General features: G+C 39.2%; 1 protein-coding gene and 1 pseudogene across 1 annotated transcript; both read right to left on the bottom strand.

Moving 5' to 3' along the window:
- Positions 1-25,410: 25,410 nt before the first annotated feature.
- On the bottom strand, positions 25,411-108,667 carry st6galnac3 (ST6 (alpha-N-acetyl-neuraminyl-2,3-beta-galactosyl-1,3)-N-acetylgalactosaminide alpha-2,6-sialyltransferase 3). Its single transcript, XM_020629910.2, has 5 exons — positions 108,421-108,667; positions 82,035-82,232; positions 71,792-72,201; positions 36,006-36,113; positions 25,411-31,788 (listed from the first exon to the last, which is right to left on the bottom strand). The coding sequence occupies exons 1-5, from the start codon at positions 108,436-108,438 to the stop codon at positions 31,599-31,601; spliced, it is 924 nt and encodes a 307-aa protein (XP_020485566.1). The 5' UTR covers positions 108,439-108,667; the 3' UTR covers positions 25,411-31,598.
- On the bottom strand, positions 76,123-77,296 carry LOC136179086 (uncharacterized; annotated as a pseudogene).
- Positions 108,668-110,325: the final 1,658 nt, after the last annotated feature.

The raw sequence follows: 110,325 nt of genomic DNA, 5'->3' as shown, positions 1-110,325 counted from the left end.
GACTCATGAACTTAAAGTTTTATGTAACAGCACTTACACTCCCACCAAAATCACTCATTTACCTTGAATGTGGGATTTTCTTCAAACTAAGTAACAAGGGGAAATAAACATGTTTCATATCAATGAAATGTGACCACATGTATGTAGCTTAGCTAGCTTCAAGTAAGGTGACTACCTTGTGAATGGGTCTTTCAAGGTGAACTGATCTAGTGTGTGTTTTTCCTTTGTCATGTGTGGAGTCACTGACATGTAACTTCAGCTTTCTCACTAAGCTGTCTGAGCTTGGGTAAACTTCTACAACCTTGGCGAGTTTCCATTCGTTCCTGGGTGAGTTATCATCTTGTAGAATCACGATGTCTCCTACTTGTGAGTTCCATGATGTTCTTTGCCATTTCTGTCGCTGTTGTAGGTTAAGCAGGTATTCTCGCTTCCATCTTTGCCAGAATTCATTGGCTGAAAACTGCACTCTTTACCATCTTTTGCAGAGGTACAGGTCTTCCCTGCAGAACTGTCCAGGAGGAGGCAGAATAACTGATGATTTCATGGTTAAGATGTGATTGGGAGTGAGAGGTTCTGGACAAGTTGGATCATGAAGATGTTCAACACTTAAAGGCCTACTGTTGATGATAGCCATTGTTTGGACATTTGCCAAGAAATGTCCTCAACGCTGTGGTGTCCAGCGTGCTTGCAGACTTGTCGAGCATGACTGTCAGAATGCTTCTGATCGTTCGAATTTGCCGTTCCCAAACTCCTCCCATTTGGCTCGCTGATGGGACATTCATGAGGAATTCACATCCAATTGCTCTTTGATGTTCTTGATCCAATCCTTTAAGTAACTCAGAAAACACCCATGAAATTTGTTCCCTGATCGCATCTCAGTTGGCGGACAGGTCCTCTGATAGCTACAAATGTTCTTAGTGCATTTATGAAGGCGTCTGTAGTCAGGTCATCCAGTGTTTCGATGTGTACTGCTCTTGAGCACAAACATGTAAACAAAAGTCCATAACGTTTTAATTCTCTTCTTCCTTCCTTCACAATGAATGGTCCGAAACAGTCAATACCACAGTAGGTAAAGGGGGGCAATGTTTCAGTTCAGTGCTGAACCTCTGTGGTTCTTCTGTATCTCCTACATTTTACACACTTGTAAATGTGTGAGGAGACCACATCCATTTATTCGTTCATGATGATGTTTGACACAAGATTTCTTTGGTAGAATTGCTGGATGTTCCACATCATGGTGTAAGGCTGAATGAGAGAGTCATCCTCCCACCCTTAGTACATTGTTCTCGTCCAGGAAAGCATTCAACTGTTGTAACTTGTTGTGCCTTTTCAGTGCATCTCCTTTCTGTTGCTTGATTTTCTTTATGTCTTCAGCAAAGCTGTCTTCTTGTCCTAACTTGATGATGAAGATGTCTGCTTCTCTTCTTTCTTCAAGGTAAGTTGCTTCATTTGTTCTTTGTTGAAGTCCTTTGAATTCTCTGACATATCTCTTGAGCCTGGCACCTCTGGACCAGTCAGCAAATTTTGTGAAGCAGTTTGCTATTGAATTCACTTCCTTTGTCTTGACTGTGTGAATGTACACCTTGCAAAGCTCTGGATCAGTTACTTCTAATTCTCACACCGTTTTCTCTTCGGCTGGAAGATTTAGTTACCAAAGAAAGTCAGATTCAAGAGCCTTGATTATGTATATAAAATTGATCTCTTTCACTTGGTTTTTGCACACAAAGTGTACTTCTTTCTTTAGCTCGACTGATGGATCCATAACAGGTGTCACTTGTTGCACTATGGTTCTGTGACTGGTACCTATTGCATCGTCGTATTCGCTTGATGGATTAGAGCAGCCAACAATACTCCAGCCGAGATCAGTTAGCTGTGCATATGGTTGATTTTCTTTACCTGACAGGATATCTCTTGGAAGAAGGGCTTGCTGACAGTTATAACCGATGAGAAGACCTACTTCGATATCCAGTGGTGGCGGAATCTTGTTTGCCAGTTGTTCAAGATGAGGCCACTTCAGAGCAGTTTCAGAAGTTGGAATGTGCGATCTGTCTGCTGGAATGTACTCTCGCGTGAAGAGTGGTGGTAACTGAATCCTTTTTTCTAAATTGTATCCAATTACTTGCAGGTTCTTCAGTTTTTGGCAGTGTATGACTGTTGACTTTGTAGACATTGTAGATAGCTTTAAACTGACATTTTCTTTGTGTCAAGGTCTTGGGCTACTTCATTCAAGATGAAGATTGTGTCGCTTTGTGTGTCTAAGAGCGCATAAACAAGAACTTCTTCATCTGGCTGTTTTATGGATGAGACCCAGACTGGTACAATTGAAGATGTGTGTGCTGAGGCCTTCTTGCATGACTCTGTTACTCGTTGCTGTTGCAACTATGTCTTTGGTGTCTAGTTTGTCCTTTGAGTTGCCGTCTCCTTTATAAGTGGGTAACCTTTGACTTCCTTTGAACTTGTCATCATGCAAACATGTCGGATGTTTCTTCTGACATTTTTCACATGTGCTTCTGTTATCACATTGTCTTGAGTGATGACCAGTTTTTAAACATCCGAAGCAAAGCTTCTCTGCCTGCACAAACTTGACACGGTCTTGAACTGTCTTTTCAGCAAACTGTCTGCACTTGGCTAAGGTGTGCCCTGTTCTTTTGCAGAAAATGCATGATGGGATGTTACTTTGTGTTGTGTTTGTCGACAGTGTCTTTGCTTGAATGGTATGGTTACACTTTGTTTTCTCGCCTTCTGCGCTCTTTAGGGCTTGTATTGAGGATACAGGGTCACAGGCAAGATCTTCTTCCTTTGATATGAAGTCTACAAACTCGCTAAATGGTGGATACCCAGACTTTGTTTGTCTTGCTTCCATGGCTTTTCTATTCCAACTAGGTACCAACCAATCTGGTAGTTTCATCAGAATTTTTTGACTCTCATTACAGTCGTTGAGAACTTCTAGTGTCTTTATGTGTGGCATTGCCGCTTCGCAACTTCTGAGGAGGTCTGCGAATTCTCTTAGTTCACAACCGTCTTTAGTGTTTAGCTTTGGCCATCCATGGAGCTTGTCTCTGAAGGACTTTCCGATAACAAATGGATCTCCGAAGCGTTTTTCTAGTAGCTTCCAGGCTGAGTCATAAGCTTCTTCAGTGCCCAGCGAGAAGAAACCATCAACAGCTTTCTTTGCAGCGCCTCATTGGTACTTTCTTAAGTAGTACAGTTTTTCATTCTTTGGGATGTTTTTTCTGTCTATCAATGTATCGAAGGATAATTTCCAATCTTTACTTTTCAGAGGATCTCCAGTAAATACTGCAGGCTCTGGTGTTGGGAGACAATTAGCACCAATAGCTTCTGCTAGCATATTGACAAACTCAGGTTGGTGGAGCTTGAGGTAGCAGTTGCACACTTTGGGGAAGAGTAGCTTGACTTGTAATTGGCACATGCAGTGGAATGAATTGAGAACTTGAGGGGTTTAAAGCTTGTGTTGTGGGATAGTGAACTGAAGGTTCTCTTACCGGTTTAACATCATACTGTGAGCCATCTTCTTCAAAGTTGTCTTCAGCTTGATCGTAAATCTTAACTCGAGCTCTTGCAACATTGAATTTCTTAACTTCTTCAAGACGTTCAAGCTTTCAACGTTTTCCTTGTATTGCCTGCTGTTTTGCTAAGTTCTCAGCCTCTAACCTTTGTAGCTCCATAGCTTCCCTTTCTTGTTCCTCTAGCACAGCTAAGACTTCTTGGGAAGCAGCAGCTTCAGCCGCAGCCTCATTTCTTTTAGCTGAGTGAATGCTAGAGTGGGCGGAGCCAAACCTTGTACGTTGAGAGGGTGGTTTTGATAGAGAACCAGTTGAGTCGAGGATAGATCCAACATCTGGCCATAGCTCCTCCTCTTGCTCAACTGTGTGTCCGCTTAGTTGTCTTTTTGCTCTCTGAACAATGAAACTGGAAAGAGATATGCATGTGTCGACTCTGTGTCGAAGGTCTTGTTCAGGAGTTTTCACTTGACGTAACTCTTCATAAATGGTCTTTACATCAGAACAAGTGCTCTCAATGTTCTCTATCAACTCCTTTAAGTCTTCCTCGGAAGGATCATATTTCAATATTTTCTTGCCTATTCTGGCCTGACACTTCCATTTCTCATAGATGATTTTGTACTTTTGTTGTACACTCTGAAGCTTTTCCTCTTGAAGTTCCCTTCCCTTTTCTGCAAGTGTTCGGGGTCTTTCACTTCTTCTTGGTCCTTTAACGTCTTCTGTCTTTTGATTGGAGATTGCTTCTGGAGGTTCACTTGTGTGAGACATTTTGGGATAGCTTGAAAAGCTGTGTTATGTGTGTATTCACTGAGCTTGACTGACTATATAAAGTGCTATGTGTAAATGTAAGAGTTTCTGGCTCTAAACTTCAATAGTGCATCAGAAAAATAAGAAGACTGGAAATAGTAACCTAAATATGCAATTATAAACCTTAATTACTGAGACGGTAAACTTAAAAGTGCATTAAATCGCTATTTTTTTGTGTAGGAAAATAATTTTCACATTAATTTAGTGACCCTTTAAACTTTCCTTAAGTTGCCTTTTAAACTCAAACAGTCTTTAAATAGTCTTTGTTAAACACAAACTGCCCTTCAAGTTATTTATCTTGTATAAACTTAAATTAACAATCTTCTTTAAACCTTGTAATATGTAACAACATGAAATGACGACACATCAGTTTTGTCCCGAAACATATAAACTAAGCACTGTGTGTAAGGTTAATAGAACTGAGTCCTTATATGCAATTTCCAAGTAAAACCACTTCTCACACCACATTAACTTGAAGACGGAGGTGGAGCACTTCTTAGCTTTAGCCAGAATAGTTGCACCTTTAACACAGTCCAATAATCTTAGCTTGCAGTAGCCTAGCCAACATGGACGTGGACTTAGTTTATCTGATATGCTGGATCTTCGTCGTTTCCCGCCGTAGTCTCTCCTACCCGTGTTGAGCAGGCGAGTTCTCAACAACAGACACAGGGTGGTTCTTTGAAACGGGCGTTTATTGCTGGAGCAATCTTGTGAAGCATCTTCGTCTTTGTATCACAAGCCAACCACGCCGACCACGAATGAGAACTCGTTGCACCGCTTGTCATGAAAAGAGGTTCTTGACTACTTTAAAGTCCTTGTAAAGTGTCTTAAACAGTCTGCTTAAACTTCAGACATCAGTGGTAACAGTCTTCATGCATGTTTACATAAATTTGCGGGAGGTAACGTGTGCTCACCGTACATGTCCGTCCCTTAATTCCGTCGTAGCAGAACCAAAACAAGGAACCTTAGTTCCACATAGAAACATAAAGATTTTAACAGTGTTTTTAACCTTTTAGCTTAACATCCATGAATTATTATTTATTTATTTATCGAATACATGAAATTATGACAATATGAAATCATTTATGACTCATGAACTTAAAGTTTTATGTAACAGCACTTACACGAGGGTGATAAGGCCCTTTTGTGTATTGGTGTATTGGTTAATGTATCCTGCTTTGTTGATGAGGATCTGTGCTCGGATTACTTGGAGTAGTGAATGAACGAGATGTCACTTAATGAATGTAAGAGAAGTTATTCAGTCCTGTATCCTGGAAAACAAACTGACACTGGGTCTCTGTACATCAGTAAATAAAACTTTGTATTTGACTTAACTTACTGTATACTGTACTCTATAGTTTAAACTTCAGGTAGCCTTTTTGAACTTTACTGGCAATTCCTAAAACTTATTTTCTACTTAATTAGCCCACCTTTTACAGAGATACACTGTAGTAGGGGTGTCTGCAGGATTTCTAGGCCTCATGAAAAGATGTCCCATTGGGCCCCTCCACCCCAGCCTCAGGGGTCACTCCTGACACATTGCTTTAACCACACCTCCTCCAGTACACAAATAAATGACCCAATTTTCATTTGGTCATTGAGGCTTTGAATTAAGGTTGTCAAAATGTTCTTCCTTCAGTACTTTTCAATCTGACACATTTTAAAAGACACAATACCCTCAGTTACTGTTGAAAAGATCAAAGCTGTAAAAAAGAAAGACTGATGATGGGAAAAGTGCAGAACAGAAAAATGAGTTTATAAAAAAAATCTTATCACTAAGTCCAGTTTACATAGGTAACACTGATCGTGCATTACTTTCAGTTGACATGCAGTTATTTTATTCTTCTATTAGAATATTTGTTGTCCAGTTTTCCAAATTCTATTTATTTTAATAAGTGGAGCATTATGTTGTGTGAATCTTCCATAATAATCTAAATGTTTTATTTCATTTTTTCTCTTTTTATTTGTTTGGAAAGTTAAGGTAACTCAGTTGCTGCTCAACAAGACTGAACACACTTTGTAGTAATTGACCAAAATGGTGGATTTCAGCTTCAACATGAAAGTGATCTGAATGTTTTATTCAGATCACTATTTCAGCATCATTGCAACATGAAGCTCTGGTGCTGAATCTGCGCTGCTTCTGTATCATTGTTTGTTTTCGTAGTGTATGTTTGTGTGTCCATGCAGTGTGTGTCTTTGTGCTGTATCCTGCAGGGTCTGTGTATTAACGTCCTCTATATGTACACACATTATAGCAGCTTCACAGTTTGTTTGTTCTCGCCTCAACAAATCAAACAAATGCCCATTGGCATTTTAAATGAAGATATGTTTCTGGATTACGGTCTGTGATCACACCTTCTGCACTTATTCTGTCATCCTGTTGGCACATTTTGATTGTTGTTAATCTTTACTTATTGTGTGTGAACTGTTTCTTAATCATGTAATATTATCATGACGTGGACAGGTCACCCTTGTGAAAGAGAGCTTGATCTCAATGGATCACTGACCTGCTTAAAAAAAGTTAAATAAAAAGTACAAAATATATCTTTAGTGTTACTGTACAAGTACAATGGAATACTGTTGGAGCAAACCTGTAGATGCCTGATATAAGAAGATACATTCAGAAAAATATACAAATACTAAAGCCAAAGATAAAAAAAATTCTGCTACTGATCAGCAGAGATACTGTATATGTTTACATAAACTCAGCTATAAATGCAGGAATATTCATGCATGCAGACATGAATATATACAAAACAGTACTAAAAGCTACAGTAAATGTATATTAACATAATCTCAATCAAACAATAAATATGCAGATTTAATAGAACAAAGATTAAAAGAGAGAGTAAATATAGTAAGAGTGTGTTTCTAGCAAGACAATGATGGAGCTCTGCAGCCAGTTTCATCCACACTTGTTGTACACCCACAGAGGAGGTCAGACTGCTTCATTTACAGCTCCAGTTCTGGAAGAACTCAAATCTTCTCTGTACTGCCTGAGGGCCTCACGCTGAGGTTTCGAACTCTCGGGTTATTAACAGGTCAGAGATGTTTGCTGAATGTCCAGCACAAGACTTGAAGGTGAGCAGTGAAATGTTAATAAAAGTGATTCCAAAACTTACAGTCGAGCAGCAGCGAGGCGAAAAGATACAAAAAAAGTCACGTCTTGTAGATTCAGTTTGAAATCTTTCTGCTGCAGTGTGAACGAACTGTAGAGAGGAGAGGAGCTGATATGAAAGCATCATAATTTATATTCAGTGGATCAGCAGTGGATGATAAATAATGTTTGAGAAAAGGTTCTCTGGCTCAATAATAAAATAAAGTCTAAAATAAGAACAAAACACTTCAAACACTCTAAAGAAAGAAAACCTACAAGTGACTTAAAATGTCAAAAATGATTTCAAACATCAAATATTGGATGCAGAGAGAGTCAGAAAACAATTAAACCCCCACTTAAAGGCCAATGAGAACATACTAAGCATTGACGTCTCTGTATGGATAGCTACACATTAGAAATGGATCAAATGTGTTTATGTGAAGGAGATTGCTTTCTAATGGCAAATCCATCACATATCGTTTACACCTAACTCTGCAGCCTTTCCACTCAACATCTCCACTGAGGTTTAGTGACTTTAAGCTCCTTGTTTTGGTGTCAACAGCTCGGATTAGCATCATTTACAGAGGCATCAGGCAGCAGTTTTTATCAAAGCTCTTAAAAGTGTGCACAACAAACCAAACAGAAGACACAGACAGGCTGAGGACAAAAACCTTCAAATAACTTTCAACTTTATAGTCCCCAAGGGGAAATTTGTTTCGCAGCCAGGTGAGAACAATATGAAAAAAAACAAAAAACATATAGAACACAGGCACATAGACTCAGACAATAGAAACAACAAACACCGTGAACGACATCAAATACATAAATACAAGAGATCACCAGGTAACAACAGGAAACTGACAAGGAGGCAGAAACTCAAAACCTTATGCATTTATCATTTTGCTTCTTATCTGTTTGCTAACATGTTGAAATAGCAACTTAATTAGATTAACAATATATAATTGTCGTTAAGTGGCATGGTTAAACCCATTGTTTCCTTAAAGATACTATGAGGAGTTTAATATGGTTATGAAACAGACTTACATTATTACTGATGCCTCTAAATGAGCTACAAACACAAACAGGACCATCATGAATAAGATCCACTTTTTCTTCATCATTATTTTTAATGCATGTTACCTTTGCCACTGGGTCAGTGCGTGATGAATTGATACTCAGTGCTCAGATATGAAGTAGGCTATCGTTGTTTACATTTTCAACAGAACAGATTCACTGCCAAAAGCACGTTTGTCAGTCAGGAGGATTTAAAAAATAGAAAATAGGAACACTTCTTAGATATGTAGAGGATAAGATCAGCGAAGAGATTAGAGGTATATTTCTGTCCACAGTGGGTGCCATAATCAACACAAAATTAAAACTCCTCACAGTAGCTTCGAAGAATGGGTGTTGTAGATTTTAGCAGAATGTTGGATCAAGCTTTGGGACAGGCTCTTGAAAGGTGTGATACTGAATAAATAAACATTGCTTACTTACTTCACTGTAGTGCTCAAAGCAGGCAACCAGTGTGCTTTGTAGAAATGGGATGGACGCCATTCTCCCTGATGAAAGTTATTGTATTATCAGGTCAACTTTGAAAGTACTATTTTAAAGTGGAAAATTAAAGATTGTTGCTTTAAAGTAAGAAAACATACAAGACTTCACGTTCTTCTTTTAGAATTTCCTCTAAGTGCCATTTTCCTGCCCATTTTCTAAACCCCAACCCTAACTCAACCAAGTAGTCTTTTGTGCCTTAACAGAGCAAAACTAACAACTCCATTTGATGTTGACCAAGTGATTATTATTTTTACCTTGCATGCAACGATGCATTGTATAAAGCATAATATATTTTATACATACACTTTCAGTGAGTCCCATCCAAAGAACTCTAATAGTCCTCATAACAAACCCAGCAGTCCAAAAATTTGTGTTATAACATCATGTGTGGATGCAGTTTGTCTCCTTAATGCCTTTTTAATAGTTTTTAGACGGCTCGCAGGGAAAAGCGTTGTCAACAAAACACACATGATATCAACAGATGTGTCCTTTAAAGAGCTTTTATAGTAGCGCCACCCACAGATATCTCCTCCAGTCACATTAAACGCAGCCTACACACATTAATCCACCCCACAATGGACGGTTACTACATATACAACAATGCATTAAATCTAGAGTGGAGCTGCTGCATGTTTCAACCCCATTTGTGATTGTGTATAATCTTCTTATGAATGAGAAAAAAAGGCCCTCATGGGAGACACAGGAGAGACTTCCCGGAAGCAATAATCCACATCACTGTGGCCATCAGAGTCACGGAGGAATTATGTGCGATAACTCAGGGTAAGGTTGGAAGGTTAAACAACAACAACAACAGCACATGAGACAAAAAGTTTCAAGGAGAGGGAATCTTTGAAGTGAGCATTGAGTGAAGGGCATGGTAAGGGCATGCAGACTCAAGCATTTGTTTTTTAACACATCTTTAGTTAGAAACTGATGCATGAGTTTTCATGCATTTGTACTTTTACTGGCTGATTTGTGGCGGTTTATGAACTGGAATTTTGTTTAAGTTTGCACCTTAAAGTAAGACCAAGAACATTTGTGATAAAAGACTGTTATATACCACGATGACCAAAGACAACCCTTGCTCTTGGGAAATGTGAGTATCAAAGGTTCAACAAGTATTCAGTCAAAAAAATGTTTTTCTACATGCCAACCGCTGCACTTTGAAATCTTTAGTCCCTCAAGTAGAAAAGACAGGAAAATGTAACACAAGGTGTCTGAGCATTCACACACAGATTTACTCAAAGCTTCTCAATGGATGTGACTTATAGTGGTGTAAATACATGAAAAGGACTTAAAAGAAAGGATTTTTTGGTGTACCGTGATTACAGCTTGAAATGTTGGTTTGTATTAATTTTATATGACCCTGTTGAAAGATAAAAGGATCAATCCTCCAGTGTGAGTGTGAGAAAACTGTTACAGAGATGGTCAGAGTTTAAGTAATAACCCTGCTTTTTTTCAGCTCTGTACTTGTGATTTTTCCAGAGTTATCTTTCTTTACCACAGCTTCTCAAACAGCCAGGGGGATATGTTACAGGAAAAGATGCACAAAACACACCCCAGGTTTTGATGGACTTGAACTGAAGTCCTTTTGAAACCAAGTTTTAGTCTGAGTTTTCACAAGGGGCCGGTGCAGATCACTGCTGTGTGGACTGTGTGGGTGTAGACTTGACGATCAGCCATGAGCAGTCATACAAATCTAAAATGTAATCACCATGCAGAGCAACCAAACATGCAGGCAGCACCAGCAGCATGTTGATCGATGTTAATGGTGCTCGTAACACTGAGGTTATGGCGCTCGCGGAGCAGTGTCTGATCATCAGGGCCAGCTCCATGATGATGATGATGGCGGTGGCAGTGCTAGGGTTGAAAAATGGCTGCTTGGTGGTGGGTACTGATCAGTAGGTGTTTATTATGGCTATAACACAGCAAAGCTCAGGCACCTACTTAGTGGCTCTCGTAGGTCGTTACATAGTTGATTGTCAAGGGTCCACGAGGAGCCATATTTCATCCTTTTATGTTCTTTCTAATCCGCTGCAGATCTGTATCCTGCCTCTGATTTATGAGTGAAGCTCCTTCCTGAGGTACTACAGGACAGGGACCTTGACAAGGGAATATGACTGGCTTTTTGTCCTTTCCATAATTAGAGAGTACATCCAATTCACCCTGTTCATTACCCCTGGGCCCAGAGACAAATGGTGAGCGGGCCTGTTTAAATGCAGCCTCACTGGCTGCCCTGTTCTGGGTGAATGAGCAACAGTGCGTGCAGGAGGATGGGAGATAGGAGACACGCATTTACAAGGTAATTTAACTGTCCTGTTACACAAAAAAGTCAGAGGAAATTCCTTTTTATCTTTTAGAATATATTCAACTAGAGAAGTGAACATGGGGAGATTTAAAGGAGCACAGTGGTCACTTTGAATTTAAAGCACATTCACTCAAAATCACACTCACCTCACAGTCCACTGACCACTGTAATGATGATTTTATATCTGATAAATGAGTTAACAGATTCTTGAAACGGATTGGAATCAATCACATCTTAAATTAAAGCTGCATTATTTATAGACACAAATAATCTATATTTGTATGTAATTTTGGGGCCAAAAGCAATGAGAGAATTATGCACAGTATTCGTCGACAAATAGACTGTTTATTAGAAGTGGTCATAGAAACATAACGTCATGGTTTAAGGACTATTGCTTTGAAGACTTCAACTAACATGTTTACCATCTTAACCCTGGGTTTTCAGAAACAGAGGTGACTTTTTTTTTTTTTTAACAAAGGGGTGAGTAGACCAGGAATGTAGCGAGCAAAGTAGTCATTATGTAATGCTAGCTTGGTTAGCATAAGTAATTCACGTTAGCTTAGATATTCAACATCACATCTAAGCATGCACGGGTTGTCGAACGGGTTGCAACAGCAGCAACCTTTCAATTACATGGTAGCTATGCCCTTACTTTGATGTTTTTAAAAGTAATAAATGAAATTGGGAGTAGAGTTAGTTTCCACCGACTTTTTTCTTTTTCTTTTTTTAGCTGAACTTCCTTTGATTCGCCCCCTGCTGGTTATTACCAAGAATGTACTAGAAAGTTTTAAGGCACTTTTAGATTCACTTTTCAAACCCAGAGGCTTGAAGCCCCAACAGACTATACCTTGACTAAGTGTTAAGCAGACTTGGATGTTTCAATTTTTTCAGTGGCTAAGCTGTGAGGAAACTCTGGTGTGGTCTTTTTTACTTGTTTGAACTGTATCTATTGTAAACTGAAACATAAGGTTTATGTTTGACTTTTTTCATCTCTGCAAGAATGTGTGGTTTTCTCATTGTATGATAAACACTTTGTTAATATGATATTAACGGCCAACAGGTCATTAGTAAGGGAAATTTATCTATTGTATTACCAGATGGGACAAAAGAAAATGAGGCCTATTCAGGTTGGACTGCAGGTAAATTAGAAAACAGATAGGATTTCCAGGACCGCATTAAATTTAATAACGTCAATCATAGGGGCCATTCGTATGAAAATAACCTTGGAGCCCAAACAATATTTAATCCTTCCCCTTTACCCAGTAAATTACAGTCATTACACCACAATCTGTTCACTTGGTGTGTAGCTACAGTTATTGTAACAGGGACGGACATTGTCCACTAGAGGATTTATTTGCTCTTTGTGTTTGTTGACTGTGGACACGTCAAGAATGGGGTGATGGGTGTCCTTTGCTCTGAGCTGGACTTTAATTAAATTGTTCCTTCAGGCATGATGGAAGAGAGAATCTAGTTTCAGGGTTGACTGGGCCTCGGTACAGAGGGAGAACGAGAACTTTGAGCGGGCCCCGCTTTGTGTGTGTCTCTCTGCTGGAGGTGAAACAAACACTTGAAATGTAACTTTGCCTAACAGGAAAGCAGCTCTTTGTTGAAGCCTCAGTGTATACCCACCACTTGCACATTCAACCAACCTAAAGGCAGGCACACATACTCAGTTTATGTTCACAAGTGCTTCCCAACCTGACAGAAAAGTCATATATTTTCATTCCTATACTATTCATTTATCATGTTCTTCTTCTTAATTATCTCAAAAGATAAATTTGGTTGCAGCTGGGTTGCAGTGAAACACATCAGTTAAAATTGTAAGATTATCAAATCATCAACAATAAAAAACTGTCTCTCTTTGCTAGTGAAATAGGAGTTCCACAGGGTTCTTATCTTGATCCTACCCTCTTCTTTTTTACAAAAGAATCCTGTCATGGGGTGAGCTAATGGTCTTCTGTATCTAGATGGTACTTTAAGATATGTTCATGTAAGAGGCACTGCCTTTCATTTCAAGCCAGTTGTACCAGTGTTTATAATCAATATGACAATATCAACAGGTTTTACTTCTTATCAAATTACTAATTGTGTTAGAGCCCAAGCAAAATTCAAGCAACTGTAAAAACATTGAGCAGCCAGATTGCATTAGCAGTTTCACATGTATAAATGATTATTTACACCATTGTGAATGGAAATTCACATTTGGTATAGTGTTTCTCTCCAACTGCTGCTCTAATGTCCCATTTTCAGGCCCCTCCATTTGAATTCTAATGAGAGTCAGGCTAAAATCCAACAGAAGATTCCCCCTTGATGGTTGGTAGATGGGAGGCAGATTATAGTTCAAACCCCTCAAATTTATAGCCACAACAGACTTAATTTTGAGTAAGTTTTAAGAGTTGGCAGACTTGGAAGTTTCAAATTCAAGTATGTAAAAATGTTGAGATTGCCAAAGCAAATTGCCATAGCAGTTTAATGTTTTTAAATGATTATTTAACACCAAGTGTGATTTTGAATTTTTTTGGTATAGTTTCTACAATAATTAAACTTTTTAATACACATCCTAAGTCTCAGTCTGAGTTAAACTCCCACTGGTTTTGTTTCCAAAGTCAAAATGTATATTAACAAGATATCCAAATTTTTAGGTTGTGGTAATAGTCATTGTCCAAAACCAACAGCTCCTGCATTCACTGATTTGTAAAACCAACTTTCCATTAAAACCACATATCATTGTTTTCAGAAGCTGAATAGTATTAATGTGAAAAGTATACAACCTTGCTAATATTCGATCTGAAAATTGCTAGTAGAAATCCTCACCCATGAAACTCAACATTATTACAACAGTATTTAAATAAACTGTCATTTAGATGATTCTGTTTTTTTTCCAAATTACACTTAGCTATAAATACTATGCCATCTGACATTGGTGCATGTTGTACTTGTACCTATAAAAACAAACAAACTAATCCTCTCTGAATAGAACTGTAATCAGTGAATCAAAGCAAACCTGTGATGACGAGGTCACAAGTCGGGAAAACCCTGCCTCTATATTATCAAAAACTGATTTATTTTCTGCTTTGGGTTGTATTTTGCTGCTTGGGCACAATTGTAAGGAGTAATAAATGCTTATTGGTGCTCCTTTTACTGCTTATTTCAGCTATAGTGCACAACAATTTTGGACCCAATTCAGTTACAGAAGCGCTTTATTCCTCCTCTTAGTAACATTGAATCTCAGTGTAATGCAACCCTTCCAAAAATGTTGCTGTGCATGTTGCCATTAACGCGTCCGTCCTCCATTACAACTAATTGAAATTCACATTTGGTATACCTAAGTGCTTCTCTCCAAGTGCTGCTCTAATGTCCCATTTTCAGCCCCCTCCATTTGAATTCTATTGAGAGTCAGGCTGAAATCCAACAGAAGATTCCCCCTTGATGGTTGGTAGATTGGAGGCAGGTTACAGTCTGTGTCCAAGGTAATTTCAACACTCACTGACTTTCCCTCCTCCCTAATTTCCCCAGAAACTGAACAACCTGCTCTCCACGCAGTCCAAGCCAAGAGAAAAGAGGGCCAGACTTCTTTAATGAAGCCGTCCCCTCTCTTCTCTAATTTTATTCCCTGGTTATGACTGACTGAGGTTCAGGCCAGGAGCCTGCCTCCCTCTTTGGCTGACAGACTGTTTGGCTGAATGAGTAATGGCTAATTAACGTTCTGAATATGACTGTTTATCTGACTTTATGATCTGAATGTGTGCCAGTTTGCCTGACTGTGTGTGTGTCGGTGAGTCTGTCTGGAGGCAGATCAGGCTGCTCCTGACTTTAGCACAAACCAAGCAGATGCTCTGGCTGCAAGCTGTGTGCTTCAGTGCTGGCAGCTTGCCACTACTCCTGCTTCACTAGGCTAATGTAAATGCACTGTCTCATCATCCAGGCCTGCAGGGAGGTACACTCGTCCGCCCCGACAAGCTTGCTCTCGTGGGGGGAGTAAGTGGGCCAGATGCTGGGAAAGATTCCTCAGTGACTGAGAGATACTGGAGGTCAGGAGAGAAGGACTGCAACACAGGGAGTCTGAAATCATTTTGTGTGCTGTCTGAGAGTGCCAAAGCCAAGGTAGTAAATTGCAGTCATTTCTACATGACAAACAGAGTCTGTAATACAAAAAATAAAAAAAGGATTCAATCTATCATTCGGTCTTCTAAAATGTGAAATCTTTTTAAATGTCACAGAGATTTCAAAGAGTGGTCACTGAGTGGTTAATTGTTAAGATCATTGTAGCAGAAATACTATTATCTGATGGTATCAGTCCATGATTAATTTATTCTTGGTGGCAGAAGGTTCAGATATAAGTGATAACACTAGCCTTGATAAAGTCTTCAATCTCTTGCTGGTTTTCAATGAATTCTTCCAAAACACTATGAATAATAATCATTTGCATTCCAAGAGGGTCCTTCGGTGCGTGCTCAGGCCCTAATAATAATGCCACACCAAACAATTTATAACAATAAGTTCTTGATTTACAGACAACACAATAAAATAAAGCACATTTCATTTGACCAATAAAAATAAAAACTACTTTAAGTAATACATAAATATACAATACATAACATACAGTCAGCTTTGAGCACAGTATACTAAAAAATATGCTGAACCCCAGTAAGTAGAGATTGTGCACAGATAAATCTAGAAAAAAAAACATGTCAAGGCTCAACATTATAACTGGCCCGCTGGCCCGAACGAATGATTGACAGGGCCAGTTGCTTGCACGTTCAGCTGGCCGGCTCGGTACATACATGACATATCATACATGATGTTTTTAACAAGTGTGTGGCAGCGACATGTTTATTGACTGAGCTATTCGTGACCAAACAAGAGGGAAAGAAGGTGATGTTAACTAAATGTCAGTTGCCCAGTCTCTGCAATCAGAATGTGAATGTGGTGTGAATGGGTGAATGTGATATGTAAGTATCCCTTTGAGTAGTCAGAAGTGATCAGTTATTAGCACACACTGTACGGGGGATGATTTTTCTCACAACTCACCTGTTTTTATTTATGAGAGATACGAGGTATATAATTTGGGGTGTAACCAATCCGATTACAAACGGCTGGGTTGTAGCGGTTTGTCAGGAGGCTTAAGGCCCGCCTCCGCTCTAGCTCTTTGCCTGTTGTTAGGATGACCGAAAGTTTTATGAAGTCAGCATTTCCAATATGGCAATCGCCATTGGCTTCCAAAACATCCCTTCAGAAACCAATGGGTGACATCAGACTTTGTGCATGTTTACTTACAGTCTAGTGTACATATGTGGTGGCAGACACCCATCATTTGTCAGAATTCAATTCAATTCAATTCAATTTATTTTGTATAGCGTCAACTCATAACAAGTGTTATCTCAAGACACTTTACAAAAAGCAGGTAAAATACCTTACTCTTTGTCTGTTAACATTACAAAAGAGCAGGTAAAAAGACCTTACTCATTGTTATGTTACAAAAAACAGGTAAAAGACCTTACTCATTGTTATGTTACAAAAAACAGGTAAAAGACCTTACTTATCAGAAGTGCAAAGTCAGGCCTTTACATTGTCACTGTTCAAAATGCTCGCAAAATGCTAAAAAGTAAAGTAAAAATAAAAAAAGGATGATATTTGGTTCATAATTGTTACTAGGTGTTTTTTTAATCCAAAGATTAGATTTGTTTCCAGCATTTACAACATATGTGAATCTACTGTTAAGTTTTTTTTTAAACTTTGTATGCAAAAAATAAATGATATATTCCAATGAATTGTTGATAAAATGTTTTCAAGTTGGTACATGAACTTTTAAAAGAAGGAGGAAAATGTTTAAATTATACCCTTAATGGACATAATATCCTGGTAGAGACTGTTATTGGACAACAAAGGTTCAAATTGTGTTTATCTTAGCCTAGCTACATTAATTAATAATTTATTTTAAACATGACATGAAACATTACACTTGTCAAATTCAACAGCAGTATTCCTCTAGAAACAGTTTACCATTTTTACGGTGACTATTTATTCAGCAGTAAGTAAATTTAATGGAAACTTCTCTCAAAACTATATATGTAAATGTAACACTAGACTTAAAAACCAGGTCACACGAAGTTAAGTCAGAATAAAGTTTTATAATGTGAAAAACTTTCACTCTTGAAAAACAACTTTTACCTTTCTACTTTTTCTAACAAAGGAAACAATTCACTGTCAATCATTATGAAAGCACAAATATACCTTTTAAAAATGAGGTTGTTCAGTCTTTGTTTCCTGGGTTTTGTTTTGCAGGATCACAGTTAAGATGAACCTCGACTTGTCATGAATTTTCAGATATCTGCACAGACCGAGGAGACAGAAAGACAGCCTAACTGCTGGAGAAGCGAGAATCCTTTCATCATTCTGGACAAGTTGTTTTTTTTTTTTCTCTTTAGTGGAAGCAGTTTTGTGTGATGTGTGATCGGTTCAGACAGATCTAATTTTCAGGAGGCTTTCGAAAGCTCCTCTTTCTTTCTTGCCCACAGAGAACAGTGCTGCCTCCGGGCAACAGACAGACAAGCAAACTGTTCAACATACACTGGGTTCAAACTGTACTCATGCAATGTTAGGTTAGGTAAGGGAGGAGAACAACAAATGTAAGGGGCTGTACTGCAATGTCAAGTCGCTTCAGGGGCAACGATGCTGCTGTAGTTAGTATGTTTCTAGCAACATAAAGATTAATCACACCATCAATGATTCCTAATTTTCACCAGTTGGAGAGTAAAGTCATCTGAAAATGTACTGTGAACTTTTGTTACTGCCTGTCACAATGTACTACCAAGTGTTTGCCTAATGACCTCGTGTCCATTGAGTCCTTATTCAACAAGACCATGATCTAGCTTTTCACCATATTCACACAGCAGCCATTTACTTCTGACACCAATGAATGTTTGGAAAGCTGCAATGCTGTTATAATGTTGTACCGCTGTGTTTAGGTTATTAGTGCTATGAAATGTTGGGCATCTGACATTAATGATCATTTTACTGCTTCTCAACCAGAAACTGTAAAGACAATTGCTTTGTAAACATAGAGTGATGTCAGGTTATATTTCTAAGAAAGACAACCTTTTGATAACCAGTTAGCTAACATTTGACAACAGCTAATGTTAGCATGCAAGCGCTTCCCTCCTAACAGTACATTAGCTAGGAATTTATGCCTTTAACACCTGCACAAATGTCTATAAGATTTAAATGCCTCCTGTATAACATTATACTTGTTATATAGGAGGTTTAAAGTTAGAATTATGAAATGTGATGTATGCTAACATTAGCTGTTGTGAAACAGTGATTTATCAGGCAGCTATCTGACACTGTAGCAGCTTTTGTGATCCCTTCTCATGGTACTTGTTAGCTCATGGTTTCAATGTGGTTGGTTTTGTGTGATATGCTTGGGTGTTCAAAAGGGTAAGTTTGTGAGAGCTCCATTGATATCCAATGGCAACACGGGTACTAAATTAACATATTAATTATTAACACATCCTCACCTAGAAGGGCTAACAATTTCAAAAGAATTTAATATAATGCAAGAAATGCAAAGAAAAAATACATTGACTAGAAATGAGGCCATTGGGAATATCAGCATTTTCCTCTGACAAGATATTACATATGTTGTAAAGCTTAATCACCATTAACAGAAAACTTACCTCAAATGGCATAATTTCTATAAATATCATGTTCCAAAATGCTACTCTTTCAGGAAATAGGGGGAGTTCATATTGACTTGTGTACATGGTAAACAAGCACGCATTTAGAGGTAGTTCACTCTATGTTTTAGTTTTATGGATGTGTGTATTTGTGTTTAGTTGATTTACTCTCTGACGACAAAGAGAAGTAGCCTCTTGACACACATGCTGCTGATGAAGGGCTTGCAGGTGTTTTCACTTGTTGTAGTTAATGAAAGCTCTGCTCAGGTGAAAGCTCGGCTCAGGTTAAAGCTTAGTGGATCGTTGTTGGGAATAATGTGAGGTCATCAAACTCCTTATCGCAATTAGAATAATGAAGTTGTAAGCCAGCACAGACCTGTAGGGAGGCTCCATGGCATCTAATGATGGTACATCTGCCCTAAAACAGTGTCAGTGTTTTTAAAATGTACTATTTAAATTATTCCATTCATTTGAAAAAGATGCTTTTGTCCTAAGGGATTTAAAGTAAATACTCCAAATAATTAACCCACACAAATCAACCCTTTGCTCTTTGGAGTTTGCCAGTTCTGCTCTATAAATATAATAAACCCTGATTCCAGCAGCAGCTGTAGAGAAAGAAGTTACCACATAGCTTGTGCAGAAAGTAGAATTTAGCAGCTAAAGAACCAGATTTTCTTTTAGGGGTTGATGGAGACCAAAGTAAATGGAGAATGAATACAGTAATTACATTTGTCAGACAGAGACACGACTGAAAATGAATGTTAATGTTTCCCTGTGTCTGCTGAATGTGTAAAATAGGCAAACTTTCATCAATACTTTCAACAACATAACTTTACACTTTTATAATCAGTCATTACAAAGTTTCAGCTTTGGAAAAAAGATACATTAATACAACTTTAATCATAAAATAATTACAAATACACATTTTAAATTTTGTCCATTATTTAATTATTATTAATGATTGGTTAAGGTGTATGCAGAGCTCTAATGTCAGTGCATGTTAAACATGAGTTTTGCAGTTTAATCTGTAAAAATCTGAAACATTTGACAAATAATCGTATATTTTGGATACAAATCATATCTACAAAGTAGCCTATAATGTGTAACTATAATAGCGTATACACGTAAAAAGCTCGATTGTTCCCCTTGAAATGTATAGAGAGCAAATGTAAAATAACACAATAACCACTCAAATTGTATTGAATACAGTATTTGAGGAAGTGGTTACCAACGATCACTGTACAGTGGCTGCTCAGCTTTAATTGAAGGCAGCAGAAGGAGAAGGTCTGCATGTTACACAAAGAAAAAGTAGAACTGGTTTTTATCCTCAGCAGGTCCACACCTTTCACTTTTGAACCTTACTGTGTGTATTTCAACGCCTCAAAGACTCATGAACTTCCAGAGTTAAATACTAAATTCATACCTTCATTTCAGAACACCAGGTGAAGTGATTTTAACACCGCACACTGACACGTATTTTCCATCATTGTGTTAAACATTTAATACAGCTGAGTCATAATATAAGTATGATTTTATTTTACACTGCTCACACATTTGTTTTTACCAACTGAACACTAAATCCTGAAATCTAACACCACTGTGATTTTTTTCCTACACCATAAAGACATCTATTTTCATCAATGTGTTGATTATTAACAGACTAGTGTTTTCAAAATAAGACCGTACTGCATTTGTTCTGACGAATTTGCCCTCAGACATTCGTTAAATAAATCATATCAAAGCAATATTTGACCAAAGGGATTTCATTGTTCTACTAACTGTAGCTGGGCAGGTTTTTGTGTCATACAATAAATCACCCTTTGTTCTGCAGCAGATATGCAACATTATAAAGACATACCTTCAATCAAATAAATATTACTCTACCTGCACTGTGCTTCTTTTGACATGTCCTGTAAGTGTGTAAAATGGTACATGTCATCACTACAGTTAGCCCAACAAAGGGGAAAACATTTCTTGTATAAGTTATTAGCTTTACATTTAGTGTAAATATTGGCTAACCTCTGTTTCATCTACTTCTTTAAACTACTTTTAACAACTTCACTAAAAAAAACCTAAAAAAAAAAACCTTTTGACACCAGTTAACTTAAATTAACTTTGTAAGCCCAAAAATAACACCATGAATTGCTGGAAATGTTCCTGTGTGGGGGAGTAGTGGGATGCCCTGTGGAGAGACTCCGTGTGTAACTGCATGATTGTGAACCAGGGGTTTATTTCTAGGAAACTTTCCACCGTCACTTAGTGCTCACCTTGATCCTCATGCACCTTGAAAGCAGCTGACACCTCCCAGCGGAGCATTTGACAGAGGACTCAATCACTTCAGTCTGCTGTCACACAAAATCAAGGACGTCATCTGCACAACACCTGACAATGCACTGAAAATGAATAAAGAAAACCTGCAGCTAATGTATATGGAGGAATATAATAGGCCTGAGAGTGCGTGATTGATTGAGACGAGTGAAAGGAGACTTTCCAGAGAAGAGACCCTTTAGAGACATTCAATTACCTTCAGGCACACAGGAAACGTAGGACGTTATAAACTTTAATTACATCACGCTTGATGAAAGGATGGGAGGAGATGGTTGTAAACAGGAACATTAACTGAGACATTATTTAGCTTGTGGTCATATATTACACAATCTTAGTTGAAGACGATGGTAGCACTTATTTCTGCCATTATAGTGCTTGAATTATTGTTGGAAATGTCCATGGGGTACAAAAACAGACTCAGGAAGAATAAACTGTAGATATCAATGACATTTTCTGTCAGGGCTACAGCTCCAATTAGTCAGAGTTGAATGTTTTTCTGTTGCCTCAGATCATCTGGAAAGAGTTGACATTTAGCACCAACGCGTACACTTTATCCTCTGAACGCTCCTGGCTCCTGACAGGTTCAATGTGTTTAGCGAAATTGAAGATGGGGAGGATGAGCAACGACTGGAGGAGGGCGTTGTAATCAATAAAAAAAACATGACGCAATTAGTGTTGCTCTCATATTTCTTTAGGGAGGAGGGTGTAAAAACGTGCGGATGAAAGTGATGTCTGCTTCATGCAAGTCATTAATGAAGCACCGGAGCGACTACAGGGATATATTGTTAAAGAGGCTTTTAGAAACCGGCGTTGAATTAATTAAAACACAATACACCCTTAAATCTTTCATGAACTTTATAATATAATAATTTAAAAAGTCAGCAGACAGCAGAGAAGAAATAGGACTGGCTGCTTAGTCCCACATCTCATTTATTTCTGCTTCTCACTGGGAGCAAACAATTTCTGCACCAGTCGGTCTCTTTGAAACCAACGAAATGCACCAAATTAACAGCTCTGGCAAGAGACATGAGTGCTGCGCCAAATAGACAGCATGTCAGCACTCAAAGTCCATTTAAAAAACACACAAGTAATTTGAAATAGGTATGCATATATTCAAAGACGAGAAAACAGAATTGGAGCTTTGTACACAGCTGGAGGTTTGTGTTTGGGGGGGAAGGTGGAATGATATGTTTTGACCTAACGCAGCCCACACACCTGACTAATTGGCAGCATCTGTTCACAAACAGGGAAGTGGTCATTAGAGCAGCAGATCAGTGAAACATGGGAGAGATAAAATGAGTTCTCATGTAACAGGAGGTTTGGACATTTCGACATGGACTGAATATAACAAACGTCGAAATTTGAGGTTTGTCATTTATCAAACAACAGCAGGGTAGAGCAACAAGCAGTGAAGCTAAGAGCCTGAAACAAGAACTAAAAGGGAAAATAAGCATGACCTTGTGTTATAACGCCAAATATCACTGAAACTTACATTAATTATTTTCTGTGCAGCTGTAATTGTTTAGAAATGTTATGTTACTCACAACCAAGACTTCAACAAGAACCATTAATCAACCTCCAAAACATATGATGTGAAAGTTCAGGCAGATTTCTGTAAAACTATTTTTAAATAATACAGTATTGTGGTGAGCTGGTTGTGTCAATAACAGGTCAGAGGTAATGACCTCATGTTAGCACAGATACTGTACTAATCACAGCTTGAGCATACACAGCTTTATTTACATACATGAGCATAACTAAGTGAAACAGCTCTCACACTCATGGTGTAACAATCACTAACTGAATTCACATTCTCTATCACAGTGAAAATGACATTAAGCATGCACAATTATTAACAATAAACAACTACATGACTTTAACGTTTTTATCACAATTTTCCTAACTGGAAATTACATTCCCATGAGCCTTTGCTCCTCAAACTGTCCTGTCGGCAAAGTGTCAAATCAGAAGGTAAATGTCCTAGTCCTTCTGTCTTCAGAGCTCAGTCTTCAGGCTGCTCTTAACACCAGGTTTCATTCTGTTATTGCTATAATGGAGATTATGTGAAATTGAAAAGTTATCTTGACATGGTCATGTTGCTTAAGCACCTTAGATAACTCTTGGCTCTCAGAGAGCTGGCCAATCAGAAGAAAGGGGGCTTGGCATGAAGGTGGGGTCTTTAAGAGACCGGGCTGAACTGAAGGGTTTCGTGATGTGTTAAACAAGAATTAAAAAAATTAAATATTTAATCTAAAGCTACTACAGAGGTTTCACAAAGAGAATATCAAACTTGATGAGCACAAAATGGCCCGTTTTTGTTTGTCCAAAAGACATCAGCAATGTGCTCAGAAGTTTTGACAGTGTAGAAAAAAAAAGTGTTAAATTTGTATTTTATTCCTTTAGCTAAATATTGTTGTACCATCTGGTCCTGAAGATCAAATTCTCTTGTAAAAATGTTTTAGAGCTCAAACACTCTGCAAGAACACATTTGTAAATACAAAATTTAAAATATTCCAGTTGGCTTGTTGACCTTTCTCGGTTTAATAGGGCACAGAAGAGAAAACACAAATATGAGCAAATTGCCTGCAACACAAAAAATATGCGGCAAATAAAACCAAGGAAACACTGTGGTTGAGATGAATTAAATGTATTCTCACTCTGTTAAGGTGGAGAAAATGGAGGGATGTTTGTCTCTCTTCAAGGTATGGAGTTGAAATCGTTTTTCAGTTCTTTCCATTTACAGCCGGCTCATTAGTTTCTCTGTTTATGTAAGCTTGTGTAAATGACCTCTTGTCCATTACTCCCAATGCTCCGGCTGCGAGCTCCCTGTGGGGCTTCATCCAGCACTTCTGAAAACTGCAGCTATTTAGTGTTCTAATGATGAACCTGCTGATGTGATGATGTGGGTAGCTCACTGTATGGTTTTCTGGTTTATTATATCATAAGACATTCAGCGTCTGAGCTGATGAAGGCCGAAGTGATTGTTTGTGTTTGGACTGATTCAAGGCACTCAAACTGTCAATTAATTCAACTAAAGCAAAAGAATCTGTATTACAACATTATCCAAGATGACTTTACAATGCTGTGGAACATTTAGATCAATACAGCAAAAGAAAAGAGTTGGCATTATCACAGAAACGACACAAAAGCTTTAGATAAGTATGTTCTTTAAATGAGTGAAATTGTGCACTTTTGAAATAAATAATCTAAAGAGTCCAGCATCATGGCTCAGAAAAACCCAAACTTAAAAGAAGAACTCTGATTATTTTATATCTATTAATCATAAAATACTTTTCATGCTTTGAGAATGGGTGTAAAATGCTTTCTGCAGCTTTGGAGGAACCTTTTCAAGACAGTATGAAGGCTTGGAGACTACCAACCCAAGCTGCTAAATGTTACAATTTAGTGTTTTATTTAATATGTTTTGAGATAAATATAACTGTTATGAATTATTTTTGATCATTCAACTATGACTTCACATTTTTTCAAGTCCAGGATTTTAATCACAGGGAGTATAAAAGTATGGATGACATGACTGGTATCCCATCCTGCTGTCGGCTTTGCTACCCCCTCTGAGTGCATGAAGTCATCATGACAGAGTCTAATCCCAGAAGACTGCATATTTATCTTTCCCTGAACTTTTAAATAAACAATTGTAAACTCTTATTTAAGTCTCTCCTGATCGAAATGAAATCTTGTCAATGAAGACACAGAAACCCCAGGACGAGTAGCTACTGTTTAACACAGAGGCTCATGGAGATCTTAATAAACAAATAAACAAACAAACAATTTAACCAGAGCAAAGAAGCTGGGCATGTCAGACTTTTTTTTTTATCCTGTCTCCTTGGGAGAAGTTAATTTGTGGAATGTGCCTTCAGTTTCTATCGTGATACTTTATTCAGCACTGGAGCTTAAAACCTGTGAATATAACTCGTGTTCATTTATGCAGAGGTTAGATTAAAAATAGGGTCTCTAATGCTCACAGAGACCGGAGAGAACATCCTGAACTCAGCACATCTCTGCTGCTTCACTTTTGGTTTTAAAATGCTCAGCTCCGCCTCCATTCATATAGCATGAAGCTTTCTGAGTTTCACTGCTTCAAAAAACAAGGAGAAAGAATATAATTAAACAGAGCTTAAGGTTTTTATTTTATTCCCCACAGAGAACAAAAAACACAGAGGACAGAATACATGTTGGTGAAAATAAAAACACACACGATATATCTACTTGAAGCCAATATGTGGACAGCAAATGACAGGATAATACATATAGTTACTACTTCAAAACAAAAACAAAATGTACATTTCAAAAAACCTGCAATAACCCATGCAGCATTTGGATTTTTATTTTGCCACCAATAAAAAGGAGTGTGTTAGCAAAAAAACTTTCATTATAACAACTTCTGTGTTATATTACATTCGATGTAACTCAACACACACCCAAAGTTACACGTCTCACAAGGACACTTGACCTGATCATGACAAAGGAAAGTGCTTCACAACACACACAAAAAATTATAAGACATGCACACAGGGAAATATAAAGTGAAATTCTCAATGTTAGAAAGCACTTGAGGCATTTTAGAAAATGGCAACAAGTACAACAGTCAGGAGGGAATTAGTAAAAATGCTACATAATGAACTGAAGAAGAGGTTTCCACATGGAGCGAGCCAATCAAAAGTTCTTTTAAACAACGAACTCTCGGCTCCAAAACAGACAGTAATTACCTCGGCTGATGACGGCAGGGAAAGAGACAAAAATAACGAGATGATTTAAAACTGAATAACACATTTTCACGTCTTTGTTCTGCAGACCTCGGGTCGAAGAAGTTTTAATCAGGACTCTTTCTCTCTTTAGAAACAGCTCTGTTTCAAAAGATGTGACCTCCAGTTTGCTTATAAACCTTGTATGATGTAATGAGTGAACAATCTGCGTTCATTCCAGCGACAAAGCAGCTGAGGAAAGGCAGTTTCTACAGGGGTGTTTTTCATTTGCATAATATGAAACCAAACTTCACTGTTTAGAACACAAAATAAGGCCAGTTTAAATGATGGGTAAGCTGTGCATAAGAGCAAAAGATACAAGGTTGGACAAAAACAACAAAAGTACTAAATACAACTAAGGTAAAATGTTAAATGGGGAAATATTCCCTTGAATGCAGAGAGATATGTGATAATATTCTTACAGCTCTCTCATCTGTTGAGAAAGTTTGAAGCTACAGCCAGCAGCAAGTTACCTTAGCTGAGCACAAAGACTAGCTGAGCTCTGTCCGTGTAAATCTCACCGATATGTAGAAGATATCTCACTTGTTAAATCAGAACGAAAAGCGACCAAATGATGGGTTGTGATTATGCTGGAGGTTATTGAGAGCCATATCTTAAAATAACATGGACTTCTGTAGCATTTCTATTAACTACAAAAATCAGAAACAAACCTTCAGAGCCTTTCTCAACAACATGTTGTTTAAGGTGAACATATCTGGTCGCCAGTTATCTGCTTTGAAGTATCAACAAACACAAATTTCTATCAGCCTGACATGTTCAATCAGAATCTTCTAAAGAGGAAGGCCTCTGTATTCAGTCTATTGTATTTATGATTTGGGGCAAAAGCATACAGATCAATGTTTTTGCAAAGAATTAGCAAAATGTAGGCAAATGTTATTGAAATGGACAAAACTAAGCTAGTGGTAAAGTGGATGCTAATGAAGTAAAAGAAGCAGGAACATGCTTCATCATAGCAGAAAGACAAGAAGGTTAGTATTGAATAACAGAAAACTGGAGTTAAGCTTGACTTCTTGGCCAGGTATGCTACAGTAACCTCCTGGAGTCTCAGATTGTTGTCCAGCTGCTTCCAGCTACAGATCTCAGACTAACCATCTGTAAAAACAACAAATTATTTTTTTTTCATTTGGTTTTCATAAACATACAAGATTTAGTGCTCAGGGTTGTCTGTGGTGAATTTAGTTACATTGGATCCGAGCTATCTGTTTCCTCCTGCTTCCAGTCTTTGAGCTCAGATAAGCTAAGCTAAGCTAAACTAAGATGGTAATGGCTGTAGCTTCAGATTTACTATACATGTATGGAAGAGGTATCAACCAACCTCTCATGTTACTCCTGGTAAAAAAAAAAAAAAAAAAGTTAATAATAAAATAAGCTTTAAAAAATCTCTGAATTAAAAACGATACAACCCTGAAAATGAAAGTATCCGGTGGTATGCCCCCCACTCTGCTCACACTTTTATTCATGCTGTTACTTATTCACAGTGAACGTGTCTGCTCCTGCGAGCCACAGATGATTCATGGGAGCCTATAGGAGGGTGTATTCTCCATAATGTACTGTATAATACATGGGCGGGCAGCGTTACAGTGTGCTCTGGCTGAGAACAATGGAGTGTTTGTTGATCAGAAAACAACCGAGAGCCCTGCCTGAAGCAGCAGAAAATGTTGGCAACACACGACCTGCAGCAGGAAAAAATTCTGCACACAAACCACTGAATCAACAAAATAAAAGAATAAAAACATTAATTAACAACAGAGGAGTAGTGAAAGTTCATAAAAGGAACATAGTGTTCTTTTTTTCTGCATGGGAACAACAATTAAAAACACACTTAAAGTCACGGTGTTACAAATAATGTCTTCCAGCAAGAATGTAATCTCTTCTGTTTGTGTGAAGCGCTATACAATTGATGGTGGGAAAACTGTACAGCAGAGGTAAGTCTGATCGGTGGGGAGCTGCCAGATGACTGCACAATCACAGGCTGAGTGGAAATGTAGAAAAGATGTGTTAGTCATACTCTCAGGGCCGTCTTCCCACTAGAACAGAGAAGAAGAATCTTACTCTACCCAAGACCTTTTCTTCAGGATTTCTGAACAGGACACCCCCCCCACACACTTTACATATGTGGTGTAGCTTCGATCTGCAGCAGCTCATAAAGCTGAATTACAGCAAATGTCCTCAGCGAGGGACGTCCCAGAGGAAATGGGAACCATGACCCCGCCCGTGTCTGAGGTGCCTCCTATCTGCTGAGCAACACTGAGCGGAATTTAAAATTGAAAACAGGGCAGTTTTACATTTTGATGACACTCCTGTCAGAAAGGTTGACTTACAATGAGTCTGAGTTGTAGGACACTCTTTGCAGGCGCTGAGGGTGCCAAGATGTGTCTGGAAAACTGAGAGAGAGATCAGATTTATCCTGTTCCAGGTATCTGAACATGTTTCTGAACATACAGCCGACACTAAAGTGCCAAGAGGGCAGGAGGGCAGGGTTTGTGTGGTTTGCAAGCCAAAATAGACATTAAATTAAAAACTATAAAATATCATTCTTTCTGCAACTTAAAAACATGTAACACAATCTTCATTAGGATTTTCTTTTTGCTCAGCTGTCATGTACTGTAGATGGATTTAGACTAAGTCATTCCTCACTTTGGTAAATAAGTTTGACAAAACAGTTTGAAATGAAGCGTCCTGTAAAGTTCACCTATTTCAACAAAATAGTGTTTGGAACTAAAATGACTAAACTCAGACTAAATGAAAAACTGATCCGCACTTTTCTCTTTGTGTCTTCACTGCATCTGAAGAACAGAGGAGTTTAGGCGAATAAGACTTTTGATTAGCGAACATGTTTGGGGTGCAATTTTCCAAACATCATGCATAAAAAAAGTCATTTTTTTAGAAACATGTTGCTCACATAATTTGCAACATGATGTGAAAAGGAAACCAAAGAGCCAACAGAAACTTCACTTTTTTCTATCATGATAGATTGTTGAAGTTTCTTTAATTTGGCAATAAAGTACAATTAACTGCAAACCATGCTTGCTTAATTCCGAGGGAATGATTGTTGTACGAAAGTTTGAGCCACCTATGCTCAACCAATTAGACACACTTGCAGCCATCTGAATGTGCTATTCGCAGGCAAGAACCACAAACTAAATCTACACTCTGATCCCTCTGGTTTAACTTTAGGAAGAGTTCATTAAATCCTGACTTCTTAAAAGTTTGTGATTTTTGAAAAAAAATTGTTTTACGTCACCTCATGATCATTTTTTTTAAACGGCATTTCAAGAAATGGAGTGGATGTGTAGTTATGATGTAGATCACCTCACAGGGTAGTCATTTAATAGTGGCATGTGTCTCAGTTAAAGGGCTACAGTCTGAATGTAAGAATGAAATTTAAGAATATATTGGGGCGCTGTTAGCTTAGTGGTTAGATTATGCACTCCATGTACGGAGGCTGTGTTCCTCCAAATGGGTGTCCTCGGTTGAAATCCAATCAGGGCTGCTTTCCCTCATGTCATTCCCCACTCTCTCTCTCTCCCTGATTTCTAACTCTCTTTACAGTCCTATCTGTAAACAAAGGTAAGAAAAGCCCCAAAACATACATACTAATTAAAATGTATTGCCTTGATTTATTTTGATTACTTTTATAATCGATTCGTTTCATTCATTAAAAATTCCATTACATTTTGATCTCCAACATGATGATCTTAATTGTACTGCGCTCAGTCAAGAACGTAAAAAATGGTTGAATAAATGCTAAAACTTTCATTCTATATTTGATCATTGTCCGGGACATTTTTCAAATACTTGTGTAAAAATGCAGTAACCGGCTCATACAATCCTTACCAGGTTGCCTGAAACAAGACTGCACATATTCAGAATCTTCAGTGGTTAGTGGCCCCGTCAAGATATAGTGCTTGTTTGACCCGTCTTTCTTTTGGCTTGCAAACCACCTAAAGGATGCTTGGTGAGTGAAAATAGCCCACAAAGGAGTGCTTGTGTGTGATAGTGAACAGTGGTCTGCAGTAGGAGTGATACTGTGAAGCTCAGCTGTAGTACATTACAGTCGTCAGGGACCCTATACAGCAGGTCTCAGTAAGAAGTCTTTGAATCGTCCTCCTCTGGGCCCAGGGACACTAATCACAGTCTCGAGAGGGGGTCACAGTCACAGCCGGAGAGTCTCAGCCCTCCACAGCCACCAGCCAACCCACACAACTCAGCACATCTGTGATTATTCTTCCATCCACCATCCTGGAACTGATGCATTCAGGTGTAATGGTCTGAGCCAGGAGAATGGTCCGCTGCTTCCAAAGACAAACGGGAGGCTGCGTTCACACAGTGATACCAGTGATACTGTACACAGAGAGGCACAAAGCTGCATGACAACATGAACGAGAATGACGCAGAGCATCTTCCTGCGCCGCCTCAGAAATGAACTGCAGAGTATATTGCAGGCACAGAATGATAATAGAATACAATTAACTTCAAATGGTTTCACTGCACACATAAATCTCTCCCTCGGCGGGATCACAAATGATTTAACTCCGTCCGTGAGGATGGAGTTTCTAATTGCACATTGCTCCATGTGCTGTGATGCTTACATTGTTGATGGCACACACACTGTTAGAGAGCATTAGAGAGACCGCAGAATAAATTAGCAACTCATTCAGATATCAAGCCAACCCCAAAAACAGGTCTCTTCTAAAAATTCTATTTCACAGCATCGTTACAAAAAACAAGCTGACATCTTTAAGTAGTGTGAGTAAACACACATCAAAACAACCGAGCATAATCATCTCTACTTTTGTTTTTTGCTTCTTTTCTATTTCCTAAAATCTAGGTTGCTGGTGCTTCCTTACTGAAGCAGAGTGAATTGCTCCAACCCTCCCTCAATCAGAGATGAAAGCCTGAACTATACTTGTTATAGATTAATTACAGGCTAACAGAAGAAGACAGACAGAGGAAACTGTTGCAGGTGAGCTCGTCCGACGTCCATGGCAACAGGACTCGTCTCTGCAGCTGCTGAGCTCTTCTTCGGCTACAGTCTTAGAAAGAAAAAAAAAGAAGTAAATCCAGTGCCTGCAGACATGTGAGCTGCTGAGGTCACTGTGAGTTGACGGATGGTTGTTTTCGTCTTCATGCTGTGTTTACTTTTTTTATTTGTAAAAGTTATTCTTCAAGCCGCTCTTTGCTAAACTCACAGAGCAGCGATGGATCGATTCGTCAATGAAGGGTGGCGTGCTGTGCGCTCTCTCTCCTGCTCTCAAATTGAAGAGGAAAAAGTCCTAATTTCCAAGAAGCAGGAGATATTTTTTTTCTTCTATTTTAAAAGTCTGATTGAGTGGCCAGTGTCCAAAACAAAACAACATTTCCTGGTTATCAGCCATCCAGGACTCTACAAAAAAAAAAACTCAACCACCCTGTGCGTTAGGGAACGTTTCTGTCAGTGTTAATATTCAGAGTATTCCAGAATAATGACGGTGATGGTAATGATAACGGTCTTGTTGTATTTCCATGGTGGTTCAGCCAGGGTCACGACAGCGTCCAGGGAGGGTTGAAGAACTTGATGGCATGATTTTTGGCCCATTTTGCGAAAACAGACTTCTCGGTGATGAAGCGGTGCCCGCCGTAGGGGGCGCTCTCATGGAGCAGATACTCTGCACACTCATCCCGGCTGCCCGCCTCGTAGTAGTGGTACGGAACCTTTCTGTAACCCTCCGTCCTACAGGGGAGAGGAAAGAGAAAGATGTGACGACACACTGTTTAAAAACAAGCGATGGTTCGGCATTAGAAGCTTGTGGATTTAATGAGCGTCATCAAGTTGGCAAATTGACAATGAGATGAGATGTGACAGCCTCTTTCTGATGCTGTTCAGCATGTGATTAGTTGATCGATCACATCTAATCAGATCAGAAATGATGTAATCAGAGCAGCTCGTCACATCGTCACAATGAAGGTTAAACGTAGGAGTCTGACTGCAGCTACATTAACACATTAACGACTCACAGATTTGATTCCTCCGTCTCTGCGGCACCTGTTGAAGCTCCAATACCACTGAATTCATTCTCGACAAAAAAACAAAAAAATGTGGTTCTGGAAATGTGCTTTACGTCCATAAAAAAATGTATGCTTAATTTAAGAAAGCAGTCTCTTGGTTTTGACATCTTTTCAATTTGGTAATATGATTTTGTGTTTGTATTTAGATATACTTGTGTTTATGATTTGCACTGTAGCCCTCAGCCTGGCGTTTGTTTTATTTCAAAGCAGACACATGATGTTTCCTTCAATTTGCTAAGTGTTCCTGCACATATACAAAATATCAACCTTGAAAATAAAGTAAGTATTGTTTTAGTTTAGCAAGATTCTGTTCATGAGACCACATTAGGGAGAATACAAGTCAGCAAATTCCAAGTGTGCTTGGTATTGATTCAGCTTTAAAACATAATAAATAAAATGATTGACTGTGTAACAGGAGATTAACACGCATTCAGCAGTTTGGACTTTTAGTGTCCTTTGTAACTTTTTCAACTCAGCAGGTTTATTTTATTCCAACGACCTACAGCTGCTATTTGTGGCCCAATAAATTTGATGGTATGTGGACTTGAGCTTGTATAGCACTTTTCTAGTCTTCTGACTACTCAAAGGTCACACCTACATATTCACTGTCAGTGCGTTGACATGGGATAGCTTGATAGGATTAAGCCATATACCGATTTGCTACTTGATTGAGCAGCTGTCACTTGTCTGAGTATATATGCCGATCAGAGAATTGTATAAATGGCCGGAGCATGGCTGACTCCGCTACGCTATGTGGCGCCGTACCCCTTTCAACAAGTGGTTCTAGAGCCACTTCCGGTTGACCTATACGTCACAGCAACAACAAACTATCTGGCGTCATTCAAACAAAGATGGCGTACGAGGAGATGGACGACGCTACAGCTACGTACATTTTGTGCATTATTTATATTCTAATAATGCATCATCAAAGCCATGGTGTCATTTGACCTTTCCGGCAACAACACTTCTATTTATTACGTCGTCTCCTTCCACTTCCAGGTGAAAGCCCCGGCGGAAATTCTCGAGCATGCGCAGAACGTGAAATCTGATTACGATACAACGGCTGAGTTGTTAGTTTGTCGACTATCAACGACTTATCTAGGTGTTCTTGTCCGATTATGAGATGTCCGTTATGGTCCGATTTTGGTTCGATGTAGGTCGGACTAAGATGTTTACATGCATTTTAAAAGTCCAAACAGTGTCTGATACGATCAGAAATTTGAATATCTAGCGCCATGTAGACATATGTAAAGTGGTCATCAGAAGCAACTAATCCCATTCATACGCTGACGACAAAACAGCTGGAGCAATTTGGGGTTAATGGTCATGCCCAAGGACCCATCGGACATGTGGCTGCACAAGCTGGGGATCGAACCCCCAACCCTTTGGTTGAGAGACAACTAACTGAGCCACAGCCGCCGCTTGATCAACATTGTTTTAATCTAACCTGCATGTACTTATAAAACGACAGCTCCCCAAAAGTGAAGCTAAAACATTTGGAGCTCCGCCTACTGACTGGCTGCAATATACATCATAAGCTCCGCATCTTCAATACTAACAGACGGTGCATGGGTCAAACATTCAAAACATATATGAAATACATTTTTCTCAAACATAAGTTTCTGTCTAAACAGAGTTCGTTCTTATCATGCTGATTTATGTCTTAAGTTTGAACTATTCTGAGAACTTTATTTTAATTAGATATGTGATGCTAAAATAAGGTTTAAAATGCCGTGATTGGCAGCTGTGTTGACAAATGCAGTTCCTGTGGTGCTGTGGGCACTTGCTTAGCAGAGTAGAGGAGGAAAGGCAAGCCAACGAGTGTCTGCCTCAAATTGACAGAAGAATCTGTTCTGCTGTAGACTTTGCCAACAGGAGTGTTTTGATTAGCTAAAGAGGTGGGACATCAAAACTGCTGCAGAGTCTACAGTGCAACTCTGGCTTTAATGACGTCACAAGCACAATATGCCAGCCCCTGTGGTCTGGGGTATTTTGGCATCACTTTTGAACTTCAGGCGGAGGTGGAGACGTGTCCTCCATCGCTATATACAGTCAATGGTTTCTAATATCAACAGATGGTTTTATAAGCGGCTAGCTTGTGTTTCAGTGTAATTGGGAGAATGAACACAGGCCGAAGAAAAACAGCCATCACTGCACCCAGGCAGACAGCGACTGTGGCTGTCTGCCAGCAAACAGTAATACACACAACCCAATCAGTGCGTCTTGCCTCTGTGTCACACACCAGAGTGAACTCAAATTCGATTCCTCCGTCTCTGCGGCACCTGTTGAAGCACCATTACCAAACTACAGCTGAGGTCAATTCTGACTAAAGCTACCAGCACTGAAACACAGAACATCACTTCTCCTTTTTCTGCTTGTAAAACTTGAGCAGGCGGCTGTCAATATGACTTTGTTTGACACTAAAATGTCCATTCAGAAACTCAGTGAAACACAATGTTCCCTGTATGTTAGGAATTATGCGAGACGGGAAGCAGTAGGAGAACACCGCCCCTTATCTGCCTCACTGAATCATAAAATCCTCTGTGCTGGTTGAATTATCACTCCTCTCTGCCGTGTTTATATTCTCTCTCCCACTGTGCACACGGAACGCATAGAGGATAAAAGGCAGGATTTTGTAAAAGTGTTTGATTCATGGGATAGAGAAAGAGCTCAGGTTGAGCTGTGGGGGGGGGGGGGGGGGGTGTAAGAGTTGAGCCCATCAAGGCTGACATGACTGGAGACTGAGCAGACATGCCTGGAGCAACAAGCGTCTTGTTTGTCATCCCTCATATGGCCGGGTTACAAGCAAGTAATCACTCACCCAGGAGTCAGAGAGAAGACGACAGTCATATATAACCATAGAATTTACTCGAATAAATGCTCAAAAAAAGGCTACCATAGGTTGGTGAAAGGATTGTATTTTTATGAGATCCAGAGTAAAGCCACAGAATCAAAATTAAGATCTTTGAGGGATTCTATTTCCAGATATTCCTGCAAACGGACAAGATTAAACCCTGGAAAAACCCAAATCCAGACCAATCCTGAAAAAAATACGTCTCATAACCCCATAAATAATCCAGCAACGATTACATTTTTCAGTGCGTTTTTGATTAGATTTGAGTTTACAGGTCTGAGATCTACAAGAGGAGTCTCCAACTAAATTTGCTTTCTTTGCATTTGTAAACAGATTAGGCCAAAAAACAAAATATGTTATGCTAGCATCTCTGACAAAACAGTAAACGTGCCACCTTTAAGAGTCTGTGTCATGCCCAGAATCTTTCAGATAAAGGTTTCAGTATTACAGATCAGTGACAATGATATCCTTCACATCTCGTAAGTTTTTTAAATAATTCTGTGAAGCCATTTGGTAGATTTGCAATCTTGGTGATATGTGGATTTGGTGTTTTAAGGGATATGTAGTGGACAATGATATTTAAAGCAGATATGTGACGGATCCATAAACTTGCATACTATCAGATTCTTTTAGATACAGGTCCCTTTTGTTCAGTGTCCAAGATGGGGAGGTGTTGAGTGCTGCAGCCCCACAGAGACTGTTGGGCATTCTATGCAGGAAAAACATAATGGTATTCACAGCACAGAGAAACCAATATGGATATCAGCAACAACAAAAAAAATCCGCCATTAAATCCAAGCCGAGGCATTGGAAATGTATTCCAACAGTTGCAGGCCGTGGTTATGGAGGGCTGCGATTGGACATCTCTGCTGTGAATGTGAATGTAGATTTTGAACTTTTTGTATGAGTTTTTCCAATTTTCTTCCCAATACAAAGAAAGTATATGTGTGTGTGTGTGTGTGTGTGTGTGTGTGTGTGTGTGTGTGTGTGTGTGTGTGTGTGTGTGTGTGTAATAGTTGGTGTCTTACTTGCAGTAGGTGTCATTTATCATGCCGTAGATATGGATCTCTTTGCACATGTCCATGGCGAGGATGAGTGTGAACCAGCCGGTGCTGAGGTAGGAGCCGGACTGGATCCTGCAGAAACACAAAGACAGCTCTTTCACGGCAATGTTCATTTGCATTAAATAAAGACATTTAAATCATTTGTATTATAATAAAAACGATCTATAGTTTCCAGGATGCAATGTTCTCTGACCTTCGTACTCTTTGCTCCTTTGGGCTTTGTCATGCAGTTGATCTGAGGTTTTAAATTATTCGAATAGCTGCTCTTACTGTAGGTCGTTCTGTTTAAGAGCCTCGGCTCAGGATCAAAAATGTTAATGTAAATGTAAATGCATCTCCACTACAGCAGCCCTCAGCTGTACAACCATATGTCTGCTTTACTGAAAGTTCACGAGTTTTAAACACCCATTTACATCTGTGAACATAAATAGTGAAACAAGTTGTAAAATTCACTTTGTATTTACAAAAAAAGTTCAGAGGCACACTCTTTTGTGTAGTTGAACAGCTCACCATAACAAGTAAACAACAGGCTGTCCCCTGTGAATGATGCAGGAGCCCTGTGGGCCAATCAATAACAACATGTATAATCCTTTCATCATCAACAGCAGACCAGCCGTGTATGAATCATGACCTTTCAACCTAAGAAAAAAAAAGTATGCTTTGATCATCTTCAAACACAAAACACAGTCAAGAAGCTCCTTCACTCGAGGTTTGTCCAAACAAGATGAGTAATGTCTGAACTGAGTCTTACAGAGAACACCCACAGCCTCCACCGCCCCGGCAGGGCAGACGGCCACGCACTCCCCCGAGAGGCCCCCCTTCCTCTTAATGCAAAATACAACAAGGAGTCTTAGACTTTTCCATGAATAACATAAAGAGAAAGGCATTTAAAAGGTAGTTATGAGGGGACAATGAATACAGAATAAAATAAAATCCCCTTTTTTAAATGAACATTTAAGAGGAGTCCTATCAAAATAATTTTCAAATTATGTAAGAATTGAAAAATGTATTTGTAAATATGGAGGGATTTATTAAGAACAATTCTATCAAATAATAAGCAAATATTGTTCAAAGTTTGTTTAAAAATGTGTGTTTTACAAAAGACACAAAAAGCTATTCAAATATTTAAATCAGAAAAAAAAAAATTCACTTACATACTTCTTTTATCGTTATACTATATCAATGCTTAATACTTTATATTAATTCAGTTTATATTGTCCTCATAAATACAAGGTAATAGAATGCTTTGTAACTATTTCCATGACAGGGTGGTCCTTCAGTAAAGGGAAAGAAATACCACAAGATTTTACTGCCTTAGGTAATGCGTCGTTTGGAAAAACATGTCCTTACAGTCGTAATGACTTTTGTTACTGTTATCAGGATTCCTGCTCTTAGATAATGAAACTCCAGTGTCTATCCTCTGTCAGGATCAGCACCATTGACAGCAACCAAACTCTGGGTTGGTTTGTTCTGAATCTGTGATTCTCAATTGTTTAGGCTTGAAAAGTCAGGAACATTTGTTTGTCTAGTTCATCACATGTTGGAGATGTCTACTAGCTGTGACAAATGTACCCAAATGACAGATGGATTACCTTCATCAGTGCAATCATCCAGCAATTCATTGGAAAGTCAGATCAAGAGTCTATAGACATGGTAGTTCCTCTGTGAGGTTGAAGATTGGCACAGCTGAAATTTGATTAATAGTAATACCAGTAAGATAACATGCTCCGCCTAACGATGCCTACATGCTTCTATTTAGCAGGTATTTACCATATCAGCATTTTAGTGTAATATATTAGCATGCTACCATTTGAGGTAGCTTTAAGCACAAAGTGCAGTAGAGTCTGGTTCATTTCATAAAAGTGTTTTCTCGAAGACCAGTGTGTTGATGAAACTGAAGTTTTGATACAAGGTCAAAAGTTCAGAGAAGTTACTAAAATGTTCCTCGAGGGGGCAAATGTATGTTCATTTAATTATAGCAAACTATCCAATAGTTATTAAAAAATATTCCCCTAAAACAATCAGAGAAGTAAACTTCAGTGTGGAATAAGAGGGGAAGTCAGAGTTTCACCAAAGTCTTTAGGATTTATTGAGCTGGAACCAACCACCCTCTGATGGAAATCCATCACATAGTAATTGAGATGAATCAGCCTAGTCCAAAGTGGAGAATGAATGACTTGGAGACTCACCACAACATTTTAATTCAGTGCAACAGAAAAAATCTCTGTCTGCAGTGCTGTCCTGAAATTTGTCCATGGATGCATTGATTGTCATGGAGGATATTCATTTTTAGGCTGTAGTTGGTCTACATATAGTCATGTTAGTTTATCCCAGCTCATAGGTTATTCTCCAAGCAGGTCAAGTTTCATTATCTTGAGAACTGTTGGCATATGAAATCACACAGTGTCAGATTGGTAAGCATGTCACTGATTAAAACCTGTACAGAGCTTTACAAAGCCTGAAATCAGCTCATTAAAAGTGTTTCATTTCCAAAGTTGTGATGTGATTAAAGAATAATTAACAATAGAAGTCCTTCTCTCATATTGTTGTGCTGTGAAAGCAGCTGGTGTGCGACTGATGCTGGTCTGAATGATAACTAGCGGTTCATCATTTCCCAAACATTTCATAAGCAAGACACCTAATTTGTTTTCCGTCGTCAAACGTCCACTGACGCTTGTTTTTCAAATGATATATAATTATGAATTATGATTATGAGCTGTTAGGAACATAAACTTGATAATTAAAGCAGGAAAGGAGACAGACAGTGTTGATGATGATGGTGCTGAGATGGGTGTGGATGAAAACTCATAGATTTGCATTTCAGAGCTGGTGTCCAAAATGTGGCATTTTAGTTGTTGAATTGTTGACCTTTGATTGAAGTGACCTCAAGAGGCCTTGTTTGTAATGTCACTGTTTATGTAGCAGCTTCAAACTGACAGTTTGGACGTTATGACCTTTAAGAAGGGCTATAATGTCCTTTTTTCTTTAAAATTAATGATGGAATTTTAGCTTTATACTCTGGGTAACTTAGCATTTGCAGAGGGGATTGCAGGGTATCTCATGATACGATACATGGCGTGGTCCAACAATATTACTTTATAGTGATTCTTCAATAACCAATGTGTTGTAGGACAATCATATCACAATATCTGATTGACTGAAGATTGCATAATTAATAAAGACGGCAGTGACAGCTGTCAATCATTATATCACTGTTTTCTTCTTTTATCCCACTCTTAACTTTTTTAACCAGTTAACCTCCATTCACATTACCCATGAAGTAGTGACGCTATGAGTCAAATTACCAGACATATCTGTTAAGAGTGTCGTATTTGTTTCGAATGAAAGTATTGGTAATTGTAAATCAAATAATTAGTGTGTCTACATAGATTCCATAATATGAGGCGTGTCAAAGACAGTCTTAAGGTAAAACAAAAATAATTAAAAGAAATTAAAAGTCAAACACAAATCAATCTAACACCCTCCTGAGGCTATCAATAACAGATATGAGAGTAAAACCCTACCTTATAAATTATATCCAAGGGTGTGAAGCCAGGAAATGTGTATCTAATTTTTAAAACAAGACAACTGCTATGAATCAACATTATTTTCATTCAGTTAAAAAAATATTCTTTGGCTTGCAGTTAACTCCTTAAATTTATTCCAGAGGCAAAAAAATAATCCGAACTGGGTCTCATTGTAACGGGGCAGATTAACACGGTGGATTCTTCATTTGTACAAGCGACAGCTATCAGTGCTGATGGTAAACATAAAGCAGGTGGAGGTTACAGCTTCTTCTTTAAAGGACAGTTTAACATGATGACACCACGCTGCCGAGAGATAAATCTGCTCCGACCTCCAGCTCAGTCAGACTAGAGGGATCCTATTAACTTTCAACATGGAATTTCACTACAGGTAAAGCACCACCTTTCTGAAATCTGCTGCTTTCCTCATAAACAACGTGTCTATTTTTGGTTTTAAGTAAAAAAAAAAAAAAAAACTTAGAAGTTCCTACTCTGCACTGTTTGGAGATCAAATAATGAGAATCGAACTTGTGCAGTCGGAGTCCTTTGGTTCTTAATTTGACAAAGTTAGAGTTTTGTAAGTGGTGCTCTTATCGTTGTCAGTTCAGCTGTTTTTCTCTCCTGCTTGTTCTAAATTAACTTCTGTTGCTGCTAATTAAAAACTGAAATGTGTCACGCACTCCTGTGCAGCTGAGGATTTGTTTTTGAAGACCTTGACAGCAGGATGATTGTTACAGACACTGAAGAGGCTTCGTGAGTGAGATCCTGTTTTAATCATAGTCTGGCTGTGGGGTTTTTAGAAAATATGAGAGTGGTACCAAAGTCTCCGAATCAATACACAAAATGTTTTGACCCTGTTACGGTCCATCTATTTCTCATTGTTTTTCATGTCATGTTGTCTTATTGGTAGACGGTAGCTCTTAAGATAAAACTCATGTTGATTTCAGGACTCATCGATCAACAACACTTGAGCTTCTGCCCGAAAACCTGCAACATTTTTGACTTACCCATGAACCTTAGCTGTACTTTATTTTCATGACAATCCAAAAATGTTAGCATGCTTGGGTGCTAAAGGAAGATTGTGAACATGCTTTAAATGACATCTGTTATGAATGTATGTGTTAGCTAAGTACGAGAGCATGTTGCTCTAATGTTTTAGATACAAGTGTCTCAACTGCTTGCCTTCAAACTAACCAACCCTTTTGCCAGCGACCACGTCACCTCTGTCCTCTGATGGCAACCTGATGTTTCCATCACTCTCCTAGCACCGGATCTGAGGTTGACAGAACCTTGTCCATAGCTGAATCCCTCCCTCTGGAAGTCTTTATCCAAACAAGTCCAAATCAGACTGAACTAAGCGGTCAACATTTGAATCACAACACAGCTTTTGGGTGCCTGTTAGCGCAGTAGGTTGAATAGGTCGCCCAATATAAGAGGCTTCAGGTTTGCCAACAGGTTCGACTCCAAGCCTCTGCCCTGTGTAGCACGTCGACCCCTCTCCACTGTCCCCCAATTCTTGTTGCTCTTCAACTGTTTAATCAAAAATAAATAAAAAATTAAAGCTTAGATTTTCAAAGCAATTATGTTTTTTTGAGAATATTGTGTGAATTTCTACAAGTTTCTTTACCTTGTAAATAGTGAAAAGTGGGTATATATATGAAGTGTATCATGATTCTATAACTGGTGAGTCTGCCGTTCCCAACTACAGCTTTACAAAGACAGCAACTTTGCTATAATATCTTGTTCTGTAAATATTAAACTAATTTAATTTAATAAAAAAGAATACCTCAAAGGACCCTTTCCACTTGAGATATTAAACTGCAAATTATAAAGTGCAAACTACTTGTATAAGTTTGTGACTTACAAACCCCTAATTCCCAGGAAAAAAGCGTCTGACTTAAATTAAAAAAATATCTTTTATGACCTCACTGAAGCCAAACGTAGAGAGCATAATTAGCAGAAACAAGCTGGAATTCATTTAAAAAGCAATCAGCCAGAATCAACTTAATTTGTAGACTTTTAAACACCCAATATTTTGCAAGCCAAAACAAACCCTCTCTTTCACACACCGACAGAGGAGTTAAAGGAAGGCCAAATTACAAAAAAATATTGTTTGTTGTAATAAGGGAGCAGAGGAGCACAGAAGGGAAATGGCACATTATCAGTGATACACAGCTCTGCAGCTCTCAGCCGTCAGAGCTGTCAACACATCACTATTAGGCTGCATTATTCATCAGCCATTTGTCACACACGCGCACACACGCGCACACGCACACACACACACACACACACACACACACACACACACACACACACACACACACACACACACACACACACAACCATATCCCCAGTCGAGAGCTGAATGTCCTGGAGCAAAAAAAGCTTGCTGGAATAAATAAAGGGGAGGGATCTGCTGACCTGATAAATAACGTTTGAAAGCAGATGTCTGTGAGAGGAGAAAGTGACTTCAACGTCTACAACAGGTAATGTGTTTACCTGTGACTATTATAATGGGACAACACAGCTGAAAGGAGGCTGTTGTGGCCAATTTAAAGCTGAGATAAGGTGCGGTTTGATGCTGCTTTGGCAGGTGCAAAAAAAAAAAAAAAGAAGCACCAGACAGCTGGGGGACAGACAGAGAAAGCAATTTGCTCGTTTTGTTTAAGCAGAAAAACACAAATTTTTCTCAAAGAGGACAAACAAAGGTGTCTGGAGGTCTGGCTCAACGCTGCCTGGTCCTCACTGCTGCCGCTGTCTTGAAAATAGAACATAATAATCAAAAGTGTTTGGGCACAGATAGACATGTTTTGAAAAAGTTCTCATTTAAATGCTTCTTTTTCGTGCCCACTCCAACAAAAAGCAAACAAGTGATGCAGAAGTGATTTGGACTGACATGCTAGGACACTGCGGCGCTACCAGCACAGGGAAATGAAGGGTGTAGGAGAAATGAAGTCAGACACTCAGAGCAGGGTCTAAGTAAATAATCCCTCAAGTCTGACTGAGCCGGAGCTTATTGTGCTTTACCTGCTGGGCGCCGGAGGCTACAGAGCGGTGGAGAGCTGTCCGGGATCAGGGGAGAGACTCATCTACCTCCGACTCTGTTCAATAACTCGCACTTGACATTCACAGCAGGGGAGCTGTCCATGTGTGCGAGAAAATCTGCACTGACGACCGCTTTAGACGAACCGTGCGTTATAATGCCTCTGCAGCTGCACAAATTTGATACGACACCTGTCAGGAACACTTAGTGAAATGTAACTCAGCTCTATTGTGAGAAGTTGATCCTCTGTCCGGAAGGAAATCAGTTTGACTCTAAATACTGTTTTATGTCAGGCCAAAGTCAATTCTAATACAATGTTAGACAAACACAAATATTCACTTGAATATACTTCAAATATAAGACACCTGCTGTGTCCTGCTGGGTTTACACGAGCACCTGGTCCCACATTGGATGGATCACATTCAATTAAAATCAAACTCAGGTTCAGAGACTTCTGCAAGGCCATTTATCATGACGACGGTATTGAAGGAATAACGGGACATTGTGTTTATTTGACTATTGACTTTTCTGCCCTCCTGTGTCTGTACTCTAACATGAAGTGACAGAAAGCAGCTAAGCATTCCACAAAAACTGGAAACAAGGGGGAAACTGGTAGCCTTCATTTTGTGCCATAACTCTGCCATATTCAATAAGGCAATCGTTTGTTCAAAGTGCAAAAATAGCAAAAGGAATTAATTATCTATCAGGGGATAATATGCCCTATTATTACTTGGCCAAGCACAATAACTTTTGAGATACAACATTTTAGTAAGCGAGCATTAGATGTCCTGGCAGGTGGATTTTGTTATGTTTTGAAGTTGAACAGAGACAGGCCTTCTGTTTCCCCATCTAGGTTCTTAATGCGTAGCTAAACTAAAGCCTGGTGTACACTGTACGATTGTATAAAGTCTAGCTGGACTTAAAAAATAAATGCTCAACTGAACCCCAATTTACCAGGGAGTCAGAAATGTAAATGTTGTTCCATGTCTGCTGTTACGTCAATAATCCCAGGTTTGCTAACAAATTCACCTTCTGAACTATTTTAACAAATGAGGTAATGTGTTTTCAGCTTTTTCTATATTGTCGTTTTTATTGTCATTTTCAATGTATATATTTTTTTAAATATAGTTTGTTCTTTTATATATATTTATATATATATATGTGTGTGTGTGTGTGTGTTATTTTATGCCTACATTTTATTTCCTAATAAATCAAAATTATGACTCCCAGGGGTGCATTTTTTTGATTTTTTTTTTTAAATATCAGTTTTAAAATGTGAATTTACAGACTATTATAGCATTCAGACCGACTAAAGAAGCAAACAATAAGAAAAACACAATTGCTTGTCTATATCTATGTTCTGTTCTAACTTTTTGATAAAGCTTCAGTGAAACATAAAAAACCCATGATGCACCCAACCTTCAGTCCCTTTTTATAAATGGGATGAATTTGCAGAACTGGGCTTACAATGTTCTACTAAGGAGTGATGTGAAGGGCAGTCACTGTGCAAGTAGCTCTCAGAGCAGAGTCTGAGAGAGCATTATAATACAGTCATCAAGTATGACAATATTTTCTCTTCTTTCATTAAATATGTGACATTATCAATGTATTAACCTGATGTTTTGCTCCTGCTGATTCTCATTAAGTTTATATTCCCTCTGGCTTACCTCATTACATGTGTTTACCAGCTGTCACTTTAATGTTGCCTAAGACAACATTGAACCAGAAAGCTGTATGAAGTTACCTTCAAGCACACATTTCTCTCAACATCTTTACCTATGGCTGCCAAACAGTAAATATGATCAGACAGCATGTTTAACACAAAGGCTGGCTTGCTAGCCAGACTTCAAATCTTCCCACAGTGTTTTCACTGGAAAATAACGTTATGGAAATTAGCCATGTGCTGCACATTGCAATATATAATATTTACAGTCTATTATTGCAACTCATTGAATCAGGTTTCATGCTACTTGCGGTCGGCGCGGCAATATTACGCAATCGCGGTCGGCGCGAGAATGGTCCGTGGAGGGTCTGAGCGCCCAGCCTTTTACAATAGAAACCTGCTCAAAATTCCAGCATATGCCATCATATATAGTCACACACTGCATTAAACCAAATTCACTAATAATTATTGAATCCCTTTAATTAGTATAAAACGTATTGAGGGTTTGCTCCAGGGTTTAACCACAATTTAAAACCATAAAGGGAGTCTGTTGATTTGTGTTTGTTAGATTATAAAACCCACCACATGTTCAACCAAATTTAGATGAGTCAGAACTTTAATGTCTAGACTTTTGTCTTGAAAATCAACCAAATGATTTCTTCTTTGTTCCTTTAACCCACAATCAATACCTTAGAGATATCTGTTGTTTTATGAAGCAGTGCAACTTAAGCACTCTATAAGACAAGGTAACTATATAGTGCTCTATAAATAAAGTTCATTTAAATAAAGTATGCTGAAGAGCTGGATTAGTGCAGTACCTTCGGTTCTTTAAAACCAGGTCTGTTTGAGCTTGATATGTAGACCCTCGCCCTCCCACACATCTGACCAGAGTTATTTCAGACACAATCATTATCAAGCATTCCATTCGTCCAAAGAGGAAAGACACTTGATCTCGTTCTCTCTCTCACTCTCCTACTCTGCCACAAAGAAAAGTACCACTGAAGCAGAGCAACAGTTGTATGTTTCTGAAGTACCATCCAACCATTGCATGCAAACATAATGCTTTTGTAAAGCAGGGCTTCTTCACCAGAAGTACTATTGATCCAGACTCAGTAACATGAACAACAGACGCTGCATCTTTCCCTCTGGTTGACAGTTTTTCCTCCTGGCAGCATGTAGCCAGCACGATGCAAATGACTTTTTGGTATTAATTGATTATTTCAAACAACAATAGACCGTGAGACGAGTCGTTGTGTTTGCCCATGGGCGAGTTTCTGTGGAGAGGAACAACACACCGTGTCACCTCGTGTCTCTGAAGCAGCTGGGAAGCCCCTGGGACTTCACAGTGACAAAATCCCAAACACAGCCATCAGGTAAAAAAAACAGGCTTTTTTTTTCACTAACATTTTTCCTTCCACAGACCACAGAGCACATAAGTTTATTTAAACGAAGGGAATAAGCAATGCAGCCGAGTTGGTTTGTTGAGGCATTCCTTATTTCTGCCTAAAGGCTTGATGAAGCATCAGGGTGACCTCCACACACAGCTGTATGAAGAGACTATTTGCTTTATTTAAGCCTACTTTTGTTTACTTTAGTAGTGAAACAGTTAATTACCCTGACCATTGATGCAGAGAAGTTCAATCTTTACTTTGGATAATGTGCAGTCACAAAAGAAGCTCACTGCCGGTTCCTGTTTCAGATGCTCTCCCCTCATTTTGGGTAAAGACTCTAACTTGACGTTGTGGGAGGCCTGGGTTCGATTCCAACACTCAGCACTTTGCCGCATGTTTTTTTTTAGTTTGAATCATTTCAAAGGCATCATATCTAAATCTAAAATGTTTTCAGTTTATCAATATTTCGACATGATAGCAGTGTGGCTCTAAGGCGGTGTTTGTCTTCAGTCTAAAATATTGAAACAACTACCAGGTGGACAGCTGTCATTTTTGTATTGACATTCATGATCCCAAGAGTATAAATCCAAAAGGGTTGATGACCACTTGACTTTTTTTTTGCCTATAGAGCCACCATGGCACAGAATTTTGTTGTTGTTGTTGTTGATTAAATTTCTTGACAACTTTAAGGTGGACAAACTATGGTACGATACACGTTCATGGTGGCTAGAGGATAACTCAGAACACATTATAATGATGCTTTAATTTGGTGCCGCCTGAACCACACTGCATCTCTATCTATCAGGTAAAACATTTCTATTCCTCAGTTTTTGGCTGTTCATGAGAGCTGCCTTTTTATTGATTTTTTCATTCATTTGGTTTTAAGTCTTTTTACTGTCATAGCTAAGCGTCATGTATTATTTTAATTTAGCGTTTTGTTGTGTTGCGTTTATGTTCAACCGCAGTTTGGTGAACTTTTATCGTTTTGTAAATCTGCTTTATGAATACATTTGGATTGGAAATGTTGTTACAATTGTCAACATCTAGTTGATGACCAAATTACTGAAAACTGAATCAGCTGTATTTAGAGCTTGTAAACAGCTATCAGCAAGCTAACATGCTAACTAAGATTGTGACAATAATAAACATTTTACTTGCTAAACATCAGAATGTTAGAATTCTAACTTGAGCCAAAAGGCAACTGGACTTGGTTGAAGATCCTGAACACGTTTCACCCTCTCCTCCAAAATGCTTCTTCAGTTCAAAACTAACTGGTGGACAGAGCTAGACCTCTGTGGAAGTGAAACATCTTCAAGATCTTCAACCTAGCTCGGTTGCCTTTTGGCTGAAGCTTCCAATTTACCATGACCTGATGACTAAGAACCTACACAGGTAGGTAGATAAAAATCTTAATGTATTGCTAACATAATAAATCTTTACTTGACCTAAATTTACTGATATTGCTGTTAGAGACCAAATACGTTCTGAAAAATGTACAAAGTAGGACATTGTGGAATGATCTGTTTTTAAGAGTTCTTATGAGTCCTTCCTGTACAAGAATGTACTGTACATGAAATGCAGCCATGTAAATGTTTTTCTGCTGAAAGCAAACACTTTGGTTTGGTTTGCCTCCGTTGTTTAGCAGAGGCCTCCTTTTATTCACGTCTTTCAGTTCATGGTTGTGGAAGTTTTAGTTTGGTCTCAATTATCTAATTTTAAAAGATTTGGTTATTCAGTTATTTTATGAGCAGAGTTTACCAAAACCATTTGAGAATGCAGTTTTTGGTTTTGAGGTCAAGGGGTTTTGTTCTGGTTTGATGAACCACAAACTGTTCCACTGGATTAAACACAGCATGATGAGAATTTTGCAGATAACTGAATCAGGTGATATTATGGTTCATCTTCTGGTGATATAAAATGACATTAATTGTACTTTAATGAATTTGTTTATTCGCCACGTGAAATATCGCTCAGCTCTTACAGCAAAAGCTCCAGACATCCTAGTGTCCTCGACATCCTCGCTTTAGTGACTTTTATCTTCTGGCCTCAGGCAGGAGATATAGATTATAGTAGGCAAAGTCCAACAGGTAGAAAATATTAGTGGCTGACTGATTAATCGGCCAGTCGATAATATTGGCCGATATTAGCACATGTGAGTATCGGTATTGGCTTATGAGTATCATTGTATTAAACTAGCAGTTCTCTTTCACCAGCAGATGGCACTATACGGATAACAACATATGCATATGCATTCACTTCACACAAACAGAGGATTGTTTAAGTTGCAATGATAAAATAAACCACAAAACCATATAACCGAATGCCACAAGTAATCTTGTTCACCAGGTGCAGGAAATACAACAATGTCTATTCAAGCTTTGTGGACAAACTTGGTTCTATAAGACACAGTAAATCAACAGAGACATTTATTTGAACTGAAGGATCCAACACCTTGCAGCTGACTATTTAAAGAATCTAATGAAATCAGACTGACTAGATACAGGAGCTGCACTCTTGAAGGGAAAAATAAAGAAAATGAACCCCCAACTCTAAGAACACCAGGTGTGTTGAACCCAACGACACGTTCAGACAAATTATTCAAGGAGCAGTTTTTGTCCAAAAGAGTGTGAAACAAAGTTTGCATTGAATTTCTGCATCTATTGCTGCATTCAAACTTTGTTTGTCAAAATAAACAAGTCTGCTTTCTTCACAGTGAAGCTATAAACAATATATCTACTTCCATCTTCTTTCCTGGGATCAGGTTTCCTCTGGAAGAGTATAAAACTGTCACTGCCCATTTGTCAGTGTATGGCTCTGCTGACCCTAAAAGATGTGGCTGGCGATATTGTATTTTTTTTCTCACTATGTGTTTGAAAAGACAAAAACCAACCAATAGTTTCTTTCTAGAAGGAATTGTGTGCAGAGATGGATGCGGTATTGGCTGATATATCTTATTCTACTGTCCTATAGAGCTCCATTGTTGTCCAAAATCTGCTGAAAGCCATCCCCACTCTGTGTGCCTAACATTTCCAATCTCTCTTCAGCTGTCCTTTTACAATAAAGGCAAAATGGACCCAGTGTAGCTGTGTACTATGTGACTTTCATAACAGCAAACACAACATAGTTTATTTTAACTCCTACACACAAAATCATGCTGTCATGAAGTTTCACCAAATGTGTATTAATCCACATCTGAAAATAGTCCCTGCAAATATACTCTTTATACTCCTGTTTAAAGCTCTCATTCAAAGCTACTGTGAGGACTTTTTAGCTGGTTATGAAACAGACAATGAAGTGAATACTGATGCCTCCATATGCCTACAAAAGCTATAAAAAAAGTTTTTGGTTTTTATTTATTATATTTAAGATTTATTTTGGTGATTTTTGTGTCTTTATTGTAGAGCTAGGACAGCGGATAGAGTCAGAAAGCAGGGTGAGAGAGAGTAGGGGAATGACATGTGGAAAAGGACCCACAGGTGGAATTTGAACCTCGGCAGCCCGCTTACAGGACCACAGCCTCCGTACATGGGGCGTGTGCACCAACCACTTTTCCACTGGTGCCCCATATAGTTGTTTTTTAATGCCTGTTAAGGGTGACACTGGGTTGGTGTCAGATAAGGTTATTAATGCATCCTGCAGAAATAGCCCGTGTTGACATTTTTCACAACAGATATTCACAGGAAGTGATACGTGTCACTGTTAAAGGAAAGCTGGATGAGATTTTTGGTCAGTCAATATTTTAGAATGTGCAAAATCATGAAGGCACTTATTTGCTCTGTGAGAGCTACAATAGTGACAGATCTTTTTTCACAGCTTACTAATTATTAAAATAATTAGTCTAAAATCTGTCACCTTTCAGAAGACTGAGGGTAAATGTCACAATAAACAGTGTTAGAAAGCTTTAGTGCAGTGTTAGACGAAGACTGTATGTTAACAACATTTGACATCAGCTTTACAAGATTCCACAGTGACGGCTTGAAGCTGTTACATTCCCTTTCTCTTTCACCAGTGGGCTTTCATCTGTTGTGGATTACATGACTCACTAATAAACAAGGGTTTATTTCTGGGAAGTCATTTTATTATTTTTATTAAGAATTTCAAAAATCATTTCCCCAACCTCCCTCGCTGCACTATGAATCATTTTCCATTTTCTTGATTCAAATAGGAATCCCATGAGACAGTTTGTTAAATTGCTTTCTTTATTTTCTCCTCTCATGTGTAACGTTATCTTTTCTTGGGGATTAGTCATTGTACTGTAGTCCTTTAGGGTCCTGATGATATTAGACTTCAGTCGATCTGGGTCTCATTGTTCTAGGTTCTTCGCTGTTCTTCTCTTTTCTTATGTAATGCATCACACCCAATCATGGCTCTGTCCACTATTTCTCTCTCTGACCCTTTCACACTTTCTTCCTCTCTCTGCTGTACTGTGTGTTCTGACCCTGTGTTCTCTGCTGTCACCTCTCCCCTGAGTTAATGTACTTGTTGTCCTCCTGAAACAGATGTCAGTACCAGGCAAGTGAGCGGACAGAGGACAGAGGGCTGGTAAAAAGAAAAAGAAAAAGTCATGACAGAGAGCTCCCCGTGTGGAGGCTGATGTCCAGCCAAAGAGCCAACAGTCATGGCATTTTAGAGAGAGGGTTTTGTAGAGTGAAGTATCCACTGAAAAGCTAATGCTTGGTTCAGTGAGTTTTCAGCCCCTGGAGTCAAAACGTGATTCATTTTAGAGAGAAACAAGTACACCAACAAAACCATAACATGCTGAAAACACCACAGTCGAGTTTAAACGTATTCTTAACCTTCCCTGAAGTGTCCCAGAAAAATGTCAGAGCATCAAAGCGTGCAGATGATGATGATACATTTATTCAGCAGCACTGTCATCACCACTCAGCCTTTTCTAATGAGAGAGCTCACGCAGCCTGTGAAGTGCAATATCTGCCTGTTCTGGGTTGGCAAATGTCATGATAATCAGGCGACCTGCACGGCAAAAACTCCAGTGTAATATCAGCTAAAAATGGAGGTGAGGCTGTAAAATGGGCCTCATTAACCTCAGAAAATGCTGCAGATGGAGAAAGCAGCAGATTTATAACGGTTATTAAGTCCGCCCAAAGTCCGGATTCTGCTACGTCTTCAGCTTTCTTAAAGTTGGTCTGATGTCTTTGTTCAAATTAACTTCCCGTTACCTTCTGAAGATGGGTGAAGTTTAATGAATGTTTGCACTATTTAATCAAAAGTAAAACCAGCATTCAGACTGAGCATGAGTTCTTGAATTAAATGTAAATGTTGTCTGGTTTAAGGCTTCAGGATCTCAACACACTAGACATGAGAACTGAAGGGTAACTAACGATACGGTATCAAGCAATACACTATAGAATGCCAACGAAAACAATTATATCGCAATACAGAGATCCTGCAATAATATGATGAAACATCACGATATCTGAAGAATATAAAATGCCCCTAAAAGGTTATGTGCAGGATTAATGTATTTATTTACTACATTTTGGTGTCAGCTTCACATCTTATCATGCTTCGTCTCGTGACGTCTTTTTTACTGCTGTCGAGCATTATCCTGCTTTCTCCTTCACTTACTCTGCCGTCTTCTTCTTCTTCCAGTCCACTGCTTTCTACTTTGGCCAATCATCAACTGCTCACATTAACCTCATTCATGTCATAAGCGCCACCATGCGTCATGGAGTGTTGATGCTTTGAGTCAAATTAGCAGGAAAATCTGTTAAGATAACCTTGATTTAAAACAAAATATCAATAATTGGGGATTTATTTTTAGTGTGCCAAGACCCTCAATGACGATATTTAGTCCTTCACTGACAACACATATTTTCAAAAACTTATAGCAATATCCAAATATGGAAAAAATTGCATGCACTGTTCTTGAATAAAGTACAAATCCTTTATAAAACTTCATAGTCAAATGTTGAAATGTTGACAAATTGTGGTAAAAACACGCTGAGTTACAACAACACACAGAAATGAGAACTGCTGTCTTCAGGGTTTTATAGCAACATGACCTGCGCGGCAAACCAAGAACGATGCTACATCCATGTAACAAGATGAGAGTGACAGATCTACACAGGTGGAAGTTGAAGATTTACAGGAATAAGAACACTAACTCAGATGGTGTACTCACATAGATTGTATTTGAAATTGTAATATATTCAGTGTATTGACCTTGTTACACCTCATAAGAGGATGTGGGACTTTTAATACGCTCTATAAACTGCAGCAAGTCACAGCATAGCTTCCAGGTGAGCAGCATGATAACATTAGACAGCAAATGAGTGAGCACATCACTGATGGTTTAAGTGCAGCTCAAATTTTGAAATTTAAGTAATTGGGTCAGAGCTGTTGGGCAGGCTATGGCGTACAGAGCTATGAACCTGCCTCAATGCAAAGAAAGGTTTCTGCTTGTTTGGATTTGTTTATTGTGCATATTATTGTTTTTTTTTAAACTTACCCGGGACATGGAAATTACTTTAAAAAAAAACCCTCCATACCTTGTCTACTAAAGGTTGAGCTAACTAGTCTTAGCCTTCATGCTAACTGGCAATGATGATGGTGTGATCAGCGCATAAATCACTATTGATTGGTCAGGCAAAAAACAACAACAACCAAGATGCCAATCTTGCAAGAAGTAAGAAAAAATGAAAACTGATTATAAATGCTAGATCTAAAAAAAATGTTTTGTTTATGTCGACTTTTGCTTCTTAGAGCTCACTAAAGCTAAAAAAGAGAATCATTTATGGACTTCATGTAATGTGCCCTTCCATTGACATCTGTCTGTGCTTTCTCTGCATTTTATAAGGTTTCAATATTGACTTAAAGAAGGTCTTTCAAAATGTGCATATTGTTTGAGCACTACTTGGCAATGAGAGAGAATGTTATCTAATATTGTGATCACGATCCTATTATGTATGGAGAAAGCAAATATTTACATAATTGTGTAATTACATGGGACTTCAGTTATAATTAACAAATCAGTTTAAATTTGAGATGAATGATTCTGATAAGATAATACAGAATGACATAAACTCATGTTTATGTGATTATTTCAGAACCAGAATCAGGCATACTTTATTAAGCCCAGAGGGAAATTTTGTATTTCTAAAACTAACACCCATCTTTTAAAAACTTTATATTCAGGACTCTGTTGTGTTGACACTGAGGGGAGTCAATATGTCAAAGGTCATTGTATTTTCTAGTTACGGTATATGAATCAAACTTGCATATGACAGCAGGACACTCTGGACAAGTTGTTTCATGTCATGTCTTGTCATGTTCCACCCTGCAGAGTGTCTGTGCTGTCAGCCACTGTGTTCACTGACACTATGTGGAGAACATCCATCAACCTGCCCCACAATAAATACCAGACCCCATGTTGGGTTCAGAAAAAAAAAAAACACCAAAACATCCAAATGTGCAACCAGATGATACTAAATGGTGATACCCCCGCAAAAACATGTTTTCCCTCCTTCTCCCCCTCCCTCCTGTATCCTCAGAGAGGTTTCCACTGATCTCCTCGTCTCCGCCTGGCAACCAGGTCTTGAATTATTCTCTCAGTGCAGAAAAAGCAACTGATGCTCTTATGCCCACCACCACCCCGGCAGTTTTCTCTCATTAATTTCGCAGCACCCCAGTGAGTCTGAGGCAAAGTCTCACGCACTTACATCTTAATCCTTTTATTTTCATGTCTGGGAGAATGTGTCCAGATTGTTTGTTTAACATGCAATCTGTCTCTGTCGCTATGCAGGAAAAAGCTTGGCAAAAGGACGCCTTATCTACATATTCGATTGCATTAAATCCTTGTTATGATTCAGAAGAGAAAGCCGTTCTGAATGTATTACAGTGCTGCACAGAGCTTTGATGATGAACCATAATTAACTCTGTGCTTAAGCCTAAAATAGCGCCCCGCCAGGTGCCACTACCTTTGAGGAAAAGATCCAAAGTCTGAGTTTCTCTGAAAACTTTTGACATAATAAAAATATCCTATTCCTAATTTTCTACATCCCCAAGGAGAAAAGATCATAATTTTACCATAGGATGAAAATAACGATGTATGATGTTGTTTCCATTTATTCCTTTAATTGAGTTCAACTGATTCCACTCGAATGCCTCAAAAGTGAGTCGCAGCCAGAAGCGGTCTGCCTGCGCTCACAGTTGTTTCCCCACACAATTACCGCCCACATATAATTTCTCCGTCTCAGTCACACTAGGGCTAAAACTTCAAAGCAAATTCTCTTCTGTTTGGTCTGAAACAGCCGGGCAGATATTTCAAACTGATTACATAACCTCGTTTCTCATTTTAAAAGACAAAGCCAGATTAGTCAACTGGAGCTCAGCAGTGAATCAAAGTGTGCCACACACGCTAAGCACATTTTCGCTTACATTTCGGGTTATTTAGCTGACATATTAATCCTAAGCAGTGAACAATGAGTGGAGCAGGATATTCCTACTTGGATTCCAAATGATTTCAGCATTTTTAGTTTGAAATATAGCTGATGTATTGTGTCAGTACTGTGCATTTTCTGTATTTAGTGTGTGCCCCAAATTGTCTTATTGTCTAGGTAAGAAACAATCTAAATCAACAAATGGTGAAACTAGTGTTGTCACGATACCAGGATTTTAAACTTCAATATGATACCAGTAAAAATCTAAATGTTGGTATACCTGCTTCGATACTGCAGCAACAAAGACAGAAGTCATAGGCATCAAACATTGGGTAATTTCTTGTTCTCAATTATCAACAGCACACACAGCCATGCAGCTCTCTGAGGGTGCACTCCTCAGAGAGCTGCCTCAGACTGTAAATAAGAAGCTGGTTTGGTTTTAATATCACATATCGGTATGTAGACTGCTGCTTTGAAGCCTCAAATGTGGCATTTTGGCCCAAGACAAAAAGGTTGAGGAAGGGAGCATTCTAGGCTGTCATTCTTTTCAACAGAACTGCTTCAAAGGAATTTAGTACATGGCACGGTATTGTTACAAATTCAACCCCCACCACGTTATTCACATTAATTAAATTAAATTGATTAAAACATTTTCATTACTTCCTTTTACCATAAAAATAATGAGCCTAAAACCAACAGCCTGTCAACAAACTAAAATGACCAACTTATTTTTTTTAAATATTATTAGCCAGAAACAAGTTTTTGAGAGCCAGCTTGGAGAGTTTGCGGATATCCTGGCATCCTGTGTCTCTCCACCGAAGCACCGAGCTGCTGTCTCCCTAATGTAACTTTGCCTCTCCTGAATTGTGCCCCCGTTGCTTTTGCCGAAGCATTATTGTCTTCATTTACTGAGGTTAAGAATGCATGCTGAGAGTGCCTTTTGAGGAAACTGTAAATGGCCTGCTGCGCTGATAGACTTTATATTTTGAACTCTTATGGCTCATTACAGTTCAAATGTAATATTTCTTCCACAGGTCAGAATGAATGTTCAAATTTATAAGAATTGACAGTCCTATGGGCATACAGATTGCTATTCAAATTATCATGCCTGATTGACAGGCCTCAAAAGTAAATATCAGGGCAATATCAAAGAGATTACAGGTAGTACAGGGCGCAAAACCTAATCACAATTCATCCTCAAAGAAACAAGAATTTCTAAATCTAAATACATGACAATCAATGCAACCACTAGATTGTAACTCATGGTGGATCCTGAGAAAAAGTAGAGGGATCACCAGAGCAATGAGTTCATCATCAAGGCTACAAGAATATCTGTAAATAAATGTTCAAGTAGGCCAATCCTAAGTGGTGGACAGATTGAACAGCCATGCAGCTATCAAGACTAAAAAAAGAAAAATATTCCAGGTCCTTCCTGCAGCTGTGTGATAGCAGAAGACTTCATTATAACGTCCAATATGCAAACAGCAATAAACAGTGAGTAAAAAAAAAAAAAAAAACTCCTACATGAAGGGGTATAACCAATCAAAACGGCAGACTCACAGCCACCAAACAGCCCCTGTATGTACCAAACATCACGTACGCCCTCTCCCACATGGGTGACCCGTGGGCTGGTATAATGAGTATGTGCTGTGGTGTCATGGAAACAGGCCACCTGTCAACCAGCAACCTTTCCACAACCCACCTGTCACCTGTCAACCACTCTGCATTTTAATGTTTTTTGGAGGGGGGTTGAAACACAGGCGCTGTGAACTGCAGGTCTGAATTATAATTGACTTTGTGAGAAAAGAAAAAAACTGCAACAACAATAACAAAAGGAACTCTGAAAGCCTCCTCTGCTGATACAAACAGAAGATCAATATGAACACTTCATACCAGCTGAATACTTCCATTTCTTTGACTGTAAAGCATTTAATTCACTGCTTCTCACGGTTTGACAGCTCTTAACAAAATACAAGTTTAAATTCAGGGTGTATTTTTAGCACTTTATGTTTTTTGTATTTCTTGTCCTTGACAACAAACTGGCCCGCTAAGCAGCATGATGCTGACATAATGGCATTCATTAGTGGCCAATTTTAGATTTAGTTCATCTAGGTTCAAGTTGCAACTTGAAAAAATCTGCCAACTTGATCAAATTACCATAAGAAGTGAATAGACGACGGCTACATACACCAGATTATCTGGTTTCAGATGCACTTATATACAATCATTGCTTTTCTTGATGTTATATCATTTACATATCTGTCATTACAACAATTTACTGACTTATCAATGAAAGCGCCAATTCATGAGAAATGTTATCTAAAGCCACTGTAAGGAGCAGGTCTAGTACAGTACTTATATAGACCCGACATGAATCCACCATGAGCACAGAACTTGGCAACATTTAGCAAAGTTACAGTGACAAGAAAAAATTGCATTGAGGCAGAAACCTCAAGTAGAACCAGACTCAATGGTGGAGAGACATCTGTCACGAGAAAGGGAAATAAGAGAAGGTGCCTCTGAGAAAAACCCTGACAGATTGATAATAAATTAAACAATAACTAATTGCAGCCATAATTCAGGTCTGAATATAAACGACTGTACTAGGGGCGGCTGTGGCTCAGCCAGTCATCTCTTAAGGAGGGTCTGGGGCTTGATCCCCAGCTCCTGCAGCCACATGTCCGATGTGTCCTTTGGCAAGACACTTAACCCCAAATTGCGCCTTGTGAGTGGTAATGAATGAGATTAGCTCATACTGATGGACACTTTACGTATCAGCCGTCAATGTTGTGCTTTGCCTCTGTGCAATGCCTGTCAGCACCTGTGTGTCCAATCGGACTCAAAGCTGACTGACATTGATTCCTCCTTTCTAAATCCTTGCTTGTGTTGTTCTTACTCTCTGATGTGCGTCGCTTTAGACAAAAGCGTCTGCTAAGTGAATTGTAGAATTGAAGAATTGTATCAGCCTGTGTGAGTGGGTGTGAATTCACCATGTACGACAACCATTGTACAACTGCATGCAAGAAATGATTTATATTCACTTTGGTACTTTGCTGTGAAGTTTCACAAGTCAACATTTTTGTGCATTTCACGGAATAGTATCTTGATGAAAAGCAACCTGAACTTCATGGTCTATAATCCTTTAAGCTTCACTTCTCAACGCGCTAACGAAAAAGCCTGAAGTAAAAAACACTCCATCTTTATCCCGGAGCCGAACGGAGAACTTTAGTACACTTCAGAGTAAACAGCATTTGTTTTGGAACAAGAGAAGAGTCTGATTCATGTATTATTCAAGCGTCTTTAAAATGAAAGCCTCATGCAGGTTCAGAGGTTTATCTTATCAGACTTTTTGGTAAGCAACATAAAGAAAAGGCTTTACTACAAAACACCTTAAAGTCTCCTCGCCCTCAAAGTGAATCAAAGATGGTAACTTGGCAGCTTTGTCTGCTAAAGCAATATCACTGTGCACAACAGCCGCAAACCATTTATGAAGATTTATTTGGCAGAAAAAGACAATTAAGAAAACATCGACGGTCAGAGGAAGTGAGAAGGAGTCTGAAGAAGTTTTGTTAAAGCAAGTCATTTTTTATAGCTGCAAATATAGGAGAGAAAACTTTCAGGAATAGAAAACAGTGAACTCTGAAAGATCTGCAGCTTCTTCAACATGTTCATGTGAGCCAGTCCAAGACCAGGGGAGTAAAACCAAGGATTAGCAAAACAGATGAGGACCAACTTAAGCGATTTCTCCAGAGATAGAGAACAAGACAAAGACCTAAGCTGTAGAATTACACACAGAACCACTGATTATCATTGATCTAAAGCTCAATAATCAATTAATCTCACTTGTACTGTTGAATAATTTAGAGCAGAGCCGCACCTCAGAGAGCTTCACAATAGGGAGTAATCCCGTTCAAAAGTCCAATAACTGTGATACTATTAAGCTCTCTCTGGCTGCTCAGGCTGCTCTTAAGCTACACCGGGTCTCCCCTCTCTCACAGTAAAGAAGATTTATGGCTCGGCAAAAAGAAATGTGTTACGACCTTAATATGCAAAAAAACCCTCTTGCTCCCACAATGCAGCAGTGCTCAAGGTTTTTACAGGAGGCTTACAGCACACGCCGCTGTGGTTTTTATATTTTCATGTTCATCGTGCCACATTATAGAGATGATAAATGATTCTGCACACAAATCAGAAATCTGAGAGGTGTGAAAGACGGAATAATGAAGTGATTACTCTTCCTTTAAAGTGGAATACGTTCACTAATTTGACACATTTACACAACACCACCTTTCTTATGGATTTACATTCCATTTTGAAAATCATGCACATGCACACTTTCTGTTTATCTGTACATCTTTGAGTGGTGTAAGGTGACTGAGTACAGGAAGGAAACGCATTCATCATGAAGGACATTCACAATGCACTTTGGTGACAAACACTGAATGTAAACATGACTTGACATTCCTACAACATGGATCAGAAATGGCAACATCTGAGTCATAACTCTGGATTCACCAACATGACAAATGTATTCATAGATTTAGTGTGATGTGCACTTTCAGAAAATATCCTTGTCAACGTCCATCGGCAACAAACATCTTTGGATGTGCTTTGAACTCAGAGAAAACAAGCTCCTTGTTCCGTCTCTAATTTCTTCAAATTAAAATGATTTTTTTTATCAAAGCGATTCATTGATCCAAGAACTTCTAATGGCTAATTTAGCATTTTTGTATTAGTGATTTTTGGTAAGAAGATGAAAGAAAATAGGACCCAAAAAAAAGGCTTCAAATCAGTGAAGCCAGTTAATCCATTTTAGCATTCTGTTTACAGCCCAGAGCATCATGGGAACTGTACTAGACTGATAAAAACACTAATTAGTGTGCACATTAAGATTAAACCAACAAAATATGTGATTAACTTTAAAAAAAAGTGATGTTTAAAAATGTCTTTCAGCACATAGAGAAAGTACGAATGGCTCAACCTTCAAAGTTTTGCCTCCATTTGGTGCTGGAGTCTAAGTGTGAAAAACAATTAATTATCAATCTATCAAAGGCTGTATTCATGTAAGATCAATTCATAGAATGCATGCAACAAGATCAACATCAGCCTCTCAAAAATAAGAATATTAGTAGTTTTCTTGTGTTTTGGTTGTTGATTATGGTGTTCAGTCTCTTTCACACATGCACAGCACTCCTCAGAATGTCCCATCATTTTCACAGCTGAAGTATCACCATGTCTTTATCCAGACTTTTTGTCAGTCAGCTGCCTAGTGAGATTTCTAAAAGGTGTCAGGGTGAGCTGATATGTGCATGCAGAAACTGCGTCTAATATTCTGGAGAATTTAGCTTGAGTGAGCAGGTGGGGGGGTGATGACATTTATATCAAGCAAACAATGCTAAACCAGTGGAATTTAATAATGCAGCTGCTTCATTATTACTCTTTTCTGCTTGCCAGTATGTTCTTTTCCACTCTTTCAGTTAGTCTGTGTACACATTGTGTGAAAAAGGGAACTCTGGAGAATGGGCAGTGTGCTGAAATTATCCAGAAAATTTCTTGTGTAAAAGAGGCTCTGATTAACTTTTAACGAACACATGACCAAAAGTTTGACAACTGAAAGTCGAGTAAACATTTTGTTATCATCATGTATCAACATTTACTTGTCTTTAAAAGCTCTTAGTCTTTGGGAACGGCATTGAAAGCTGACCAGAAAGTTGTTTCATGTCACAGAGCCCTGCAGACACACAAGTAGCTAAAAAAAAAAACACAAAAAAAAAAACACAGCAAGTCTCTCAGCGGGATTGCTCTGATTTCTGTGTCTATGCTTTTAAATATGACTAACAAAATGCAGAGCAGTAATGCACTGCCTTAGCCGATTGAAAAGAACCCCCCCAAAGCCGCTGTTTGTCAGGAAAGGCAAACAGCTGAATTATCATTAATGGCTGTCTGAGAAACTCTCAAGAAAAGGCGCCGCTCTGTTCGGGGAGATGAGGGCTTGACAATTTTACAAGCACATTTTAATACTGCTGCCGAGAGGTGATTGCCTTCCTTTTCACACGGCGATGTACAAGTATAATCTGAAGTGACGAGCTCACATCCAATTTAGAGCTGAACATATAACAGAGCATCAGTGACAGGATGCATTACAGCTGATGGTGCACGCAGCGTTATGGCTGCACTCATTCTTCTTTCTTAGGACATTGATGGGAGCTCCATCTTTGTCTCTCTCCCGCCTGTAAAAACATCACAGAGATAGCGTTCTGTCAAATTATGCAGCAGGCTTCTGCGTCTTGCATTTTATGTTGTGTCCTGTTTTTTTTTTTGTTTTTTTTTCAGATTATTTGATTGTGATTCCACAGCGCAGTGAGCAGGAGAAACAAGTCGTTGGGCAGCCAAAACATCAAAAGAAGCTTGTTCAAGTCAGAGGGATGTTCAAGGATGCATGGGACGTGTAGAGGAAGCTGTCTGCTCTGTCGGGAGACTTTGAATTCTGGACATGATGCAGTTAAAATGTCAAACTCTGGCCTGAGAAAAAGAGGAAAAAAGGGTTGCGGGGAGTGGGAGGAGGATAGCAAACCCATCTGCAGACCTGATTAATGTGAGGACAAAAGATATTTGCAGACCATTAGTATCGCTGGAAATTCAAATTACTACTCACATTTGGTTCTACCATTTTAGTTACACTTTACATTACACTGCACACTCCAGTTGTCTTTGATTTCTTTAGAAACACATGATTTAGGTTAGTGATTAATGCCTTTGTGTTAACCATTTCAGAACAACCAACAAATCCGTTGATATAAAGACTGTAGCTAATGATTATTCTTTTGGTTTAAGGTTATTAAATGGTGTAAAAATAATTCTATTAAAATCTATTGGAGACTAACTTCACCAAATCATGTGCTTCTTTGTCTGACCCATAGAAAACATGTAAAACAAAAAAGGCAATAAATATTCTCATATGAGAGGCGGGAAACAGATGATCCATGTTTGTGCTTTAAATTGCATGAGGGCTATTTCATTGACTTTTTTTTAAGTTCCACATGAAATACTGTAAAAATAAGAAAAATGGTGTGATTTAAAAAAAATAAAAAATAATAAGGTTTATTTTTTGGGCTTTTATGCCTCTATTTAAGAGATAGGACAGCTGGTAGAGTCCCAAACCAGAAAGAGATAGAGTGGTGGAATGACATGCAGAAAAGGAGCCACTAGTCGGATTTGAACCCGGGTTGCCTGCTTGGAGGACTCGAGACTGCGCCCTCTTCATTTTTAAAAAGTATTCTTGATTCCCTATTTGTGTTTTATTTTAGATTTTCAAATTTTTTTTTTCTAACTGAATCCTGTTATTGTTTGTTTCTGCAGCTCTGTAAGGGCCTGATGGTACAATTTAGGTTCAATGTTTTGTTTCTTTTGAAGGACAAATATAACTCCCGATATTCACAATCTATCTGTCTTAACGGGAGAGGAACAAAGACTTATTCCTAACACAAACTGACACAGCATGGGGCCTCGTGTTATGTGGCTATTTTATCTCTTTACTGTGATATTTCTCTGAAGCCACAGAGGCATTTGATCTAATAAGGCTTATTGCATGAGGCTGCGTTGCTACATGACTAGTGATGCAGGTGTGTTTGGAAGACGTTGCTCAGTGAAGCTTATTCAATTCGGAGCCTAAAACCAGAAGAGCAAATGCATTTAAAGCTTTTCAGGCTGCAGGCTAACCATCATGTCTGTACTTGCTGGAAGAATCATCAAGTCATGTTAGCCAGACATGATTTTGTTAGCATCAACTCGACGTAGTAGACTTTATTCTAATACAAAGGAGGAAAGAGAATACTCACTGAGGATATGACTTAAAGCATCATCTTGTCTGAAATTGTTGTTGCTATTAAACCTCTGTTTTTCTACTTCTGACATTTTTTAAACAAATATCAAATCATTTCAGAGCAAAGATAAAAACAACCAGACATAAGTGTGGAAAGGAAAGGAAAGTGTGTGAACACATCCAGTTACTTATAAGACCGAAACAAATCCATGAACTAGAGTTTGACTAGAAGTTTGAGGTCAGTATGGTGGTGATGTCAGGCCTTGACTTGGTTTATGATTAATGGAAACAGTTGTAGGTTTTTATTTCTATTTATTTGCTGGATTTCTATTCTGAGCATATGCCTTATGAATGTGTTATACATGATCGGTCCAAATTGTGCTTAAATACCAGTTCCCACAGTCAATGAATGTATTTTTAAAATAATTTTCTGATCAACAGGGACTTTGGGGTACACATATACACAGACTCTTTAAAATATGGATGTAGTCTCAGTGACACCCATTGGTTTCTGAAGAGTTGTTTTGAAGCCATGGATAAATCAGTCAAATCAGACACACACCCCTAATTAAGTCAATAGAGGCATAACTTTTTGCTTAAATATCATCTAAAGATGTGATTTATAAAACAAATTCACCCCTTATACAGTTTTTATCCATAAAGAAATGAGCTGTAGAGACCAAAGCCAGCAGTAAAAATGGTCTTTTTAATATGGCCTCCAATAGGGATGCCTTCATCTTGTGCAGCCAGCCTCAAGTGAACACATGAGGAACTATAGTTTTGCACTTACTCTTGACTTTTTCTTGTGGGAACACTTTGCCAGCTGTTTTTTAAATAGGTGATAGAGGAATTCTGTGCCGAGAGTTCCTTTTCTGGGTCATCTAGTCATCGTTTACAATCTGACTCAAGAACGGAGTCAACATTTAGGACCTGATATTTACCTGCATGTTTAGTGCATATGTCTGATCCAAAAAAGTCTGATTACAAAATATATAACAAATGTAAAATCATTATGAAGACCAAAGCTCATTGCATACAATATGAAAAAACGCATAGGGACGACTGAAACAGAACTCAGATCGCTTGTGATACCAGAAATCTAGTCCTCTCTATTGGGGGATTAGGGATTCAAACATTGTAAAAAATAAATTAAGTAAATAATGCTTTGCATCTGGTCAAGCGACTGCAAAAACAAGCATTTGCAAGTCGGTGGTATTCTTTCAGAATTCACTCATGGTTCACTGCATTGCAATAAATTGCATGTTGATTTTAAGAAAATAAATGATAAAAATAGTTCAAATCAAGGCATATTTGAGGGGGGTGCAATCATTTTGGAATACTTTCTATATTGGGATTATGCCTCAGGTTTTGGATTACTACTGAGTTTTAAGTCAGAGGTCTCAAACTGCCGGCCCGCAGGCCATTTACGGCCCCCCTCCCCCCAATCCCCGGCCCGCCCCGCATGTTAAAAACCATAATGTAGTCAGGCCCGCAAAATATTTTTTAAATTAAATGTATTTATTTTATTTTTTTCGTTTCTTCATGCTAATTAAAAATACAGTTTCTTATGAAATTCAAATAAAAAAAATGAAATTCAATACTTAAATGACTTAAAATTTAAGTCATTCCAATCTTAAATACCCCCCCAGCCTACACAGAGGCTGTGCATGAACCCCCTTCTAACCCAATGATCCTCCCTTTGCTAAGAATTTGCGAACATCTTCTCAGTGCCATTATATCATTAGGACATAAATGCAAATGGACTTCAAGGAGGACTGCAATCCGCCTCCAGTTAACAGTTTGCTTCTCTGTCTCCTCCGGCCGCCTCATTTCTCTTTCAGTCGGGAACACGAGAGCACAGAAAATGTTAAATCCCTGACCCTGTCTTCTTTCGAGAGAACACACAGCAATGACTTCCGTATTCTTCGAGATGACCGGCTCTGACCTGATGAACAGCGGCTTTGAACTCCGGGTTATTTGTGTTTCATGCTTCCCAGTGGCTTCATTTAATAAGATAATTTCATAGCAATTACAAGCTTTTAACACAGAAATGTAATGTCATTACACGCTCACTCAGTGACGAGTTCTTGGTTTGGTTCAGTGCGGATTTTAGGGGCCGTGTGCAGTGACAAACACAGCTTCATCTGGAAGGAAACACAATGAGTCGTCCTGCTCGCTTTTCTCTTCTAACAGCTCATTGTGATAAGCGTGAAATTACAGTTCTGTGGTGATGCTGCAAACATTGTGTTTCAATCTTCTACATGACACAGCAGCAACAACCCCGCTATCTGCTGTTTCTTCTCTGCACATCCAATACACAAAGCAATTACCGATAGAGTCACGTACTGCTCGCCCTGTAAACAAAACTGTGCACTGCTGGAGAGTCATTTGACACTGAAGCTCTCAATCACATCAGGAGGTGGATTGCATCAGCAAAGTTCAGCGCTTTCTGTCACATTCCTTCACTGTGTGTCAGAACATTTTAGAGTTGCGCAGCAATTTTCAGATGCTTTGTCTGGAATATCTAAAACTTCAAAACCGGCACATGGAACATTTCTTTTTAAACATTAAAGCACAAAAAGTGAGGTCACACTAAAATAACGCCTGATCTGAAAAAAACAAATTAAGATGAGCTAATTCTTCTCTGTAATCATCTGACCAAAATTGACAGAGTATGAGAGAGATGCCCTCAGCAAGAGAAGCTATTTTTGCTCGCTCTCATAACACAAATAGGACATGAGCAGTGAGCTGTGATAAACAGATGATCAGAACGACAAACTAATCTAAGATGAAATGTGTGAAGGTTTTTGGGTGCATTTTCATTAAAAAAAAAAGTTGGATAATAAAGCTGTTTGGTGCCATTCAAATAAATAAAATGCCTCACAATAACAATAACTCCTCAATCAAACAAGGCAGCAGACAAATGATGATGTTACAGTGACGTTACTTAACATTACTAGATTCATTCACCGGTCAAATAGCATTTCATTTAAGTATAGTTGAATTTGACTAGCAGCTTTCACCAGTAGAGTGTGCTATATGTATTTTAAAAAATCATCACAAGTGTTTGATAACTACATTTGAGGGATTGACGCAATAAATGTGTTTAAACAGATCAAACATACAGTACATAAAAAAAAAAAATCGGCCAATATATCAGTATCACATTTTGTCCATACTCAATATCGATATTGGTTCTGTGCTGTACACGCACATGTCTCATCTTTTGTTTAAAATGTTTAGAAATAGCAAATTAGACCGTAAGTCTCCTTAAAAAAATGTTTCAAGGATACTCTTGAAAAAGAGATTTTTAATGTCAACGAGTTTTCTTTGGTTAAATAAAGGTTAATTTAAAAAATAAAAATGTAATTGGACAATCACTAAAGTTTAACGTGTTTGAACACGTTATTGTTGTTGACTATCACACTGATGGCCGATGCTAGAGTGCAAGAAATGTGCAGTTCCTAGAATGTCCACTCCAAAACCCAAGTTATCCCAAATAGAGCTCAAATTAAATTGCAACTTAAACCTTTTTACAACCTGGTGCAAACACAATGTTGAGCTTTTTGTCAGGAGGCTTAAGGCCCGCCTAACGTAACACTTTCGCCTGTAAGTAGTACAGCCATAGTTGATCCTCATAATGCCTCATTAGAAACATGTCACTGAAACAACGTCCGCGTTTCATACAGCCTGTTGTATACTGTGTAAGTCCCATATTACGTTTCATCATAAATTAGATACTGAGTCTTTTTCTTGTGTGTCAATGCATTAAAAACTTAAGTCCAATTAAATATTCTAAGCCTGAGATAAGATCCCAATAATCAAAACATGTAGAATCAAAAAAGAATGAAACCTAAAACGGTTTCCAAAAACAGTGAACAGGGGACTTAGTGGAATACCAAAAGGGTTTTGTTTGAGAATCTAAATGTGAGCTTTTATTCCATTGGGATGTTGTCACGTTCAAAACAGAAAATACTCCCTCATCCAAACAAATCCCTGTGGGTGCTCCCCACTCTTCTGTCTTTACTGTTTATTCCCCACGGAGCTCCTCCAGGCTTTTGTAAAGACAAAAATCATAGAAACCTCTCAGATTTACTGTTCACATTCACAAATATTGAGCAGAGCCTCTTGTACTCTTGTACTATAAACCAGAGGAGTGTTTGGTGCTCCTGTTTCATCACTAACTATTTTGGGATGAGTGAGCGCTGACTACGAGTACTAACACTCGTATGAAGTAGACAAAGAGAGATTATGAAGCATGATCACGCAGCAGTGACATTTACGCTGAGAGAGATTAAAATAAGATTTAGGAAATATCTGGTGGCCCATGAGAGTGGAGTGTTAGCTACAACATTCATCTACAACTCGACTGATTCACCCCCTGATTATGAATTGGAGAAGAAACATCCATTTTTGGTCAAATCCTCAGAGTGTTTCTTAACCTTAGGCATCGTAGAGCCGTATAAACTCAATTTTCTTCCTGATTGCGATACAGTAAATAACTTTAATGGTTCAAAATTTGGTCACATTATCTAGATTTTATTTGTTTTTCATTCTGCCTGAGTTGAGAGTTTTAATTGAACATCTACTTTCAAACACACTGTTTTACTCATCTGTAATCCACAGCAAGAAACCGGAGTCTACGTCTCAAATAATCCCTCAAAAACACGCCACCTTACAGATATTTCACTGTCATTTTCATACCTTTTAATTTCTATCATCAACAGAAGTTGAGTATTTTAAACCAGGTGCGACACCACAGAATTGCTCGTAATATCAAGCATTGATTTCATGCTGGTTGCGCCTGACAAAGCCTGGTGTGATGTAAATCACGAGTGCACAGACGCAAATGAGCTATCACTAAGTGGCACCTGTGTTCTCAGAAAGTTAAAGGTCACACGAGGAGTTTCCAGCAATCAGCCCAGCTTTCTAGTTCTGTATTGACAGAAGGTGTTTCATGTTGTTTGTGTTTCGCGCTCTGCTGTGCATGACGACAGGCCGGAAGGACACATGTGACTTGAGAAACATATTTGTTTTTGTCTTCATGCAAATATATTAGTGTCGATGCTAAGATTGTCTATCAAATGAAAGGTGTGAAACAGCTGCACAACGTCCATGTCTTCTTATTTCAGATGTCTTTGTTCTACAAGACAGGAGTTTACAGTGAGACAGATGTGAGGCCATAAAGTTTGCACATTAAAAGCAGGTAAACGTTCATCAAATTTCATGCTGTTGGAGCTGATGAGTTATTGGGAGAAATGTACAAGGACAAAAGTAAATGAGCTATATCAAAACCACATCTGTTTGGAAATTCAATGTCACCAGCCATGGCGTCTTTAGACTTCTCAGGATGTGTTCTAGGCAACAGCAATCCTTAGTGTGGAAAAATGAAGCAGGGGGCGCCGGATAGCCAAGCAGTAATGTGGCTCGCCTCATGTACAGAGTCTATAGTTCTTGTTGCAGTGGCTGTGGGTTCGAATCCGACCTCTGAGGCTGAGTTGACTGACACCAGGAAGCATTGTAGCCGTTTCCAAGGCTTAAGGCCCGTTTCAGCTCTTCCTCTCTGTTCTTCAATTAGAGCTGGTCTTTGTGAATTAGATGGTGTTTGCAACCAAATTTTTGAATATTCCAGAATTGACATTGATGAAAATAGGACAGGCACACCCAGGATGCTATCTGCTTGGCAGTGCAGTTTGAGTACAGTTTGCATTTTACCCTTTGTGCATGCTTTGTGGATTGAATGCTATAGCGTATGCAAAAGCAGTACAATCCTTATGTGAATAGGGCGTATGTTTAATGATCTTAAGGTTGGGGAATGATTCTGTGAAAGGAGAATGCAGGGATGAGTAGACACCCACAGAGAGAAATAAAAATGGTCATATTAACACTCTCAGGTGCAGAGGAATAGAGACACACACCTGGGAAATACACGCTTTTATACAAACACAAACAGTACAAACACAAAGACAAAAATCAAAAAGACAAAAAAAGCACAAAGGCCCAGGTGGCAGAGCTGTTAAATGACACAGTGATTTAAGTCCTGTGTCGTTGTAAGGTCTGTTATCTCCCGCCACTTACAGCACCGCTACGATACGGTCCGACAGCCGGTGAGTGCAGCTGAGGAGGCAGCGCTGATGACGGATAGGTTCAGCCTCTGCAAGCTTCAGCCGCACTGCGCAATTACCTGAATCATATGTTTAAGTGGCTGTCATATATGTTGTCATCCAAGGCTTCTGTTTAGACTTTGCATTGTTAAAGCTCTTGTTTATTTCAGTTTATCCTGAGGAATTCTTTGAGATTTTTTTTATCTTTTTTGTTTGCCCCGTTCACTAAAGACGATGACAAATGACTAACAACACTGGATGGATTTGAACACTGGACTTTTCCCTGATGTTTCACTGTGGAAAGCTTCCTCATCAAAATATTTTTTGTATTCATATATAATGTAGTTTGTTATTTTCATATTTCCATGTGTTTTGTTACTTGGGAAATGTTGCAAAATTCATTTTCCTAAAGATTTATATAGTACATCTTTGTTTGTATACTTTGATTTCCTCTGAGCAAACCACTCGTCCGACGACTGAAACTGACTGTGTTCCACTTCCTTCCTTCAACCCAGTTTTTAGTGCACTCAAAAGTCTAGCAGTCTTACTTGATTTTATTACTTTTCTGATGTTAACGGCCTACATACCGGTACTCAAAATAGAACTTTGTGTGCGGTTCAGTTTTAGGACTCAGTTCCTCTTTAATCTTGAACAGATCCTGTTGGTCTCTTTCGGCGTTTTGAAAAAGGCTCCTGATTTAGAGTTCAAGTTGTCTCACATTCTGCACTTTTAAGATCATATTAACTCTCCCACCTCGAGGTCAGAATCAGAATTGGGTTCATTGCAAAGTGGTTTTAAAAAACACAAGGAAATTGTCGTGGTGGTTTGGTGTAAAAACATGAACACAAAAGTACAAAGAAGACAAAAACTATATTTACCAGAAGTCCTCCTACTGTCGAGGAACAAAGTCTGCTCTTAAGTTAAATGTTCTGTGAGGGACTTTCCATGGCGTCACCGAATGTTCTTCCTGTACACAAAGCAGCACCTATTCTCTCATTGCCGATCTTATCCTGTACATGAGTAGGTAGTGTTTTCTGGAAATAGAAAATCTATTTTCTCTATCTATTATATTATAAACAAGCATTGTTATCAATCACTGTGAAACTACTCAGTGGAAAATATGATACAGGGCTGTTTTAGCAACGTGCGGTTACTCAATTTGTCTGACACCTACCCCGCAGCAGTGGATTCACAGCTTAAAAATAATGACATAGAATGAACAATCTTTGTCTAGATTGTCTTATTTTGTCTTTTTTAGCTGATAAATAGGCATCATCATTAATTTAACCAGCTAGAAACTCATCACAGGAGTTCAATTTGGCTTTTTTGTGGGCTCATGATTTGAGATTATTCCTGGTGGTCATGATCTCCACTGGTCTCCACTTTAGCCAGGCTGTGATTCAGGTAATTATAGCCCCTGAGTCACCATAAGTGACCAATTTACCTCTACTCTCCAAGTCAATGGAGTCCAAAGGCAAGTCTTGAGTTTTTAAGGACAACAAACATATCACTGTAAAGCTCAAGTCAACTCTGAATCAATCAAAAGAGAAAATGTAAGGTTCAAGCTCAGGTCAATCAAGGCTTATCTAGGTAAGGTCCAAGTCAACTGAGACGGGGTCAAGTGTAATCTGAGGACAAAGTCATCAGGATGGGTCAAATGAAACTCTGAAGATTTCATAACTTTGAGTCCAAGTCTCAAGTTCTCAATTCAGTTGAGACAAGGTCAGCATTAGGTCAAAGTAAATGAGGACAAGTCTAAGGTTTGAGGTTTATTAGGACAAGTTCTTGTTAAGTTTGAAGTCAGTTAATGGAGAAACAATTTAAGTCTAAGGTCAAATTCAATGAGGAGGAGTTCAGGTCAAACCTCAAGTCAGAATCTATTAAGAAAGGACCATGTCGTCCCTCAACTCATTTAAGATGAGTCGAATTTATACACCAATTAGAGTAACATTCCAGTAAAGTCTGTCGATAATTGAGACCAGTTAGAAAGTGTCTGTACATGGTGAATACTTAGATCATTGTACCCTTTATTTCTCCTGAGTCTCCCTAAGTTTGATGTCCACACATTTTGTTAAGAAAATAACTGAGCTTCCTGCCAGGCCCTTCACATCTGGTCTCAAATAACGGCTGATAAAGAGAGTTACTTAGTCGCTGCGTTCCACCTGATCAAAGCTGAGGCGGCAGGGCTCGTGGGCAGCTTGCAGCAATCTAGATAATTAGACTCGTTTTCGATCGCAGCCTCAATCTCCTCCGAGCTGATGATTATCCCTTACACCATGCAGCAAGCACTGACAGTAAACCGGTGAGCACTCTCAAATGACAGCGAGAAGGCAGGCAAGATGCACCGTTAGGAGTGTTTAAGAGTGTGTTGTGTTGCTGTGGACTTTGAGACATTAATGAATATGAATTGCTTGGAAAAGCAGAGAAAATTAACTGAGCATTTATGGTTTTTGTATGGAGAGAGTGAAATGTTTATATAAATGTAAAGCTAGATTGACTAAGTGAGAAGCATAAACAAGTGAAGTTTCTTCCTGGTTGGATACCACAATGTGTTAGAAGGTTAATCCCTTCTCTCCCCCGATTGCATTAAAATATACTGCTGCTGTCCCGTCTCTTATGTTGATTCAAGAGCTGTTACCATGGAGACTAATTACCTCTCTAAATACTGGAATACATGCAGCTAAGTTTTAGACAAACACCGACAATGACAGATAGGGAAGCAGACGTATGGACCAACCTCTCAGTGCTCATCACATATTCATTCGTTACGGTTCATTGTTCACACCTCCAGTTCGGTCTCTGTTTCCAATCAGTAATGATTGAAGCACTGCATCATACCCAGCAGCATTATGTCCCGTAATGAGATTCTTAACCCCCCCCCCCCCAGCATACCTCCCTATAATCCCACGTCTCTATCGTGGGCCTTTGGAAACAGCTGAGCCAGCCAGAACATGGACGCGGTACACAAAATTCAATGTTAACCCTGCCATCCTGAATAACAGCGAGACAATGGAAGTGGAATGGAATGGATGCTACGCCTATTACCGGACATCTTAATCCTCTTAAGAAGTTAAGAGAGGTCTTGATGACATGGGAGAGGAAAGGAAGGTACAGCTCGATTGGAAATGAGCAGAAACAAGACTGAGGATTGAGGTTCATCTCAAACAAAAGCGTCCAGGTTCTCCTATTCATTAACCCAGGATTGTCTTTGGGGAATTGCTAGAGAAAGGTTGCACACATGGTTGGGTTTATCTTAAAATAACAGGATTGCAAGTTTATGATATTTTGTTGAAATATGTCTCTAAAAAATCAAAATACGTTCATACTTCCCGAGGCATCTTTAACTTATTCGCAGCTTAAATAATTTCTGCAAATAAAAAAGAAAAAACACCCCAGTTGACGTCAGACAATTTGTGAGACTGGCTTTAACTAGAGTGTTTAGAAAGAGTGCCAGATTCATTAACCTGACTTTCCCCAGACCAGCATTTTGCCATGTCTATAACCCAGTCAGTGCCTGCTTCTGAGGCTCCTCATAAAAGCACGTCTTTAGAGAATGGCCTTTAGTGCCGCAGCAAACCTCATCAGAGGGAAAGTTTAGTAACTCAATTTGATAACGACTCATGAAAGGGAGGATTTGAGGCAAGGGGAAGCACAGAGCATTGAGCAGACCATCAGCAGCAACAGGGTTGAGATCACAGCAGCAAACAGAATTGTGAATTTCAGTGGTATATTTGTCAGGGAAAGAAAGAGAAGCCATGTAGTAATGCTGTGTCAAAATAAATAAGCAAGGGTCTGACTTACCTGTCTTTCCCTGTTTCCTTCTTGAAGACCATGTCGCAGTAGTTCATCCTGTCCTCTGTGGTGACGTAGATTTGTGCATGGGGGTAGTTTTCAGCCGCTTGTCGCAGCATGTTGTAAACGATTCCCTTTCCATCCTTCCTCATGTTTCGTAGCGGTCCCCAAACAACGTAGACGGTTTCGTTGCCCTGGCCGAAGAAGTACTGGGGCTTCTGCAGCAGCAGGGGGACGCTGGTGTGCGAGACGACTCTCAGCGTGGTCCGCTTGCCCACGTCACCTTCAAAGCCCCGTGTTGGAGCGTTGTTCATCCGCCAGATGCAGGGAGAACTGTCGATCTGTGGGCCGGCAGCCTGGCCTAGCATCTGACCAGAGCTGGACACAATGCTGCAGATCTCACAATGCAGCTTCAGAGGCTGAGGGAGTGGAATAAAGAAAATTCAATTACTTCTCATTATCATATTATAATGATTCAATTAAGAGAAGTCCAAGTTGAGTCTCAATTCAGCAGCTATACAGATGAGTTTTGGTTGTGTTTCACGTACTTGACGATGAGACAGATATCAATAGTCAATAATAAACAGATACAGTCCAAGTCAGATCTTAAGTAAATTTAACAGAAATAAGTGAAATCTGAGGTTACAATGAATTGGGTGTGACTTGGTCTTGTGCTGAAGTTGAACTCAATCTTAACAAGCCAGCATCACGTCTCAAATTATATAGGTTGAGTAAGAATAGAATCAGTGAACACCTGAAATCAAGTCTCACATTAACAGAGAAAATATAATTCACATGTCCAGTAGATGTCAATATAAAGAAGTCCAAATCAAGTCTCAGAATAATGAAAGAAGTCTGATATTATTATTCAGTCTGTCAGAGTTATTTTCAGCTCATGAGTGACAATTTTGAGAGCAACTCAAAACCAAGTCAAAGTCTACCAAGAAAAATCAAAGCCTGTTCACTGGAAATTCAGGACTTGTGTCGGAGTAAGTCTCAGATCAAGTCTTTAAATGACACATCGTCAAGACTAGTCCATCTCAAGTCACACCTCAAATATAACAAGCCAGGTTTACACTCAAAGACTGTATGAATACGTCTCAAATCAAACCAACAGGTTTTTTTTAAAGACAAGTCCAAGTGAAGTCCTGCTTTTCTGAGGGCATATTCAAGCCAAGGCGCACAAGTTCATGTGCAATTAGTGAGGTTACATCCGACTCTTACAGGTCTCAGTGCTAATAACAATGCACTGGTTAAGGGTGAATCCTATCTGACTCTGAGAACTCTGAGAACTATTCTGTGATTTTTAAAGCTCAAATTTTTGACTTGAACAGTTTCCATTGTAAACCTAAAAGGTTGGTCTCCTCAAGTTCTAAATGCTTTAAGTCTAAATAAATCCAATCCCAGAGCAGTAAGGTCAAGTTCTCAAGGCCACAGATGTATTTAAAGATTTGGAACTTTTTAATATTTATCAACAAGCAAGTCAAGAATCAGCAGGGCTGTTATACAACTTACATTATAGTGGCCACAGAAAACAACATAAGAACAGAGATTCTTTCAAAGGAAATGAAACAGAACAGTACCAAACACTGAAGTGGTTTATCTTTTTTTTACTTTCATAGCTTGAGGAGAAGAGACTGTTAAGACTGCTTGTATACCCTAAATCTATGCAACATACAGGTTACAGCTCTAAACGGAGAGAGTAAAAACACAAACTTTTTTTTCTTCCTGTTTGTATAGGAAAACAAACAGAATTAGATTTTGAAATATGAAGTCATTGTGACTGATCATTATTGATGTTTCCCCTGCGGAACTGTATGCTTAATATTTTTCAAGGACAAAGGAATCCTTAACTTTTATTTTGAAGTGATACAAATAATTTTAAAATACTTTACAAGTGGGCGCCTGTAGCCTAGTGGTGAGTGCATGCGCACCATGTACAGAGGCTATAGTCCTCTAACCGGGTGGCAACAGGTTGGGTTTGAATCCAACCTTTTCCGTCATGTCATCCCCCCCTCTCTCTGTCCCTAATATCTGCCTCTATCCACTTCGCTATCTCAAAATATTGGCATAAAAAGCCCAAAACAGACCCTTTAAATTTTTTTTTTTTTTGCAATTTAATAAAAAAAAAGAACATGATTTCCATTAAAAGCTGGGTTGGAATTTTTTTTTCAAAAACTAGCATGATTTTTAAAGTAGCAACTTTGAGTGGGCTAGTGCACACAAGGGATAGACAACGAGCAGGGAGACAGGGAGGCGTGATTGGTTCATCAAATTGGTCTGGCTCTTGTATTTTAATTAAACTTCAGTTCATTTCACTTCATAAGGTCGTTCTTTCTATATTGGAAAACATCTGTGTGATTTCCCTTTAAAATATACTGCATCTGTTGTTTTATTTCCATCGGATGATGTTACTGTTTGTGATACACTTTATGTGTGTGCAATAATATTAAAGTGAAGTTTTGGCAGAAGGGCTTAAAGGATCAGAACATAAAATAGAATGCATTTCAATATTATTCACTGAGACTCTTCATCAGGGGTTTTATGGCTCTATATAATCTCTGATTTCCTAAAATGAATGTCGTTGTGCTTACAGCTCACATTGATTAGGTTAATTGAATGCGGAACCTCAGGGGTTACAAACAGTCTTAATGCTACAATGCAGAGTGGACAAGCAAGGGAGTTCTGTCATTTATCATACGGGTTATTTTTTTATATATCTTATTATACTTTACTGGAGCAGGGGGATTTGTAATAAATCTTCAATAATAGCTCTTAGCTACGCTTTGCCGAGGGAGGGAGAAAGCCTTCTGTGAATTTGAAATGGGAGATTTAACTAATTGAAGCTAATATGCTTGATTTGTTTTGATGAGATTAAACTTACTTAAGTGAATGAATGCAAGAAAAAGTTAGAAAAGAAAGAAAGAGAAACCTTTGTATCATGACTAAGCCCTGTTTGCTCATTTGCTTAATGGAGAGTAACTGTAATGTCATTAGTTTGAATACAAATTGCATCAAAGCTGCATTCAGGGGGCTGGTTGAGAAAGCGATTGTGAAACTCTCTGTTGCATATTGTGCGCTTAATCAACAAACAAGAGAGCTTTAGCGTGCAAACAGAATCCCAGAAGACAATCCAGTCAATACTATGACGACTACTTGGCTTATCAGCACTCATATGTCTAATTGTTATGCACACAGAATATCAACTGCTTGGAAAGGACTCAAAAGCGGTGTGGGTTTTCTTTCATCCGCTGAATAATTCTTGCGTGAGTTATTCAAACACAGCTACCTGCTCTTGCCTACTCTCTCCATGTATGGATTCAGTCATGGAGCGCTGCATTTGAAGGGTGGTTGAGACACATATCAGCACAGCCTCGAGCTGTCAGAGGCTCGTCCATCATCGCTTTCTGCCGTAAGCCCGGCTCATAACTCAATCATGCCTCTCAGCACACACACAGATTGGTCGAGCTCTGTTGGAAACTCAAGCTGGCTAACCATATGCATGACACAAGGGTTTACAACTGGAAGAATATCAGCCCCTGTTCAAGGCGTTTACAAAATAACTGTAGCAGTGCCAAACATCTGACGTTTAAGATTAGACTTGAACTTTATGATGAGAATTCATCAATAAAAATGGGCATTGATATAGGAACATTTCAAAGAAAGAACCTGCATACAAACCTCCCAAACAACTGGCAGTGAAAATGATTAGCTTCCCATGAACACAAATAAAATTGAAATGCATTAGGGAAGTATGTAAAACCTCATCTGCAACATTTCTATTTTTAGATATTTGACTGGAATCTAGCTCCCAACAAATCTGTGCAGATTACGTCGTGTAAATCAATAAAATGTTATGGCCTCTTCATCCCCTCAGCAGTGATTGATGTTTCAGTTTCATGTTCATGACGCCGCCGTTTCAGCGCTGCATGCAGTAATCTCAAACTGAGTGCACTTTATAATCCCAATAAATTTGGCAGTCCCTGGTAAGTACAAAATCTACTCAAAGCCTCCGGTTTTAATGGGACTGAGTTAAAAATAGAGAGGGTTATGGATGAAAAAAAAAGAAGCAGGCTTAATGCCGGGAACACGGTCATCATTAAATTATAGCACTGGGGTGTGAACTTAACCTTGATGGTCATTAAAACGCTCTAAACAAGGTAAATTAATAAGAAATAATTATTACATTAACAAGTCCTAGTGTAAGACGTCTCCATGGCTCCTAAATATTCAGTGATGATCTGGAGCCGTCTGCATGGGAAAAAGTGATTCATTACAAGTGCTCCTCTAGAGGCATCTACATTAAACTGAACAAGTAAAACATTGTTATAGGCAAGGCAAGGCAAGTTTATTTATATAGCACATTTCAACAACAAGGCAATTCAAAGTGCTTCACACAAGACATCAAAAGCATCATGACAGAGGAAAGAAAAGAAACATTAAAATAGAACATAAAAAAAAAAATCAAAAAAATCACTGGAATTATTAAATCTGAACATATGTTCAAATAAAGATAATTCAAATGAAATTAATTGAAATAAATAAAGTTAAAATATAAAAAAAGTTAAAAGTTACAGTGCAAAAATTTAAAATCTTCTTAAAATTGTTTAATGAAAGGCAGCTGTAAACAGGTGTGTCTTCAACCTCGATTTAAAAGAGCTGAGAGTTTCAGCAGACCTGCAGTTTTCTGGGAGTTTGTTCCAGATATAAGGAGCAGAGAAACTGAACGCTGCTTCTCCATGTTTGGTTCTGACTCTGGGGACAGAGAGCAGACCTGTCCCAGACGACCTGAGCGGTCTGGATGGTTCGTAATTAATCAGGAGGTCACTAATGTATTTTGGCCCTAAACCTTTAAGCGCTTTATAAACCAGCAACAGGATTTTAAAGTCTATTCTCTGACAGACTGGGAGCCAGTGTAAAGACCTCAGAACTGGACTGATGTGATCCATTTTCTTGGTTTTGGTGAGGAGTCTAGCAGCAGCGTTCTGGATCAGCTGTAGTTGTCTGACTGATTTTTTAGGCAGACCTGTAAAGACACTGTTGCAGTAATCAAGACGACTGAAGATAAGACAAGTTTTTCCAGGTCCTGCTGGGACATAAGTCCTCTAATTCTTGATATGTTCTTCAGGTGAGAGTATTCTGACTTTGTTATTGTCTTAATGTGGCTTTTAAAATTGAGGTCTGAGTCCATCACTACGCCCAGATTTCTTGCCTGGTCTGTAGTTTTAAGTCTTAATGACTGAAGCTGCGTGCTGACTCTTAGTCGTTCCTCCTTTGCTCCAACAACAACAACATCAGTTTTGTCTTTGTTTAGCTGGAGAAATTTTTTGCACATCCACTCATGGATTTGTTCTATGCATTTACCCAGTGCTTTTATGGGACCATGGTTGCCTGGCGACATTGTAATATATATTTGTGTGTCGTCTGCGTAGTTATGATAACTTATTTTATTGTTTTTTATAATCTGAGCTAGTGGGAGCATGTAGAGGTTAAACAGAAGAGGCCCCAGGATGGAACCTTGGGGAACTCCACAAGTAATTTTTGTTTGCTCAGATTTGAAGTTACCTATAGACACGAAGAAGTCCCTGTCCTTTAAGTAGGATTCAAACCAGTTTAGTACTGTGCCAGAAACTCCCACCAAGTTTTCCAGTCAGTCGAGCAATATATTGTGGTCAACTGTGTCGAACGCAGCACTGAGATCAAGTAAAACCAAGACTGAGGTTGTGCCACTGTCTGTGTTTAAACGGATGTCATTAAACACTTTAACCAGAGCTGTCTCAGTGCTGTGGTTTTGTCTAAAACCTGACTGGAAGACATCGAAACAGTCGCTCAATGTCAAGAAGTTATTTAACTGTTGAAAAACAGCTTTTTCGATTATTTTACTTAAAAAAGGAAGATTTGATATCGGCCTGTAATTGTTCATTATTGACTTGTCTAGATTGTTCTTTTTTAATAGTGGCTTGATGACTGCTGTTTTCAGGGCCTGTGGGAAGACACCTGAGAGAAGAGACAGGTTTACAATTTTTAACAGATCTGGAGCCATGACTTGGGAGACTTCTTTGAAAAAACCTGTTTGCAGAATATCAAGACAGCAGGAGGAGGAATTTAATTGTTGTATAATGTCCTCCAGGTTTTTAAGGTTGATTTGATTAAATTGTGTCATGGTGCTTAAGTTGGTTTTAAATGGACACAGCACATATCCTGCTCCTGATGTTGAGTTACTGACAGTTTGTCTAATTTTCTGTTTTTTTTCAGTAAAGAAGGTGGAAAATGTATTACCTGGTAGAATTAAATTCAGATGCTATTGACACAGGAGGGTTTGTTAGCCTGTCAAACAGGGCACGAGCATTATTACTGTTTCTGGTGATAATGTTAGAGAAGAAAGATTGCCTTGCATTCCTCAGTTGTGAATTATAAGTGTGAAGTCTCTCTTTGTAGATGTCATAATGAATCTGGAGATTAGTTTTACGCCACCTGCGTTCAGCTTTTCGACAATCTCTTTTTCCGTTTCTTACCAGTGTCAAATTTCTCCATGGAGATTTTTTCTTACCAGAGTCAACCTTCACCTTAGTGGGAGCAATGGAAGCAATATCATTTGTGATTTTAGAATTGAAGTTATCTACTAACTCACTGACTGAGCCCCAGGACAGGGCAGCTGTGGAAGAAAAAACCTGGTTAAAGATTTCACTGGTGTTTTCAGTGATACACCATTTTGTGATCACTTTTGTTTGAATACTTTTGTACACTGACATAGTACTCTCAAATAAAACACAGGAGTGATCAGAGAGGGCAGCATCTGAAACAACAACCTTGGCGATGTCCAAGCCCTTGGAGATGATTAAGTCCAGAGTGTGCCCTCTGTTATGTGTTATACCTGGAAAGTCATCTTGGGAAGACACAGGAAAAAAACTAAGACTTAATTTAACATCATAAGCTGCAGCTTTCTCTTAGCTTTTCGCAATTTATTGGTACATTTCTGGGTTTGTCAGTGCCAGTATATTCAGAAAGAAACATCATCTGGCACCTGTTAGCAGGGGTGAACATGGGAGGGAACTCTCAGGTTTAAAAAAGCTCTAGTTCATGTTTTTTGGAATGGATGACACACTGTATGACTGTCTCAGCTGGCTCCAGAGTAGTGTTTTCATTTCACGGTTACAGGTTGGCTATCCTGGAAGCTACCCAGAATCTCATGAGCATCTGCTGCTGTGCAACGTTTTATGATCAATTACCTTTCATGGGGGTATCTTGGATTCACTTTTATACAACGGGAGGAGGCTGAGGCGTGTTTTCCATCCATATTTATACGTTCAATGGGTGTATATATACACAGTATGATCTGATACAGTATTAAACTGTTGTTAATGATGTTGTGAACTTATAGTTTAAATTACATGTTTTATTATTGTATTGCTAATTCAACTAAATGACCAAGAAAAAGTTGTCAACAACAACTGTCCCTAAGGCTAAGTCTGACACCACTGACTCGTTCACTCGTTGACTACACTCATATCAAAGACACTTTTTTAATGAAAACATTTAGAGCAGTCAGCTGAGATTTCGGACATATACTTTAGTTTAGTCATTGGTACTAATAAGTATCATTGTTTTCACACCTGTCAGATGAAACAGTCGATAGCATTGTTTCAGTTTCTGGTTGTTTTAATTGAAAGGATGCAGTGTGGTAAGCGTTAAAGTGGTATACAGGCCATAAACACTCCATTTCCTGTTTCATTAAGGGGAGCGTATAAACACAAAGACTTAATAATGGGAGTTGGGACACTGAAATCAAGAGGCAGATAGTAAAATGACTCACTATACATCAGGAGTGAGGCAGCATGAAACACATTTATCTGTAAGACCTTACCTCACAAACTTAATGACAGAATTTTAAGATCCCTGAGGAAAAACAGTGATTTACTATTTTGTGCTCTTAAAGTAAAAGCTGACTTCACTTGATTAACCGACGGTTGGTACAACACGGTCCAGAAGATTTCTCATTAAAAATATTTGCAAAGCAATCCAACACTAGAAGCGCTTTCCCCCCCTTTGTTGGCCATTGTGTACATTTCAAAAGGCATGAATTCATAATTTCGGCTCCAAATGAAAATATTGAGTTCCTGTCTGCATCTGTGATTGACCAGGGGCATGAATGTAAAGTGCCACAAGACTAATGTTTTCTATTTCTCCTGAAAAGAAGAGTGGGAACAATTTATCACACCTGAAGGCAGACTCAATCAAATGAGGAAAATAAGGCGGACCGTTCCACTGCTGCAGGGTTATGCATTATACATGCAAGCAAGAGGTTTATAACGCCACAAATGACACCTCACTATCCCAGGAAATATTTCAGTCTCTCTTAAGGCGTTGCTGTGAGCTTAACAGAGGCTGACAGCTAACATAAAAGGCTTTCCCTCTGGATGTAATCACTTAGGACACCTGGCACAAGGGCGTTGCCTTGTTCACACGCCCACAATCCTGTCCATCCATTGTCAATAATGCCAGAAGCATGCAGATCACTTGTGACACTGACTTTCAGGCCAATCGCTACCTCTTCTGATTCAATACAAAGAACTCACTGGTGTAGGAATTTGAGCTGAAAAGAGGCCTAATTCTGCAGAAGCTGCCAGTTTTTCCTCTGATTTGCATAAATCTCCACAGAGAGGAGGCAGTGATTTAGGCAGGCTTGTCTGGAGGCAGAAGGAGGTGCAGACGTAGAGATTGGTGTAAGACATGATTGCCTCTGGGCCCATGTTGTGCAGATGGAACTCTCGGGAGGCAGAAGATGACGCTCTGCATTAATCTGCCAATATCGGCCTGTCGAATATACGGCTACCACTTCCCGTGGAGGACCAACGCATCGTGATGCATTCCAACAGAGACTGAACGCACAATCCTCATTAACCTGTAAGCTGGAAATGTTGCATGCATCTCATGCAAGCAAAATGTACGACTTTCCTGCGTGACTGCACAATATCCACCAGTGTGAGCAGAATTTTGAGTTTTTGCCTGCTGCCTCCCTAAACAACAACACACAGCTTGTTTTTTATATTTGGATGTGGTGGGAATTAAAAGGCTTTGATATTTCAATTTCCATAAATTGTGTGGGGAATTCAGAGCACAGAGCTGTTTGAATGCAGAAGAATAGGATCACGGACAGAGGGGTTTGAAAATGCAAAGAACTGATGTACACACGAGACATCCATCAAAGAGAACCTGATCTAATGATGTGACTAAGTCTTCAAGGAGGAATGGGCTTTTTGAATGAACGTGTCTGAATAAACCTACATTATCAACATGATGCAGTGTAATGGCAGGTTACTGTTAATGAAGGGTTGTAGGATATGAATACAACATAAAGGAAAAGGTTCATTATGTTTGATGACCATCATCAGAAAGCTCAGCACTCTGCAGTGTAACTTGTGTCACTCATCTGTAAAAAGCGGGGAAAAAGCGAGAAGGCACTAAGTCCCCCCCGTATAATCAATGGTAAAAATGTGTCAATATAAAGATGCCCTGGGCCAACAAGGTAACATCATTGCCCTGTTCAAAAACTACAGTCACTTGGGAGGATGTGTATTCGCAATATCAAAGTTACCTCACACTTATTGAAATCTGAATTCATTCATATTTGAATCATTTGGCCACTTGTGTGTGTGTGTGTGTGTGTGTGTGTGTGTGTGTGTGTGTGTGTGTGTGTGTGTGTGTGTGTGTGTAGTAGTAGTGCAAAGCTGTTCCTAAATCACTGACATTTTATAACCTCATTAAGTTGGAACACATCAGACAGACAAAGAAAAGAGTTGCTCTCATATTTAGGGTTTGTTACTCTTGCTGACTCATGCATATTTAAACCACAGTTCGCTCAGCTTTTAGATCAGTTTTGCCATTATCACACTATTAGTTGCTAAGTAACTTTAAAAGTAACATGGTATTAATTATAAAACATTGTAAATGAGCAAAGTGAGAGTGAATCCAACAGGAAAGTTGGAGGTATTAAGCCTGTATTGTATTGTTAGGTTATTAATCTCTGTTGTGTTTGTCCCAAAAAAGTTATTTACAAAGTAAACTGACACCATGTTAATTAAAAAATAATGCAGATGAGATGATATTGATCATTTGTGGTAAGAAATGTAAAGAGATGCAACTGAGGGTCATGAGACTCAAAAGCAGCTTATATGGAGACTGAGCCAGCATCTCCCTGCAGGTTACATCGAGGAATGAAGTCTCTGAGCTACAGGTGAATGTTTTGTCTCACCTCTTGTTTGGGGATGCTAACGTAGCCCTGGTGAGGCTTGAAGGCCTTGTACGGCTGCTGCTTGGAGAACATCCAGTGACTGCTGAAGGTCTGGCCGAACACGGGCTGCAGGAGAAAGTAGGGCTTCTCCGAGTAGTTCACCACGACCACAAAGAGCGACACCGCCACAATGAGACTGGTGGCGATCACCGACTTCCTCTGTGGAGGGGAAGAGAGGGAGAGAGAGAGAGTGTCCTCATGAATAGTCAGTTATTGCAGTCCAAAGCCGATGGATCGATCTAATCTTCATTTCATTTCTTAAATGTAACTTGAATTAAATCCTAAACAAAGAAATGGAAGTTTCACCAGGGCATAATAAACACACGTGCAGTGACACCTGACAAATCATAAAATGTCTAATAAAGCAACAAATATATTCAAATAAAAAAAAATAACCAACAGATGAAAGGAGAGAGATATTTTTGTATGTAAAATATAAAAAATGTCATGTACGTCTTTGTAACCTGCTACTGGATGCTTTGAATTTCCCTTGGGATCAATAAAGTATCTAATTTATCTATCTATCTATCTATCACATTCAATTGAGCGAGTTTGAGGGTACCTATAAGGGATCACAAACAGTATTTTTCTTTTCATTAGAGAGCATGTGCAAACATTTTTTGAACAGTTTCAGTCACTGAAAAACAGATGTGTGAGCAGCATCACGGTTCTGCACATTGAAGAAAACAACATCCTCCTGAGTACTAACTGTAAAAGATAAATGAGGATTCACAAAAGTGTTTCTCACTCGAGTTACTTGGATATTGTCTGACCAGCATGCCGGAGAGACAAGGGCAAAGTCAGAAGATGTTTCTGAAGTAGCAGGGTGCCAACATGACATAGAAAGAAGGGAGTCTTATATCAGACCGCCGTTTCTGATTCAACTATCTTTGTTCTTCCCCTCAGATGTATCAAGTATGAAAGGATCTCTCAGAAGTCCTCCTCCTTTGCTGAGAAGAACACTTAATCTCTGCTCATTGACACTTTTCTCCTTTTCATAATGTGGTTGACTTGTAACACTTCAGAAAAGAGGAGATGGCGTATAGTTGATATCACTCATTAGACAAGCTGGAATCTTGTTACATAAAGGCATTTTGGGTCAGTCCACCACTCTGATCCAGACTGAAAGGTCCCAACAACTATTGGATGGGTCAGTATAAAATTTTGAGACATTCATGGTCCTCAAAAGATGATCCAGAGGATGTTAGTGATCCCTTAACGTTTACTAACCTCTTCCCTGAGGTCAGAATTGTAATCACTTTACTACTCAGTTGTCTGAGCCAAAATCTACAATACCAAATATAAGAGCACAAACCTTTGTCAGGGTCAATAGTTTGTGGATGCAGCTGAATGTTTGGCAGCACTTTGAGTCCAAGACAAATTTCCCCAAGGAGACAATAAAGTGTATTGTATCGTATCGTAGTCCTGTCTGTTATGACAAGGCAAAACTACAAGTGTACCCACGAAATATGTGCAAGACTTAAACAATTCACTTTGGCCAATATTATAGGAGCTGTTCTGATACACATTCCAATATGGGTACCAGCCTCAAATACAGTGTAATATGTAGTAATTGTATTGGCAAGTCAATGCACCAACCCAATGCAATATTCATAATCCCGCCCCCTTCAAACAAAGAAACAATGGCTTAAGGTAAATGATCATGTGACGATAGCACTGCAGTGAAAGTGGAGAGTGTAATGTTAGCCAAAGCTTGCAAAATACCAACAATCAAAGCTTTCCTAGAATAAAGTTTCTTATTACACTTGTATTGGAGAGGTATGGAGTAGATTCCAGAGGAGGTACGGGGAACAATTTACCGATCTCCAAATATTATTGCTTGTTTCGCAGTCAGATCTGATAAAAAAAATTTACAGATTCGTCCAAGTTTACAAACTAAGTTTTATAATAAACAGGCATGAAGTTGTTCTGTGATCCTGCGGCCAAAAAGAAGAAAAAAAACATAACCTCCTCTACAGAGGTAACTAATGACATTATTTCCCCTTAAGTTGTACTTTGTGTTACATCATGGAACACTCTTCACGCTGATGAAGCCTTGTGCTGCTGAAACACGTCCGTTGTTGTTTTGTACGCTTCTCTTACCCAGATAAAGGAAACTTGAAGGACATTTGGTCTGCTGACTTTTCCGTCTCTTTTTTAGTGATGTTCCGGTCATGCTCCTGAAATATTATTTACTGTCGAGTGTGCCCCTTTTTTAAAGTTTTTATAATTACATTTTACCTTTTAAATATGCATGTTAGCAGGCTAGTTAAAGCATATATAAAAAGTAGGTTTATTCATAATCTAGGATGAAATAAAATGAAAAAAAGTATGCATGCTAAACACCGGTATGTTTGCGTACATTATTACAGTGATTTTAGCATTGAGCTCAAAGCATACAGCCTCATAAACCCAGTAAAATGTCTGTAGACTATTTTATCAAATTCAGAGGATCAGGGACTACGTCCATTATTCACATATGTGATTATCTCTTTTCTGAATCAGCATTTCTGCCGGGACAGCAAGCCGGGCCGTCACTGTTTCATACATTGCAAAACAGCACAATGATTGTCTGGAGGTAAGAGGTATTATGGCTTGGCAGCAGGAGCTAGGAGTGATGAATAATTGATACAAGAAGCAGGATGAGGAAAGGTCTCACAGAGGAGAAGCTATTGGCAGAGTTGCAGATCAATGCACAGAAGAGAGAAGGAATCAGACAGAGATGAAAAAAATTGGTGTTGTGATACGACTTCTCACAGCCTGAGGTGATGATAGATTTCAATTTTTTTCCTCTCTCAGGAAACTTCAATAACATGCTGCTAATCTTACAGACAACACTGGTGGGAAACTCTGGATATTTTTGGGTAGGTGGTGTTTGGCAGATTCTTTGAAGTTATCTGATGGTGAGAAGATTGTATGTGGCACACGGTAATGCTGAAGCCCCCAACCACTAAAGTGCCTGCACCACCATGCGCTCTGATCCCTGACATCAAACGTCCCAAGGGAGGCACCGCAGGACTTCACCCCTCAGAGACAAGATCAAACATGTGTGGGGTGAGGGGGTTGGATGAAAAAGACAGTGACCATTTGCTGCCTTGACAAGGCTATCGCATTTTACCGATTACATGTGTGTTACATCACACATCATTTCATGGAATTACTGTCCATCTTTGATCACAAACAGAGAGTTCTCTGCTTTGATTTTGATTGAAACAGAGGACAAATGGGAAGTCTCGATAGCCCTTCTACTTATTTTTTTCTGTACAAAACAACCGATTCCACTTTTCAGAAAAGACTGTCAGTGTGTGCTGTCATCCCAAAAGGAATGATAGTTCATTCTCTGGAAAAGTGATGTAATAGCTTGTCATCATGAGTCCATTATGGAGCATGAATCCAATACTTCATTAAGCAAGAGGGTTCTTCAAGGTATCGAGATGGAGGGGAAAAAAACAGACGTCGGCTCAGTCTGCAGCGCCACAACATCCATCTGTTCTTATGAGATTTGAAAATATCCTTGTCTCCTTCAACCTCAATCCGGCCACAAATCACAGAGGAAATGATGTGTCAAAGTCTGGAGGCTCGATTGGACTTCTTGGCGTGGGTGTAGCGGGGCGCTGAACCTCCACCAGCTCGAGTGCAGGACTCATGACTCCTCTCCTCCTCATTCGCTCATCCATCAGGGTGATCACTAGTTTGCCTGTTGAGCCGTTTGACAGAGGAGCTGAAAGGCTGGATGTTGAGGAGGGAGTACAGTAAGAGGGTTGGGGCCCATTAACAGCAGCAGTGAAGCAGCAGAATGGCTATAAAGTTTCAGCATTAGAGCTTTCGGTCAATGTTAAAACATCTTCGTAAAGACTATGACCCCAATATGTGCCTGCTTTGACCTTGTTTGTGACCATCAAATCAGACAATGATGGCCATTAAATGCAGTACCACTTATGGTTCTAGCATTTAACAACCCCCATTGAAAGCTATTCAGCTATTTTTAAAGGCAGAATACCCCACTGGGGAGGGATGGGGGATTGATCTCAGTTCACACAGTGTGTGGGATAATTGGGACTCGATACATGGCAGAGCTATGATTTTCCTCTAGTGTGGCTACAGAGATAACACCTATAGAGGTCAAAAGCTAGCAAAGCGTTATTGATGGGCACCTCAGGTTGTGGTGATGTTAACCTCATTCAAGAGTTGATTGTGCAAAAGCCATGGCCTGAATGAATGTTTACTCATTTCCCTTTCTGAAACCTGTAAAAACAGATCTTTGTCCACTTCAGGAGAATACATATCATCATCTTATAGAAGAGCATTGAATTCCATTTGAGGGGATTTATCAGTAGCAATTGAATATAGTATTTATCAGCACACTCTCATTAGTGTCAAATCATCTCAAATAAAAGGATCATCGTGTTGTCATTACCAAAAAAAAGATAAACTGCAACGATTCATAACTTTAAGTCTACAGACGGAGCAGCTCTTCAATTAGTAGCCGCAGATAAAACACAGAAACATTAATTAAACAGCGTAACAAACCCACACAGATAACATTGAAAGCATAATATTCAATCACAATAGTAAAAGGTAAACTTTGTCTAAAAACTCTAAAAGAATTCAAGTAGATAGTGCAAAATAGTTCAAAGCAGCTTTCACATCAATAAACAGTAACAACATCTTTCTAAGGGTTTCGATAGGGAGGGTAGGGATGCATGTTACTGCCTGTGGAAAGAAACTATCTCAGTCAGTTAGTGTTGGTTTTCATTGAACGGTAACTCCTTCCAGAGGAAGAGAAACAATAGATTTACACTAGCAACGCCTATTCACTTCAGCATTTTCAGTGCTAAGCATCCTGGAACACCACCCTGCTTGTCAGTGTCACTTCTATTTATTATTTTTTGACCAATCCAACTCAAGAAGGGGGGGGGGGGCTGCTGATATCAACTCTGTCAACAACGATGACGTCAGAGAAATGACTCCTTTCCTCAAACAGATTATCTCATATTTTTTAGGGTAAAACTTCCATGTCAAGAGCTGCTGCTAATGCCCAGACACAATTCCCTTCCATTCGTATTACCTTTTCTTTAAAAAAGCAGCCACATAGCCATTTTAAATAGACCTAATAGTTACTACTAAGGGAGGTGCCGAAACACAACTTTTAGAAGAGCAATATTAAGCAAGATGAGAAGCACTGAAATTGGGGTTGTGTGCACATCAAGCACAAAAAGTGCATTAGTGGACACAGAGCCTTAATCAATGAACTCCGTCCCCTAACTGTCATTATTTTTACACAAACGTTTTGCACAGCAAAGATGGAAGACATGTAAAATTGTTGATTTGAACCGTATTATTATTGCCTGTACTGTGGTAATAAAGTAACATGAATAATTAATCATTGAACGTGTGTGTGGACAGTGTCTCTGCAAACTACTGCATTTTGAGAGAGAGAGAGAGAGAGACAGAGAGAGAGAGAGAGAGAGAGAGAGAGACAGACTGATGGAAATAATGGCAGAAAGTGAGAGAGAGAAATAGAGATGAGCCAGAGCAAAGAGAGGGAGAGTGACCGGGATTTAGAGAGACAAAGAGAGATAGAGAGCAACATTCAGAGACAAAGAGTCAGACAGAGAAAAGCAGAGACAGGAAGCGAGACAGACCAACAGGCAGAGAGAGAGCGAGGAAAAGACCCCTGTTAAAATAATTATCTGCAATAATTATCAGCTACTACTACTACTGCAGGTTAGACATGTTGACCTATAAGGCATGTTTGTTGTGTAACAAACATGACAAACCGTTAAACTCTCCCTCAAGAGACAGACAAAAGATGCTGTTCAAATGCTTTTGCATTTCAGTCACTCACTGTGTTGTAAACGCCCTGAGCCATCGTCTTGATCAACTTGGGGGGGGGGGGGGGGGATCTGAAAAGCCGGGCATGCATGCTGTGGATCAACTCCCACCGATTAAACTAAAACTGATTGTGAAGTGTCTTCCTCCCGTCACTGCAAAGTCTTTCTTCTTCTGATTTTTGTTTTGCAAACTCTTCAACTGATTTGGGTCCTGCTGCAACCGGTATATGTCACATGTGGCGTGAAAGAACAGATGGGACCAGTGTTTACTTGTCAAACATGCAGCAACACCTAGCTAAGATGAACAGTTTGGTATTATAACATATTCTCTTGTAAAGGAGTACTTCCTTACTTGAACAGCATGTTCATTGTTTAGTTTGAGGATGTGATATGTTTATGCTCAGTATCTACTGGCCAAACAGTTATTTCCTGTAGCCATCACTGCAGCAATTATCCCACTTTATAGGCAACACATACAAGTGTTTCCCCTTCAGCTTGTGTGATGAATAAAAACGTAAAGCACATTAGATGTATGTATATTTTACAATTAAAATGTCAACTCCATCAGGCTCTATCGGGGCATGAACAGAATACAATTCCCCACAACACTCCAGCTCAGTAAACAACCGGAAGAAGCAGTAGTTCAATCCAAAGAGTTAATCGTGATGGGTATTGAAATAATGAGAGGCTGACAAAAATGGCTCATGAAAAAACATATCTGCAAGCTATTTTCTGACGCCTCCTGGGCAATGGACAACAACAAAAAAAAAAAACCTGAAAATTACATTTGCAATGCAAAAACGCCGCCTCCCTGGCACCTGATTCTTGCCACCATGGTCTGCTGAGCAGTTAAAATCCAATTTCAATTAAGGCGTTAGAGAAAATATTTACTGAGTGTTTCTCCCTATAGCCACTATCTCCCCTCCCTCTAAGCCTTAAGTGTTGTTCTCTGGAGAACTGAGACAGAAGTATCAACAGAAAACAACCTGGAGATAAAGAGTGGGGTCCGGACATACGACTTCATTCTTGTCATATTTCCAGCAAAGGTGTCACTTTAAAAGTCATTCCAAAAACGAGATAACAAAAATATTCCGCTCCCGGTAGAAGGAGGAGGGCGCTTACTCTTTGCTGCTGGTAAATCATTCATGCTTCAAATATCACCCACAGGAGCTCTGACTGACGCCAAAACTGTGTAAGGGAATATATGTTATTGGCGTCAGTCAGATTTGCTGTGGTTACTATGTAACATAAAATACTTAAAGCTGTACAATGCATCATGTTTGAGAAATTAAATCTATGTTTTATATTTAAAATTAAAGGAACTACATTTATTGAGTACATGCAATAAAGTAAGACATGTTCTATTTCTTTTTCCAATGTGTAAGAAGTATTAAGTGTTAAAAGTTTAGTTAATGCAAAGAATACAGCAGATGCTGAATCTGCAGCCATGTGAAGAAATGAGCCGCAGTTCATTTCTCCTCGGGGAGGTTTGCAGCCTGCTGGTCCCCGCAGAGCCCAGCAGAGGGGGCAGTCAGCTCACGCTGCACTCGTGGCACACAGATGGGAGCAAACCAGCTCTGACAGCAGACTCACATCTTTAAAAATCTGACTAATGATCTTGGAGAAACCTTTCAGATCACATATTCTCTAGTTTACTGACTCAATGAGCTTTTAAACAGGCAGGTTCAAACAACATTTTACAGTGTTATAAACACTTTCTAAGCACAGTGTTGGATTTATTTGTTGGTAGATCTAAAGAGCTTTCTTGATGAAATAAAGCCAGGTAAAAAAAAAACTAAACTAAGAACAAACTGACTGAAATGAATCTCTTGTTTCGATAACTATGATTTAATGGCTTCAAGAGGTACACAGTGTCAGCTCTCAGGTTCAATACATTTCCGTACCAGAAGATTATGAAGATATAGAGGATATTATTTTTACACTGCAGAATGGTAAAGTGCTGAAACAATATGTCTATTAATGGGTCTATAACTGTTTAATAGCTTCATTCAAATAGCGATAAACTTCTATTCAATCCTCTGCGTTTTAGACCGTAGTTTTAAAAGTTGCAAACAGATCAGTGTTAGAATTCTGCTATAAAGTCTAATAAAAGAAGTTTAATCAGGCTTTATTTTCGATGAGGGTCAAGTAACCGTAGATGTGTTGATCATAATGGATGATTAAAAAAACACCCTTTCTACTAGGTACAATTCTCCCTGTTTAAAGCTTTCCATTGTTAGAGATAATAACTGATAATGGTCCATTTCAGCAGGTGCTTTACTGTTATCACCAATTTCACAAGATTCCAATTCTATTCGACAACCAGATTTATCGGTGATATGTTAAGCAAAGGAGAACACACAGATGTTGAGCGATAGAGCTAGTCTTTTTGAGGAATAACTTATCTCAGTTAAGAATGACTCATGGGGGAACAGAAGCACTTCTTAAGCCCCTTTCACACATGCCATCCACTCCGGAAAATGTCCTGACATTTTCTGGTTGAGCTGCATGTTTGAACGCAACAGCTGACTTTTCAACCTCGACTTTATCCAGACTTTTAACTGATAATCCACGAGTAAAAAGTCTGCAAGATGTCAGGGTGAGCGGGTGTGTGAACGCAGCAGGTAAGGGTCAGGAAAATGCTGCTGACCTGTGAGAAACAAGTGAGATCTACTTGCATGTAATGAGGGGTTGCTTCATACTCTTTTCTGCTTGCAAGTATGTTCTTTTCCACTTATTTTATTTATACTGTGCATGCTTTGTCGACCTTATTGAATATGCGGTAAAAAAATAAAAATACACCTAGACATCTGTAGCATCCTTTGAAAAAAAATAACTCTGGAAAGTGTACTTTTGAAATTTCCAGAGGTATGTGCATGTGAAAAAGGGGCTCAAGTCAGAAAATGTCATCAGTCCATGAGGCATTGTTTCATAAGAGATGGAATTTTCTCTCTTGTGGTTCCTTTTTCCGTACTGTAAACTCATTGCTACCGGTCGTACAGATGAATAACTCCTGATGTGAACGGTTTTCCTTCCTCAGGTATAAAAGCCTCATGCCTGCTGGACTTCTGTTGTGTCACCCTCCTCAGCAGTGACATATGAAGAGAAAATCCTACAATCCAGGTCAAATGAACACTAATCTGCTGAGTTGGCATGATACTGATCATTATGGTACAGAGCTTCACAGAGAATCTTAATCTGGCCCAAAAAAAGAATCTGTTTGCTTTTATGTGGATGAGACTCTGCAGGGGGGCCACAACGAGGAGGGAAAAAGCCTTAATTATCTTTTCCCTAGATGTAAACATCCATTCTGCTAATCCCAATCTAAATGAGAGGAGGAAATTATGTGTGTGTGTGTGTGTGTGTGTGTGTGTGTGTGTGTGTGTGTGTGTGTGTGTGTGTGTGTGTGTGTGTGTGTGTGTGTGTACACACATGTACTGGTTTGCGTGACTGCCACAGGAAAATCAGTGAAAGCCCATTTGACTAATGCATATCTGATATCAAATGGAACATAATCCCCACAAGTATAAAGGATTAAACACTCTACAATATTCACTTCTCCGTCTGGATCCGGCAAACTTTTGGGACGAGGGAAAAAAAAAAAAAACACAAAAAAAAACAGCACCATATGTTCACAGGAACAGCTTGGTGACGCACTGTGCTCGGCTGCGTAGGATGATACTCGCTCACTTGAGAAAGTGAAGAATTTGTCAAACGGGAAGGGGAAAAGAAGAGAAAAATCTGTTCTTCGTTTCAAGAAGCTGAGAAGCTCAAATCCATGCGAGTAGGATGAGCATACCTGTCAGAAACAAAGCAGATTGAGATTTTATGTCTGACTGTAAGTTATCCTGCTGCCATAAGGTGTCTCTGCGGATCACTGTCGTTTCCTCCTTAGAGCACTTAAAACAATGGCCTCTGCCTAGATCGGCCTCTTTATTTCATTTGATAACACTAAAGCTCTGGTTGATAACGTATATTAACACAGCAGCACTGGGATGGAGCTGGTTTAGTCCAACAAATTCCCCAAATTTAAGGCTGCAGTTATTTCTATATTTAACTCGTCTAAGTGACTTTTATCACCAGTTGCATTCAGCCTAATTTAGGGTTTTTGTGTGTTTCAGCTGTTTCTGTTTTACAGCTGCTCATTACGGTTACAGTTTCATAGTTTGGGAAATGGACTTAAGCTTGTATAATGTTTTCTTCTGACTACTCAAGGCACTTTTAGACCACATGTCACATTCACCCATTCAGGTTACATTCACACACTGATGGCAGAGGCTGATATGTAAAGTGTCCATCAGTATTATCGTATGTCATTCATACACAATCAGACGCTGTTGATGAAGCAGCGGGGAGCAATTTGGGCTATTTGGGGTTCAGTCAACAGTCAGTGTCTTGCCCAAGGAAGCATAGATTTGTGGCTGCAGGAGCTGGGGCTCAAACCCCAGACCCCTACCGGTTGAGAGAAAGCCAAGTTCACCACTGAGTCACAAATGCCCGTACACATTGGTAAACATAGCGGAGCATTTAGTAGATTAAGAGGACAATACTGAGATCAGCGTGCTTTGCCCTCATTGTACACTCATTCAAAACTTAACAATTCCAACCATCACAGACTCTTTTATACAGCAACCAGCATATTAGCCAAACACAAAAACTTCCTTTGTGACATTGTGTGATGATTTAAAGGAGGAGGGTTTAAATTCCAGGCAACTGTATAAAATGTGGATGCAGTCTCGGTGAAGTTGTCCATTGGTTTCTGAAGAGGCATTATGATGCCCAAACATTGGCGGTCACCATGTAGGAAATGTTGGCTCAAACTTACTTCTGGCTAATCGAGAAGAAAGTGGGTTGAGGCAGGCCAAATGACTATCTCAGATGCTAAAAACAAGCCATCTAGCTTGTCTGTAAGCATATTCAAAACACTGAAAATAACTGGAATGCTGACAGAGTAAGGTCAGTAACGGGATTAAGCTCAAGTGATGTCCCGCCTCCTAACAGCTAAAACAAGATAACCTGTCATTCAAACCAATCACAGCCCTTATTATGCAAATGTCTAAAACGGACATTTTAATATGGATCTTCTGGGTTTTTAAGAGTCAGCCTCATAAGTGGCTTGAAGGACTGCAGCTGGCTTTTTCATTTGAAGGTTGCCACTTTGTATTTTTTTGTTAAAAATGACTGTATTGCAATCTTTTTTTCTTAAGACAAGGCACAGCAGCAGGTAGGAAACCTGCATGAGGGACTAAGTCAAACTAGTAAATTGACCTCAGGGGCTACATTTGCATCATGGCAATGCTTTGGAGTAAAAAGTCTAACAAGGATCAGAATAAGGAATTTGGAGGAGGCTCAACCCCCCTCTACAATTTTTATAACTTCTGTTGTTGAGGGAGAGAAAACTACAAACCAGAATGTCTGGTGGCATTCAGCCAATCACATTAAAATGACTCATGCCACTCACTTGTAACAAGAGCCAGTCTAGTTCTATCCTGCTGTCCTATGTAAGTTTTTAAGAACTGGCTCTTAAAGTCACAGATGGCTGATGGGCAATAGAGATGGCACTGCAGGGCCAAGGACAAAGCTACTGTATAATAATGAATGTGGTGCTTGCCATTCAACGCAGCTGTCCAAACTCTGAGCCGAGACCACGGACACTCAAGAGAAACTTTAAAAAACAATTAAAAGCAACAGCAAATGCAACAGAGAGCAGATGCTGTTCATTCCAATCTGAATTTCTGTGGAGTACTTTACAGCAGCACAGCTATTATTCTGCCGGTGTCGTTGGGTTTGAAGGGCGAAGGCAGCCGGGACTGTGGCTTTTGAGAAAAACATCGACCAGAGAAAATCCATTTCAATTTTCCAAATGCCAGAGTAGGATTACTGACATTTAGCAACTGATATTTTTCCCTGCCACTCAATAGTATACCTCCATAGCTATGTAATAGAGCCTCATCTCATTGGTAGTGATTATACACAGCATGACTGCTCACAGGGAGAAATTTGGGTATATATGTCACCCACGCAATACATCTGGGAATCTGACAGGATTAGACAGACAGACAGATGTAGAACATCATTGGCAGGACGGGGGGGGGGAACAAACAGCATTGCCAATTTCTTCCTTTCTCCTCCACTCGACTAAACAGACGTCCGGCCTCTGCAGAGATTTTCCTAAAAGGTGTTATTTGTTAAAAGAAAATGTGTCTGACAAGGAAGAGTCTCCTCAAGGCTGCCACAGTCAGAAAGCAGCAATGCACACTGAATTCTAAAGTGGCTCAGCAATGAAAGGAATCTGTTGACGCTCAGCCCTGAGAGGGAGGATGGCGGAGGTACTTTGAGGTCACAGATGCATTGTTCTAGCTGGCAAAGTTATTTACGTCTTCCTAGAATACTTTAACTTTAGAGAGATGCTTTTACAATGAAAACAACACTCATCTTTTCAGAAAACAGAGGAAGAAAACAGAGGAAGACAGTATAGAAAAATTGGTCAAAAAATGAACACAATTGAAGCTGAAACAATTAGTCAGTTGATGGATATTTCTCTCCGATACAATTATTCAGATGATGGACAATGAAAATGTCCATATAGTGTTTTTTTTGTGCGTTTGTTTTGCAATGCATCTGGGAATCTGTCCAGACATCAATCAATCAACAGAAAAAGTAAACATCCCAGTTCTGAATGGAATGATAAGTGGTGAGAACATATTACTGTATTTAGAGCTGTGTACAAGTCTAGACACTTTGCTGTTCTGCACAATTCTTCTGCATCTTTTCCACTCTGTTGTTATAAGATTCTCTGGTCCTAAGGCATCATCATCTCTGGTCTGGCATCATCACAGCTAACAGGGTTAGCAAATGAAGTGTCTGTCTTCACTGGTTTCTCCTTGTGCTTAAAGCGCATGTGGTTAATGTGGTTAAACCATAGACTGTAATGATTAATGGACAAAGCCTGAGTGACGTCACCCATCTGTTATTGCAGAGGGCTCTGCAATTGGGTGCAGCTGCAATGCTGGAAATCCTGTCTCAGCCTAACTTTCAGTCAACCTAACAACAGGCTAAGAGCTGTAGCTGAGGAGGGTTTTAAGCCTCCTGACAAACTGCTCGTCGTGCCCGCCTGTCAATCATGTCAGCCTTGCGTCTAACTATGCATAATGCGTATTTTCATCAAATCAAAACGGATATGTTGTAAAAAGAAAAAAAAAAAAAAGATATTTCTGCACAACAATTTCTTGTTACTTAATAACCCTGATACACAGTGTCCACGTTTCAGCAATAAGCTGCAATGGGTCGATTTTGAAGCCCAGGAGGTTTACAAGTTTAGCTCTAAAATGTATAGAATTTATCATTAGACCCTCCTTTACTGGTTAAGAGCATCATACTTTTATTTCACGGACAGTGCAATGCTAATGCAATGACAGAATTTTGTTAAAAATAAAGAAAATCTCAGCAGCAAAGCCAAGATAACATTGATGAGATCGCCAACATCACTTTTTTACCTGCTGAATACTTATCCACTTGCTGCGTACCCTGACCTGTGTAATAACCTTCAAATGCCCCTTTAAATAACAAAAAAATGTCCAGCACTATATACAGATTCCAGCTTCTCAAATGCTTTGTTTTCTGATTTCTTTGTCTTATACTATGGCAGTTTGAATGCTTTGTTTTCAGAATGATTTTAGGGCTCAGAGACACAGTGGTCTTTTTAACCATTATCAAATGCTCCATAAACTTTGAAGAAAACAATAGACAGGTTGTGAACAGTACATCAGCCAAAACCCTTGTCCAAATGCCTGACAGGATGAGATTACATGGCAGTTACTGCCAGCCATAAGAAAGACAGACGACGAGGCATTGTCTCTCATCTTCCCGAGCCGCAGAACAAATAGGACACGTTGAGATTGGATGAAGGATATGATGTACCGGTATTTAAAAACAATTTTAAGTCATGTTTCATGCTGAACATTTATGGTCTCAGAATATTTATCAAAGGAGAGGAAATCTGAGTCAACTGAATCCTCTTTGACCAAATCAGATGACATTTCTATGAGATTTCTAACCATAATCACATGCAAAGGATTGACTTGTGTAGCTTTTGTTTTTGCCTAACCCTCTTAGATTGTGGATGTTATCCTTAAGCATGATAATCAGCATTGTCAAACTTGCACACGATAAATAAATACATCCAGTGAATCACTCTGTGGCACAGAGTCAGGTGTTCAGGCTGGAAAATAACAATGGAGCTTGCAGAGTCTATTCCGATGATGCTGCAGCAAATCTGAGGGGTGGGATAGAATGGTATTTAGTGTGAGTGTGTGGGTTCATGTTGGGGAGGTGGCAGCAGTGTCTGAAATCGACAAGAAAAACAAAAACAGCAGCAAAAAACCAGCAGGGAGATCAATAAGACAAAAAAACGAATGTGGACAGAAAAAACAATCAGAAAACCACCTAGGAAAACAGTGTGACTCGACAAACGATAGCGCAGAGCAACAGCAGGCCCAGTGAGCAGATGCAAATTATCCAGAGTGCATCATGACATTTTTTACTGCAGCCTATTTCCTTTTTCCTTAACGACCACAACAACAGCGAGTTCAAAGGTACATGCATAAAAGCAAATGAGGGATTATGTTTCATGACAAAACATTGACTGCACTTTATTAAATGCCCTCACCACACTGCAAGGCTCTATTTGAATCTGTCAACCTCTTCAGCTCACAGAAGCAATGAGCCTCGCAGAGCTGGCGCCCAGAGCACCGCTGGGCCTCCACTGGGGATAATAACATTGGCACTGAAACCTTTTATTAGCTGGCCTGGTCAAGAGGCCTTTACTATGAACAAACCTGACTTCCACCAAGCCCATCACTGCCTCCATAGCACAACCTGAAACTTCAACTAGAGAGAGAACAGAAGAAACTTAATCAAAGTAAGGCTTTTTTCCATCAGAGATATCTGATAATGTCCATACTTCTGCAACCAGATGAAAATAAATCCTGACATGTCAAAGCAATAAATCAAGATAAAAAGACAGTCTGGAGGGAATGGGCGTGGCACGGAAAGCACAGTTGGACAACGCTAATGCAATTACAGGGATTTTCTGCTTGCTCAGAGGCTTGGTTCAAGGGCGGAGCGCAAAAAGCTCACAGAGAGCTCCACAAAATCAGCCATTGGTCAGTCGAGCCGGTCAACAGTCGAGCCTGGTCATGCAAAGTCGCCGTTTGGAAAAGCATCTGAGAAAATACATACAAGATTACAGCTGCACGGCTACTCTGCACTTCTAATGGGTACAGCGTGGATCAAACCGAGTGATCTCAGAAATTGTTTTGCAACTATATTCCACTGAAGTGATCAGCCAATAGAAGGATGTTTCTTTTTACTCATCAAGTAGCATCAGGTATTAGCAAGTTCACCTGCTAACCCACTGATCCAGTATCACACGTTTTAAGTAAAGTATGATGTGAAGATAACAAAACAACAACATCTGATAACAATGACTGCAATACAAGGCAGAGCAAGAAAAAAAATCAGTAACAACAATGTTTTCCTGCTGAGTAAAATGAACTTTTTGTTATCCTGCTGTTGAGGTAGAGTTACTCTGCATCAGTCGATAATCTAATCAGTGGTCTTTTCTTTTATTCCATGCCATGGGTGCAATGTGCAGGGTAAAACTTGCCAAATCTGATCCAAAAAATGGTGCAACAAGCTTGGATGAAACAAGCTGTTTGGGAGTTGTGAAAATATTCTGCTTCATGTTGGGCAGTTAACAGAAAGTGAGGACATAAATGCCACTTTAAGTTGGTGAAACTTCCCTGAAATGTGTGTTTAAGTGTGATGAAGGTGTAGCTGGTCATTATAAATTGCACAATTAAAGATCAAAATATAGTCTGCTATTTTTCAGTTCCCTGTCCTGTCGAGGAAATATTTAAGTGCTCCATCCTGCCACGATGCAAACAGGAGAGCTGCAAGTAACTGACAAGTCTACTGATCACTAATCTACTGCACTTTTGACAAGGGCTGCAGCTAAATATTACATTCATTATTGGTTAATCAGTCAATCCTTTCCTCAATCACTTACCTTGCGACTCTCCATCAATATTAACTGTTTGTCTGTTGCTGAACGGATGGGCACATATTTAATCAATCAGTAATTTAATAAATCAATACAATAGGTTAAACCAGCTTTTGGAGTCATGGCTGATTGTCCCACATCTATTTGAAGAATATATTTCAAGTTTACAATTGTTGAACAGACAACACGACACATCTGAAGACAAATCCATTCATAAAGGAAATTATTTTATAACTTTGAGAAGTGATAGAACAAACAACGGCTTTGTACTGTACTAATACATTCCCTGTTTGCTACAAAAATGTCCCTCCCTAGCACCACAGGTTGTTCACACCTCCCACAGACTGAACAACATTTGGTCCTTTCTTACACCCATACACAACGTGGTGTCCATCTGGTATTTGTTCCCACCCAAAACTCAACATATCGTCCAGGGAACCATCAGGACCAGCCGAATGACCACCAACGATCTGCCTTGTTGGCAGCTCCGACTCTGACTCACAGATTGTGCTGACACTCACTTAGTCCTGATCTAAGAGGGGAGTCCACAGCAGACTGGAGAGGAAAGCGTTAAGAGACTGGTCTTAATCCTGAAATGGTGTTTGACCCTTTAATCCCAGAAGAACTCGCCGAAGAGGACGTGTGTGTGCTGCAGGCAGCTCAGACAGGCTGGGGTTAAAAACAAACATTGCAGCCTGCTGATTATCTATAGCCTTTCTAAGACCAACCAGGTTATTACTGACATTGATACAAGACGCAGAAGAGAAGCTTGCAAGCAACTGAGATGTAATCCAAGCTATGTTGGCCCCAAAAGAGAGTGCAGTAGAAGTTGTTTTTTTTCTGCTGGCCCTACGGATAAATTCCATTCACTGCACATATGAGACAAACGTTCACAATAAAGACATGGCATTCTATCTGACCAGAGTGAGCATCTGGTGAGGATTATTAAAATGTTTTGTGAAACATCCTGAACCAAAGATAAGTGTTAGACTTAGCTAAAGCTAACTGTACAATTTCAGAACAATGTGCTCCGTACATTCTCCTGTCACATATGTCCAACACAGCAGGATATTTTCAGTGTTGGACGTCTTTTTTGGAAATATTCTGTTTAGTTAAGGTGAGGGGGTTGCCTCTTGGAGAGGACACCATGAAGAGCCATGAAGAGCCATGAAGTGGCGAGGGGTTGAGTCAATTGACAGGGATATACATTGAGAGCTGTGTTAGCTTTTTAAAGTTGATATTTGGCACCAGGATCACAAGTCAGGATGACAATAGTGCCATATAGATTTTTTTTCCCACCTCTAGTACCCACGAACCCAAGAGGAGGAAACTACAGGTAACTGAGGTGAGCAGTAAAGAGTATGATGCAACAAAACAACTAGCAACGTAAACAGTGCTTGCAGTGAACGGTTCGGACAATTACTGCCGTGCTTACATATCAGCTCACTCATTAAACCTACTTTGTACTAGGGGGCTGGCAGGGTAAAGTCAATTAAATGTACAGGTCAACTGATTGGGACTTGCATTCCCACTTGCGGTTCCTCTGGCTAACGTTCAGACAAAATGACCCATCTTGGTATGAATTGTCAGCGCAGGGGGTAGTGTCTGAGGGATCCAGTGGCCTTGACAGAGAATGGAAGTGTCATTCATCTCACAAGTATCACCGCAAACAAATTGATGATTGGAGTAGGCGTCGTTCAATGGAACTTTGAACCTTCATCAACAACGAAATGACAAAGGAAGGGTAATACACTGATTATACGCTGTTTCTGTGTTAAATTTCTGTTAAAATATATATTTTACATATTTATCCCAAAAGATCACCCACATTTTTGTGTTTTCACCCATAACAAGGGTCCTCTTAGTTCACTAAAGGTTGAGCATCGGCTTTTGAAACTGGATTTTTTAATTGTTTGGACCCTGGAGGGCGTTAAATATCCCCCATGGGGGCATGGGGGCGATCATTTGGAAGTAGCTTGAGAGGATTTATGAAATCTGAAAAACTGCTGCAGAAATTAAAAAAATATCTTGGCCTAATCCCTGTGATTAAAATGCCATTTCACCAGTAGAAAGAATACTACACATTATTAACACTATTATTAACACTACGGTATTAGGAGTAGCCTTTCTTTTGAATCAATTAAAAAGCATCAAAAGCAGAATCTGAAAATATCAGCTTAGTTAAAGGCTAAGGCTGAGCTGTATTAGGAGTAGTGACATAACTCAAGTCAATGCAGGCAAAGAAAAGTTATCTTTAAATGAAACACAGCTAAATGTTCTCCTGTATTGATTTCACTGCGTTTCCACTTTCTGTCTGGGTGAACAAAGGCAGATTAATATCTTGACATAATTCCTGTCTACACAAGTATTGGCTCTGTACTTTGTTTAAAGGTAATTGAAGTACAAAACCTTGACATTTTGGAAAGCTCTCAGTGAATTCCTGTTCAGTAATAATGGGTGTTGTGCCCCAGAGCTTCTCTGTGAGTGACATGTCATTTTTTTGCTCCTGACCGTAACTGCAATTACAGCGTGGAACTTAATTTTATAGTCTGGTGGATCACCTCTTTCATTAACTCTGGTTGTTGTTTCTTTGTGTTCTGTCCAAATAGGGGTGACGAGGGAAAAGAAAATGACCAGCGCTGGCAGCAGAGCTCCCTGAATTGGCAGAGTGGCACACGATTAAACCAGCCAGGATTAGAGACTACCTGTACAAAACAACTGACGACACATAGAGATCAAGTAAAGCCTTAAGTCTTCCCAGATGTTGATAAGATTTCTTGAGCGAGCGGCAGCTCAGCCCGCTGGCCCAGTTAGTTCAGCACGGCTATGGCTGCTGCAGGGTGGATTAACGCCAGATCTGGAGGGAGGTTATCACCCTTAGTTACCACTGTGAATAAGCTAGCCCTAACACTAGCTTCTGCAGAAGTGCGAGTGAGTGAGTGTGTGTGTGTGTGTGTGTGTGTGTGTGTGTGTGTGTGTGTGTGTGTGTATTTGTGTGGACTGCTTGTGTGTTGGACCAACAGATGTAGGTTACATTACCATAATAAAGAAGCCACACATTTAAATGGTACCCTATCTGCTTTACAAAGGGTTTAGAGAAAAAAGATGACGAACAGTAAAGCCCAACACAGACCTTCTTTTAGGTCATTCAGCCAGCAAATGTCGAACTCAGAGTTGAATTCTCTAAACTTTTTGTCATAGGCATCATCAAAAAAATAATGATACTAAAGCCATTGTGCACTTTCTTTAAATTTCAAAACAGTACAGCTAAATTTGTGATGACATGGGGATAAAAAGAGAAGACTGAGGGATAATGTCAGACAAAAGATGTTAAAGGATTAAGGGTGAGGAGAAGCAAAACTGACAAATTGCATTGAATAAATACATTAATCCAACACTTAACTTCACTGAGGGTATTTCATATTTTTCAATTAATCAGACAGTATAATTTATCGTTATATATTTATCTCACAATATATCAATTAGCACAGAAGCACCATATCGTGATTTGGTTCTTGCAATGTATCCCATATTGATCGTATTTATCGTCCTATCATATCGTGTCGCATCATATCGTGAGTTAGCCTGTGATTTCTGCACTTAATATTAACTTGTATTTTTCAGCAAATTAAGTTTGACTGTGTTTAAATGTTGGAATTCTTTAAAAATGCCTGAAAACTGACAAGGAACATAATAATTGACTAATATGTTTTAAAGGGGGGGAGGCAATGCCACCCTAAGCCACCCCTCTGGATACGCACCTGTTGGGCTTTATGAAGAAATCTTCTTTTAGGCTATCAGTAATTGATCTATCTATCACGGGATTATATTTAAACACAAGTTTTCTTAAGGCAGATTTAGGTTTAAAACTTTAAAACAATAGATTTCAAAAGATCTCATGTCAACTTGAAACTCAAGAAGGGAATCTGATGAAGAAAGAGAGCACAGCATAAAAGGAAATCTGAGCATGGATTTGATAAAAGTTTGAATACAATCCAAAATCGCAGCTTCAATCAACATCCTGCTGGTGCCCTGTGCTTTCTCTAAAACTGTGGCAGGGCACTTTTTATCAGCCTGCCTTCTGCTGTAACACATTCACATGGGACAGGGGAGACTCAGAGGAGTGCTATTCATCCCTGAAACTACTAAGAACTGGGACACTCACTGCATTCCCCAAAGCTTTTACAACACCTCCCAACACACACAAACGACTGTGTGATTGTGTGCCTGCTTGAATTAATATGATGTTTTTTTGTGCTTTCTGCTCATGTGTTCTGTGTCACAAAAACTTTCTTTGCTGGCCTTGTTCTGCCATATTTAGTTAGAAGTCACAGCAGCATCACCATCTCTCAATGGGACGTGATGGAGAGCTCATCCAGAACTGTAATGATGGAGGACAACAGGCACAGCCTTTCCCAGCTCCAGCACAGTGCTTCACGGATGAACTCACTCCAATTACAACAAAATCTGACAAAGAAAGGAACCCTGCATGTCAGAGCTCTCTCTCCAGGCCTCTCTAACCCATTATAAACACGAGCAAGTAGGGGACTGAGTCACACAAAAAACTCTGTCACAAACCATGCTAGGATAGGTTAGTGGGTTAAGAAACGCATTCTCATGGGGAAACCTAAACACATCAACATACACACACTCTCTGAAAGACAGAGATCATTGATGATTGATGAACAATTGCTGGTATAGAAAATAACATTAACGAAAACATACATTTATGTAGTTTTTGTACTTTCTAGCGATTCTATAGCCTGATACAAACAATAACTCTGCTAATACTTTTTTAATAAACAGACATCTAATCTATAATCTAGTTTCTCCTTGTTCCATGGAGGCTAGGACCCCTCCATGGTGTCATAAGATAAAACAGGCATGACCAACAGGGTATAAAGGAAAGGAAAGTGTTATTAGTGAATGTTACACTTAACTTTGTTAAAGTAATACCTCTTCCTGCACATTACTCGATCATACAGGTTTGAAAGCAGAAAGGGAGAATAACTCCCAAGTGCATTAACCCTTCTGTCCAGAAGTCTGCATTTGGGTTCAGTCAAGATCTGCAATTAGGCCTCAGCGATATGACAAAAAATGTTATCACGATAAAAGATTTCGTATCAGTCAGTATCGACAATTATCACGATAATTGTCAATCATTATTTCTTTCAAATTTAAAAGCTGATTGTTGCTCCGAAGTTAAAGTTGAAGAAACCAGAGGGTTAATTATGCTATAATTATACTTTATTGTCAGAACATGACGAATTATAATTAAACAGAGACATTTCACCATCATAAGCTCAGTGCACGGAGCTGGAAAACGCTAATATGACAGTTTGTTGCTGGGGAGTCACACTCACTGGCCCGCTGGGGTTCACACCATGCATAGACAGTTTATATTATTTACAATACGGTCCACACTAACACTCGTTTATGACATTTGGAGATTTATTTCCTTCAGTGTGTTCTAACAGGTCATATTGTTTCCAATGGGAGAACAGGTACGTGGTGTCGCCGTTCTAGCTGCACTTTGGCACAGTGAACTGAGAACTTTTCTCTGTTTTTTGGTCGGACTGTTAAGAGCCAAAATGTCTCTGAACTCCGGAAGTTAAGCGGCCTTTCTTGTCATCTTGTCGAGGATATTTTCTCCTGCTTTGAGCCGGTAGGTTTGGCGTTTCCTTCAGAGTAGCTATCGCTAATTTCAGCTGTTTCCTTTCCGCTCCTGAGGTCTGTAAGCCCGCCTACCCAGATCCCTGCAACATGATTGGCTGCCTATTCGTAGTCAACTGGCAACTAGCATTCAAGGTGCATTAGCGACCCCTGTTTCCCTGTGGTTGGATGGTGTAATTACAGGTTTAAATTTATCAAACTTATATCGAACATTTTTAATATTTATATTGACAAAAATTATATCGCGATAATTAGCGTTATCGTTTTATCACCCAGGCCTATCTGCAATACTCCTGAAAACTCTTACCAGTGTGAAGATACTGTATTACCAGCTGCTTTCGCACATTGGCTTAATAGGGGTCTGGCAGGAAAAAGTTTGGAACGTCTTTATGAAAAAATGTATGCGTTTGCGTTCACACATGCAGTCCACCCCCGAAAATGTTGTGTCATTTTCACGACTGCAATGGCTGAAATGGCCTCATGTTCATTGCTAGGGTACAACTGCGGAGAAAAAACATACTGCCTAACAGAAATCATGATCCAGCTGTTTTTATTACGTACACAGAGATAGTACCTGTCATGTGCATACAATCTATGGTCGTGCACTGATCGCAGGGAATAAATGTCACCACACCCTCACACTCACTGGAGGGAAAGTCCCCTGATTATATAATGCAGCATTCTCACATCAGCTCACTCGGACTTCATGCGGAAAAAATACAATAAAAAGTCGGGCTGGCAGGAGAAGCTCTGGATAGTTTTTTATGAGTTTTGTGCTAGTACACAAATTCAGTATTTATATCTTCATTTACACTGCCTTTTCCTGCTTTAGTTTCTGATCTTTCAGAGTTTTTGTGTTTTAACTTCAATACTCTTCAATTGCCGCCTCCGCTTCAAGACAGGTTCTAAAAACCTCTCCATGTTGTTATTTGCCTCGTATAAATTCTGGCTTGAATTGCAGAAAAATGTGAAAAAGAAAATGCACCTTAATGTGCCTATCCATCTGCTTCTGTTACCAGATTTTTAGGTGTAAGTTCATGAGGGAAAAAAGCAGGAGGACTTTATTTTCCATTAAGGTGCCAATGAACTACAAAAGAAGGAGACGAAGAATAAAAAGCCCAGCTGAGGTCTAAGTGGAGTTATATGTTAAGAATTACATTATTCATTGGCATATTCACTTTTCATTGCACTTTGGCCTATTTTGCTTTGAACAATGCATAAACTTTTACAGATCAGTCAAGCGTATGCAATGACTTTTTTGAAACTATACACCAGCCTCTAATTCTTCATGGCCTGCCAGCTATCCCGTCTGCTCCTTGCAGCTCAACAGACAACAAACGGAATCACTGGTGTCTTTTAAAGTCACAGCTCATTAACTTCAGTCCATATAATCAATCACCCTTCAATCACTCTGTAATTTGTCCCCCGTAATTACATTTTCCTTTCCTTAATGCTTTTGAAATTTAACAAAATATCGAGGTGTCAAAACTTGTGTGAGATGATCTCCTGTCTCAGAAAACAAAAAAAAGGCTGAACGAGTTTGTGACAATATTTTGACAAAGACTTTGTGTGAGTGTCGGAGGATTGACAAGATTGCCTTTAAATTGATATAAACATCAGCTTTGGAAATAAAAATACAGTCTGACAACACCAGTTACAACAGTCTGACAGATGTTTCCAGCTTGATCAGCAGTATGAATGAAAGAACATAATCTTTTATTAAAGCCTCAGCACACACTGATCAATGCCATTTAGTGTTACGGTGCTATGGATTAGGGATCAGGCAATAATTCAATTATGAGTGTAACGGGTCTAATCAGAATCATACTCGGGTAATATGACCTTATTATAGGGGTTGTCGGACCAAACAGTTCTGGGGACTTTTTGAAGTGCAACTATCCACTACGGAGTTCCCCGAGAACTACACACCTTGGAGACTTTTTTCTGTCTGCATTCACACCACCATGGTACCTACTCTAAAGCATCAGCTACGAAGGTTCCTCTAAACACGGATCTAGGAACTAATAAAGTTCCTAGATCCTGCGATGAGGAAGGAATAAAAAAGGAGGAGGGTTCAAACAGTTTCTAGAACTATGAAGAAGTTCCTGCGGTCTGAAAACACTTTGTGACTCTAGCTTTAAACTATAATTAATCAACCTAATTAACTATGCAGCAGATGATACATTTAAGATTGGATTGGATGGCAGAAAGTTGCTTACAGCTCAACTCTGATGAAACAGAAGTCCTTATATGTGCGCCTGTGGCCAATGTTCCTATAGTGTTACTGGAAAACTTGGTTCCCTATCTATGTTTGTCAAACCTGTTCTGCGCAATCTAGCCGCCTTTCTTTTGGTCAGTCACTGTAGCCGTTTTCACATATGCACTCAGGATAATATCTAGATAATTGCAGGAGGACTGCTCTGGAGATTCTCCTGACCTAGCTGTTCACATATGCTCCTCACAGCTGGATACTATCCCTGTCAGAGGGGAGGGGGCTCGGGGGATTTCCCGAGGTAAGACGTGACGTAAAACAGCAACGCAGAAGTAGCGGCCGTAGCAACAGAGCGTTCACAAAGTCCCTCCGGGTAGCCAAATCTCCAGAGTTTTTCAGGAGATTTCCGTATGTGTGAAAAGGGATGATGTGTTGTGCTGCACAGTAATTTAAATAAATAACCAAAAAGTGTTTAAAGTTCACTATACCTCATAATCATTTACGACTTCAGTGTTGCTGCGAGGCCTGCTTAAACACTTCGGTGTGAAGCAACATTTTCTTTGCATGCCATTTTGCCTTTGTTTTCACTACATATGATGTGACTGTGTTTTTATGTGATTCTTATGACTGTTTTTTGTGTTTGATCACGTGGTGTGGCAGTGGCACGAGTGTGTGTGAGCGTACTGTATGTGTGCCTGTGAAAGTCTTGCACGCCTAAACTTTCACTCTCACACATCCACCAGAGCTGACATGATTAGTCAATTAGTCTATTAACAGAAAATCAAACAGCAGCCATTGCCTCCAGTCAATTCTGTGGCTCTGCTGTCTCCAAAATCAATCATGTAAAGCTTTTCTCTTTTTATGCATCTTAATTAAATATCTTTGTTGCTTCTGATCAAACAGAAAGAGTCGTACAAAGTGATGTAACAATAAATTGTTAAAGTCACTTCTCAAGCACAAAAGTGAAAAACTTATTGGTTACAGCCTCTTAAATATTTATTAGTTATAAATAGTTAAATACATATAAAACTGTAGACTCTCTTGAACAGAACCAGCTGTTTGAAGACTCTACCATTGACTCCTGACAACTGAAATAGATGTTCCACTATTTTCTGACATTAACCGAGCTTAAATATTACTTTATAAAAAGATAAACGAGTCAATAAATAGAATGGATCATACATCTGAAGCCGTTCATCAAGGAATCTATCAGTAGAACAACAAAGCCTCTCGAGTGTGAAGGTTTGCTATTGGTTTAATATGAAAGAATGAATATTTGGATCGTTGGTTAAAAGACAAGCTTTTCCAATTTTGAACATTTTATTGCCAAAAGTTTTAGTCAATAAAACTAGAAATGCATTGCCATTACTAATTTATTGTTTTAGTCATCCATTAAGAACAAAGTTCAGTCATTCAGTATGTAAAGAATCTCTAATGTGAGGATTTGCTAACATCTGTCCTGTTCTCAATCACTGTTGTTAGATCAATATCTTTCAGATTTAGACTTTTAAAGTCACTGTGAGGACTTTTTACTTGGTTATAAAATCAATACTGATGACTCTTCATAATCTACAAAGGCAAACATGAGCATCAGCAACAAGCCTGACTATTTCTATATTGTAATTTTTAATGTCTTGAACTGCGGCTAGAGGGTGGACGAGATGATTGGACGCTGAAGGAAACAGCCTTATTTTTACATTTTCAACAGAAACTATTGACAGAGACAGACGCATGTAATTGTTAGGAGAAAGCAGGATAACTTTGTTTTATCACAAAATAACATGTATGCACGTGTGGGATGAAATGTGCAAAGAGATAGAGGTCCCGCTTTGAGTACAAAAACTAAGACTAAGTTCTTTACAGGAGCTTTAAGAGGAAAAAAAACTATCTGGACATGTCACCGTGAACTCTCTAAATATGTGACAGACATTTTTAATATTTTCTAACATGTAATACAGAGAAAATCATATGTTTATATTCATTAAAGTCTGAAATGGAGGTTAATAGAACCACTAGACATATTAAGTGTTGCATGTGAGTAACAACATGTTATTAAAATACTGCTAAAAGGATGAAGTCTCTGGGGAATTTTGTGTTGATTTTCTCCTCATTTGGTGTCTGTAGGTCACCTGAATGCGTCAAACTCCTGACATCATATCAACACCTGAACATGTCATGAAGGATGATGTGAGCACAGCTGGCTGGCCTGCATCAGCCTGCTAGTCCCCACGAGCTAAAAACACACAAGCATGTTCTGAATACCAACAAACACGAGGCCCTCCTTCACGTGCACGAGCGAACACTCAGGCAGACTCCCCAAAAAGGAGCCCCAGAAAAGAAAAGAGAGGAAAAAAAAAACAGGCGAACAGACAAGACTCCAGAGGGGGGTTAATTACCTCCACGGAGCATCCACAAAAACCACAGCTTCGCCGGCTCACATTTCACCTCACATCTGGTTAAACGTACAAGCACGTAAGCTGTACACGTCAGGGGCTCCTAACGTGATTTTTCATCATTTCCCCGCTTTATCAGCAAGTGATACATGGAAAAGAACAACTCTCTTACCTTACACATCCAGGCCATTCTTATTTCTACGCAGACAATGGTGGACCGCTTGTTTTCGTCAGCCCCCCAAAACGCTGCTCGCCGCGTCCGTTTCTCCAGCCTTCTGTTCACGTATTCATCACCAGAGGAGACGCTGATACGGTGCAGTTAAATACGGAGGTCGGCTTCATAAATATTGGAGTGTACCGTTATTCGGCTCCTCTCTCGGGTTTTTTTTTCCCCCCATGGAGCTGCTGGGACCTGGGCCGACGCTGCTCTGCTACTGGCCGGCGCAGACGCACAGCCCCGCCCACGCATGCGTCACGTGATCACAGCTGATTTCCTGACTTCTGCCGCTACAGCATCGCTCGTGTGAAAAGAAGCTGCAGCTTTCAATAAGCAGAGGCCCTTAATCTGTCTTTTTCGACAAAAATATCCTACAATACGTATTAGCAACTAAGAAAAAAATACCATGCCGTGATAATCACGTGCGTTTAGATTTGCCTATACAATCAAATTAGGGAATTAAACTTGTTATTGTAGGATAAAGAATATCAACATATGATAAGTTATTATAAAATCATCAGAATAGTGAAAATAAGTTTTCCTCCTTTTAATTTGGGCACCAGTTATTGTAGAATGAGTACTCTTTCGAAGTCTCAGAAAAATACACGAGTTGGCAAACAACTAGCCTATCAAATGTAAGACTTATTTTGTGTGGGAAACCTATGGAAGCCCATTTCCGCCAGTAAAAAAAATAAAAATGAAAATAATAAAGTCTCATAATTTCAAGGTGTTGACTCTACCAACTGAGCCACAGCCGCAGGAATGATATCCATATATTGAGCTATTAAGATGTGATATCAAAGCAAATGATAAATGTTAAAGATGAATCTATTACAGAATGTTTTTTAATGTCATAAGATTGATGTTTTAAGCTTACTTGGTTACCCTCTTTGGTCAATAATACGTTAGTAATTGTGTTGAGTCAAATAATTTTTGTCTGTGATAGAGAAATGCAATCGGAGTATCAAGCTGTAGTAGACTGAAGTAGATTGTAGCTGAAGATCTATCCCCAAGATCAAGATGTTCTGGGAGCAAAATACTGTTTGAAAAAAGATTCCAGGCACACGCCGACATGCCGACACAAACACTTGAAGGAATCTTGGTGTTCATGGGTTACTTTTATTGACAGCTGTCCTTTTCTATCAGAAAGGTATCCTTACGTAGGGGAAACACTGACCATCATCCATTCTTAAGAAATGTATATTGATTCCGCAACGGCCGGCGTAATGTCCCAGCTTGTGAATTCACATTGCATAAGTGAAAGTGAAAACACAGTCCCATACACAGTCAAATATGGACACACACAGCACACACAGATCCTGTCTCGCCCCTGTAACGCCACTGTTACTACCTCCGAAGACGGTACAGAGGGGGGGATCACTTCGTCCCCCCATTTAAATTTTGGGAAATTCTGATTGAAGGCGGAACATCACAGGGACATAAATATGGCGCCTTGGAAGGGCAATCTAAATAGGGCTTTAGAGAAGGATCCATTAGTCCTTTAGAAACTTAAGTCATGCTGATAAAAAAAAACTCTTACATTTAGCTGCTATGTTTATATGGTATCAGGTGTATTTCTGAAAGGAGCCTCATCTTAGTTTATACGTTATCTGCTTTGGTGGGGAGATCGTTGAGGAAACCTCAGGTCTACTAGAGATATACGTATGTTTGCAAAGTGGAATTAATTCGCCTGAATACTAAAGTGTTGCAGAGAACAAAATGATGTCTGGGAAACCTTTCAGGGATCCTAATAGAAACTGTACAACTTGTTAAGAATATAGACCTTTTAGAAGGGTTTTCAGGGTTGAAACAAAAAACTGTGAACAGGTGGGACTCTTGTTTTCTATATCTGGTTATCTT

This window comes from Labrus bergylta, chromosome 4 (assembly GCF_963930695.1).
Source record: "Labrus bergylta chromosome 4, fLabBer1.1, whole genome shotgun sequence".
Taxonomy (NCBI): Eukaryota; Metazoa; Chordata; class Actinopteri; order Labriformes; family Labridae; genus Labrus; species Labrus bergylta.
This window is presented reverse-complemented; position numbering and strand designations above follow the sequence as displayed.

Coding starts and splice junctions, on each gene's coding strand:
- st6galnac3 (XM_020629910.2), bottom strand. Junction 72,202..82,034: donor TTAGCATCCCCAAACAAGAG/GTGAGACAAAAC, acceptor CCACTCCCTCAG/CCTCTGAAGCTGCATTGTGA. Junction 36,114..71,791: donor AAGGAAACAGGGAAAGACAG/GTAAGTCAGACC, acceptor GTGTTTCTGCAG/GATCCAGTCCGGCTCCTACC.